The sequence below is a fragment of the Mustela lutreola genome, chromosome 9 (assembly GCF_030435805.1).
Source record: "Mustela lutreola isolate mMusLut2 chromosome 9, mMusLut2.pri, whole genome shotgun sequence".
NCBI classification, from domain to species: domain Eukaryota; kingdom Metazoa; phylum Chordata; class Mammalia; order Carnivora; family Mustelidae; genus Mustela; species Mustela lutreola.
Genome location: NC_081298.1, coordinates 125,334,819 through 125,452,840, shown reverse-complemented (window position 1 = coordinate 125,452,840; position 118,022 = coordinate 125,334,819). Strand labels below are relative to the sequence as shown.

The following is a 118,022-nucleotide window of genomic DNA, read 5'->3' as shown; positions in this document are numbered from 1 at the left end:
CCTTAAATAACTAAAATTTAAAAAGAAAGAAAAAGAAAGAAAGTAACCCCTTTCTGCCTGGATGGCTTTCTGCAAACTAGGAAAATTCTGGCCTTAGCCTACAGCACTCTCCTCCTGAAACTAGAGAATCTCTTCTTCCCTTTTGACTCCAACCTAAAAATATGACATTAAAGGCAGGAAAGAGAAATTCGTACTTTATTGGAAGCCAAAAGAGTTTTAAAAAAAAGAATTACTCATGTAATAATTAAATTTATTTCTTCTGTAAAGAAAGAGTTGTATGCTCCATGTGGACCTACCCAGTGTTAGATCATGTAGGATATGTCCCTTTGGGGGCCTTATAGGTGTTTACTAAAGAACTCAACATACAAGCCTTTTGAGGTTTCCTCTTGCGGACAATGACAGACGTGTGTGTATGTCATACATACGTGTGTAAGAGTATAAAACCTAACGACAGTTTGTGAAGTTGTCTAGATTAGGATGTGCTTGGGTGGGAAAATGTTGGAAGATTTATACAGGGTATAAATTTTTCCTAGAAAGGAAGAACCTCTGGCTGAGGCTGTCAGAGTCAGAGCGATTGGAACCCTTTACTTCTGTCTTAGGGGAAGTCGGTTATCCACCCATGCCCGCCCTATGCCTTGGCTTGGGCAACCAACAGCATCGTGGCTGCAGGCTGTGATCGCAGAATTGTAGCCTATGGAAAGGAAGGCCACGTGCTACAAACTTTTGATTACAACCGTGACCCTCAGGAGCGGGAGTTCACCACCGCTGCTGCAAGCCCTGGGGGCCAGTCTGTTGTGTTGGGAAGTTATGACAGGTGGGTCCCTTTCCATATGCATCTTCTGCCTACTTTCCCTGTGTACACTTGCTCTAGCCCACTTATTTTCAACCAGACTGGGAGAATGGTTGGAAAGCAAGTATAGGTTTGAAGAGATCCTCAGGTTTTAATTCACTCACTTCCCTTTTCCTGCTCCCACCATCTGTTGGGACTCTGGCAGTTCCACAATACACCAGGATTTTGTGTCTCTGTGCCTCTGCCTGGGACTCCACAGTGGAATTCATCTCCACTCTCTTTGTATTACCGTTACCTCTTTTCAGACCACTGGCTCAGTGTTTGTCGCATGATATTACACTTTTGTGTTTATAGTTAACTGGCTAAACTGAAATGCCCATGAGAAGAGGGCCTATTCGCTTTTGTTTTTGTTTTTTTTTTTTTGAAATCTCCGGTGGCTAAATTAGCATGCAGTACATAATGTATGCTTAAGTGTTTGGTGAAGGAAGGAAGGAAGGAAGGGATGGATGATGGAAGGGTGAATTAAATAAATAAAATAAATAAAGGGCCCCGGTCCCCTCACATCAGCTTTATTAGTCCTGTCCTTTTATCCCCTTCGATGTCATCTGGGTCTCTTCCTTCGGTTTTCTGTTTCTTTTTCCTTCTTTCTCCCTTGCTAACAGCTCATTTTTCTCACCAGCCATGATCTCCTTTTGTTTTCCCCACTCCTATCGCTCTCACCCCATTTTACTTTTGGCTTGATTTTCCCACCTTCCTTCCTTTGAACCTTAGTGTCCTCTCCTATGAGATTCCCTAGCATGTGTGTTCTCTCTCACTTCCTCTCTTCTCTACTACAGCGAGACTCATTGCCTTCTGTTACACACCCATTTCCACCCTTTTGCTCAGTCTCCATCTCTTCTGAAATCCACCTCCTTAATTTCAGACTTCGGGTACTCAACTGGAGCCCTCAAAGAAGCATCTGGGAATAGGCAAAGCGCAAGGAGATTGCCAACGTATATACCGTCACTGCCTTGGCCTGGAAACGGGATGGCTCGACTCTGTGCGGTGCGTTTTACTAGTAATCCCTTTCTGCCTGGGTGACTTTCTCCAACCTAGGAAAAATCCCCGGCCTTAGCCTAAAGCACTCTCCCTGAAACTAGAGACTCTCCTCTTCCCATTGACTTCAACCTAAAAATAGGACATTAACGGCAGGAAAGAGAAATTCACACTTTATGGGAAGCCAAAAGAGGCAAAGAATTCTGTAGGCGGGGCTGATTTCTCCGTTTCCTCCCATCACTATCCTGGCGTCCTGTGAGTGCCACCTCTTTCCATCTGGTACTTCCCCAAACTGCCAGCCCTTTTACTGCCAACTCTTTCCTAGATTCTAGAACTTGGGTTTCAAGGGTGTCTCCAGATATCCTTCTGATGCCTGTTACCTTTTATGTTGTCGCTTTCCCTTCTAGGGCACACTCTGGTGGAGTGGAACAGTTTGACTGCTGCCTCCGGAGAAGCATTTACAAGAATAAGTTTGAGTTGACATGTGTGGGACCTAGCCAGGTAAGCAGCTGATGGCCTGCTGCACCAAAATCTCCTTCTGGACACTGCCACAGTGCCAAATTGAACCCCTGGCAGAGCTGTTCTGGAGAACAGAGTGTATCAGGCAACTCTTTGACAACTTTCCTGCTATAGCCCTTCCAGCTTACTGTAAAAAAGATTTAAACACCAAATTGAAGGGGTACAGAGATCGCCACTTCCATCTTCCTGATTTAAAACTTTACTACCTGGGGCGCCTGGATAGCTCAGTCTTAAGTGTCGGACTCTTGATTTCAGCTCACGTCATGATCTCAGGCTTGTGAGATCAAGCACCCCGAGGGGCTCCACGCTGGGCATGGAGTCTGTTGAAGATTCTCTCTTTCCCTCTCCCTCTGCCCCACCCCTGTCTCCATCCCTCTCTAAAACAAAACAGAAAAAGCTTTATTACCTGTATGTTGTTAACTGGAGAGTTTAGAATTACGCAGGTGCATGACATTGCTTTAGGGCCTCTGAACTCACCGTGTTTGACATTGCAAGGTAATTTCTTAGTTCCTGAGCCCACTTTTCTGTTTTCTCTCCCTTTTCCTTTTTTCCTTCCATTTATTATTCATTGATCCCTTCATTCTTTTTCTCTTTTTTAAAATTTTGTTCACTTATTTGACAGAGTGTCCGCACAGGAGCAGGGGAATGCCAGAGGGAGAGGGAGCACTCGGATATGGGGCTGAATATGGGGCCTAATCCCAAGACCCCAAGGCAGATGCTTAATCAGCGGAGCTACCCAGGCGCCCCCCTCTTTTTTTTTTTTTAAGATTTTATTTTTAAATAACTGTACACCCCACATGGGGCTCAAACCCACAACTGAGATCAAGAGTCGCATGCTCCTCTGACTGAGCCAGCCAGGCACCCCAGTTCTTTCATTTTCTGTCCATTCTCTATACATGAGCACTGTTAGGACTGAGAATACAAAGATAATTGTCTGTATTCTGTTGTTCCTTAATCAGGATCATTTTAGCAAAGAGGTATATGAAATGACAGTATGATCAGTATACAGCACGATGAAGTAATCACAAAGATTTTCACAAGAGGTACTGGAAGGTAAGGAGAGTGATTAGTTTTACCCCGTATGTATTATATATTAGCATTGAAGGAGATAATCTCTGAAAACATTTTGTATATCGTAAAGCACTGTGTGAATGGGAGGTGTCATTTTTACCAACAAGAGCCTAGGCTAGGTGAGGAAACAAGAGACTACCTTTGTTTAACACTATAGAGGTGGACACGGCAGGTTCACCCCTCTTTGGGGTTGAGGGAAGCCTCAGGGAGCTCAGACTTGTACCTTACCAAGGTGATTGTGAAGAACCTGTCATCGGGGACCTGGGTGGTACTCAAGTCACACTATGGCTACGAGGTGGAAGAGGTGAAAATCCTCAGAAAGGAACGTTACCTGGTGGCCCACACATCAGACACGCTCCTGCTGGGGGACCTGAACACTAATCGCCATAGTGAGGTAGGAATCCCAGGCGAAGGGGCGGGGAATGGAGCATCGTGAGCTGCTACTTCCTGGGAGCCCGGGTCCTTAAGGGGGAAGATCTCTAAGGAAAAGCTCTAAGATGCTGGCGTTGGGGACCTGGTGGACCTGGGAGTGAGACCCTGGAGATTTAGAATCCTGGAATGGGAATTCCCACTGTTGGACTGTTTTTACGGCATCTCTCAGAAGCCTAGAAGCCTAGGGCAGAATGTGACACAGCACCCCACTTGTGGAACATCAGGGCCTTCCTACACTCCTTCTCTCTGACCCCTACCCTGTCCTTCTCTCAGCGTTGTCCTGGATACTTACCCACATTGTTCTTATGTCCTCTCCCTCTTTTACGGGTGGCTTGGCAGGGATCTGGTGGCAATGAGAAGTATTTCTTTGGAAATGAAAATGTGAGTAGAGCTTGATTGACTGACCATCACATCTCAGTCAACCTTCTAGCTAAGAGAGAGCAGAGAAAGAAAGGAGGGCGAGATAGGCAGAGGAACAGAATAAAGAGAATAGTGGGGGTCACTTTGCACTGGCAAGACATCTCCCTCTACTACTGTTGACCGTGCAGACTTCCTCATGCAAACTTCCCACCACGTGACAGTCCCTTCATCCCCAGGTGTGCATGATCTTCAATGCTGGAGAGCTAACCCCGGTGGAATATGGGCGTCATGATACCTTGGGTTCTGTGCGTACTGAATTCATGAACCCCCACCTCATCAGGTAACCCCACAAGGTACTCTAAATTTTTGAAACCCAAAAGAAGTCCCTTCTAACCTCTAACTCCTGTATCCTCAAGATTAATCTAAAAACTTCGTCCCCTATGGTACTTTGGGCCCTTGCTCAACATCCCGATGACCCAAGTCCATTCTGCCTTACCTCACCCTTCGTGTTTCAGTGTCCGTATTAATGAGCGGCGTCAACGAGGGATGGAAGACAATAAGAAATTGGCTTATCTTGTCGGTTAAGACTATTGCTATCGGTAAGCCTCTCTCATAATTCTGATAACAAAACAGGGGTTTATAGATGCTTCCATATCACAGGGGTATGTAGAGTGGAGAATGCAGGAATCTGAGAGGCACCAGGTAAATGTATGGCCCTGCTCTCACAGAGGATGTGGGAAGTGTTCTAATCCACGTGTGCGAGTCTGTGTCTACCTGTAGAGATACACATATGCTGTTACGCATATCAGCTTGTCCCTGTAATTCTTCATGTTCTTTAGGCATGTACCTTAGGGCTAGGAATTGTGAACTGTAGAGCAGAACCATCAGTAAATTTTTGAACTTTCCTGTTTAGACTTAGGGCATAGGATAATGGACTGTTTGAACCAGAAGGGGACTTATTTTCTGTAGAGTTTGACATTGGTAGCCAGTGAGGACAAAATTTATTTGAATTTCACAAGTGTTCACATAAATAAATAGATCTTATTTTACATATTAGTAATTTACTCTGGGGACACGTAGGTGGCTCAGTCAGTTAAGAGCCTGCCTTCGGCTCAGGTCATGATCCCAGAGTCCTGGGATCAAGTCCCACATCAGGCTTCTTGCTCAGCAGGGAGCCTGCTTGTCCCTCTGCTTTCTGCTCTTCCTGCTTGTGCACTCACTCTCTCTGACAAATAAATCAGTAAAATCTTTAAAAAAAATTAACTGTATCATGAAATGTTTCAAGCATAGAAAAATGTATTTAGAGCAGCACAGTATTCCCTATGATGTATAGAGAATAGCATATCCATATAGCGTCGTTAAGAACAAGGGTCTAGAGTCAAACGTCCCCACTTCTGCAATTATACCTGTGCGATCTTAGGTCAGTTTCTTAACCTTTCTGTATCTCAATTTCCTCATCCACAAAATGGGGATAAAAATCGTACCTACCTTATATGAAAAGCACTTAGACTAATGTCTGGCAAATAATAAGCAGTTAATAAATGTTAGCTATTAATAATATTATTGTTACGTGTGTACCAATTCCTAGGTTTTTTTTTTTAAGATTTTATTCATTTATTTGACAAATGAAGATATCAAGTAGGCTGAAAGGCAGGCAGAGAGAGGAGGAAGCAGGCTCCCCACTGAGCAGAGAGCCCGATGCAGGGCCCGATCTCAGGACCCTGAGATCATGACCTTAGCCGAAAGCAGAGGCTTAAACCCACTGAGCCACCCAGGCGCTCCTAGTTTGTGATTTTTGAGGTCTCGTTTAAGAAGTTTCCCTGGGGCACCTGACTGACTGAGCCAGAGGAGCATGGGACTCTTGATCTCAGGATCGTGAGTTTGAGCCCCATGATGGGTGTAGAGTTAAAGAAAGAAAGCAAGAAAGAAAATTTTTAAAACAGAAAAGGTTTCCTACTCCCTCCTATATTTTAATATTTTTAGATTTTGCTTTTCACCTGGAATTAATTTTTGTGCATAATGTGGGTGTGGCTCATATTTTACTTTTTCCATGTTGAACCGTTTATTGGAAATCCGTTCTGTACTCACAGATTCGTAATGTCCCCTCTTATAAATCAAGTTTCCAAATACATATGGGTCTGTTCTTAAGATACTTTTACAGTTCATGAGCTTTATGTTTCACATCCACCTGTTGAGTTGTAATGGAAATGGTGTAGTGTGGCGGCCCATGTTCCAGGGGCAGTAATGAGCTATGAGACTTTGGACAAGTCATCCCACTACACAGGGCTCGTCTTCAATAGTATACAACATAACAGAGTTCTTCTCTTACCTTTTTTCATTAGTGACCCCATGAGGATCTAATTAAAATCATAGATCCAGGGGTGCCTGGGTGGCTCAGTTGGTTAGGCGACAAGCAGGGCAAGTACCAGGAGGCAGAAATGTGAGCCGTGTCCCCAGAGGCGGCGTGCGGGGAGAGGGGTGCGTCTGAAGATGCTCGCCGTCTGCCTAGAGGGCAGTGATGCAGGAGTCTGGGTCAGGAGGCCCCGGGTTTCTCTCCCCTTCCCAGGCTCTACGTGACAGTGGAAGAGCCTGATCTTGCCATCACCATGTTCAAAAAGCACAAGCTGGATGATGATATGATCCGCCTGGTAGGGAAGCACCACCCAGATCTCCTCAGTGACACACACCTACGCCTGGGCAAGGTGAGCCCTTCTCCGGTCTCGGCCATCTATTCCCCAAACAGGCCCCACGTCCCCCTCGCCCCATCCTGACCCTCCTTTCCCCAGGAGCTGGAGGCTGAAGGCCGACTGCAGGAGGCCGAGTATCACTACCTCGAGGCTCAGGAGTGGAAGGCAACAGTGAACATGGACCAGTCCAATGGGCTTTTGGAGGAGGCCTACCGGGTAAGGAGTCCAGGTCACTCTGGGGACACGCCTGTCCCTCTTCCCCACTCTCAAGTGATGCATTCTGAACTGGTCGTGGGTCTCTTTGAAAAACACCCATACCAACAGGCAAAATTTCACATGTGGTAGGAGGGGTCTGTGGACTACCTGAAGTCCATCCTTGGACCCTGAGCAGGCTATGGCTAATAGACCCCAATACTGAGCCGTCTCCCTATTCTAGTAGAAAGACCTGACCTTTGTCAACGCTGCAGTCCAGTCAGAGAGGGGAAGGGAGCAGCCCTGTGGCCCTGCATGGGAGGATTGCCAAATGGCTTTGCTTCACAGGTGGCCAAGGCTCACGGAGGAGCTGATGCCCACAAGCACGTGGCCTATCTGTGGGCAAAGAGCCTGGGAGGAGCATCCTCAGTGAGACTGCTCACTAAGCTCGGACTCCTGGCAGCTGCCGTGGACCATGCCACCGACAACTGGTGAGGCCCCACGGCTTCTCTCCCCTGGACCCTTTCGAGACAGAGCCTCTACATAGACAAGGAAAACGGCTGTATAGCTGAGAAGTGTTTCTGAAAATGGAGGCAGGAGTGAAGAAATCCTTGGAAGAACGTGATGGAGAGGCAAGGAGTGAATCAGTAGCTCTGTCCCTGTTCCCCGGGGGCTCAGAACAGTGTTTAGCTGTTCTAAGAAGATGGAAAGTGATCCGCGTTTTTCCTTCTTTTTCAAAAAGACCTTTTAAAGCAATTACTATAGCCAGTGTGGGGCTTGAACTCAACCCCAGATCAAGGGTCCCTCATTCTGCAGACTGAGCCAGGCAGGTGCCCCAGAGAGAAGAGCTTTTAAAGTGAAGGTGCACTAAGCCAGTAATTGACTTCTGAGTAACAGAAGTGGGCTTCTGTTAAATGCAAAAAGAGCTTTTCTTAAGCAAATGTTACAAAGACCAGTAATAATCCTGCATGGAGTCAGATGGCTGAGGGTAGTCAATGTTTTAGAGAGACAGTTTTTCTGCTAGTATAAATGTGGCTCAGGAGGAAGTGGTGGAGAACCCAGAGCCCTCGCTCCCGAGGCAGAGTAGTGCTGGGAGGCTCACTGCGGTCCCCTGCCTCGCGCCCATCCCATTCCTTTATGCCCACTGGTCGCAGGAAGCACAGGCTTTTCCAAGTGTCCCCTGACCCCGTCCTCCTTTACGTGTCTGTGTGCTTCTGTGTCACTTCACATGGGTTGTCTTCTCAGTCTGTCCTTTCCCTCCCCTGGCCCCGTCTCTACCCTATTTGTATTCTCTTGCCCTGCTCCGCCTCTTATAAAATGAAAGTACTGAGTAGGCAGACCTTACCTACACCTTCCATTTCAGCTCATTTGAATTTGCTTTTGAACTCTCCCGGCTGGCCCTCAAGCACAAAACCCCTGAGATGCATCTCCGACATGCTCTGTACCTGGAGGATGAGGTATGGATGTGCTCCTCCTCCCTTGCTTTTAACCTGGACCTCCTCCTGTCTCCCGGCTGCCATGATGGCAATCTGCTTCTGACCGTGTGCGGCTGCCCTTCTGTCCCTACAGGGTAAATTTGAAGAGGCCGAAGCTGAATTCATCAGGGCTGGTACGCCCAAGGAAGCAACCCTCATGTGAGTTACCCGTCAATTCCTTACACCCGTCAATTCCTTACACCCGTCCTCCCAACCGCAGCCCGAGGACCTGGCATGGCCACCTTCACCTGAACCTAGTACCAATAAATCTTCTACCCCCTCTGATATGGCTGTCAGCGTGTGGCCGAGGCCCGCGATCCTGACACTGTTGCCGAGGCGCTTGTGGGGTAGGCCCGGGGGACCTTGGAGGAGAAGGACATTCAGAAAGCAGAAGGGCTGCTGCTTCGGGCCCAGAGACCGTGCCTGGCCTTCAATTATTATAAGGTAGGGCACCGGATTCAGGACCATGAGGGGGAGGGGGAGAGAGTGTAAGAACCCACAGAGCACTACACTAACCAATACTACTGGGAAAGATCCAGAGAGTTAGCACTGGAGAGGGGGAAGGAGACAAGGAGGAGAAGAGAGGTGCAAGGACCTAGGGATCCGTGGCCCATAGTATAGAGCACCTGTGTGGCAGTGGGAAGGTGTCTTGCCGGCCTCTGCCTTCCTGATACCTGGAAATCTGAGCAGGAGGCTGGATTATGGAGCGACGCTCTGTGGATCTGCAAGGACTATGTGCCGGGCCAGCTGGAGGCTCTGCGGGAAGAGTATGAGCGGGAGGCTACCAAGAAAGGGGCCAGGTATGACGCCAGGAGGCAGCAAGTGTCGGCAGGGCTGGAGCTTGGGTCACAAGGTGTGCACGGGATAGGCCACGCTGCCCAACCTGTCCTGGTCACGTGTACTCTCATCTCAGGGGCATGGAGGGGTTCGTGGACCAAGCTCGCCAGTGGGAGCAGGCTGGAGACTATAGCCCTGCTGTCGACTGCTACCTGAAGGTGCGGGGCTCAGGCAGCAGCAGCCTGGAGGAAAAGTGCTGGATGAAGGTGAGGCGGGCTCCACCCTTCCTGGCCGCCCACTTCCCGGACCGCCCTCACAGCCAGCATTCCTCCTCAGACATTGCTTTTTCCTCCTGGGCCTCTCATTTTCGCTCAGGCGGCAGGTACCTGCTGAGTGCTTGCTAGATGCTAGAGCCAGAACTAGGAAAACTATAAAAGGGGATCTGAGGCAGAACGCCTAACAGACTGAAATTGGGGGAAGTTGGACACCACTGTGGCTCAGCTGATTGAGTACCTCGGTGAAGATAAAGGATGTGATTTGAAGTGGAGTTCAGAGGCCGGTGAGGTCTCGACTGAGAGGGAGGGAGGCTCTGTGAGGGAGGGGGCAGACCTGGGACCAGAGCTGGAAGGGCAAATCCAGAGGCCGGAGCTGGGGCCAGAAGGAAGCCAGGAAGAAAGTAGAGTCTCCTCCTCTACATAGAAGCTCCTAAAGAGAAGAATCTAGCCGGTTAAGCCAAGTCAGTAGGTTTCATCAATTCCTAAACATATATATAATCACATTTTATTATCTTAGAAATTGGGTTGCATATCAAGTTTTATATATTTTTTTAAAATTTCATTTATTTATTTGACACAGAGAGAGAGATCACAAGTAGGCAGAGAGGCAGGCAGAGAGACAGGGGGAAGCAGGCTCCCTGCTGAGCAGAGAGCCTGATGCAGGGCTCCATCCCAGGACCCTGAGATCATGACCCAAGCTGAAGGCAGAGGGTTAACCCACTGAGCCATTCAGGCGCCCCTGCATGTGAAGTTTTAAATGATATATCTGGGGTACCTGGGTGACTTGGTGGGTAAAGCATCTGACTCTTATTAATTTTCCGCTCAGCACATGATCTAGGATTGTGAGATCAAGTTCTGCAATGGGCTCTGCACTGGGTGCGGATCTGCCTTAGATTCACTCTTCTTCTCCCTCTGCCACACCCCACTCGTGCTATCTAAAACAAAGTAAATGATGCATCTTTGATTCAGAGAAATATGGTATTAGGAGTTTGAGGTGGATGTGGAGTCAGAGCTGCAGATCCTAGGTCTCAAGGTCTGCATCTGCCTGGCAGCTTCCTAGGGGGCTGAGGCTGGAGTGAGTCACGTGACACGACTCCCTCCTCTGAGACCCCGCCCCGGTAAGCTGTAGGTGGGGTTTAGAGCCCCAAACATGGCTTCAGGGCCCCTTCCTCCCATTCCATCCCTTTGCGCGACACCCAATATCCCTTCAGCCTCCGTTCCCCCCTCCAGCATGAAGAGTGGGCTGTCTAGGTGGAGATCAATTATCGCCCCTTTATTTACTTAGAGAAATTACAGACCCATTCCCACCTCCCTTCCCCCAGGTAGAGCGGCATAGAGGCTCTGATTGCTGAGGGTGCTGGTATCAAAGGCAGTGGCCAAGCTGGAAAGAAGCCACAAAAGGGGCAGGTCGGTGAAGGCTTGATCCAGTCAGTGAATAATGGGGACGAATCTCTTCTCATGTGTTAGCTTCAGGCCTCTAAACTTGGCCTGTTTTGGAGTATTTTGTGTGTGGTCCCTAGGAGACGTGTTTGAGGAGCCCTTGCAATCTTCAGACAGACCATGTCTGAGCCTCTTCCTGGGGCAGCTGTGTTGGAGTCTCTCCTTAGCGGGACTGTGATGGGTTCTCGCAGAGAGATGCGTTTTCCCACACCAACTGTACTGGCCCCTTTCTAACTGGCTCTGCTCAGAATGACTGTGTCTGTTCCTCTCAGAGGGACTGCGTCCATTTCTTTCAGAGGGACTACAGTGAGTTCTCTCTGAGGAACTGCAACCAATCCTCTCAGAGAGCCTTTGCTGTCTTCTCTCAATAGGGCTGTGTCCTCTCACCTCCAAGACACGGAAATGGGTTTTCCCACACGAGCTGTACTGGCCCCTTTCAAATTGGTTCTGTTGGCTCTGCTGAGAATGACTGTGTCTTTTCCTCTCAGAGGGACTGCGTCCATTTTTTTCAGAGGGACTACAGTGAGTTCTCTCTGAGGAATTGCGACCACTCCTCTCAGAGGACCTGTGCTGTCTTCCCTCAGTAGGGCTGTGTCCTCTCACCTCCAATACACAGAGAGGGGTTTTCCCACACCAACTGTACTGGCCCCTTTCAACATGGTTCTCTTGGCTCTTCTCAGAATGACTGTGTCTGTTCCTCTCAGAGGGACTGTGTCCATGTCTTTCAGAGGGACTACAGTGAGTTCTATCTGAGGAACTGTGACCACTCCTCTCAGAGGGCCTGTGCTGTCTTCTCTCAGAAGGGCTGTATCCTCTCACCTCTAAGGGACTGTGATGTGTTTTCTGAAAGAGACTGCGACATCTCCTCTCACAAGGACTGCGACATCTCCTCTCACAGGGACTCTGATGGCTTCTTTCAGAGGAACTGTGATGTCTCCTCCGAGGATGACTTCGATGGCGCCTCTCAGAGGGACTGCGATGGCTCTTTTCCGAGGAATTATATGGGGTTCTCTCCCTTATGATGCTATGGTGGTTTTGCTTCGTGGGTGTGAGTTTCTCTGTTAGGTGACTGTGTGAGGTTCTCTTAAGGGAACCGTGTAGATTTCTCCCTCTGGCCTGAACTCTGGTTCCTATTTTGGAGCTCTTGGACTCCTGGCTAGAGATTTCACATCTGGTAGAGCTTTTGTTACCTTTGCTGCTGTTGTCGTTTTGAACAATGACCACAGCCTGTCCAACTGAAGTGGTTTTGAAAATAGCACTTCTTTGGGAAACTATGGGCTTGGGTTGTTGCGTATGTCTATGTTGGAAGGAGCTACCTCTTTTTGGTTGATGAGCTGATGTGAATTGCTGTATTTCTTCCCATAACATCTTCTCCTGCTTAGTGGTTATGTCTGTTCGCTTTAGCTTACCAACTGACATCCTATCTCTTTTGATATCTCTTGATGAGGAATAATCTCTGGCTTTTCGTTTTGGATGGTGCTTTTTGCTTGAACACAAATGGTCTGGCCTTGACGTGTCCTCAGGCTTCTGTCCAGCAAAAGCCATAGTTCTGCATGCTCTCTGGAATGCTTGCTTTAGACCTTGAAAAAGCCGTTGAATGAATTTGGGTTTGGAGGATTTCTTAGGTTGTCTTTTTGAAGAGGCAGTAGTTGTCTGAGATGCTCCATTCCTCTTCCTTCTTAACTGGTCTGGTAAATCCCGAGAAGAACTCCGTATTGTGGTTCTACCATTTCTGCAGAACTTTGTGTTTTGTGTTCTGCCTCCCGTAGTGATACTTTTCTTTGGGTATTTTGAACTACGGGTCTTTTTGGTTCTCCTTTTAGCCCATGTTTCATCCTGATCGGTTTCAGAGTCACTCTCTGGTAGAGAGTGAACTGGAGTAAACTCATAGTGCCCTGGCCCTCCAATTATCGTCTTTCCTGCTAGGGCAGGGCTTCTAGACTGTCTTTGCCTGATGTGGACTTGTACAGGAGCAGGAGACTGGGAAGATACAGACCGGAAATCCATTGTAGAAGTAGGACTCTTGGAAGCTCGAGTATAGGCTTTAGCTTTCCTTAGTGGTAGTGATATAGAACTCCTTGGTGTGATGGATCTGTCTCTTCTGTGGTACTTTGGGACTTGGGATCTTTTCCTAGTTTGCAACCTAAAGCCAAAACTCACCTTAATCTCTCCATGGTTTTCGGGAGTACTTACAAGGTGGAGCTGTGGGTAGATAAGAAGGTAAGACCCCAAAGTGCCCTGTAATTGATGACGGCAATTAAGTCCTGCACATAGGCCACACTGTAGGCAGAAAGGGTATTTTAAAACCACACCTGAAGTTAGAGGTGGAGGTACATTGGGGGGTATCTGACTCCTTAACAGTTTTGCTGCTATTTTTAGCCGCAGATCTTGTAGCAACTGGAACTGTTCTGACAAGTCAGTCTTGGCCTGGGGAAGATAACTTGGCTTGAGACAGTGTTGGGGCTCAAAAATCCTTGTCTGTGAACTCTGTGAGGTCTTACTCTCTTCCATTGGAACAGAATCTTTCCTAGTAAAAAGTATATTGAAGGAAGACTCTAAATTTACTGGGACAGGAGGCTGGCCCTCTGTACATGAAACAGGCATGTGCTGAATGACTTCCTGGGATATATCACTAAGCTTCGAACTTTTCTTTATTTTCGCACTAGCCCCAGAGTGTTGCTGTATTATGGAGGACATGGAGCTACGTGTCCACATCCTTAAGGCTCTTCTTTGTTTGTGACCATGATAGGAAGTGTGTCTCTGAATGTAGTTTTCGGGCACTGAAGTCTGAGAAATACTACTTCGACTCTTCTCTAGTAGGCTCTTGGAAAGTTCCATCAGTTCCGCAGGAACCCCAAATAAATTCTGAATAGATTGACAGATATCTGCAGTGGCTCTTTCCGGTAAAGATGTTTGAGAACAAAGGTTCCTTTCCATGGTGGTTCCCAAGACATTCCCTAACACTAGCATCTTGGAGAGGTATTTTCTGGGTAATCGCTGTCTCCAGGAGTGATTCTCCCAGACATTCTGTTGTCTGCTCAAGACAGACCCGTTCAGGCCTCTTTGAGTTCCTGATCCTGACTGGAAGGTCCTAGATGGTGATCTCCAGCTTTGCAGTGGATGTTGGGATAGGCGCTGGAGTGAATTCTCTAGCTTCTCCTCCTGCTTCTTATCAGTCCTCTTAGATACGACACCCACTCCTGGGATCTCAAAATGTGGCATTTCTACAATGTGACCTATCTCATCAGAGGGTTGATTGTGAAGGGACAAGGGAAAGGTTGAAGTTCGTATCATAGTAGGGTCTATAAAGAATTCTTCAGACTGCAAAATATCTGTCCCAAAGTTATTTATATCCAAGGCCCTTGACACTTCTGGCATCTCCAGATCACAAAGGCTTCCTAATTCAGATGCTTCGACAGAGCTTGAGATGAGCGAGTTTGAAGAGTTCTGTAGAAATCTAGAGAAATAATTCCCTATTTGTAACTCCTCTCTTGACATAAAATCCTCAGATTCCCTATTCTGATATATCTGTACTAGATTCAAATCCTCACATTCCATGATTTGAGGAGGCCCTATTTTTACCCCCATTCCTTTCACAGCCTGAAGCCCTTGTTCATGAGTGAACACTGTCGATTCCTCCAAAGAAAATGCTGGCTGTGAGAGTGATTCTGACGATTTCTCTTCGATATTTGGCCTCACAGTTAGTTCTACCATTTCTTGAAGATGTGGCCTTGGGAAGAAATCCAAACAATCCATTACTTCCGTAGCTGATCCTAAGGAGACTCCTATTGGTTCTACAATCTGAGGAATTGGTGGTGGTGCTAATTCCTCAGATTTTACAATTTGAAGTGGTGGCCGTGGGATTAAAAGAGTCTTTACAATTTGAAAGCCTGTCAACTTCATTCTATCCAAAATCTGGTGTGTTGGCTCTGTGGTTAATTCCTTTGATTTTATACTTTGCAACCATAGCCCTGAGGTAAACTCAGAAGGTCTCACATCTTGTACTTTTGGAGTCAGTTCAACATAGTCTACCATTTGAGAGGTTCCCCCGGGTGTTAATGGTACAGACTTTACAGCATGAAGTGGTGGCCCAGGAGACACTTTCACATATTCAACAACTTTTGGGGGGCTTCTTGAGGTTATTCCTATTGGTTGAGCAGCTTGAAGCTGTGTCTTTGTACATCCTGTGACTTGATGGAGCAGCTTTGGACTAATCCTCATAAGCTCTGTAATTTGACCCTGTAGTCCTGGAGCTATCTGTGAATATTTCATACTTTGATTCTGTGACTGTGTCAGCCCCATTGGTCCATCCCCTTGCTGCCGTGTGTCAGATGTGAGCTCTACAGGTTTTGCATGTCCAGTAGCTTGACGTGTCTGCCTTGGGGACAAATCTAAAGATTCCTCCCTTTGAAGCCACTGCTTAGAGGTTGAACCCACAGATTCAGGAACTGGATATCTTAGCCTTGGTGTCATCTCTGAAGATTCTGGGACATGATGTAATGACTCTGTAGTCAGTGCTTCTGATCCTTCCCTTTGCAGTCTTTTCTCGGAGATCGCCTCCGCAAATTCTAGTGCTTGAGGATAGGGCCGTGGAGCGCTCTCTGTATATCCAGTGGTTTTACTTATTGGCTTTGGGGTCATGCCAAGGAATTCCTTCTCTGTTGGCCTTGCTTTGGGAGTCAACCCTATAGTTTCTGTAGTGTGATGCTTGGGCTCTAGTGTCATCTCTTCAGATCCTGTAACTTCCTGCACTGGCCTTGTATAGGATTCCCCCGAGTCCTTAACTTGAGGCCATGACTGAGAGAGCAACTCGAGAGTTTCTGGGATTTTCTTTAAGGTTAATCCTAAGGTTTCAGAGCCTTGATTCCTTAGCACAGGAGTCAGATCAACAGATTCTGGGGCTTGAAGATCTAGCCTTAGAGGCACTCCTGAAGATTCCGTGGTTTTACTTGTTGACTTTGGGGCCAACCCCACAGATTTTTCTACAGTTTCATTGCCTTGATAGGCCAACCTTTCTGTGGTATGATAAATTGGTACTGAAATCACATTTACAGATTTGGAGACTTGATGCTTTGGTGTTGGGATCACCAAATTCACAGATTTAGGGACTTGAGGCTTTGGTGTTGGGATCATCTCTGCACCTTCTACAAATTGATGCCCCGGCCTAGGGATTATCTCCGAGGAATCTGTGATTTGATAGCTCCTCCTTGGAGTTAGTACCTCAGATTTTGTTCTTGGAAGCAGTGACCCCGGTAGTAAGTCTACAGATTTCATATCTTGTTGCAGAGATGCTGAAGACAATGCCACATGTTTTATACTTTGCAACTTTGCTTCTGGAGTAAACTCCAAAGGTTTCTCACCTTGTCGCTGTGATTCTGGAGACAAACTTGAAAATTTAACACTACGCACCATGGGTCCTGGCATGAACTTCTTAGTTGGCTCTGGTGCCAACACTGTTGGTTTCATACTTTGCCATCCTGAAGTCAACTCTTGGCAATTCATACCTTGATGTGGGGACCCTGGTGTCAACCCCACCGATTTCACATCTTGAAAACATAGTTCCGGTGCAAAGACCTCAGAATTAACACTTGGTGACCTTAGGCATGAGGGAAACCCTGAAGAATTAGCACTCGGAGGCTGTAGCTGTAGCTTTGACTTCAAAGATGTCACATCTTGAGAACATGGCTCTGATTCAAACACCATAGATTTCTGCCTGAGGCAAGAAATCAAATCCTTAGAATTTACATCTTGAGGTTGTGGCCCTGGATTCAACGCCAGAGATTTCACATCTTGAAAACACACCTTTGGTGCAAACACCACAGATCTCTCACTGTGCTGCCTGAGGTGTGAGGGCAACTCCCCAGAATTCATACCTTGAGCATGTGGCCCTGGATTTAACGCCACAGGTTTCACTTTTGTAAAACATGGCTCTACTGCAAACATCTCACATTTCAAGTCCTGCAGCTCAGAGCCTGAAGCCAGTTTCACAGAATTTCCACCACAAGACACTGGCTCTTTGTTGGTCTTCACAGACTTTACATCTTCAAGCAGTGGCTTTGGTAAAAATAACACAGATTTCATACCATTCAGCGAAGAGCCTAAAGTGAACACTGAGTACACAACTTGTTGCTGGGACCCACAGTGATTCTCCAAAAACTGGATTTCTGGAAACTTTGTCCCTGGAATTAACTCAGAAGATTTTACACCTTGCAAATGTGGTCCAGGGCTGAACAGAATAGATTTTGTACCTTGATATTGTGACGTAGGATCCAAGTCAGAGGGTTTCATGCCTTGCATCTCTGGGTCTGGATTAAACTTTATAGCATTTATGCATTGAAGTTCTGACCCCAAATTCAAATCAGAAGAATTCACACCTTGCAGCTCTGGGCCACAGTTTAATTCTTGTGATGTTATACCTTGAAACTTTGTCCCTGGACTCAATTCGCGTTTCACATTTTGTAAATGTTGCACAGGGTCGAACATAAGAGATTTTATACCTAGAACTTCTGACCCCAGATTCAAATCCAAAGATCCCATACCTTGACATTTAACCCCTGAAGTCAACTCAAAAGACTGTATACCTTGCAAAGGTGGCCCAAGTTCATACCCCATAGAATTAGCACATTGTACTTTCGGCTCTGGATCCAACTTCAAAGAATTTACACACTTCGTCTGTGGCCCGGGGTTGCATTCCATAGGTGCTACAGCAAGAAACTTTGACCCTGGAAACAATTCGGATTTCAAATCTTGCAAATGTGGATCAGGGTTGAACACCATAGTTGTCTCCCTAGGGGTCTCTGACCTCAACTCAGAATACTTTGTACCTTGAAGTTTGGAAACTGAAGTTAATTCAGAAGGGTTTATACCTTGCAAGGGTGGCTCAGATTTGCATTTAACAGAATTTACACACTGAAGTTTTGGTTTTGAAATAAATGCAGAAGAATTCACATCCTGCAAAGGTGGCCCAGGGCAGAACACCTGGGGTTTTATACCTCGAGGCTCTGATCCAGAATTCAACTCAGATTTTACACCATTCAATGGTGGTCCGGTACTGAATGCCCTAACATTTCTACACTGAAGCTGTGGGGCTAGATTAAATTCAGAGGATTTCCTACCTTGTAATTTAGGATGATGCTTCGTTTCCAGAACTGGCTCATATGGAAGCTTCCTGTCTGTGCACAACTCAGGTTTTATCTCTTGTAACTGTGGCCCTGGATTGAACTTGAAGGATGGCATACCTTGAAGCTTTGATCCCTGGCATAACTCAGAGGATTTAACATCTTGCCACTGTTGCTCAGGATTGGATTCCTCAGATTTCACATCTTGGAGCTTTGTCTCTTTGCACAATTCTGAAGATTTTATATGTTGCCAATGTGGTCCAGGGTTGTACAGCACAAATTTCACACTTTGAAGCTCTGGCCATGGTTTCAACGTACAAGACTTCTCTTCTTGCCGCTGCTTCCCAGCATTGAACTCGGAAGATCTCACATTGCCAATCTTTGATTCCAAGGCTAACTCAGAGGGTTTTGCGACCTGGAACTCTAGGTCCTGGTTGACCTCTGTGGTTTTCATTTGAAGCTTTACAGACTCAGGAGATTTTGCACCTTGCAACGTTGCCCCAGGGCTGAATTTCAGAGATTTCATGCCTTGAATGTGTGATCCTGGTGTCAACATAGGCAGTTTCCTATTTTGTAACCGTGGGACTGACTCAAACCCCAAAGATTTCACATCTTGGGTCTTTGCACCTAGAGTCAATTCAAGAGGTTTCAGGTCTTGCCACGTGGGTCTGATAAGGAACTCCACAGATTCTCCACTTTGAAGCTTTGTTTTTGGTGTTAACTCCGAAGATGGCACACCTTGTAACTGCAGAACCGGTTTTAAGTCAACAGATTTCAAATCTTGGAGCCTGCCCTCTAGCATCAAATCGGATTTCTCACCTGGTCTCTGTGGTCCGGGATTGAACTCCACAGATTTCACCTCTTGAAGCCTCCTCCCCTGAATTAAATCAGATTTCCCACCTTGTAGCTTTGGACCGTGGTTGAACTCAGAGGGTTTCACTTGTTGAAGTTTTGACCCTGGGATCACTTCAGAAGATCTCACACCTCGCAAGTGCGATCTAGAACCGAATCCTGCCGATTTTTTATCCTGAAGTTTTATACCCATGATCAATTCAGAACATTGCACGTCTTGTAACTGTGGGCCTGCTTTCATACCTGAAAACTTCCTCTCCAGGGTTAGATCAGAAGATTTCTCCCCTTGTAACTTTGGATTAGCTTTCAGTTCTGCAGATTTCACACCTCCAAGCTTTTCCCTTGGGATCACTTGTGAAGATTTCCCATCCTTCAAGTGTGGTCCACACTTGAAATTCATAGATTTTACATCTCGAAGCTTTATAGCCATGATCAACACAGAAGATGTCACATCTTCCAACTGGGGACCCGACTTGAAGTCCATGGACTTCACTTTTTGAAGCTTTGTCCCCTGTATCAATTCAGAAGATTTCACACCTCTCAGCTGTGGCCCAGGTTTGACATTCACAGATTCCACATCTTGAAACTTTGTTTTTGAAATTAATTTAGAACATTTCTCTCCTTGAAACTGTGGGTCAGGGTTGAACACCACCTGCACATTTTGAAGCTTTGATCCAAGAGGCAGGTCAGAAGATTTCACAACTTGCACCTGGGGACTGGGACAGCTTTCTTTATGTTTTACATGTTGAAGCTTTGTCTTTGAGGTCCTTTTGGAAGAATTCACATGTTGTGACAATGGCCCAAGGTTGAAATCTGTACATTTGGTACCTTGAATCTTTGTTCCTGTGATCAGTGTAGAAAATGTTATACCATTCAACTGTGAACTTGGATTTAACTCAGTAAATGTCTTATCTTGGGACTTTATCTCAGGTGACAACTTAGAAGGTTTTAGATCATGCCACTGTGACCCAGAGTTGAAATTCTCAGATTTCATATCTTGAGGCTTTGTCTGAAGAGTCAATTCAGAAGACTTTGTGCTTGTCAAGTGTAGTGGGGAGTTCAATTCTCTACTTGTATTGCTTTGTAATTGTGACCCTTGGCTTAATAGCCCAGATTTCACACCAGGAAGCTGTGGACCTTCCATAAGCACCAGAGACTTCACACCCTGAAGCTGTGCTCCTGGGGATGACTGTAAGGGTTTCACTGCTTGAAGCTTTGGTTTTGCAGGCAGTTTAGTAGATTTCCTATCATGCATGCAAAGCCTAGATTCCAGTGGTATAAATTTTATATCCCAGAGCTTTGACCTTGAAGTCAGCTCACATGATTTCACACTTCTAACCTGTCGACAAGGTTTCAAATCACAGTCTTGAAGCTCATGTTCCTGGAGTGATGCCGAAGATTGTGTATCTTGGAGCTTTGGCCTTGGAGTTAATGTAGATGACTTTCTATCTCTGAACTGTATCAAAGGTTTCAACCCTAGAGACTTAACACCTTGAGACTGTAACCCTATAGACTTCACACCTTGGAAATCAGGTCCTGGTATCCACTGGATACACCTCACTTTTTCCAGCTGTGGCTCTTTTTTGAATTCAGTAGTTTTGACATCTTGAAGCTGTGGCTCTGAGGTTGATGCCAAAACCTTCCCTTTTTGCAGCTGTGTTCCTGTGCGCACCCCAGAGGTTTTCATGTTCTGCAACCGTGGCACAAGGTTGAACTCTGTATATATCACACCTTGAGATTTGGACCCGAGAGTCAATTCAGATGACTTCACATCTCGTAACTGTGTCGAAGATTTCAACCCTACAAATTGAACACCTGGAGACTGTGACCTGAGATTGAACTCTACAGATTTCACAGCTTGGAACTTAGGTCCTGGGATCCACTGAATGCATCTCGTACTTTCAAGCAGTGGCTCTTGTTTCAACTCAACGGTTTTTACACAAAGCTGTGGCTCTGAAGCTAACTCTGAGCCTTCAGTCTGGTGCAGTGGTGCCCCTGGGGTCAACTTAGGAGACTTTGTGCTTTGCAGCTGTGGTTCAAGTGGTTCAGGCTTGAATTCTCTAGGTTTTAAACCTTGAATATTTGATTCTGGAGTCAAACCTGATCTCATACTTTCCAACTGTGACTCAAAATTGAGGTCTACGAATTTTTTACCTTTAAATTTTAGCTCTGGAGTTAACTCCAAAGACAGCCCATCGTCTGACTTAGCCCCTCTCTGCAACTGCTCTGAATTCACACATTGATGCTCTGGAGAGATTACAGATAGCGTGCCATCCTGTTCTGGCCCAGACGTTAAATTCATGAGTGCCGTCTCTGGAAACTGTTGCCTTGGGGCTAAATCCACAGTTGTTACTCCTTCAAACTTTGATCTTCTGGTCGCTTTCACAGATTTTACTTCCTGCTTGTTTAGCCTCGGGGTCAACTTTACAGATTTTGCACAGTGCGGCTCTGAATCTGGAGTTTCCTCTACAGATTGTAAACTTTGATGCTTTAAACACGGGGTACTGTCGACCACTTTACTATCTTGGGTTTGTGGCTCTAAAGTCAGTTCCTTGGGTTTCATACCTTGCAGTTCAGACCCTTGGAGCAATGGCCCTGGTGCAAAAGGCACAGCTTTCTCACCTTCCATCTTGGGCTCAAATTTCAATTCCACAGTTTGGGCATCTTGCAGTTGGGTTCTTTGGACCAACTCCACAGCTTTGGAGTCTTGAATTCTTGCATGCAGAATCCTGTCAGAAGTTGTACCTTGAAGCTTGGTATCGTGGGTGCTTTTCACAGGTTTGGCATATTCTATCCGTGGCACTGTGGTTATCTCCATAGATTTCTCACCTTCCAGCTGTGGCCTGGGGGTTAGCAAAGTAGATTCCGTACCCTTTAGACCCTTTCCTGTAGTTAAGACCACGGGTTTCACATCTTTCAGCTCCGAGGTCAACTCCTCAGATTTGACACCTTGAAGTTTTGAGTCTGGGGTCAGCTCCATTGGTTTCATACCCGCCACACCTGGCCCTGGAGGTAAATGTGAAAATCGGACACTTTGCAAATGTGGCCCTGGGATCAATTTCACGCCCTGAAGCTGTGCCCCCTTAGTCAATTCCTCTGATACTATACATTGTAGTATTGGCTCTTGTACCAGCTTCTCAGATTCTACCATTCCAGTAGTAGCTGGCTGTTGGATTAAGTTCACATATTCCACATCTTGTAATTGTGGCTCTGGATGCAGCAGCATAGACTTTACTCCCTGGAACTGTGCCTCTGGGGTCAACGCCGGAACATGTTCTTTTGGTCCTGTGATAAGTTGTTTAGGTCCCACCACTACTGGGGATGACTCAGGGGTTAACTTGACAGATTTCAAATTTTGCATTAGTGGCTCTGATTTCTCATATTGCATTCGTGGTCCTAAAGTCAACTCCAGGGATCCTCTTACTGAATATGGTGGTACTGGCATCGTCTCCTGGATATTTTCCACTTGAGACAATGCCAACCCAAAAGGTTCTGTGTTTTTGTATTCTGACTTTAGGGGTATCTCTGAAGGCTCAGTAACTTGAAGGTGTGGCTTTAGAGTCATTTCTGTAGATTCTGTAACTTGACCTGTTGGTTTTGGTGTTAATGCCACTTGGAGCAAAGCCCCAGAAAAGAGCCGTGCAGTTTCTGTATCTTGATGGCCTGGCCCCAGAGTCATCTCTGAAATATTCTGAAAACATGGCCTGGGCATCATCCCAGTAGTTCCTGTGACTTGCTCTGGGATTAATTTCACAGATTCCTCCTCTTCTGGCCAGGTCTCAGAAGCTAACTTTACGGATGCCGTGTCTGGACGCCGTGGTCTCGAAGTTGGACCCAAAGACGCCGTTGCTTGTAAATGTGGTTCCAAGCTTAGTTTCCTCGATTCAACATGTACGTGTGTTTCAGGAATCAACCTTTTCGATACTTCCAGTGGTACACTTAAATCCACAACTTTATTGCCATGCATTAACGGACCTAGAGTAAACTCCTCAGGTTTTGTACTTTGGGGCTGCGGTTCTGGGGTCAGTGGCCCAGATTTCACACCTTGATATTGAGGTTCTGGGGCCAACTTCTTATAGTTCATAAATTCTGAATACGGTCCTAGATCCAGATGAACAAACTTCATACTTTGGGACTCTGGGTTCAACACTTCTGGATTCATTCCTTGCATCTCTGATCCTGGTACTAACTCTGGAGATTCTTTTATTATGTGTTGAGGCGTTCGAGTCTCCAAGGCCTTTACGCCTTGGAGCATTGTCTCAAGAGCACCTTGGAATGGCACTGATTTTGCCTGCATAGATTCTGAAGTCTGGTTCAATGGCCCTGGAGTACTTAAAGATGATTGTGTCAACTCCAGAGATTCTTTCCTGTGGTGACAAGGGTTGGAAGTCAACTCTACTTCTGATCCTTGATATCCTGGCTCTGGGATCATTCCTGAAGATTCCAAAGCTTGATGCCATGGGGTTAATCCTTCAGGTTCTGTGGCTTGATGATTTGACTTGAGGTTCAGCTCTGCAGATTTTACTGCTTGAATGTGTGCCCTTGAGATCGGCTCCTCATATTTCATACTTTCCACCTGTGTTTCAGGAACCACATTTCTACATTCTACCATTTGAGGAAATTTCACACCTTTAAGCAATAGTACTGGGGCTGTCTCCTTAGATCTTTCATCTTGTAACCATGGCTTTGGGGCAAACTCCATGGATTTCTTCTCTCCCTGGGTTGGTCTTAGGATCAGCTCCACAGCTTTTGTATCTGAAAACTTCGGCGGTAGGGCCAAATGAACATATTCCAGACCTTGCAACTGTGGATTGTGGGTCATATCTAGGGATTTCCTATTTTGCAACTGTGGTGCCTGGGCTAACTCAGCAGATTTTCGACTTTGTTGTTGTGTTCCTAGGGTAAAATGAATAGATTTCACACCTTGAAGCTGAGACCCTGGTGCTAACTGTACAGAATTCCCACTTTTCAGCTGTGAAATAGGAGCCAACTCATTAGATGTTACAATCTGCAGTTGAAGTTCTGGGGCCAATTCTCTAGAGCTCACAGTTGGGATCAGCTGTCCATATTTCACCATCTGTGGGACCGAACCTGGAGTCATGTCTACAGATGTTACATTGTGCAGTGCTGGGGGTAACGTCATAGAATCCACAGTCGTAAGTTGTGGCATTGGCTTCTCCCCCAAATATTCTGCACCTGGAAGTAGAGACATGGTGGTCATTACTGCAGATTTTGTGACTTGATGCAGTGGCTTTTGGCTCATTTCCTTAGATGCTGTTCTTTGACCCAGTGATCTTGGGACTGTCCCTAAATGTTCCATTATTTGATGATGGGACAGTTTTGAATCAGTCAGATTTCTGGTTATGGGGTCAGAAGCTGACCCCATAGTTTCCATCATTTGATGGCTTTGCCTTGGACTCATCTCGGAAGATGCTAAGATCTGATGCCATGGGGTCAAACTTGGAGATTCCATGACTTGATGAGGTAGCCCTGGGGTTGATGCTGTAGTCTTTGTGCCTTGAACATGTGGTTGTGGAGTCAACTCCACAGAGTCTCGCACTTGAATCCATGACCCAGGAGTCAACTCCAGAGGTTTCTTGACTTGAGATACTGGCCTCGAGGTCAAATCCTGAGTTTCTGCAACTTGGGATTGTGGTCTTATGATCATTCCCATGGATGACCCCAGTGCTACTGGACTTACCTTTAAAGAACGTATGGATTGATGTGATGACATTGGAATCGTCCCTACTGATTCTGTGACTTTAAGTGGTCGCTTTGGAAGTAAACCCACAGATCCTACAACTCCAGGTGGACCAATAGTAGGAGGAGAGCTAGAAGATGTCAAACCAACTGATTGAGCTGCTCCTGGGGCCAAAGTTGCAATTTCAGACTGTGAATCTCCAGATTCTATAACATGTGACCGTGCTGGTGGAATTATTCCCACGAAATCCATAGCTTGTAATAGTGCCACTGGACTATGACTTGAATCCATGACTTGAAGCAATGCTGCAGGATTTACCGTCACATTATCTGTGACTTGATTCAGTGGGCTGGAGGTCATCTTGGATTCCATAACTTGATGCTGAGCACTTGGTTTAGTGACTTGATATGATGGTTTAGTGCTTACACTCACTTTTTTTGTCGTTTCCATTGGTTTCCCAACTTTGTCTGGTGGCTGTGTGAACAAGCCCACAGATTCTATCACTTCTGAATGTGATTCTGGAATCATCCCCATTGCATCCATGACTTGAAGTAATGCTAAAGGAGTTACCTTTATGCTCTCTGTAACTTGACATGGTAGCCCTGGGGTCAATTCCACATTAGTCATGTGGGACTTATGCTGCTGAATCCCTTTTTCCAGAGGACCTAGGACCCTCTGTTCTATATTAAGTTCTAGAACGTGTTTTGGCTGCTCCTGCAGTCCAGTGGTCTTCTCTGGAATTACGTCAGCTCCTAAACTTTTGGGAAGCGGAGTGCCCAATGATGTAGCTAAGGGCCTGGATTCAAGGATTTGCGGGCCATCCCCAAGTTGTGACTGCTTACCTGGGATAAGTGACTGTGAAATTTTTGTTTCTGTTCGATTTAATCCAGATTCCACTCCAATATTCACATGGAGCTGAAATGATGGACAGTTTGGGAATTTATTGTAGAGACTTTGTTCAGTGCTTTGATGAATAGGCATAGATACCTGGATTTGAGGTTTCTGTGCTTCGGGAACTCCTCCTTGTGCCTCAGTTAAATAATTCAGCATTGCCCATGACTCCCTCACCGGCAGAGGCACTGTTTGTTCCCTCAAAGTATAAACCTTCCAAGCCATATGTCCCTCTAACTCCCACCGAGCCAAAGGAGAGAGCAGGATTGGAGCCCACCCCGAGAACCGTGGTCTTGCCTTGGTGAAAATAAAATCTGGCCCACGATCCAATGTCAAATGACTCTTGCTCTCTCCCCCACTCTTTGTTTTTTCTTGTTGGCAGAGATCTGGGGATTCGAACACAGAGTTGATCAAAGAGTTTTGGGATCTTAAGGGTGAAAGAGCTGCCAAATTCTGTAAAAGTTCTGATTTCCCAAACTCTGAGAGCTGAAAAGGAGGCAGGGCTGTGCCCTGGTTCCTGAACATGGAAGACTGGTTTCTGGGTAAAATAGGTAAACTATGGCTCCGGATTTGCCGGGTTGTTCCTTTAGAAAAGACGGGAAGGTGGGACAGGCTGGAGTTGCTGCATAATGATCCGGAGGAGCTGCTGTCCTTAGGAGAATGTTTTGCCTTCTTACAGCCACAACAGGGTAGAACAGGCTCCTGAGGCACAAGCACAGAGGAGGTGGAGGAAGAAATGGTATCCTGTGATTCAGGCAAACAGAATTCCTTAAGAGCTGATCTAGGAAATAAAGAAAAGTTTCCATTTGCTTTGGGGCAGGAAAAAGTAGGAAAAGGGAAAGGTAATGGCTATTTCATATGTGAAATATTTTGTCCTGAGGGAGAACAATAACAACAAAAGAGGTTGTCTTCCCCAATCTCAATTACTTATGTAAAGAATTCCTCTATGAGGAGGAGAGGAAGGTATGGGTCTCCATTCCAATCAGAAATGATCCATGGACTAAACCTTTGGACCCAGAATTTATGCCCACCGCCCAAACTAAGTAAATAAGCAACCAACTAACAATCTCTTTTCCCTCTCTTTTTCCTTCCCTCTTTCCCTCTTTCCCACCTCCCTTCTTCGGTCTCTTCCACCCTCCCTCTTAAAAGTTCTACCACCTTTGGGGCATCTGGCTAGCTCGGTTGGTAGAGCATGCAATTCTTGATCTCTAGAATTCAATTCAATTCAAGTAGAGTTTACTTAAGACAAAAACAAAAACTTCCACCACCCAACCTCCTCCCAGAAACGACCTTCCCTGACCTTGCACATTCCAGATGTTGGAAGATCTGTTGAAGACTTCTCTCCATTGACCAGAATGCGTACTCCTGGGCCCATCCCATAGGGAGACCTGAAAATCTGGATACAAGAGTAGGTCAATGTCACTGAAGTGATATTAAAGTACTAGTAAGGAAACCAGTAAGAATAGTGACTTGACTTAGAAAAGGAACAGCTATCATTCTGAAGGAAGTAAAACAGTACTAGGTACCTTTCTCTTCACTCCTACAGAGCTTATCAGTAGAGTAAGCTGAAGAGAGGAGGAATAGATAGTGAAGGTCAACTCTACTCACTGTGTCCCATTAGCTTCGGAGCAGCTCATCCTAAGATTTTCTTCCCACTGGGAAGCTGGGAGCAGAGATAAAGAAGCTTTTAGCACCCTAATTGTTGATACCACCTCTACCTTGTTCCACCCCCTTGTTGTACACATAAGAAAACAAAGGTGAAACCATGCCTACGGGTCATTAAGTTAATTAGTGGTAGAGCTCAGACTTAACCCAGGGCTCAAGTTTTTATATTTTGAACTCTACTATGCTGCCTTCACCGTGGAGTAGATGAAGCTGTTGGAAAGAGCAGGAACAATCATGCGAGTAGGGAGTTGGAGTAGGGGAACCAAAGTTCATAACACATATTTTTCCCCCAAAGGATTCTATCCAGTGCCTATGACAGGGGAAAAAGTTATCGGAACTTCCTGCACCAAACATTAATCTCACCCAATTTCTTTCCTGATACTTTGAGTTCTACACAAAAGGAAAATTAGGCAAGAAAGCATGGGGAAAGGAAGCATAGGAAGAATTATCAATCTGTTTACATCTCTTTGGAAGTTGCTCAAAAGAATCTGGCATCTTTGGAGATGCTAGAAAGAATAAGCACATTTCTTTCATTTACATAATCCTTTTCCAATTCCCTCCCTCAACCTGTTATTAAAGTCTGGAGTCTTAAAGCAGACCCACAGTTGATTTGTCAGTAGCCTTGAGCTGAAGAATCAAGGATAGGATCTTTCTGACCTGTGAGTTTCTGCATCTTTTTGAATTTATGCTTCTTTGAAGTCTAGAGAGGCACAAAGAGAAAAGAATAAAATCAGAAAATGTTCTAGGTTAGAGAATCAAGAGCACATTTCCTCTTACAGACACAAATATTGATCCAGTTGGTGTCCATAACCACAGCACAACTGGCACCCCATTCATGTATTCATAGATCATTTAATGAGTGCTTACTAAGTTCTAGGCAGTAGCTTGGGTGCTAGGACTACAAAGGTAAATATGACCCCTGTATTCTGGGAATTCACATTAATAGGGAAAACAGATGTCTAAACACCTAAGTTATAATACAGTGTGGTAAATATAGAGCACATAAACCACATGTAAATAAATATAGAACAGAAACATCTAAATATATTAATAAATAAATTTAAATTTATAGGTATATTAATAAATAAATATATAACAGAAATATAAGCGTCAGAGAATAAAAGGACAGGGATTCACTGCCTGGGAGAGATGGGAAAAGTTACTCCAGAAGTGGCCAATTGTACTGGAGTCTGAAAAATCAGCAGAAAGTTTTTAGGTGAAAAAAGAGCATTCCAGGCAAGTCCAAAGCAACATCCCCAAGAAGATTATAAAGTCATGAGTGTCAGGTGCACATTTGCTAAGACAAAAGCTGAAAATAGAAGTGGAAGCCAGATTTTGCCAAATGATGGAATTTTTATTTTATCCTTTAGGGCAGAATTTCCCGATCAGTAACATAAACTCCTGAGTTTTTTGCAAGCACGTTCCAAGTCACTTTAAAGGCAGAATTACATTTGTTACCATTTCAAATAAAACAATTTTTATTTCTCCCTTTTGAATCATGACATCAGTCTCGGAGAGTGTATTACAAGAGCCTACATAATATTCATAGTATTGCCAAAATGTTTTAGCTAAACAATGTTGAATAAAAGTGTTAAAAGCAAAAATTCTCCCAAGAATCCTGGTTCAACATAAGAAAGTAAATCAATGTGATACACCACATTAATAACACAAAGGGGAAAAAGACTGGACAATTGGAGAAAAAGGATTGCCAAAATCCAACACCTATTCATGATTTAATAAAAAAAAATTAAAACACTTAACAAACTAGGGATAGAAGGGAATTTCCTCAATATAGTAAGGGGTATTAATGAAAAACCCATAGCTAATATCATTCTCAATAGTGAAAGCCTGACAGCTTTTCTTTTAAGGTAGTGAACAGACAAGGATGCTCAATTTCAGTACATTTCTTTTCTTTTCTTTTTTTTTTTTTTTACAGATTTTATTTATTTTATTTGACAGACAGAGATCACAAGTAGGCAGAGAGGCAGGCAGAGAGAGAGGGGAGGAAGCAGGCTCCCCACTGAGCAAAGAGCCTGATGCGGGGCTCGATCCCAGGACCCTGGGATTATGACCTGAGCGGAAGGCAGAGGCTTTAACCCACTGAGCCACCCAGGCACCCCTTCACTACTTTTCTTTAACATTGTGCTAGAAACTCCAACCAGAGCAATTAGGTAAGAAAAGTAAAACCATCCTTTCCTTTGAAGAGGAAAAGTTAAACAATCTCTATCTCTATTCACAGACACCATAATATCATAAAGAATACACACGCACACACACACACACACACACACACACACACAGAAACCCAATTAGAACTAATAAATGAATTTAGCAAAGTTACAGAATGCAGAATCAACACACAAAAATCAGTTGTTGTTGTTGTTGTTGTTGTTGTTTTTAAGTTGGCTCCATACTGGGCCCAATGGAGAGCTTGACCTCATGACGACCTAAGATCAAGATAAAGATCAATATCAAGACCTAAGCTGAGATCAAGAGTTGGATGCTTAGGGGTACCTAGGTGGTTCAGTCATCAAGCATCTGCCTTCTACTCAGGTCATGATCCCAGGGTCCTGGGATCAAGCCCCACATCTGGCTCCCTGCTCAGCTGGAAGCCTGCTTCTCCCTCTCCCACTCCCCCTGCTTGTGTTCCCTCTCTCACTGTCTCTCTCTCTCTGTCAAATAAATAAAATATTTTTAAAAATAAATAATTGAATTTAATTTTTTTTTTAAAAAGATTGAAAATAGAAACCCTGCCTAAGTTTCCAGCCTGCCTCAAGAATTTGGGATTTATCAGCCTCCAGAAATATATTAATACCAGCTAATTTTTCAATCTCCCCCCCAACTCTGTGTGTGTGTGTGTGGGGGGGGGATCTGGTGTTTGTCCCAGACTCCTGACACAGAGCATCAAAAACACTGGGGGGGCACCTGGGTGTCTCAGTGGGTTAAAGCCTCTGCCTTCGGCTCAGGTCAATATCTCAGGGGTTCTGGGATCGAGCCCCGTATCGGGCTCTCTGCTCAGCAGGTTCCTCCTCTCTCTCTGCCTGCCTCTCTGCCTGCTTGTGATCTGTCTGTCTCTGTCAAGTTAATAAATAAAATCTATTAAAAAAAAAAAAAGCGGTCTGGTGAGACACTTGTCTGGTGCTTTGTTTAAAAAAAAAACACTGGGAATTTCCTGAGTGATAGGAATGCCTTGGTTATGCTAATGAGGTAGAAAAGAAAAGTTATTTCTCCCTTTACTTTGGGAGGCTGACTTAACCTTGATTCTAGAATCTGATCAAGACATTATTAGAAAGGAAAATTCACAGGTCAATCTCTTTCATGGAAACAGACGCAAAATTCCTAAACTTAATATTGGCAAACTTGATCCAACAATATATAAAAAGGATCATGAATAGTGTCACAAACATGTTATATCTGTTTCAGGAATTCACAGTTGGTTTAATACTTTAAAAATTCATTGTATTTCAGCACTTTAATAGAATAAACAAGAAAAATCCTATGAACTTCTCAATAGAGGCAGAAAAAGTGCTTGATAAAATTCAACACCCATTCATGCTAAAATTCTTAGCAACCAGAAGTAAAAGGGAGCTTTCTTCATCTGCTAAACAATATTTACAAAAGCCACACAGCAAACATTATGCATAAATGGTGAGTTAAAGAAAACCTTCCTCTACATAAAGAAAGAAGACAAAAATCCCCACTATCTACTGAACACAGTACTGGGAATCTTACTCCATGCAACAAAGCAAGGAAAAGAAATAGAAGTCATAGGATTAGAAAAGAAGAAATAAAGTTATCATATGCAGACAATGGGACTGTGTAGGGAATCACAAAATGCCTTTGGAAAAGCATCTACCGATCCATTTTTAGGATTGATAAGCAAATTAAGCAAGACTTTTAATAAAAGGTCAATATAGGAAACCCCCCCCTTTTGTTTTTAAAAAGTCCATTTTATTTTGAGGTATTTATTATTATTTTTAAAGATTTTATTTATGGGTGCCTGAGTGGCTCAGTGGGTTAAGCCTCTGCCTTCAGCTCAGGTCATGATCTCAGGATCCTGGGATGGTGGCCCACATCAGGCTCTCTGCTCGGCAGGGAGCCTGCTTCTCCTCTTTCTCTCCCCTCTGCCTGCCTCTCTGCCTACTTGTGATCTCTGTCTGTCAAATAATTGAATAAAAAGAAATCTTTAAAGATTTTATTTATTTATTTGAGATAGAGACAGTGAGAGAGAACATGAGAGGAGAGAAGATCAGAGGGAGAAGCAGACTCCCCATGGAGCTGGTAGCCTGATGCGGGACTCAATTCCGGAACTCCAGGATCATGACCTGAGCCAAACGCAGTTGCTTAACCAACTGAGCCACCCAGGCACTCTATTTTGAAGTGTTGACATAATTTAGAAAATGACATTTTTTTTTTAAGATTTTTTAAAAAATAATCTCTACATCCAGTGTGGGGCTCAAACTTACTATCCCAAGATCAAGAGTCACATGCTCTACTGACTGAGCCAGGCAGGTGCCCCTAGAAAATGGCATTTAATGACCAGACCTGGTGGCTCAGTGTGTTAAAGCCTCTGCCTTCGGCTCAGGTCATGATCCCAGGGCCCTGGGATCGAGCCCCGAATTGGGCTTTCTGCTCAGCGGGGACCCTGCTTCCCCCCCTCTCTCTCTCTGCCTACTTGTGAACTCTGTCTGCCAAATAAATAAATAAAATATTTTAAAAAGTAATAATAATAATAAAATAAAATACCAGAATTGTGTCCCTCCTAATAATCATCATGACCTTTGAAATTGTCTCCCATCCCTCCAAAGTAATTCTGATAAGTCTTAGATCCAACTTACCCATTTAAAGAAATAGAGAAGAAAAATGGAACATATTAAATAACAACATGAGTATTTAATCAGTAAAATCTTGCATGCAAAACTCTAGAGGACAAATGATCCATTTCTTTAACATATAAATGGAAAGAATAAAAGAAAGATATGGAGGTAGGGAATCTACAAATTGTAAGGAAATTAAACACACCAACCAATCTCAATATGTGAACCTTATTTAGATCTTGAGTCAAACAGACTGTCAAAAATGATTTTTATCATTTATGATACTTTTGGTATTTGAATACTGATGGATATTTGATGGTACTCAAAGATGATTGTTAAATTTTTAGGCATATAATGATACTGTGATTAAGTATTTTCTCTTAAAAGAGTCTTTACCTTTTAGAAACACGCATTTAATTAGGAATGAAATTATGTTACCCGACATTTGCCTTGTCAAAAAATGTGGGTTATGGAATCACGAAGATTCATTATGCACTTTTTTAAAAGATTTATTTTTTTATTTATTTGACAGACAGAGATCACAAGTAGGCAGAGAGGCACGCGGGGGTCAGGGGTGTAGGGAGCAGGCTCACTGCTGAGCAGACAGCCCGATGCAAGGTTCGATCCCAGGACCCTGAGATCATGACCTGAGCCAAAGGCAGAGGCTTTAACCCACTGAGCTACCCAGGTGCCCTTGAGCCACCGTTTTTGCCTTCAGATGCCCAAGATGAAAAGCAACAGTTACTCCCATGGTTTAAGAACCTAACCATCTGGGCACTTGGGTGGGTCAGTTGGTTGAGTGTCTCTTGATTTGGGCTCGTGTCCTGATCTGAGAGTCATGGGATCAAGCCCCACATTGGGCTCCATGCTCAGTGGGAAACCGACTTGAGGTCTCTCTCTCTCTCTCTCGCCCCCTCACTGCCCCTCCTCACTGCTTGCGCACACGCTCTCCCCAAATAAATAAAAATAAAATCTTTGTTTTTTAAAAAAGGACATGACCTTCCACCATTTGGGATAAACTGCCAAAGCTCCAGAACTCCCATACAGTACAAAGGTTGGGGGAGGAAAAACGGACCCTGGGCTTTTTAGCCAACCTAGGTCATAGGAGGCTTAAAGCAGATTATACTCAATGTAGACAAGGAACTATATTTGCCCTTTCTTATATCTAAGTGTTCTGGAACAATGCACACCTGTTAAAGTCAATGAACTTTCATGCCTCACCTGTTACATGGGGGAAAGTGGGCATTCGTCTTTTCCTCTTAAAGATGTTAAAATGAACTTTCCAACTTTAAAAAACATGCTGCTTTAAAATGAAAATATTATATACCTAATGTCACTTATCATGTATTATGAAAAAGAGATAAAGTGATGTATAAATTCCCAAGGGGTTGACAAATTTTGACAATGAAAGTTTTCAGGGTCCAAACAGGCTGGGAAAAGCTGCTGCAGGTGGTGGGGTGCTGAGAGATTTTGTTTGTTGGTTCAGTCAGTTTTGGCGAGTGACACAGTCAGCCGTGGGAAGCTCTGTGCGTGTGGTTTCTCTTCCATAAAGCCAGGGCTATGTTCTATGCTCTAGGCTGGAAAAAGTTGGTAGGAGACCAGCCAGCATACCATAAATAGATGAAGTCCTAGTGAGGACAGTAATACTCAAGTGGGATTGCTGTGTTTGAGAGATGTTTATGAGAAGAAAAAACACTGAAAGGAACTTTGTGGCCAAATATGTTGATAACTAGATCTACCTCCAAGATCTAGAGTATAGGCTAATGCTGTCCAATAGAATTTTCTATGATGATGAAATATCCAAGATCTGCTCTGTCCAATGTGATAGCATCTAGCCACATGTGATACTTGAAACGTCCACAGTGCGAGTAAGGAACTGAATTTTAAATTGTATGTAATTTTGGTTAATTTAAATTTGAATGGCGCCACGTGGCCAGTGGATACCGGACTGGGTAGCACAGGTCTAGACAATTAATTTGAGCGGCAAGGTGAACATCTCTGCATAGATTTTACAAGCACTTCAAATGGTAGAGTTCATTTTCAGCCTCCTACCACACAACTTCTGCCTAATGTTTCCTATGTTGTTCAAAATGCCATCATCTTGTCAGTCACCCAGGGTTAAAATTGAAAAGTCATGTATTCATTTCACAGACACCCAGGGAGCACTTACTAAATGTCAGGGAACATTTTTCACGCAACTAGAACAATCATAAAATTTGTACAGAACCACAAAAGATCCCAAACTGCCAAAACAATCATAGGGGAGGAAAAAAACACATCTGGAGGGGTCACAATCCCAGATTCCAAGGTATACTACTACAAAGCTATAACAATCAAAATAGTATGGTACTGGCACAAAAACAGGCACACAGATCAATGGAACAGAATAGAAAGTCAGAAATAAACCCATGATGATATGGTCAATTAATCTTTGACAAAGGAGGAAATATGTGATGGGAAAAAGTCTCTTCAACAAATGGTGTTGAGAACACTGACCAGCTACATGCAAAAGGATGAGATTGGACCATTTTCTTACAACATACACAAAAATAAACTCAAAACAGGTAAAGGACCTCTATGTGTGACCTGAAACCATAAAAATCCTGGAAGAGAGCGCAGGGAGTAAGATCTCTGACATTGGCCACAGCAACATATTTCTAGATATGTCTCCTGAGGCAAGGGAAAGCAAAGCAGAAATAAACTGTTAGGACTACACCAAAACTAAAAGCTTCTGCACAGCACAGGAAGCAACCAACAAAACCAAACAACAACTTACTGAGTGGGAGAAGATATTTGCTAATGACATATCCGATAAAGGGTTAGTATCCAATAGAGAGAGAGAAATTACACAATTCAACACCCCAAAAACCAAGTAATCCAATTAGAAATGAGCCGAAGAGAGGTGCCTGGGTGGCTCAGTCAGCGAAGTGTCCGACTCTCTGTCTCAGCTCAGGTCGTGATCTCAGAATCATGAGATCAAACCCCACGTTGGGTTCCACACTCAGGGCTGAGTCTCCTTGAGATTCTCTCGCTCGCCTTCTGCCCATCCCCCACACTCGTGTTCTCTCTCTCTCTCTAAAATAAATAAGTAAAATAGTTTTAAAAATTTAAAATAGAATTATATTATCCAGTAATTGCATTATTGGATATTTACCCAGAAACTTTGAAAACACTAATTCAAAAGGATATAGTACCACTATGTATATAGCAGCATTATTTTTTTAAAAGATTTTATTTATTCAATTGACAGAGAGAGAATGGATGAGTGAGGCGGAGGGACAGAGGGAGAGAGAGAAGCAGGCTCCCCCTGAGCAGGGAGCCTGACACGGGGCTTGATCCAGGACCCCAGATTCATAATCTGAGCCGAAGGCAGACACTTAACCAACTAAGCCACCCAGGTGTCCCCAGAGTAGCATTATTTACAAAAGCCAAATGATGGAAGGATCCAAGTGTCCACTGACAGATGAATAAATAAAGAATATGTGATACACACACACACACAAACACACAATGGAATATTGTTCAGTCATAAAAATGAATGAAATCTTGAAAAAAATGAACGAAGCCTTGTCATTTGCAACAACGTGCATGGATCTAGAGAATATAACGCGAGGTGAAATAAGCTGGTCAGAGGAAGACAAATTCCTCGTGATTTCACTCACATGTGGAATTTAAGAAACAAAACAAATGAACAAAGGAAAAACAAAGAGAGAAATCAAAAGAGAGACTCAAGTACAGAGAACAAACATGGTTCCCTGAGGTGGGGGGTGGGGGATGGGTGCACGGGATTAAGAGTACACTTATCTGGATAAGCACTGAGTGATGTATAGAATTGTTGATTTACTATATTGTACACCTGCAACTAATATAACACTGTATGTTAACTATACGGCAATTAAAATTATAAAATTATAAAATAATATACAAATTTCCTTTCTTTAAAAAAAAATGTGACAAGGCACGTGGGTGGCTCAGTGGGTTAAAGCCTCTGCCTTTGGCTCAGGTCATGATCTTAGGGTTCTGAGACCCAGCCCAGCATGGGGCTCTCTGCTCAGCAGGGAGCCTGCTTCCTCCTCTCTCTCTGCCTGCCTCTCTGCCTGCTTGTGATCTCTGTCTGCCAAATAAATAAATAAAATCTTAAAAAATAAGTAAATAAATAAAATCTTAAAATAAAAAAACCTTTGGGCATAATTATTTTTTTTTAAGATTTATTTATATTTGAGAGAGAGAGAGCGTGGAGCAGGGGGAGGGGAGGGAGAAAGGAGGAAGGGAGAGAGCCAGACTCCCTGCTGAGCGCAAGGCAGGTCACAGGGCTTGATCTCATAATCCTGAGATTATGACCTGAGCCTAAATCAAGAGTCAAAGACCAACTGAGCCACCCAGGTGCCCCCTGACATCTTCCCATTGCATATAGAATGGATATATATATATACATATACATACATATATTTATGTATGTATGAACTCTTCAGCCTGGCATTGAAAGCCCTCTACAATGTCACCTCTGTCAATTTTCCAGATTTTTCTGTCACTGACCTCCCTATACTGCTACCTTCCAACCACATAGGTGTCCTCTCTTCAAACATATCCAACACTCTTCAGTTTCCCCCGCTTTTCCCCAATCCATTCCTTCCAACTGGAAAGTTGTCCCTACTGTCTTCCATCCACCCTATCCATGTCCAAAGCCCTTCCCTTCTTCTGAAGCACAATTCAATCCTGAGCTCCCCCAGAGGCATTTTCTAGATCCCCCTGCTTCAAAAGACTGCCTCCAACCCCTTCAGCACTATTTATACTTCTACTAACTCTTATCATTTTCTCTTTCATTATGTATATATCCATCTCTCCCCCCAGGTTCGCCTAGAGCTCCTAGAGGGTGCGGTTGGGGTTTTATTTTTCCTCAATGTCTAGTGCGCCACCATACATAATAGGAGCTCAAGGTTTGCTGAAATAAACTGAAAGGAACAGGACTGAGCATGATTGACACTTCTAGGAAGACATCCATAGGCACTGTCTCAACTCCCCTCTTCCCCCACCCAGTTCCTCCCCTGGCCCAAGAGGTAGGCGTTTCCAGTGCTTCAGAGGCAGGGACGGGGAGCAGTGGATTTCCAGGGAAGGTTGCATCACATACCTCTGAGGCTCTCTTGGCTGCCTCCTGTTCCCTGCTCTGTTTTCCAGAGAAGAGCAGCCAAAGCCTCCAAAGGAATAAACCAAGTAGTAGTAGAAGGCTGACACATGACGGAGGAGGTATGGCCAGCCGCCAAATCGGTGCCATTTCTCAACCCCCTGACTCTCTCAGCCAAACAATATTACTCCTCAAGGCTGTGACTCCATATGACAGCACAATGGCCATTGCAATGTCAACCTGACAGGGCCCAGCCAATGTGCGAGCTGCTTGGGTCTCTTCTCTGAGATGTGTCCATCAGAGGCCCCTTCCTGCAGCTGCCCATGGGCTCTGCCTTGGCAGCCAATGCTCAGGGAAGACCTCCTTTAGCATTCTACTAGGATTGGGTTGGCCAAGTTGGCATAGAGAGTATGGAGGGAAGATTTCAAAGGAGCAGCCCCTCCAAAGGGCTTATCTTGTCCTATAAGCATCTTCTCTGGAACCTTTCACTCTCTAGAGGTCCAGGTCTGCTGTCCTATGTTCCCAACCACAAATTAGAATACTGAGGCAAGTACATTTAGGAAACTTAGGCTATCGTAAGTACAGATACTATCAGGAAATGTGATTATACATGGTTTCCTAACTCCAAAGATTGACACATTTCTTAGCTGCTATAGTATTGAAACAGAGATGAGATGTCACTTAGGGAAATTAAATGATCTTAGAGGATCACTCAGCTCTAAAATCCATAGTCTCATTTTCCAGAAGATTTATTATGTCATTACACCCAGAGTTATCTGGATTCTCTATGGTTAATTCCCTGTAAACAAAATTTACAAAGAATCAAATTATGCTGTAGTAAAAATGAATAAAATTGACCAGGTTTTTTTTTTTTCTTGTAGGAATGTTAATTGGAAGATCAATTCAATTAAATAGCTATTGAATAGCAGGCACTGTTTCTGAAAAAGACAATGATGGTATCTCACCTCACAGAATTTTCAACTCACTGGGGAAGACCAAGTAATGTTCTCAGGAAGCCCATCATCAAGGAAGTGGTTAAAAAACACATGATATGTCCAGATTATGAAAGACTTTGCAGTCATATAAAGATTATAAAGAATGATACTTGATAGGCTGAGCACACCTTCCGAGGCAGATTACTAGTATATGCCAGCCTGATGTTCTAAGGTTAAGCTTCGAGGTACAGTTTTGGTTCTTAGAACACGTGTGTACAATTTGACAAACACTTATAAAAAGGATTTTATTTATTTATTTGAGAGAGTGAGAGAGAGAGAGGAGTCTCTAAGCAGGGGGAGGGGCAAAGGGAGAGGGAGAAGCAGGCTTCCCACTGAGCAGAGAGCCAGACACAGGGCTTAATCCCAGGACCCCAGGATGGTGACCTGAGTCAAAGTCAGATGCTTAAGCAACTGAGCCACCCAGGTGCCCCACTTTTTTCTCTATGTGTTTAAAAATGTAGTCTTTCAGGGTATCTGGGTGGCTCTGTGGATTAAGCCTCTGCCTTCAGTTCAGATCATGATCTCAGGGTCCCGGGATCGATCCCCGCACCAAGCTCCCTGCTCACTGGGGAGTCCGCTTCCCTCCCTCTCTCCCTGCCTCTCTGCCTACTTGCGATCTCTTTCAAATAAAGAAATAAAATCTTTTTAAAAAATATATTTCTTGTGTCTTGAATATTCACTCACCATTATGTTCGAGTTTTGTGATCTCTGTCAAATAAATAAAATATTTTTAAAAAATGATGATATGGATATATTTATACGGAAAAGTGTTCTTATTTTTCAGTGAAGAGAAGCAAGTTAAAAACAGCATGGCAAGGATGGTCCTATTTTTGTATAAGTATATTTAAACACTTACACATGCATAAAAAAGCCTAGAGGGACATTCTCCAAAATTTGTCTAAGTGGTTTTTTGGAAGAAGGGTGGGTTTTTTTGTTTTTTGTTTTAAACAGATTTTATTTATTTATTTGACAGAGAGATCACAGGTATGCAGGGAGGCAGCAGAGAGAGAGAGGAGGAAGCAGGCTCCCTGTGGAGCACAGAGCCAGATGCGGGATTCTATCCCGGGACCCTGAGATCATGACCTGAGCCAAAGGCAGAGGCTTTAACCCACTCAGCCATCCAGGCACCCCATTCTAAGGATATGTTTTTAAAATGGGACACTGGATGTTTTGTTTTCATAACATTAAAAAAAAAAAAAAGCATTTGTATCTGAGATTTATTCTTTTCCTTGGCACAGTCAAGGTCGAATTTAAGGAATATGAGCAATCCCTTAGATCCTTTAGTCTCCTGAAAACACTGGGGCTCAGTGAGCCCACTGAGCCACCCAGACGCCCCTAGAAGAAGGTTCTTATGGATGCTTTTCTCCTTTTGATTTCTGTATTTTCCAAAGTGTTTACAATAAAAATATTGCTACTATAATTATAATTTTCTTTAAAAACACAGATCTTTTTCAAAGATCACAGGATAACATTCCCTACTATATCCCCTATCCCTGGAATAGGACCAGGCACGTGATAGGTACATAATGAATGAATGAGTAAAAGAATCTGGCTCAATTCATGGATATGGTGGAAATTTGTACTGTAAAGTGAAATAAACCACAGACGTAGAGTCACAAGGCCAGGGTTCCAGTCCTGGATCCTGCTTTAGCCACGTGGCTGTGATTACAATGCTTTAATCTCTTAGTTTCAGCCTCTTTATCTGAGATGGGGGGAATAACCTACATCCTACATCCCTTATGAACCCATTATGAGAAATGATATTATAAATGAAATAGTTTGTAAAGTACAGAGTCCTACGTGTGTATTAGGTATGATGACGGCACAGTGGAAGCTGGAAGAGGCATCTCACATCAAGGAGGGTTCTAGACAATGTGGGTTTCATCGGAGAAGATTTCTCAGGAGATGCGAGATGTCAAAGGAGACAACGAATGTGGAAAGTATGCCAAAAAATAGAGCTGTGACCAATGAACACCATTTGGAAGGGAAGACAAAGGTACGCACTGGAAGGAGCATGGACCCCCTGGCTCAGGGAGAAGGGCTTCCTTTGAGTTCTGAGTGCAGGTAAGAAAGCATGGCAGCTGTTTGGTCAAGTCAGGAAGCTTCCTGGAAGAGGTGATCTGAATAATGGATGAGACCACATCTCTCCAGCGCAACCCTTCAGGGCCCTGACGGTGCCCTGTGGATGGTGGGCAGGAGTTAGGTGAGAAAACCGAGGAACCACAGATGCAAAACTGCTTTCTTTCTTGGGCCACAAAGCACAGCTGAACTAATATTCAGATGTCCCAGTGCCCTCTCCAGACCAAAATGCAAAGTATATCCAAATTGATAATTATTGCTATGATTATTTCCACTGCTTGTACTGATAATGTCTTGCTAAAGCATTATCAGTGCTTCAGTAGTGAAATTATAATTAGTAAAATTATAATTACAAATATAATCAATTATAATTAGTGAAAACTAGGGAAATTATCATTTCATGATATTACAGACAATATCTGTATTTTGTCTGCAGTGAATTCAGCATAGTGACCTTGCAAGGATATACCTTAAAGACTTTTGTATGGTGAGGATGACTATAACATCAACAATGAACCTGAAACAAGGGACAAATGAGTATCTGTCAGGTGACTGGTGGCCTGGCCTGTCTTTTTCATATATTCCTGGAGAGAACTGAGCCACTTCCTTGGAAACACTGACCAGTGACCCAGTAACACAAGAACTTGCCCAGCTGGCTTTCTGGGAGTCCAACAAAGCTTTCCACCCTCCAGCCTTGAGGTTTGTTTGGTTGTATTTTGTTGTTGTTGTTTTGTTTTGTTTTTAGATTTTATTTATTTATATGCCAGACAGAGATCACAAGTAGGTAGCGGTAGGGGGCAGCAGGCTCTCTGCTGAGGAGAGAGCCTGATACAGAACTCAATCCCAGGAGCCTAAGATCATGACCTGAGCCAAAGGCAGAGGCTTAACCCACTGAGCCACCCAGGCACCCCAGCCTTGAGTTTTCTAATTTCTGGAACCCTTGCCCCTCTAAGTCCCTCAGCACAGAGAACACCCTCTCATTCCCCATACCTGGAAGAAGTTCCCTTCGTATTCGAAGAAAAGCAGTGGCCACGTGATGCGGATGATGGAGGGAAGAGCTTCCTCAGAGGGGTCTGGAGAAACAGAGAGAGAATGAGCCAGAGCAGCATCCCCAGGAAGGCCTTGCTGTAACTGCCACCCCAGGTTCCGTCCCCAAGGCTGGACCCTCACCGGCAGGGTCTGCCCCACGGTGCTATGCGCCAGGGCCTGGATGTGGGCCGTCTTCTCCTTCACCTGCTCCAGGAGCGCCTGCACCTCCGTGAGGTTGTCTAGGAGAGGGGAGGGCGCCAGAGAGGAAAGCTGTTCTTCCTGTTCCCTGTGGTCCTGTCAGGACATGCGCCCCTCTCCCTCCCTCGGAGCAGGTGCTTTAAGACCCAGAAAAATGACAGCTCCCCTGAGTCACTCCCCTGCCTCCCTCTGCTCACCCCACCGCTCCTGCCTTCCCTCTCACCATCCAGGGTGAAAATGAAGACCACGGTGTCGATTTCTGTGAGGGATGGCAAGATGCACGTCAGGAAGTCCTCTTGGGAGAAGGAGAACTGGGGACCCTGGGCACGAGAAAATGGGGGGCCCCCTCCCATGAAGAACTCCCACCCACAGACCTGCGGACCACAGAGGGCCTCACAGGACCTCTCACACAGCGTGTTTGTACACAGATGGAAGAACCGAGGTTCAACGAGGTCAAGTGTTTTGCCCAAGATGATGCAGCAAGTTGAGGGAAGAGCCCTGGACTAGAGCCAGCTTTAGAGGGAGAATCCAGAACCTTCCGCCCTCTCTGTGCTTCCCCAAAGCCTCCCGACCTCTAACCCATATTCCCTTCCCTGGACTGTCTGCCTGCTCTCCTCCCCCACCTGTCCCCAGCGCCCCTCACCTCCCACTCCCTGCACACCTGTCACCTTCACAACCTGCCCCATGTCCCGTCATACACTCGCCCCCGTGGAGGAGCTCAGTCCTCTGGTTAAACATGTCACTCTGATCACCAGTGAGAAAGCCGCGGATATCTCGGTAGTCTGGAACGTTTAAGGACAGGGAGAAAGGAATGATGGGCTTTATAGGAAAGATTGATTCTAGGCTTGGGGGAACGTTCATGGGTCTTGAAGGAAAGTGCCCAGAGGGGTGGCGGGTGAGGTGTCACACACATGGGAGGCCACAGCTAAGCGGGGCTGGGAGTTGAGGAACCAAGTCCTGAGTAGGGGTTCACAGCAAGGAGCATTTGACTGAAATGCCTATTCAAATAGGACAGTCTGGACATCGAATGAGGAACCCCCATGGGCTGCGGATGGGGGTAGGATATCAGTTAGCATTCAGGAGGAGCCAGGAAGAAAGTCTAGACTGGGGTCCCACCGGCACCAAAGCTGTGGATACACTCCACTCCATCCATGATAGCCATGATGCCCAGGGTCTGCCAGCCAACCAGGTACACACGGCCTTTTTCCTCCAGGCTGAGCACGGGCCAGAAATCAGGACACGAGAGGAGACACGGCAGTGAGAAAAGATCAGGGATCAGAGCAAGATGCACACGGCCAAGCACAGGTGCAAACCAACAGAAAGGTTACCGCGCCATCCACGCAACCTCCCCACTCCTAATACGTTTCCACACACCTGATGCTGGCTTGCATCGTCAGGGCAGCGATCTTCGGGCTTTGACTCTAGGTCACCTGATGAGCCCGCTCTAATGTCCGCAGGATTTCCAGAAGGCACTTGGGAGAAAGGCCACCAGCTCCAGGGGCGGGCCCAGGGCCCCCTCCAGACAGCATGGGTACCCAGCCCTGCCCAGGGGAAGGCACAATTCCCTGACAACTAAGTTCTGCTGGTCCCTAGCGGAGGTGCGGGGAGTCCTGTCAGAACGCAGGGCAGAGGACAGAAAGGACTTCCGTGAGCAGAACACAAGACCCAACCGAGGCCGAAGGACATGAAGAGAGCGGGGCGAGGAGGACGGGCTCGGAGCGGACGGGGAGGTCAGCGGGGATTCTGGGAGCCAGGCCAGAGACACAGGCCCCCGCAGAAGGAGTTCTTCCTGCACGACCTGGGCCAAAGACTCTCTGAAACGAGGTGAGCTTTCGGTGTCCCAGGTGGGCTCAGGGATTAGGTGTCCCTGTGGGCACAGAGATCAGTGGGACCTGAGGAGCCCAGGGTCCCCAGGAAACAAGTGAGACTTTTGTGCTAAGAAACCCAGGCCAGCTCTTTTCCCACGGCCCAGGGTGCGGTGGCGGTGGGACTGGCCCTGAAATGAGCATCCACTGCGGCACATACATTTTTGGTGAAGGAGAGTCCTCCATTAAAAGGAGCAGGGTTAACAGTATCTCAGACTCATTTATATCTTCACATGAATTACGCTACAAGCCTGGAATCTGGGAGTTGAGAAAAGGACCTCAGAAAGCACCCGGCCACCCCGTCCCCCAGGACCACCACTGCATGTGCAGAGCTGCTCTTGAGGAATCCACAAGCCTTCCATGGAACATTCCAGCGACAGAAGCCTTCAGCTTCATCAAGAGGCCCACGCCAATGATGAAGTCAGCAGAGCTCCCCGCACCTGGCCGGGCACCAGCATCTCCAGGGGTGGTCTCAAAAATTAAGGGATTTCAGGGCCTCACCCCAAAGTGACAACATCCGAGCTCTCACACAAGTGCCTACGAATCTACTTTCTTCTTGCTTTAACACTCCTGAGGCTGAACATCCAGGGAACCACACCTGAGCACTATCGGTTTCACATGCTGATCTCTGGGATCAAAGCGGCCATCTACATAGAGAATAAGGCGGAGGTGATTGGGTGGAACAGAGTCCTCAGGAAAGGGGGACAGGGTGGGGTTTGAGTAGCCAGAGGGGGACCCAAGGGGAGCCTAGGATGACAAAGGAGAATGGTTGCTACAATAAGGGAGCTGGGCAAAGGGGAATCAGAGGCCACTCCGCACCCACGGCTCCTTTGAACAGATGCTTCTCTTTGGGGTCCGCATCGTCCCAACCCTATTCTATCTCCTGGGCCTTGTTTTCCTTGTCTCTCCATTCCTGTTTTGAATGTCTGCTTTCTGGTATTTGATGTGGCCTCTGTAAGCTGCCTTTAGTCCTTCCCGAAACAAGAGACTACATCAACCAGTGGACCAAAAAACGAAACAAAAACAGAAAAAAAAAACAGAACAAAACAAAAACCCACCAAAAACAAAATCCTCATAAGCTCAGGGACAGTGCGCATTTACTCTAATGTTCTGAGATGTGGTGAGCAAGACCATAGCCACCATGCCCTCCTCTTCGTGGCTGTAATGTAGATTTTGGTTTTGTTTGTTTGTTTTGTTTTGTTTTAAAGATTTTTATTTTTTTATTTGGCAGACAGAGATCACAAGCAGGCAGAGAGGCAGGTAGAGAGAGGGGAAGCAGGCTCTCTGCAGAGCAGAGAGCCCGATGCGGGGCTTGATCCCAGGACCCTGGGATCATGACCTGAGCCAAAGGCAGAGGCTTTAACCCACTGAGCGAGCCACCCACTCGCCCCTGTACTGTAGATTTTGACAGGTTTCCTCTCAGCCTCCCTCAGGGGCCTGGCCCGTCACTGCCTTTCATTACAGTGGGCTCACCTGGCCATGTTCACGGGGCTGAAACCAACCAGAACTGGTAAGAAGGTGCCTGGGCTGTCCATGCCGGAGTCCACCTGGCCTGCCACAAAGTGAGCCTGATGGCAGGGGGAGAAAAAGGGTATGATGAGAGCGCAGGGGTTACTCTAGTGTTTCCTGAGGCGCAGGACCATCAGATTCCCCCGAGTCCTTGTTAGAAATGCAGAGTTCCAGCCCCAGGGAAGATTTACTGGATCTGCCTTGGAAGGGGAAAGCTCCAGGCCTGTATTTTTAACATGGTCCACCAAGGAAATCCTCTGCATGGTAAAGTTTCAAAACTACTGGACTAAATTGTATGCTCCTTAAGGTCGGTGTCCTGCCCTTCTTGTGTGTCTCCTTCCGCATCTAGCATTGCTCGACCTGTTTCTCTTAGTGAATTGTTAGAATCAGTATACTGCAGTGGTGAGAGAAAATTGGGGACACCAGATCCAGTGCTTGGAATCTTGTTAAAATGCAGATTCAGACTCAGTAGGTCTTGGTGGGGGGCGAGATTCTACATTACTAGCAAATCTTTGGAGATACTGATGTTGCTAAGCAAGGACCATGCTTAAGTAGCAAAGGACAGGTCCAGGGGTCAGCTTCTTATGTAAAGAGCAAGAGAGTAAATATTTTAGGCTTTGGGGCCCCTGTGAACTCTATGCAATACCCAACCCTATCGTTGTAGCATGAAGTGGCCATAGATCTTATGTAAACACAAATGGCTGTGTCTCAATAAAACTTTATTTACATAAACAGGCAGCAGCATGATGGCCACTGTGGTTTGCTGACCCTGGGACTAGTCCATCTACCTTGCTTGTTGAATGGACTGACACACAGGTATTCTGGAATCGGATCCTTTCCCTGTCATTCCACATTCATGCAGCTGGGTCTCAATTAGTGAGAGTAAAATCAAAATTCCTTGCGTGAACCCTTTCTGTTTTCTAGTACCCACTTCCGCAATCTATTTTCCATGCTGTTCTGCCCCCACCCCCTTCCTCCCTGTAGAATGGATCCCCCCAGGCTGTCTTCACACTCACAGAGAGTCCCACCGAAATGCCAATGACAATCACCCTCTTCTTCCCAGCGACCACCTAGGAGAGGAGGGTGGGTGAGACAGTGCCACCAGGAGGATTCTAGGATACAAACCTATTGCATGGAGATGTCAGGGTCAGGACTGGGGAAGATAATGGGCTTTGGCTGGATGGGGACTTCAGTGTCCTCGTGAGAAGGAACAGACAGAGATGTCTGGTTGACTATCAGGGGAAAACACAGACCTTCTTCAGTTCTTCAATCCCCTCCCTAGATGCCACCATAGACCTAAGAGGACAGACTCAAAGTCAGTGGCACTGGTTGGAAAGCAGAAGATTATGGTATACTAGGGAAGAAAAGGGAATGCATTAAGAGAAGGGAATGATGGAAAGATATCATTGACTGAAACACCTACTATTTGCTGAACACCACAACAGACACTTTTTAGGGCTGGACACTCCAATTCCAACAAGGGCCAGACAGGTGACATGAGTATGTGAAATGGGCCGAGGATAAGGCAATAAGAAATAATGGCGACCAAAGCAAACTGGGCACGATCTCCACCTGAAAGCCTGAAAATTCTATTTCTAGAAAATACTATCCAGGCCAAAGAAAATATTCACAGGCCAATGTGGCTTACCTGTCACTGCTTGCAATGAGGTAGGTGTAGAGGTTTCTGTCCTAGACCTTTCAAAGCTGGTTGAAGGAGACCTGTCACCGGGGAAGGACACAGGTTAGTGATAAAAGTGAAGGGAGCGGTAACCTTAGATTTTGACAACTAGTGTGAGGATTCCCTCAGGCCAGCGCTTAAGCCAGTCCTGCTTGGAATTTGGCACGTCGAAAGCTACTTGCAGATGACAGCTTGGGGTGCATGGGATGTAGAGACACCCTCAATACATGGAGTGGGGCCCAGGTGGGTTCCGAAGATACGAGGTTCCACGGTGAGATCTGTCTTTGAGAAGAGAGGGAGCCAGGCCTCAAGAGGGCCACCTAGGAGCTTAGCTATGATGAGCTTTATGGTCCTGAGGGTTACCCCGAGAAGGCAGAGGAAGGAAAATCGGGGACCAGGATACTCACAGACATGAGAAACGCCATCCTGCCAGAGCTGCCCCCTCCACTCAGCACCACCAGCTCCCCCTCAGGTTCCTGAGAAAGAAAAATTCCCAGTGTCGCCAAGGCCTAGCTCCTAGCTCAGCTTGGGGGAAGCACATTCCTTCTTTGTCAGCAACAGAAGAACTCCTGGGGAGACTCCTTAACCCTCCTTAACCACACAAGGGAACAGAAAGATGCCTGGATTTGAGAACGAAACTTCATTCTGACTCCTAAATCTGGCTTAGCTACTTACTCCAACCTTACTCATTCCGGAAAGGACGGAGAGCAGCTTTGTCATCCAGCAATCACTCAATAAAAAGCAGTGCTACCCAGCAATTATTAGCTGGATATATTTGGGCAAGCTACTGTGATTGTCCTTTGTTTTCCTATCTGAAAAAAAAAAATGGAAACAATCACACTCATTTCACAGGTTTTTGCAAAGGTAATGAGTGTGAAAGCACAATGTCAATTACAGAGTGTGAAGTAGATAATAGTTATTATAATTACTGTTGATTAATAAGATGACAATAAAGAGGCCAGAGGGAGGACTGGGAGAAAGGAGAATGGAGATGGAGTAAAATGAGAAGTGGAAGCCAAGAAAAGAGATCAAGTGGGGAGGGAGAGAAGTTAGGGGGGGAGGAGACAGAGAGACTGTACCTTCAGCACTTCCTGCACTTTGCCAGCCACTTGGACCATGGTGGTCAGAACTGATTCACTATACAGTCTCTGTAGGGAGCAGGTGGGAATCAGAAGCCAAGAAAAGGACAGTGGATTTGGGGGAGGGGGAGGAATGAATGGTGTGGTGGAGGGGCTCTCAGGTCTCAAACACGAAGGACCATTGGCATGGAGCTGGCGTCTTTATTTTCAGTGTCCAGGGGATGGGTCTGGGTTACCTAGTCTGTGGGCATGACTTGCCGCTCCTCCTGGAAGATCTCAGCATCACATTGTCCCAGCAATGGAACAATTTCCTCGGCATCTGCTTTGTCGAGGTCCTGGGTCAGTGGGTTTGACTCCTCTGTGATTGGCAGGGCTGCCTCATACCCAGACCTCTAGAGGGAAGGGAGCACAAGAATGCAGACAGGAAGCCCAGGCCTCGCTCACGCCTCTGGATCTGGAGGTGGGAGCGGCAGCAGGCACAAGGTTTGGGGACACACACACACACACACACACACACAGCATCCAAGGATTTAGCCTGAACTTGGTACTCTGGGCCTAAAGGGGAAGGTCAGGAAGGAAGATGGGAAGGAGGAGAGGGAAAACAGAAACCCAGGGTGGAGGGAAGTCCAGAAGAGAAATGATTCTAGGAATCAGTGCAGAAGACCAACATGGAGAAGGTGGGATGAGGGAGTCTCACCTCCCACTTGCCAGGCTCTGGGGTCTCAATCGCGTGTTGAAACCATTTTGTGCCTGGCATGGTCTCATGCTCTGGACACCCTGTCGTACCTCCATCTTCAGCTACACAAACGCTTCTGTCACGCTAACTCTGCTTCCAGCTGGCGGGGGCCTGATCTGAGCCACAGTGATGATTAACCCAGGTACCCTGGCCTCTCCGAGCACCGCCCCCTCTGAGTATCTCTCCCCACACCCTTTCCCTATCAGTGGGCCCCCATCCCTCTGGGCACCCCAGGGAAGCTCTAGGGCTCCCTCTTTGCATACATGCACACTGCCCAGCCTCTGTTTTGCCCCATGAAGGGGCAAACCTGAGGTTCATTACTCTTAACCTTTGGAAATAAAGACCTCTTCTCCAGAGGACCTGGAGCTCAGAAGTGCAGGGTAATACCCAGTCCCATGACAATGAGAATCCCTGAGCAGAGGATTCTTCTGGGACAAGGATGAAACAGCAGGCCAGAGATCAGGGTCCTCAGGGACAGCAGAGGTCAGAGGACCTGAGCCGTGGCTTGATCACATGTCCAGAACACACAGTACTCCGGGCCCCTCTTGCTCCATTTCACTCTTTCATCTCCGAAGGAAGGTAACAGAAGCTTTGGAGCCCCAGGGGGACACACGCTGAACTGAAATTTACGGGAAAAAAGTGCCACAGAAATAGAAATGCTGCAATGAGAATTAGAAACCAAAGTATCTGCCCTAAATACATGAGCCAACAGTTATTTACACTGAACAATGCACTTTTCACATGCAGTATCTCACTGGGTGCATTCCCACTAAGGAGACCACACTGACACCCTCGTTTTACAGATGGTAAAGCAGAGGCTCAGAGAAGTTAGGTCGTTGCTGAAGATCAGACAGTTGACAGCAAGGGGACTCCCACCATGTTGTTACTCCAGATCTCATGAAATAGTTTACGGATTTATGTTGGTTAAACGAATGAAGTAACTAACACGCTGGTGCAAATTCATGATAATCCCTCGCTCACACAGTGTCATAAGATTTATAAAGACATTCCCCAACATTATCTCACTGGATCCTGCCAACAGCCCTATGAGGTTCTGGACGCTCTGGTTTTAGGAAACCTGACACTTAGACGACGAATTTCTGCACACCAGGCAGGAAGAAGAGCTAAAAACCATAGGTTGCTGCTCTTTATTTAGACTTCCCCGCTATATACCCAGCCTGCTGTCTTAACCGCTGGACTCCAGCTCTTCCTGTGCCCAGACCCCTAGGTGACGCTCAATAGATATTTGTTTAATAAATTAAAGAATGAATGAGAGCGAAGAGAACCAATATCAGATTACCAATGGGGAAGAGATTTAAAAGCTGACGCAGTGTACAAGTGGAGATTTTACATCAATTATCTCGCCACACTGTCCCCTCCGGCAGGGGAAGTGGGATTCCTCCTCCCAACTTGGCTAATTCTACCCGGGCAGGGAAGGGGCCCTCCCGGGAGCCCGAGTCCCTCGCACCTGCGCATCTCTCTACGCCCCCCCCCCCCCCGCCCCCGGCAGGCTGCTTGGACGGAGCCAGGATCAGAGGAAAGGGGACCGGGGAGGCCGCCAATGGGAGGGTCGTGGGAGGAGCCCCGGGAGAACGGGGTCGGGGGAGGAGGGGAGGGGGATGACGGCGGCAAGAACCCCGGCGGGGCGGGGCGGGCCGGCACGTCCTGGTTCAGCTGCGGCGGAGCAAGCGGGGCCAGCTCTGCAGAAGGCGGCGGCTAGAAGGCCGGGACGGTCACATCCCGCTGCAGGGGCCGGCGGAGCGGCCTCACGGCCTCCCGCACCGGGACTCCGGCCAGCGGCCAGGCCGCGCCGGCACCGACCCCCGCTCAGGGAGAGACTACGCGGCCCGTCGGAGCTCTGGGGTCCCCCGCAGCCCCGCGGCCCGCTCCCGCTGCGCCTCCGCCTGCCCTCTGCCCGCGCTGTATGTATGAGTGAGGAAACCGAACTCAAAAACAGATGCACTAACACCCTGGGGATGGGGACAGGGTCAGGGAGAGCCTCAGTTGGTGATCTGCCCAAGACTGAAGGATCCCGTAATCTCCTAGAGGGTAATGACACTCCCACAATCTCTGTCTGCCTCTGTCTCGCTGATTCGGTCAAAGTCAATAATAACTGTAAAGTGTAAATGACTTTATATTCACTCTCTGCCACTATATCCAGAGGAGGAGGATGGAAATAAAACTGAAGGGTTGGAACTCCCCTGTCAAAAGACTTATACTTTGGGCTCTGGGGCTACTTCCTTCCTGTGAAAATAGAGGCTTTCCTCTACTGTTTCCTAAATTCCAAAGGGGGGTGGAGGGGATGGTGCCAGTGAGAGAAAAACCACTGTTTTTCCAGAGGAAACCACTGATCTTTCCAGAGCAGGTGTATGAACGCTCCTTTTCTGCATCTCAGCCTCTCTGGCATGTTCCAAGAATTTAGACCAGTAATTCTGAAAGGGACCCCAATCCAAACAGATCAAGAAGTCATTATCCTTTTTACCTCACCAAGCTCCAATCCCACGTATCACAAGACTTAACTTCATCCTATCAGATAAGCCCCGTTCTCATTTGCCCTCCCCCTTGAACCACAAAAGCATCCAGATCTGGGCAGCAGTCTTTGATCCACTGCTACCCAGTTCTGCAGTAGTACCTCTCACTGGCCACTGGCGCGGAAACACTCACATCGCAGACTCTGGACACCTCATCTCTTGGGATGGAAGTGGCACGGGGTATAGAAGCATGGCATAGATATAGGGAGCTACGAGTTCAGAATATAAAGGCTGTTTCAATGCATCAGCTCTGGGTTGAATCCCAGTTACATCCTTTCTGTTCATTTGTTAAGGGACCCCTCTAATCCCGAGTCTCCTGGCATGAGAAATGGAACTAATAATGCCATCCCCTTCAAAAGCTGTCTTTGAGATTAAATGACATAATGCATCTACAACCTTTTGCACGGTACCTGGCAGACGCATCCTGAGGAATCGGTTAGCTATCATTATTAGCCTTGTGATACCCCGTGCACATCATAGAGCCTATCTGGATTCAACCCGGGCTGCTGCAAAACGTATGAAAGCAACCGCCCTGCCTTCCTCCAGGGTCGTAAGTATTAAAAGAAGTATTCAGCCACACTTCACTCACAATCCAGGCGGGAGGAAGACCGCGACCCATAGGACCTCGAGTTTGCGGAGGGCTCGTGGGCGTGGCTTCAGCTTGAGTTTGCATGCGACGACAGGATTGGTTGAAGAGAGGATTCGCGTCCTCTCGGCCCCGCCCTAGACGTCACGGCGCCTGCGCACGTTCTCTCTGCTTCACAGCGAAGCTATGTGGTGACTTTGCGAAGTGTGTCTCGCTGTACTCGCGTCAGCGGCAGTCGCTGCGGCAGCGTTACGGGTTGTCTAGGTAACCACGGGAGTTGTCGCTGATTGGTGGCATCCGAGAGACAGGTGTTCGTCTGGCAGTTGAAGCACCTGAGGACGCTGCTGAGCCCTCAGGTGAGGAGTTGCGTGCCTCTTCCCTCCCCCGCCAGCCTTAACGTTCCCAGAGAAGTGGGGGGAACTGAAATCTCACGATGGTGAGCGCCTACTGTATGCGGAATCTCTGCTCGGTCGGTAGTGTGCAGTAGCAGGACGGACCGCTAACCGCGGTAGCTTTCGTCCGTTTCCTTTGACATCAGTTGTGTACGAGGCCCCGTGCTGGGCGCACATGGAAACAGCGAACCTATGTCTGCGCCCAGATAAACGAGCGCTTTAGGTAAAAGCCCCCAAGACGGAGTGCGGAAGACCTCCCGTTCGTTCTGATGATGCAGATCTCAGATTCGGAAAAGGCTGGGCACCGGGAGAGGAACCATGCTGAAGAGAGGCTGGGTTTTGGAGCTAGGAGACCAGCACTCAAGCCATAGTGCCAGCTGCACTTTCAATAAATGGTCCAATCCCGCTGACCTGAAGCCCTGGGCACACAGTCTCTGAGCGCCCACCCAGCGGCTTCATTGGGAAAATGGGAGTAACAATGATAGCAACCTGAGGGGGTTTGGGGGAAGAGTTCGCAAAAGCCTTCGCGAACTAAAAAGCCCTGTAGAATCTGATAGACGAGAGAGAACATTCAAAATAAAAAGGATAGACTCAGACAAAGCTAATGATAGTATCTGCCATTAGTGAATGTTTGCTATGTAGCCAGACAGCATCATTTAAAGAGTTAGGATTGTGGTTTGTGGAGTCAGACATACGGGGATATAAATCTTGGTTCCACCCCCTTACGAATGTGTATGTAAATTTGAGCCAATTACTTAACTTTTCTGAACCTCAGGTTCCCCATCTGTAAAATATGCATAATCATCTCTGTCTCAGCGTTATGAAGTAAAAGGACAATGCATATTGAGCATCTATCAAACTGCCTAGTCTATGGAAAGATCTTGTTAAAGGTTAGTTTTTATTATTCTACTCCCGGTCCCCATTGAATCCTCATGCAGTGCTATGAGGGATGAGGAAGACTTCACAGTGAATGTGGTATTAGGAGAATAGAGGGAAATTAGAACAAAAGAGAGAAGTGCTCATTGCTCAGGAAACTGCCCCCGAAATTGTAATTTAAAAATTCCTTTACCCTAATGGAATAATTGGAAGTGAAAATCCCCTTCAGTCTTTCAAAATAGGATGTCATGATACAGGGTAGAGCAAAGGCCCAGGATTGGCAAAATGATGAAGGAAGATGATGAGCTAGGAAACGAGGAACCCTCAGGCCTTCAAACCTAATTTAATCAAGCGGTGGTTGGGGGGGTAAAGGTGGTGGTGAGGCTGTTTTCTGACTCTGAGGATTTTGATGGGGGGAGGGGGAAAAAAGGCCTTTTAAACCTGGGACTTTGGAGGTACCTGGGTTAGGAGTGACAAGTAACAAAGTTTCAAACCAGAGCTCTGGAGCCCTAGTAATTAATCACACAATTGGCTAATTTAGAGGCTAAATGTTTTATTTCAAGGAGGGAAGTACCTAGTGAAGAACCGTTGAGGACCAGGTGGTGGACAGAGGTGGAAGAGAATAGTCGACTGGGAGATGATCACTTCAAAATTGGACATCTGAGCAGTGCGTACTTTGGGGGGGGGGTGATTAAAAAAAATAAGCTGGTGGCACTTTCATCTTAAATCTCAACTCTGATTGTTTTACTCCCCATTCCAGAACTTTCACTGTCTTTTTCCTACCAAATAAGCCTAAACACCTTGGCCAAATTTCAAAGTTTTTTTGCGCTGGCCTCCCTGTTTTTCCTGCCTTACTTCTTCTGTTCTAGTTGCAAGATAGTTTCAGCTGTATTAAATTACTGTCTCTTAATGAGATTTGCCTTTGCTCCTATCATTCCTTCTTCTTCAGATAACTTCCCCTATTTAACTACATCCAATTCTTCAAACCTTAAAGTTGGTCATTTAAACATAAAACGATTTCAGATTTCAGGCTTCCCCAAACTATCATCGTGCTTTGTACAGGCCTCTCTAATGGGATTTTTCCTGTTTGCACATGTTATTAGCCTGGGGACAGGGACCGTATTTTGCTCTTTGTCTTCCTCTCAGCCCCTGACTACATGCCTTTCTCAGTGTGGTATTCAAAAAATATTGAATGAGGAGTGCTTGGGTGGCTAACTCATGAAGTGTCTTCAGCTAGGTCATGATCCAGGGTCATGGGATTGAGTCCCACATTGGGCTCCCTGCTCACTGGGAAGCCTGCTTCTCCCTCTTGCTCCCCCTTCTTGTGTTACCTTTCTCGCTGTCTCTCTGTCAAATAAATAAATAAAACCTTTAAAAAATAATATTGAATGAAAAAAATGTATATATTGAAAAATGTATATATTGAATGAATGGCCGAATACCAGAACCTATTAAAAAAGAAGAAACTTATCAGACCAATTGATTTTATTTCAGTTGAGCTATGAGGGAGCAAGGCCATTGCAAGGGCACATCAGTACACTTGATTCTGCATGTCACCTCCAAGTGTATTTGCATTATGGGTTTCTAAAGCACCTTGTTCTCCTGGGCCAGAGTTTTATAGCCTTGGAGACCAGGATGCATCTTTTGTTTTAAGGACTATGATGTGGAGATTTGACCAAAGTCACAGTAGAGCTAATGGACCCAAAATTATTTGTCACTCTAGACGAACAGCTGCGCTTATTTTTGACGCCTCTGCCTCTGCAGGATGGAGCTGCAAAGGTGATCTGCATGGCTTGGTCCCAGAACAATGCCAAGTTTGCGGTCTGCACAATGGACCCAGTGGTGTTGCTATATGATGACATGGGGAGCGGAGAGACAAATTCCCCACCAAACCAGCTACCTTGAAGGTGAAGGGAGTACTCTGTGTGTCAACCTGTTCATGGGGTCTTAGGAATCTGGAAAACTTCCTAACTAACTTCCCCAGCCATCTGCCTAGGAAATGGCCTGCCCCATCTTTTCTCAGGATAAATCCCTCACGCTCAATACAGTCACACAAACACCTTTTCTTCCCTTTTCTCTACCATGTGTGCTCATGACTTTTGTTTTTCTTTTCCATTTTTAACTCGTAGTATGGCAGGAAGAGCTATATGGTGAAGGGCATGGCTTTTTCTCCCGATTCCACTAAAATTGCCATAGGACAGACCGACAGCATCATCTGTGTGTACAAGATAGGCGAAGATTGGTGAGGATAGAGACTGGGAGGTGGGGGTGACCTGGAAAAGAAGGGGAAGGCAGGAAGAAATGTCTCACTGGGGAAAGGGGAGAAGAGAAGGTGATGGTCCAGGCTGGGACGTGGAGGGCAAAGGCCTTCCCGAGTCTGTTGCTGATTCCCTATCTGTGCCTGCCTCGTGTTGTGAGATCCCATCCCTGGGGGAATCAGCCTAAGGTCAGCATGAGGACCTGTGATGGGAGCCCTTGGTGACACAGCATCTTTGTTCCTGTTCTAAAACTGCTCGGGCTCCATTTTATGCCTCCTTTCAAGGCTCTTATGGCAGGGTAGGCAACATTAGGGGGAGCAGGGAACGTATCAGGTCTTTCTTCCCTTCTCCCAGCATCACGTGTGGCACTTTCTTTATGAAAGTGTTTTTAATGTGTTTTCCCTCCTTTTATTTGGCAGGGGTGACAAGAAAGTCATCTGTAACAAATTCATCTAGACGGTAAAGTTCAGACCTTTCTCGGGGAGATTTGGATGAGCAAACCTATATCAATATGGCTACCTGTAAATGTAACCGGAAGTTGCATTTTTCACTTGTCCATCTGACCTTTCCAGCTGAGAGGATGGAGGATGGTGCTGCGTGGCTGCCCCTCCTCCTTGCTTTCCCCCGTGAGCCTGGCTGTGTCCTCTTCTCCGCTTAGGCGACTGGGGCGATGGCAAGTGGCAGGGGTTCAGTTTGTTATAAGTGCGCTGGGCGACATGGACAGGGTTATCCTTTTCATGATTTCCTCCTTGCAGAGTGCTGTCACCTGTCTGCAGTGGCCAGCAGAGCGGCACATCATTGTTTTTGGACTGGCTGAAGGGAAGGTAAAGGAGGAAGAGAAACACAGGAGAGGCTGTGGGTGGGGATAACGGTTCTGGAGAGAGAAATACAGTTAAATGTCTCCCTTAGGGTCAAGTTATATATTGGGGGAGAAAATGGAAGGACCGTTTTTTTGTTATTTCTTTTTCTTTCCTTAGGATCTGGGTGGGATTGAAAGGAACCTTGTATCCATTTTCCCATTTTCAGGTTTCTTTAGAAAACACTAAAACTAATAAATCATCTACCATCTATGGGACAGATTCTTACATGGTATCACTGACAACAAAGTGAGTAAGGAAGAGCAGTATCCCAAGCTGAGAGACATAGGAAGAAGCGATGGGGAAGTCGGGACTGGGAGACTATAATATGGAAGATGGGGAGGACTGGTAGCAGGGAGCCCAGGTAGGGTAATCTTTGACATAGAAGTGTGATTTCTTGGTGAGACAGAGTAATGAATTTATTTCATTTGAGCTATGAGGGAGCAAGGCCATTGCAAGGGCCCATCGGTCCACTTCATTCTGTGAGTCACCTCGAAGTGTATTTGCATTATGGGTTTCTAAAGCACCTTGTTCTCCTGGGCCAGAGGTTTATAGCTGTGGAGACCAGGGTGCATCTTTTGTCTTAAGGACTATGATGTGGAGAATTGACCAAAGTCACAGTAGAGCTAAAGGAACCAAAATTCTTTTGTCACTCTAGACGAACAGCTGCGCTTATTTTTGCCCCCTCTGCCTCTGCAGGATGGAGCTGCAAAGGTGACTTGCATGGCTTGGTCCCAGAACAATGCCAAGTTTGCGGTCTGCACAGTGTACCGAGTGGTGGTACTATATGATGAACATGGGGAGCGGAGAGATAAATTCTCCACCAAACCAGCTGACATGAAGGTGAAGAGAGTACTCTGTGTGTCAACCTGTTCATGGGGTCTGTAGTCTCATTGGAGACTATAATATGGAAGATGAGGTGGACTGGTAGCAGGGAGCCCAGGTAGGGTAATGTTTGACACAGAAGCAGGATTTCTTGGGGAGACAGAGTAATCTCTTCCTTTTCCTTTTAATTCACTCACTTGTTTAGTTCCTCTGGGAAAGGAATTCTCTCTGGTCATGCAGATGGCACCATTGTTAGGTATTTCCTCGAAGATGAAGGCTCTGGAGAGTCACGGGTATGACGAAAGGATGCTGTGAGATGAGGGTAAAGAAATCCAAGAACCCTCCTAGGGGAGGTTGAACATTAAGATTGAGGTGGTTGGCGGGGGCACATTTAGATGCATTCACAGAGAAGATTTTTATTCGGGAGGTCACAGCTTAATGTTTGTGGGCAATGAGGAATGGAGGGGATAGGATTCTGAGAGTAAGGGAAAGTGAAAATTATTATCTATGTAAAAAGTGTATTTATATGTATAAATCATTTAAAAAAGTCATTCTCAAGAGAGGAAAGGGAAAAGGTGGGGGATACAAGGAATGTTTATGTTTTACTTGATGTAATTCTCTATTGTTTGAAGAACTTTCCTTAAGAATTACTCATAGAGGGGTGCCTGGCTGGCTCAGTTGGTGGATCATGTGACTCTTGATCTCAGGGTTGTGAGTTTGAGTACCACATTAGGTGTAGAGATGCCTTAAATAACTAAAATTTAAAAAGAAAGAAAAAGAAAGAAAGTAACCCCTTTCTGCCTGGATGGCTTTCTACAAACTAGGAAAATTCTGGCCTAGCCTACAGCACTCTCCTCCTGAAACTAGAGAATCTCTTCTTCCCTTTTGACTCCAACCTAAAAATATGACATTAAAGGCAGGAAAGAGAAATTCGTACTTTATTGGAAGCCAAAAGAGTTTAAAAAAAAAGAATTACTCATGTAATAATTAAATTTATTTCTTCTGTAAAGAAAGAGTTGTATGCTCCATGTGGACCTACCCAGGGGGCCTTATCGGTGTTTACTAAAGAACTCAACATACAAGCCTTTTGAGGTTTCCTCTTGCGGACAATGTCAGATGTGTTTGTGTGTATGTCATACATACGTGTGTAAGAGTATAAAACCTAACGACAGTTTGTGAAGTTGTCTAGATTAGGATGTGCTTGGGTGGGAAAATGTTGGAAGATTTATACAGGATATAAATTTTTCCTAGAAAGGAAGAACCTCTGGCTGAGACTGTCAGAGTCAGAGCGATTGGAACCCTTTACTTCTGTCTTAGGGGAAGTCGGTTATCCACCCATGCCCGCCCTATGCCTTGGCTTGGGCAACCAACAGCATCGTGGCTGCAGGCTGTGATCGCAGAATTGTAGTCTATGGAAAGGAAGGCCACGTGCTACAAACTTTTGATTACAGCCGTGACCCTCAGGAGCGGGAGTTCACCACCGCTGCTGCAAGCCCTGGGGGCCAGTCTGTTGTGTTGGGAAGTTATGACAGGTGGGTCCCTTTCCATATGCATCTTCTGCCTACTTTCCCTGTGTACACTTGCTCTAGCCCACTTATTTTCAACCAGACTGGGAGAATGGTTGGAAAGCAAGTATAGGTTTGAAGAGATCCTCAGGTTTTAATTCACTCACTTCCCTTTTCCTGCTCCCACCATCTGTTGGGACTCTGGCAGTTCCACAATACACCAGGATTTTGTGTCTCTGTGCCTCTGCCTGGGACTCCACAGTGGAATTCATCTCCACTCTCTTTGTATTACCGTTACCTCTTTTCAGACCACTAGCTCAGTGTTTGTCACATGATATTATACTTTTGTGTTTATAGTTAACTGGCTAAACTGAAATGCCCATGAAAAGAGGGCCTATTCGCTTTTGTTTTTGTTTTTTTTTTTTTTTTGAAATCTCCGGTGGCTAAATTAGCATGCAGTACATAATGTATGCTTAAGTGTTTGGTGAAGGAAGGAAGGAAGGAAGGGATGGATGATGGAAGGGTGAATTAAATAAATAAAATAAATAAAGGGCCCCGGTCCCCTCACATCAGCTTTATTAGTCCTGTCCTTTTATCCCCTTCGATGTCATCTGGGTCTCTTCCTTCGGTTTTCTGTTTCTTTTTCTTTCTTTCTCCCTTGCTAACAGCTCATTTTTCTCACCAGCCATGATCTCCTTTTGTTTTCCCCACTCCTATCGCTCTCACCCCATTTTACTTTTGGCTTGATTTTCCCACCTTCCTTCCTTTGAACCTTTGTGTCCTCTCCTATGAGATTCCCTAGCATGTGTGTTCTCTCTCACTTCCTCTCTTCTCTACTACAGCGAGACTCATTGCCTTCTGTTACGCACCCATTTCCACCCTTTTGCTCAGTTTCCATCTCTTCTGAAATCCACCTCCTTAATTTCAGACTTCGGGTACTCAACTGGAGCCCTCGAAGAAGCATCTGGGAAGAGGCAAAGCGCAAGGAGATTGCCAACGTATATACCGTCACTGCCTTGGCCTGGAAACGGGATGGCTCGACTCTGTGCGGTGCGTTTTACTAGTAATCCCTTTCTGCCTGGGTGACTTTCTCCAACCTAGGAAAAATCCGGCCTTACCCTAAAGCACTCTCCCTGAAACTAGAGACTCTCCTCTTCCCATTGACTTCAACCTAAAAATAGGACATTAACGGCAGGAAAGAGAAATTCACACTTTATGGGAAGCCAAAAGAGACAAAGAATTCTGTAGGCGGGGCTGATTTCTCCGTTTCCTCCCATCACTATCCTGGCGTCCTGTGAGTGCCACCTCTTTCCATCTGGTACTTCCCCAAACTGCCAGCCCTTTTACTGCCAACTCTGTCCTAGATTCTAGAACTTGGGTTTCAAGGGTGTCTCCAGATATCCTTCTGATGCCTGTTACCTTTTATGTTGTCGCTTTCCCTTCTAGGGCACACTCTGGTGGAGTGCAACAGTTTGACTGCTGCCTCTGGAGAAGCATTTACAAGAATGAGTTTGAGTTGACATGTGTGGGACCTAGCCAGGTCAGCAGCTGATAGCCTGCTGCACCAAAATCTCCTTCTGGACACTGCCACAGTGCCAAATTGAACCCCTGGCAGAGCTGTTCTGGAGAACAGAGTGTATCAGGCAACTCTTTGGCAACTTTCCTGCTATAGCCCTTCCCGTTTATTGTAAGAAAAGATTTAAACACCAAATTGACGGGGTACAGAGATCGCCACTTCCATCTTCCTGGTTTAAAACTTTACTACCTGGGGCGCCTGGATAGCTCAGTCTTAAATGTCAGACTCTTGATTTCAGCTCACGCCATGATCTCAGGCTTGTGAGATCAAGCACCCCGAGGGGCTCCATGCTGGGCATGGAGTCTGTTGAAGATTCTCTCTTTCCCTCTCCCTCTGCCCCACCCGTGTCTCCATCCCTCTCTAAAACAAAACAGAAAAAGCTTTATTACCTGTATGTGGTTAACTGGAGAGTTTAGAATTACGCAGGTGCATGACATTGCTTTAGGGCCTCTGAACTCACCGTGTTTGACATTGCAAGGTAATTTCTTAGTTCCTGAGCCCACTTTTCTGTTTTCTCTCCCTCTGTCCTTTTTTCCTTCCATTTATTATTCATTGGTTCTTTCATTCTTTTTCTCTTTTTTAAAATTTTGTTCACTTATTTGACAGAGTGTCCGCACAGGAGCAGGGGAACGCCAGAGGGAGAGGGAGCACAAGCTGGATGATGATATGATCCGCCTGGTAGGGAAGCACCACCCAGATCTCCTCAGTGACACACACCTACGCCTGGGCAAGGTGAGCCCTTCTCCGGTCTCGGCCATCTCTTCCCCGAACAGGCCCCATGTCCCCCTCGCCCCATCCTGACCCTCCTTTCGCCAGGAGCTGGAGGCTGAAGGCCGACTGCAGGAGGCCGAGTATCACTACCTCGAGGCTCAGGAGTGGACGGCAACAGTGAACATGGACCGGTCCAATGGGCTTTGGCAGGAGGCCTACCGGGTAAGGAGTCCAGGACACTCTGTGGACACGCCCGTCCCTCTTCCCCACTCTCAAGTGACGCATTCTGAACTGGTCGTGGGTCTCTTTGAAAAACACCCATACCGACAGGCAAAATTTCACATGCGGTAGGAGGGGTCTGTGGACTACCTGAAGTCCATCCTTGGACCCTGAGCAGGCTAAGGCTAACAGACCCCAAAACTGAGCCGTATCCCTGTTCTAGTAGAAAGACCTGACCTTTGTCAACGTTGCAGTCCGGTCAGAGAGGGGAAGGGAGCAGCCCTGTGGCCCTGCATGGGAGGATTGCCAAATGGCTTTGCTTCACAGGTTCCCAAGGCTCACAGAGGAGCTGATGCCCACAAGCACGTGGCCTATCTGTGGGCAAAGAGCCTGGGAGGAGCATCCTCAGTGAGACTGCTCACTAAGCTCGGACTCCAGGCAGCTGCCGTGGACCACGCCGCCGACCACTGATGAGGCCCCACGGCTTCTCTCCACTGGACCCTTTCGAGACAGAGCCTCTACATAGACAAGGAAAACGGCTGTATAGCTGAGAAGTGTTTCTGAAAATGGAGGCAGGAGTGAAGAAATCCTTGGAAGAACGTGATGGAGAGGCAAGGAATGAATCAGTAGCTCTGCCCCTGTTCCCCGGGGCCTCAGAACAGTGTTTAGCTGTTCTAAGAAGATGGAAAGTGATCCGCGTTTTTCCTTCTTTTTCAAAAAGACCTTTTTAAGCAATTACTATAGCCAGTGTGGGGCTTGAACTCAACCTCAGATCAAGGGTCCCTCATTCTACAGACTGAGCCAGGCAGGTGCCCCAGAGAGAAGAGCTTTTAAAGTGAAGGTGCACTAAGCCAGTAATTGACTTCTGAGTAACAGAAGTGGGCTTCTGTTAAATGCAAAAAGAGCTTTACTTAAGCAAATGTTACAAAGACCAGTAATAATCCTGCATGGAGTCAGATGGCTGAGGGTAGTCAATGTTTTAGAGAGACAGTTTTTCTGCTAGTATAAATGTGGCTCAGGAGGAAGTGGTGGAGAACCCAGAGCCCTCGCTCCCGAGGCAGAGTAGTGCTGGGAGGCTCACTGCGGTCCCCTGCCTCGCGCCCATCCCATTCCTTTATGCCCACTGGTCGCAGGAAGCACAGGCTTTTCCAAGTGTCCCCTGACCCCGTCCTCCTTTACGTGTCTGTGTGCTTCTGTGTCACTTCACATGGGTTGTCTTCTCAGTCTGTCCTTTCCCTCCCCTGGCCCCGTCTCTACCCTATTTGTTTTCTCTTGCCCTGCTCCGCCTCTTATAAAATGAAAGTACTGAGTAGGCAGACCTTACCTACACCTTCCATTTCAGCTCATTTGAATTTGCTTTTGAACTCTCCCGGCTGGCCCTCAAGCACAAAACCCCTGAGATGCATCTCCCATATGCTATGTACCTGCTCCTCCTCCCTTGCTTTTAACCTGGACCTCCTCCTGTCTCCCGGCTGCCATGATGGCAATCTGCTTCTGATCGTGTGCGGCTGCCCTTCTGTCCCTACAGGGTAAATTTGAAGAGGCCAAAGCTGAATTCATCAGGGCTGGTACGCCCAAGGAAGCAGTCCTCATGTGAGTTACCCGTCAATTCCTTACACCCGTCCTCCCAACCGCAGCCCCAGGACCTGGCATGGCCACCTTCACCTGAACCTAGTACCAATAAATCTTCTACCCCCTCTGATATGGCTGTCTGTCTCCCACTATTGAGGCCTCAGTCCTGTGCTGAGCCTCCTGTGTCCTCTTCTGGGAGCAGATTCGTCCATAACCAGGCCTGGGAAGCAGCTCAGCAAGTGGCCGAGGCCCACGATCCTGACACTGTCGCCGAGGCGCTTGTGGGGCAGGCCCGGGGGGCCTTGGAGGAGAAGGACATTCAGAAAGCAGAAGGGCTGCTGCTTCGGGCCCAGAGACCGGGCCTGCCCTTCAATTATTATGAGGTAGGGCAAGAGAATGTAAGAACCCACAGAGCACTACACTAACCAATACTACTGGGAAAGATCCAGAGAGTTAGCACTGGAGAGGGGGAAGGAGACAAGGAGGAGAAGAGAGGTGCAAGGACCTAGGGATCCGTGGCCCATAGTATAGAGCACCTGTGTGGCAGTGGGAAGGTGTCATGCCGGCCTCTGCCTTCCTGATACCTGGAAATCTGAGCAGGAGGCTGGATTATGGAGCGACGCTCTGTGGATCTACAAGGGCTATGTGCGGGGTCAGCTGGAGGTTCTGAGGGAAGAGTATGAGCGGGAGGCTACCAAGAAAGGGGCCAGGTATGACGCCAGGAAGCAGCAAGTGTGGGCAGGGCTGGAGCTTGGGTCACAAGGTGTGCACGGGATAGGCCACGCTGCCCAGCTTGTCCTGGTCACGTGTACTCTCATCTCAGGGGCATGGAGGGGTTCGTGGACCAAGCTCGCCAGTGGGAGCAGGCTGGAGAGTATAGCCGTGCCGTCGACTGCTACCTCAAGGTGCGGGGCTCAGGCAGCAGCAGCCTGGTGGAAAAGTGCTGGATGAAGGTGAGGTGGGCTCCACCCTTCCTGGCCGCCCACTTCCCGGACCGCCCTCACAGCCAGCATTCCTCCTCAGACATTGCTTTTTCCTCCTGGGCCTCTCATTTTCACTCAGGCGACAGGTACCTGCTGAGTGCTTGCTAGATGCTAGAGCCAGAACTATGAAAACTATAAAAGGGGATCTGAGGCAGAACGCCTAACAGACTGAAATTGGGGGAAGTTGGACACCACTGTGGCTCAGCTAATTGAGTACCTCGGTGAAGATAAAGGATGTGATTTGAAGTGGAGTTCAGAGGCCGGTGAGGTCCCGACTGAGAGGGAGGGAGGCTCTGTGAGGGAGGGGGCAGACCTGGGACCAGAGCTGGAAGGGCAAATCCAGAGGCCGGAGCTGGGGCCAGAAGGAAGCCAGGAAGAAAGCAGAGTCTCCTCCTCTAGATGAAAGCTCCTAAAGAGAAGAATCTAGCCGGTTAAGCCAAGTCAGTAGGTTTCATCAATTCCTAAACATATATATAATCACATTTTATTATCTTAGAAATTGGGTTGCATATCAAGTTTTATATATTTTTTCAAATTTTTATTTATTTATTTGACACAGAGAGAGAGATCACAAGTAGGCAGAGAGGCAGGCAGAGAGAGAGGGTGAAGCAGGCTCCCTGCTGAGCAGAGAGCCTGATGCAGGGCTCCATCCCAGGACCCTGAGATCATGACCCAAGCGAAGGCAGAGGGTTAACTCGCTGAGCCATTCAGGCGCCCCTGCATGTGAAGTTTTAAATGATGTATCTGGGGTACCTGGGTGACTTGGTGGGTAAAGCATCTGACTCTTATTAATTTTCGGCTCAGCACGTGAACTAGGATTGTGAGATCAAGTTCTGCATTGGACTCTGCACTGGGTGCGGATCTGCCTTAGATTCGCTCTTCTTCTCCCTCTGCCACACCCCACTCGTGCTATCTAAAACAAAGTAAATGATGCATCTTTGATTCAGAGAAATACGGTATTAGGAGTTTGAGGGGGATGTGGATTCAGAGCTGCAGATCCTAGGTCTCAAGGTCTGCATCTGCCTGGCAGCTTCCTAGGGGGCTGTGGCTTGAGTGACACAACTCCTTCCTCTGAGACCCCGCCAAGGGAAGCTGTAGGTGGGGTTTAGAGCCCCAAGCATGGCTTCAGGGCCCCTTCCTCCTGTTCCATCCCTTTGCGCGACACCCAATATCCCTTCAACCTCAGTTCCCCCCTCCAGCACGACGAGTGGGCTTTCTAGGTGGAGATCAATTATCGCCCCTTTATTTACTTAGAGAAATTACAGACCCATTCCCACTTCCCTTCTGCCAGGTGGAGCGGCATAGAGGCTCTGAGTGCTGAGGGTGCTGGTATCAAAGGCAGTGGCCAAGCAGGAAAGAAGCCACCAAAGGGGTAGGTCGGTGAAGGCTTGATCCAGTCAGTGAATAATGGGGACGAATCTCTTCTCATTTGTTAGCTGCAGGCCTCTAAACTTGGCCTGTTTTGGAGTATTTTGTGTGTGGTCCCTAGGAGACGTGTTTGAGGAGCCCTTGCAATTTTCAGACAGATCATGTCTGAGCCACTCCCTGGGGCAGCTGTGTTGGAGTCTCTCCTTAGCGGGACTGTGATGGGTTCTCGCAGAGAGATGCGTTTTCCCACACCAACTGTATTGGCCCCTTTGAGACTGGTTCTGTTGGTTCTCTCAGAATGACTGTCTCTGTTCCTCTCAGAGGGACTGCGTCGATTTCTTTCAGAGGGACTACAGTGAGTTCTCTCTGAGAAACTGCGACCATCTTCTCAGAGGGTCTGTGCTGTCTTCTTTCAATAGGGCTATGTAGACTCACCTCCAAGACATGGAGATTGATTTTCCCACATGAACTGTACTGGCCCCTTTTAAATTGGTTCTGTTGGCTCTGCTCAGAATGACTGTGTCTGTTCCTCTCAGAGGGAACGCATCCATTTCTTTCAGAGGGACTACAATGATTTGTCTCTGAGGAACTGCAACCACTCCTCTCAGAGGGCCTGTGCTGTCTTCTCTCAATAGGGCTGTGTCTTCTCACTTCCAGGGACTGATATCGGTTTTCCAACACCAACTGTACTGGCCCCTTTCAGACTGGTTCTGTTGGCTCCTCTCAGAATGACAGTCTCTTTTCCTCTCAGAGGGACTGTGTCCATTTCTTTCAGGCGGACTACCATGAGTTCTATCTGAGGAACTGCGACCACTCCTCTCAGAGGACCTGTGCTGTCTTCCCTCAGTAGGGCTGTGTTCTTTCACCTCCAAGACATGGAGATAAGTTTTCCCACATGAACTGTACTGGCCCCTTTCAAATTGGTTCGGTTGGCTCTGCTCAGAATGACTGTCTCTGTTCCTGTCAGAGGGACTGCGTCCATTTCGTTCAGAGAGACTACAGTGAGTTCAATCTGAGGAACTGCGACCACTCCTCTCAGAGGACCTGTGCTGTCTTCCCTCAGTAGGGCTGTGTCCTCTCACCTCCAAGAAACGGAGATAGGTTTTCCCACATGAACTGTACTGGTCCCTTTCAAATTGGTTTCTGTTGGCTCTGCTCAGAATGACTGTGTCTGTTCCTCTCAAAGGGACTGCTTCGATTTCTTTCAGACGGACTACAGTGAGTTCTATCTGAGGAACTGCGACCACTCCTCTCAGAGGGCCTGTGCTGTCTTTCCTCAATAGGGCTGTGTCCTCTCACTTCCAAGCGACTGATATGGATTTTCCAACACCAACTGTACTGGCCCCTTTCAGTCTGGTTCTATTGTTTCTGCTCAGCATGACTATCTCTGTTACTCTCAGTGGGACTGCGTCCATTTTTTTCAGAGGGACTACAGTGAGTTCTATCTAAGGACTGCGACCACTCCTCTCAGAGGACCTGTGGTTTCTGCCTCAGTAGGGCTGTGTTCTCTCACCTCCAAGACATGGAGATAAGTTTCCCACATGAACTGTACTGGCCCCTTTCAAATTGGTTCTGTTGGCTCTGCTCAGAATGACTGTGTCTGTTCCTCTCAGAGGGACTGCGTCCATTTCTTTCAGACGGACTACAGTGAGTTCTATCTGAGGAATTGCGACCACTCCTCTCTGAGGACCTGTGATGTCTTCCCTCAGTAGGGCTTTCTCCTCTCACCTCAAGACACGGAGATAGGTTTTACCAAATGAACTGTACTGGCCCCTTTCAAATTGGTTCTGTTGCCTCTGTTCAGAATGACTGTCTCTGTTCGTCTCAGACGGACTGCTTCCATTACTTTCAGGCGGACTACCGTGAGTTCTCTCTGAGGAATTCGACCACTCCTCTTAGAGGACCTGTGCTGTCTTCTCTCAATAGGGCTGTATCCTCTCACTTCCAAGGGACTGAGATGGGTTTTCCCAAACCAACTGTACTGGCCCCTTTCAGACTGGTTCTGTTGGTTCTGCTCAGAATGACTGTCTCTGTTCCTCCCAGAGGGACTGCGTCCATTTCTTTCAGAGGGACTACAGAGAGGAACTGCGACCACTCCTCTCAGAGGGCCAGTACTGTCTTCTCTCAATAGGGCTGTGTCCTCTCACACCAACTGTACTGGCCCCTTTCAGACTGGTTCTGTTGGTTCTGCTCAGAATGACTGTCTATGTTCCTCTCAGAGGGACTGCATCCATTTCTTTCAGAGGGACTACAGCGAGTTCTCTCGGAGGAACTTCGACCACTCCTCTCAGAGGACCTGTGCTGTCTTCCCTCAGTAGGGCTGTGTACTCTCACCTCCAAGACACGGAGATAGGTTTTCCCACATCAACTCTACTGGCCCCTTTCAAATTGGTTCTGTTGCCTCTGCTCAGAATGACTGTGTCTGTTCCTCTCAAAGGGACTGCTTCGATTTCTTTCAGACGGACTACAGTGAGCTCTATCTGAGGAACTGTGACCACTCCTCTTAGAGGGCCTGTGCTGTCGTTCCTCAATAGGGCTGTGTCATCTCACTTCCAAGCGACTGATATGGATTTTCCAACACCAACTGTACTGGCCCCTTTCAGACTGGTTCTATTGTTTCTGCTCAGAATGACTATCTCTGTTCCTATCAGTGGGACTGCGTCCATTTTTTTCAGAGGGACTACAGTGAGTTCTATCTGAGGACTGCGACCTCTCCTCTCAGAGGACCTGTGCTTTCTGCCTCAGTAGGGCTGTGTCCTCTCACCTCCAAGACATGGAGATAAGTTTTCCCACATAAACTGTACTGGCCCCTTTCAAATTGGTTTTGTTGGCTCTGCTCAGAATGACTGTGTCTGTTCCACTCAGAGGGACTGCGTCCATTTCTTTCAGACGGACTACCGTGAGTTCTATCTGAGGAATTGCGACCACTCCTCTCGGGACCTGTGATGTCTTCCCTCAGTAGGGCTTTCTCCTCTCACCTCCAAGACAAGGAGATAGGTTTTCCCACATGAACTGTACTGGCCCCTTTCAAATTGGTTCGGTTGGCTCTGCTCAGAATGACTGTCTCTGTTCCTCTCAGAGGGACTGCTTCCATTTCTTTTAGGCGGACTACAGTGAGTTCTCTCTGAGGAACTGCGACCACTCCTCTTAGAGGACCTGTGCTGTCTTCTCTCAATAGGGCTGTGTCCTCTCACTTTCAAGGGACTGAGATGGGTTTTCCCAAACCAACTGTACGGGCCCCTTTCAGACTGGTTCTGTTGGTTCTGTTCAGAATGACTCTGTTCCTCTCAGTGTGACTGCGTCCATTTCTTTCAGAGGGACTACAGTGAGTTTCTCTGAGGAACTGAGACCACACCTCTCAGAGGACCTGTGCTGTATTCCCTGAGTAGGGCTTGTCCTCACACCTCCAAACACCGGAGATAAGATTTCCCCCATGAACTGTACTGGCCCCTTTCAAATTGGTTCTGTTGGCTCTGCTCAGAATGACTGTGTCTATTGCTGTCAGAAGGACCGCATCCATTTCTATCAGAGGTACTACAGTGATTTCTCTCTGAGGAATGGTGACCACTCCTCTCAGAGGGCCTGTGATGTCTTCCTTCAGTAGGGCTGTGTCCTCTCACCTCCAAGACACGGAGATAATTTTTCCGACATGAACTGTACTGGCCCCTTTCAAATTGGTTCTGTTGGCTCTGCTCAGAATGACTGTGTCTGTTCCTCTCAGAGGGACTGCGTCCATTTCTTTCATTTGGACTGCAGTGAGTTCTATCTGAGGAACTGCGACCACTCTTCTCAGAGGACCCGTACTGTGTTCCCTCAGTAGGGCTGTGTCCTTTCACCTCCAAGACACGGAGATAAGTTTTCCCACATGAACTGTACTGCCCCCTTTCAAATTGGTTCTGTTGGCTCTGCTCAGAATGACTGTGTCTGTTCCTCTCAGAGGGACTGCGTCCATTTCTTTCAGACGGACTACAGTGAGTTCTATCTAAGGAATTGCGACCACTCCTCTCAGAGGACCTGTGCTGTCTTCCTTCAGTAGGGCTGTGTCCTCTCACCTCCAAGACATGGAGATAAGTTTTCCCACATGAACTCTACTGGCCCCTTTCAAATTGGTTCTGTTGGCTCTGCTCAGAATGACTGTCTCTGTTCCTCTCAGAGGGACTCCGTCCAATCTTTCAGAGGGACTACAGTGAGTTCTCTCTGAGGAACTGCGAACACTCCTCTCAGAGGGCCTGTACTGTCTTCTCTCAATACGGTTGTGTCCTCTCACACCAACTGTACTGGTCCCTTTCAGACTGGATCTGTTGGTTCTGCTCAGAATGACTGTCTCTGTTTCTTTCAGAGGGACTGCGTCCATTTCTTTCAGAGGGAATACAGTGAGTTCTCTCTGAGGAACTGCGAACACTCCTCTCAGAGGACCTGTGCTGTCTTCCCTAAGTAGGGCTTGTCCTCACACCTCCAAACACTGGAGATAAGATTTCCCACATGAACTGTACTGGCCCCTTTCAAATTGGTTCTGTTGGCTCTGCTCAGAATGACTGTGTCTATCCCTCTCAGACGGACCGCATCCATTTCTTTCAGAGGAACTACAGTGATTTCTCTGAGGAATGGCGACCACTCCTCTCAGAGGGCCTGTGCTGTCTTCCCTCAGTAGGGTTGTGTCCTCTCACCTCCAACACACAGAGATGGGTTTTCCAATATGAACTGTACTGGCCCCTTTCAAATTGGTTCTGTTGCCTCTGCTCACAATGACTGTCTCTGTTCCTCTCAGAGGGACGGCGTCCATTTCTTTCAGAGAGACTACAAGGAGTTCTCTCTGAAAACTGCGACCAATCCTCTCAGAGGGCCTGTACTGTCTTCTCTCAATAGGGCTGTGTCCTCTCACACCAACTGTACTGGCCCCTTTCAGACTGGTTCTGTTGGTTCTGCTCAGAATGACTGTCTCTGTTTCTTTCAGAGGGACTGTGTCCATTTCTTTCAGAGGGACTACAGTGATTTCTCTCTGAGGAACTGCGACCACTCCTCTCAGAGGACCTGTGCTGTCTCCCCTAAATAGGGCTTGTCCTCACACCTCCAAACAACGGAGATAAGATTTCCCACATGAACTGTACTGGCCCCTTTCAAATTGTTTCTATTGTCTCTGCTCAGAATGACTATCTCTGTTCCTCTCACTGGGACGGCGTCCATTTCTTCAGAGGGACTACAGTGAGTTCTATCTGAGGAACTGCGACCACTCCTCTCAGAGGGCCTGTGCTGTCTTCTCTCAATAGGTCGGTGTCCTCTCACTTCCAAGGGACTCCGATGGGTTTTCCCACACCAACCTTACTGGCCCCTTTCAGACTGGTTCTGTTGGTTCTGCTCAGAAAGATATCTCTGTTCTTCTCAGTGGGACTGCGTCCATTTCTTAGAGAGGGACTACAGTGAGTTCTATCTGAGGCACTGTGACCACTCCTCTCAGAGGATCTCTGCTGTCTTACCTCAGTAGGGCTGTGTCCTCTCACCTCCAAGACACGGAGATAGGTTTTCCCACATAAACCGTACTCGCCCCTTTCAAATTGGTTCTGTTGGCTCTGCTCAGAATGACTGTGTCTGTTCCCTTCAGAGGAACTGCGTCCATTTCTTTCAGACAGAATACAGTGAGTTCTATCTGAGGAACTGCGACCACTCCTCTCAGAGGGCCTGTGCTGTCTTCTCTCAATAGGGCTGTGTCCTCTCACAGCCCCTATACTGGCCCCTTTCAGACTGTTTCTGTTGGTTCTGCTCTGAATTACTGTCTCTGTTCCTATCAGAGGGACTGCGTCCATTTCTTTCAGAGGGACTACAGTGAGTTCTCTCTGAGGACTGCGACCACTCCTCTCAGAGGACCTGGGCTGTCGTCCCTAAGTAGGGCTTGTCCTCGCACCTCGAAACACCGGAGATAAGATTTTCCACATGAACTGTACTGGCCCCTTTCAAATTGGTTCTGCTAGCTCTGCTCAGAATGACTGTGTCTGTTCCTCTCAGATGGACCACATACATTTCTTTCAGACGTACTACAGTGATTTCTCTCTGAGGAACTGCGACCACTCCTCTCAGAGGGCCTGTGCTGTCTTCCCTCAGTAGGGCTGTGTCCTCTCACCTCAAAGACACGGAGAAAGTTTTCCCACATGAACTGTACTGGCCCCTTTCAAATTGGTTCTGTTGGCTCTGCTCAGAATGACTGTGTCTGTTCCTCTCAGAGGGAATGCGTCCATTTATTTCAGACGGACTACAGTGAGTTCTATCTAAGGAATTGCGACCACTCCTCTCAGAGGACCTGTGCTGTCTTCCTTCAGTAGAGCTGTGTCCTCTCACCTCCAAGACATGGAGATCAGTTTTCCCACATGAACTGTACTGGCCCCTTTCAAATTGGTTCTGTTGGCTCTGCTCAGAATGACTGTCTCTGTTCCTCTTAGAGGGACTCCGTCCAATCTTTCAGAGGGACTACAGTGAGTTCTCTCTGAGGAACTGCGACCATTCCTCTCAGAGGGACTGTACTGTCTTCTCTCAATAGGGTTGTGTCCTCTCACACCAACTGTACTGGTCCCTTTCAGACTGGTTCTGTTGGTTCTGCTCAGAATGACTGTCTCTTTTTCTTTCAGAGGGACTGCGTCCATTTCTTTCAGAGGGATTACAGTGAGTTCTCTCTGAGGAACTGCGACCACTCCTCTCAGAAGACCTGTGCTGTCTTCCCTAAGTAGGGCTTGTCCTCACAACTCCAAACACCGGAGATAAGATTTCCCACATGAACTGTACTGGCCCCTTTCAAATTGGTTCTGTTGGCTCTGCTCAGAATGACTGTGTCTATCCCTCTCAGACGGACCGCATCCATTTCTTTCAGAGGAAATACAGTGATTTCTCTGAGGAATGGCGACCACTCCTCTCAGAGGGCCTGTGCTGTCTTCCCTCAGTAGGGCTGTGTCCTCTCACCTCCAACACACAGAGATGAGTGTTCCAATATGAACTGTACTGGCCCCTTTCAAATTCGTTCTGTTGCCTCTGCTCACAATGACTGTCTCTGTTCCTCTCAGAGGGACGGCGTCCATTTCTTTCAGACAGACTACAGTGAGTTCTATCTGAGGAACTGCAACCACTCCTCTCAGAGGGCCTGTGCTGTCTTCTCTCAATAGGGCTGTGTCCTCTCACAGCCCCTATACAGGCCCCTTACAGACTGTTTCTGTTGGTTCTGCTCTGAATGACTGTCTCTGTTCCTATCAGAGGGACTGCGTCCATTTCTTTCAGAGGGACTACAGTGAGTTCTCTCTGAGGACTGCGACCACTCCTCTCAGAGGACATGGGCTGTCTTCCCTAAGTACGGCTTGTCCTCGCACCTCCAAACACCGGAGATAAGATTTCCCACATGAACTGTACTGGCCCCTTTCAAATTGGTTCTGTTGGCTTTGATCAAAATGACTGTGTCTATTGCTCTCAGACGGACCGCATCCATTTCTTTCAGAGGTACTACAGTGATTCCTCTCTGAGGAACTGCGTCCACTTCTCTCAGAGGGCCTCTGCTATCTTCCCTCAGTAGGGCTGTGTCCTCTCACCTCAAAGACACGGAGATAAGTTTTCCCACATGAACTGTACTGGCCCCTTTCAAATTGGTTCGGTTGGCTCTGCTCAGAATGACTGTGTCTATTCCCTCAGGCGGACTGCAGTGAGTTCTATCTGAGGAACTGCGACCACTCCTCTCAGAGGACCTGTGCTGTCTTCCCTCAGTAGGGCTGTGTCCTCTCACCTCCAAGACACGGAGATAAGTTTTCCCACATGAACTGTACTGCCCCCTTTCAACTTGCTTCTGTTGGCTCTGCTCAGAATGACTGTGTCTGTTCTTCTCAGAGGGACTGCGTCCATTTCTTTCAGGCAGACTACAGTGAATTCTATCTGAGGAACTGCGACCACTCCTCTCTGAGGACGTGTGCTGTCTTCCCTCAGTAGGGCTGTGTCCTCTCACCTCCAACACACAGAGATAGGTTTTTCCACATGAACTGTACTGGCCCTTTTCAAATTGGTTCTGTTGGCTCTGATCACAATGACTGTGTCTGTTCCTCTCAAAGTGACTGCTTCCATTTCTTTCAGTCGGACTACAGTGAGTTCTATCTGAGGAACTGCGACCACTCCTCTCAAGGGCCTGTGCTGTCTTCCATCAATAGGACTGTGTCCTCTCACTTCCAAGCGACTGATATAGGTTTTCTAACACCAACTGTACTGGCCCCTTTCAGACTGGTTCTGTTGGTTCTGCTCAGAATGACTATATCTGTTCCTCTCAGTGGGACTGCGTCCATTTCTTTCAGAGGGACTACATGAGTTCTATCTGAGGAACTGCCACCACTCCTCTCAGGGGGACTGTGCTGTCTTCCCTCAGTAGGGCTTTGTCCTCTCACCTCCAACACGGAGATAAGTTTTCCCACATGAACTGTACTGGCCCCTTTCAAATTGGTTCTGTTGGCTCTGCTCAGAATGACTGTGTCTGTTCCTCTCATGCGGACTGCAGTGAGTTCTATCTGAGGAACTGCGACCACTCCTCTCAGAGGACCTGTGCTGTCTTCCCTCAGTAGGGCTGTGTCCTCTAACCTCCAAGACACGGAGATAAGTTTTCCCACATGAACTGTTCTGCTCCCTTTCAAATTGGTTCTGTTGGCTCTGCACAGAATGACTGTGTCTATTCCTCTCAGATGGACTGCGTCCATTTTTTCAGAGGGACTATAGTGAGTTCTATCTGTGAAAGTGCTACCACTCCTCTAGAGGACCTGTGCTGTCCCCTCAGTAGGGCTGTGTCCTCTCACCTCCAAGACACGGAGATTAGTTTTCCCACATGAACTGTACTGGCCCCTTTCAAATTGTTTCTGTTGGCTCTTCTCAGAATGACCGTGTCTGTACCTCTCAGAGGGACTGCGTCCATTTCTTTCAGAGGGACTACAGTGAGTTCAATCTGAGGAATTGAGCCAATTCCTCTCTGAGGACCTGTGCTGTCTTCCCTTAGTAGGGCTTTGTCTTTCACCTCCAACACATGGAGATAGGCTTTCCCACATGAACTGTACTGGTCCCTCTCAATATGGTTCTGTTGGCTCTGCTCAAAATGACTGTCTCTGTTCCTCACAGAGGGACTACGTCCAAACTTTCAGAGGGACTACAGTGAGTTCTCTCTGAGGAACTGCGACCACTCCTCTCAGAGGGCCTCTGCTGTCTTCTCTCAATAGGGCTGTGTCCTCTCACACCAACTGTACTGGTCCCTTTCAGACTGGTTCTGTTGGTTCTGCTCAGAATGACTGTCTCTGTTTCTTTCAGAGAAACTGCGTCCATTTCTTTCAGAGGGACTACAGTGAGTTCTCTCTGAGGAACTGAGACCACTCCTCTCAGAGGACCTGTGGTGTCTTCCCTAAGTAGGGCTTGTCCTCACACCTCCAAACACCGGAGATAAGAATTCCCACATGAACTGTACTGGCCCCTTTCAAATTGGTTCTGTTGGCTCTGCTCAGAATGACTGTGTCTATTGCTATCAGTCGGACCGCATCTATTTCTTTCGGAGGTACTACAGTGATTTCTCTGAGGAATGGCGACCACTCCTCTCAGAGGGCCTGTGCTGTCTTCCCTCAGTAGCGCTGTGTCCTCTCACCTCCAAGACATGGAGATAAGTTTTCCCACATGAACTGTACTGGCCCCTTTCAAATTGGTTCTTTTGGCTCTGCTCAGAATGACTGTGTCTGTTCCTCTCAGAGGGACTGCGTCCAGTTGTTTCAGTTGGACTGCAGTGAGTTCTATCTGAGGAACTACGAGCACTCCTCTCAGAGGACCTGTGCTGTCTTCCCTCAGTAGGGCTGTGTCCTTTCACCTCCAAGACACGGAGATAAGTTTTCCCCCATGAACTGTACTGGCCCCTTTCAAATTGGTTCTGTTGGCTCTGCTCAGAATGACTGTCTCTGTTCCTCTCAGGGGGACTGCGTCCAATCGTTCGGAGGGACTACAGTGATTTCTATCTGAGGAACTGCGACCACTCCTCTCAGAGGGCCTGTACTGTCTTCTCTCAATAGGGCGGTGTCCTCTCGCACCAACTGTACTGGCCCCTTTCAGACTGGTTCTGTTGGTTCTGCTCAGAATTACGGTCTCTGTTTCTCTCAGAGGTACTGCGTCCATTTCTTTCAGAGTGAATACAGTGAGTTCTCTCTGAGAATCTGCGACCACTCCTCTCAGAGGACCTGTGCTGTCTCCCCAAAGGAAGGGCTTGTCCTCACACCTCCAAACAACGGAGATAAGTTTTCCTACATGAAGTGTACTGGCCCCATCAAATTGGTTCTGTTGGCTCTGCTCAGAATGACTGTGTCTGTTCCTCTCAGTCGGACCGCATCCATTTCTTTCAGAGGGACTACAGTAATTTCTCTCTGAGGAACTGCGACCACTCCTCTCAGAGAGCCTGTGCTGTCTTCTCTCAATAGTGCTGTGTCCTCTCAATTCCAAGGGACTGAGATGGATTTAACCACACCAACTGTACTGGCCCCTTTCAGACTGGTTCTTTTTGTTCTGCTCAGAATGACTGTCTCTGTTCCTCTCAGAGGGACTGCGTCCATTTCTTTCAGAGGGAATACAGTGAGTTCTATCTGAGGAACTGCGACCACTCCTCTCAGAGGACCTGTGCTGTCTTCCCTCAGTAGGGCTGTGTCATCTCACCCCCAAGACACGGAGATAGGGTTTCCCACATGAATTGTACTGGCCCCTTTCAAATTGGTTCTGTGGGCTCTATTCAGAATGACTGTGTCTGTTCCTCTCAAAGGGACTGCTACCATTTCTTTCAGACGGACTACAGTGAGTTCTATCTGAGGAACCTCGACCACTCCTCTCAGAGGGCCTGTGCTGTCTTCTCTCAATAGGGCTGTGTCCTCTCACTTCCAAGCGACTGAAATGGGTTTCCAACACCAACTGTACTGGCCCCTTTCAGACTGGTCTTTTGGTTCTGCTCAGAATAACTATCTCTGTTCCTCTCAGTGGGACTGAGTCCATTTTTTTCAGAGGGACTACAGTGAGTTCTATCTGAGGAACTGCGACCTCTCCTCTCAGAGGACCTGTGCTGTCTTCCCTCAGTAGAGCTGTGTCCTCACACCTCCAAGACACGGAGATAAGTTTTCCCACATGAAGTGAACAACCCCTGTCAAATTGCTTCTGTTGGCTCGGCTGAGAATGACTGTGTCTGTTCCTCTCAGAGGGACTACGTCCATTTTTTTTGGGCGGACTACAGTGAGTTCTCTCTGAGGAACAGCGACCTCTCCTCTCAAAGGACCTTTGCTGTCTGCCCTAAATAGGGCTTGTCCTCACACCTCCAAACAACAGAGATAAGATTTCCCACTTGAACTGTACTGGCCCCTTTGAAATTGGTTCTATTGTCTCTGCTCAGAATAACTATCTCTGTTCCTCTCAGAGGGACTGCTTCCATTTCTTTCAGAAAGACTATAGTGAGTTCTATCTGAGGAACTGCGACCAATCCTCTCAGAGGGCCTGTGCTGTCTTCTCTCAATAGGGCTGTGTCCTTTCACTTCCAAGCGACTAAGATGGGTTTTCCAATACCAACTGTACTGGCCCCTTTCAGACTGGTTCTGTAGGTTCTGCTCAGAATGACTGTCTCTGTTCCTCTCAGAGGGACTGCGCCCATTTCTTTCAGAGGGACTACAGTGAGTTCTATCTGAGGAACTGCGACCACTCCTCTCAGAGGACCTGTGCTGTCTTCCCTCAGTAGGGCTGTGTCCTCTCACCTCCAAGACACGGAGATAGGGTTTCCCACATGAACTGTACTGGCCCCTTTCAAATTGGTTCTGTGGGCTCTGCTCAGAATGACTGTCTCTGTTCCTCTCACAGGGACTGCGTCCAATCTTTCAGAGGGACTACAGTGAGTTCTCTCTGAGGAACTGCGACCACCCTTCTCAGAGGGCCTTTGATGTCTTCTCTCAATAGGGCTTTGTCCTCTCACACCAACTGTACCGGTCCCTTTCAGACTGGTTCTGTTGGTTCTGCTCAGAATGACTGTCTCTGTTTCTTTCAGAGGGACTGCGTCCATTTCTTTCAGAGGGACTACAGTGAATTCTATCTGAGGAACTGCGACCACTCCTCTCAGAGGACCTGTGCTGTCTTCACTCAGTAGCGCTGTGTCCTCTCACCTCCAAGAAACGGAGATAGGTTTTCCCACATGAAATATACTGGCCCCTTTCAAATAGATTCTGTAGGCTCTGCTCAGAATGACTGTGTCTGTTCCTCTCAAAAGGACTGCTACCATTTCTTTCAGACGGACTACAGTGATTTCTATCTGAGGAACTGCGACCACTCCTCTCAGAGGGCCTGTGCTGTCTTCTATCATTAGGGCTGACTCCTCTCACTTCCAAGCGACTGAGATGGGTTTCCAACACCAACTGTACTGGCCCCTTTCATACTGGTTGTTGGTTCTGCTCAGAATAACTATCTCTGTTCCTCTCAGTGGGACTGCGTCCATTTTTTTCAGAGGAACTACAGTGAGTTCTCTCTGTGAAACTGCGACCACTCCTCTCAGAGGACCTCTGATGTCTTCTCAGTAGGGCTGTGTCCTCTCAACTCCTAGAAACGGAGATAGGTTTTCCCACATGAACTGTACTGGCCCCTTTCAAATTGGTTCTGTTGGCTCTGCTAAGAATGACTGTGTCTATTGCTCTGAGACGGACCGTATCCATTTCTTTCAGAGGTACTACAGTGATTTCTCTCTGAGGAATGGCGACCACTCCTCTCAGAGCGCCTGTGCTGTCTTCCTTCAGTAGGGCTGTGTCCTTTCACCCCCAAGACACGGAGATAAGTTTTCCCACATGCACAGTACTGGCCCCTTTCAAATTGGTTCTGTTGGCTCTTCTCAGAATGACTGTGTCTGTACCTCTCAGAGGGACTGCGTCCTTTCTTTCAGACGGACTACAGTGAGTTCTATCTGAGGAATTGCACCAACTCCTCTCTGAGGACCTGTGCTGTCTTTCCTCAGTAGGGCTGTGCCTTTCACCTCCAACACACGGAGATAGGCTTTCCCACATGAACTGTACTGGCCCCTTTCAAATTGGTTCTGTTGGCTCTGCTCAAAATGACTGTCTCTGTTCCTCACAGAGGGACTGCATCCACTCTTTCAGAGGGACTACAGAGTTTTCTCTTGGGAACTGCGACCACTCCTCTCAGAGGGCCTCTGCTGTCTTCTCTCAATAGGGTTGTGTCCTCTCACACCAACTGTACCAGTCCCTTTCAGACTGGTTCTGTTGGTTCTGTTCAGAATGACTGTCTCTGTTTCTTTCAGAGGGACTGCGTCCATTTCTTTCAGAGGGACTACAGTGAGCTCTCTCTGAGGAACTGTGACCACTCCTCTCAGAGGACCTGTGCTGTCTCCTAAGTAGGGCTTATCCTCACACCTCCAAACACCGAAGATAAGATTTCCCACATGAACTGTACTGGCCCCTTTCAAATTGGTTCTGTTGGCTCTGCTCAGAATGACTGTGTCTATTGCTCTCAGACGGACCGCATCCATTTCTTTCAGAGGTACTACAGTGATTTCTCTCTTAGGAATGGCGACCACTCCTCTCAGAGTACCTGTGCTTTCTTCCCTCAGTAGGGCTGTGTCCTCTGACCTCCAAGACATGGGTAAGTTTTCCCACATGAACTGTACTTGCCCCTTTCAAATTGGTTCTGTTGGCTCTGCTCTGAATGACTGTGTCTTTTCCTCTCTTAGGGACTGCGTCCATTTCTTTCAGACGGACTACAATGAGTTCTATTTGAGGAATTGCGACCAGTCCTCTCTGAGGACCTTTGCTGTCTTCCCTCAGTAGGGCTGTGTCCTCTCACACCAATTATACTGGTCCCTTTCAGACTTGTTCTATTGGTTCTGCTCAGAATGACTATCTCTGTTTCTTGCAGAGGGAATGCGTCCATTTCTTTCAGAGGGACTACAGTGAGTTCTATCTGTGAAACTCGACCACTCCTCTCAGAGGACCTGTGTTGTCTTCCCTCAGTAGGGCTGTGTCCTCTCACCTCCAAGACACGGAGATAAGTTTTCCCACATGAACTGTACTGGCCCCTTTCAAATTGGTTCAGTTGGCTCTTCGCAGAATTATTGTGTCTGTACCTCTCAGAGGAACTGCGTCCATATCTTTCAGACGGACTATAGTGAGTTCTATCTGAGGAATTGCGCCAACTCCTCTCTGAGGACCTGTGCCCTTTCACCTCCAACACACGGAGATAAGCTTTCCCACATGAACTATACTGGCCCCTTTCAAATTGGTTCTGTTGGCTCTGCTCAGAATGACTGTCTCTGTTCCTCTCAGAGGGACTGCGTCGAGTTCTCTCTGAGGAACTGCGACCAATCCTCTCAGAGGACCTGTGCTGTCTTCCCTACGTAGGGCTTGTCCTCACACCTCCAAACACCCGGAGATAAGATTTCCCACAAGAACTGTACTGGCCCCTTTCAAATTGGTTCTGCTGGCTCTGCTCAGAATGACTGTGTATGTTCCTCTCAGACAGACCGCATCCATTTCTTTCAGAGGGACTACAGTGATTTCTCACTGAGGAACTATGACCATTGCTCTCAGAGGGCGTGTGCTGTCTTCTCTCAATAGGGTTGTGTCCTCTCACACCCAACTGTACTGGTCCCTTTCAGATTGGTTCTGTTGGTTCTGCTCAGAATGACTGTCTCTGTTTCTCTCAGAGGGACTGCATCGAGTTCTCTCTGAGGAACTGCGACCACTCCTCTCAGAGGACCTGTGCTGTCTCCTAAGTAGGGCTTATCCTCACACCTCCAAACACCGAAGATAAGATTTCCCACATGAACTGTACTGGCCCCTTTCAAATTGGTTCTGTTGGCTCTGCTCAGAATGACTGTGTCTATTGCTCTCAGAAGGACCGCATCCATTTCTTTCAGAGGTACTACAGTGATTTCTCTCTTAGGAATGGCGACCACTCCTCTCAGAGTACCTGTGCTGTCTTCCCTCAGTAGGGCTGTGTCCTCTGACCTCCAAGACACGGGTAAGTTTTCCCACATGAACTGTACTGGCCCCTTTCAAATTGGTTCTGTTGGCTCTGCTCTGAATGACTGTGTCTTTTCCTCTCAGAGGGACTGCGTCCATTTCTTTCAGACGGACTACAGTGAGTTCTATCTGAGGAATTGCGACCAGTCCTCTCTGAGGACCTTTGCTGTCTTCCCTCAGTAGGGCTGTGTCCTCTCACACCAATTGTACTGGTCCCTTTCAGACTTGTTCTATTGGTTCTGCTCAGAATGACTAACTCTGTTTCTTTCAGAGGGAATGCGTCCATTTCTTTCAGAGGGACTACAGTGAGTTCTATCTGTGAAACTGCGACCACTCCTCTCAGAGGACCTGTGCTGTCTTCCCTCAGTAGGGCTGTGTCCTCTCACCTCCAAGACACGGAGATAAGTTTTCCCACATGAACTGTACTGGCCCCTTTCAAATTGGTTCAGTTGGCTCTTCGCAGAATTATTGTGTCTGTACCTCTCAGAGGAACTGCGTCCATATCTTTCAGACGGACTACAGTGAGTTCTATCTGAGGAATTGCGACCACTCCTCTCTGAGGACCTGTGCCCTTTCACCTCCAACACACGGAGATAAGCTTTCCCACATGAACTATACTGGCCCCTTTCAAATTGGTTCTGTTGGCTCTGCTCAGAATGACTGTCTCTGTTCCTCTCAGAGGGACTGCGTCGAGTTCTCTCTGAGGAACTGCGACCACTCCTCTCAGAGGACCTGTGCTTTCTTCCCTACGTAGGACTTGTCCTCACACCTCCAAACACCGGAGATAAGATTTCCCACAAGAACTGTACTGGCCCCTTTCAAATTGGTTCTGCTGGCTCTGCTCAGAATGACTGTGTCTGTTCCTCTCAGACTGACCGCATCCATTTCTTTCAGAGGGACTACAGTGATTTCTCACTGAGGAACTATGACCACTGCTCTCAGAGGGCGTGTGCTGTCTTCTCTCAATAGGGCTGAGTCCTCTCACACCCAACTGTACTGGTCCCTTTCAGACTGGTTCTGTTGGTTCTGCGCAGAATGACTGTCTCTGTTTTTTCTAGGGACTTCGTCCATTTCTTTCAGAGGGACTACAGTGAGTTCTCTCTGAGAAACTGCGACCACTCCTCTCAGAGGACCAGTGCTGTCTCCCTAAGTAGGGCTTGTCCTCACACCTCCAAACAACGGAGATAAGTTTTCCTAAATGATCTGTAATGGCCCCATCAAATTGGTTCTGTTGGCTCTGCTCACAATGACTGTGTCTGTTCCTCTCAGACGGACCGCATCCATTTCTTTCAGAGGGAGTACAGTGTTTTCTCTCTGAGGAACTGCGACCACTTCTCTAAGAGGGCCTGTACTGTCTTCTCTCATTGGGCTGTGTCCTGTCACTTCGAACGGACTGAGATGGGTTTACCCACACCAAGTGTACTGGCCCCTTTCAGACTGGTTCTGTTGGTTCTGCTCAGAATGACTGTCTCTGTTCCTCTCAGAGGGACTGCGTCCATTTCTCTCAGAGGGACTACAGTGAGTCCTATATGAGGAACTGTGACCACTCATCTCAGAGGATCTGTGCTGTCTTCCCTCAGTAGGCTGTGTCCTCTCACCTCCAAGAAACGGAGATAGGTTTTCCCACATCAACTGTACTGGCCCCTTTCAAATTGGTTCTGTAGGCTCTGCTCAGAATGACTGTGTTTGTTCCTCTCAAAGGGACTGCTTCGATTTCTTTCAGACGGACTACAGTAAGTTTTATCTGAGGAACTTCGACCACTCCTCGCAGAGGGCCTGTGCTGTCTTCTCTCAATAGGGCTGTGTCCTCTCACATACAAGCGACTGAGAGGAGTTTTCCAACACGAACTGTACTGGCCCCTTTCAGACTGGTTCTGTTGATTTCGCTCAGAATGACTATCTCTGTTCATCTCATTGGGACTGCGTCCATTTTTTTCAGAGGGACTACAGTGAGTTCTATCTGAGGAACTGCGACCACTCCTCTCAGAGGACCTGTGCTTTCTCCCTCAGTAGGGCTGTGTCCTCTCACCTCCAAGACATGGAGATACGTTTTCCCACATGAACTGTACTGCCCCCTTTCAAATTGGTCTGTTAGCTCTGCTCAGAATGACTGTGTCTGTTCCTCTCAGAGGGCCTTGGTCCATTTCTTTCAGACGGACTACATTGAGTTCTATCTGAGGAATTGCGACCACTCCACTCTGAGGACCTGTGCTGTTTTCCCTCTGTAGGACTTTCTCCTCTCACCTCAAGACACGGAGATAGGTTTTACCAAATGAATTGTACTGACCCCTTTCAGACTGGTTCTGTTGGTTCTGCTCAGAATGACTGTCTCTGTTCCTCTCGAGGGACTGCGTCCATTTCTTTCAGTTTAACTGCACTGAGTTCTATCTGAGGAAATGCGACCACTCCTCTCAGAGGACCTGTGCTGTCGTCCCTCAGTAGGGCTGTGTCCTTTAGCCTCCAAGACACGGAGATAAGTTTTCCCACATGAACTGTACTGGCCCCTTTCAAATTGGTTCTGTTGGCTCTGCTCAGAATGACTGTGTCTGTTCCTCTCAGAGGGACTGCGTCCATTTCATTCAGACGGACTACAGTGAGTTCTATCTGAGGAATTGCGACCACTCCTCTCTGAGGACCTTTGCTGTCTTCCCTCAGTAGGGCTGTGTCCTCTCACCTCCAACACACGGAGATAAGTTTTCCCACATGAACTGTACTGGCCCTTTTCAAATTGGTTCTGTTGGCTCTTCTCAAAATGACTGTGTCCATTTCTTTCAGACAGACTACAGTGAGTTCTATCTGAGGAATTGTGCCAACTCCTCTCAGAGGACCTGTGCTGTCTTCCCTCAGTAGCGCTGTGTCCTTTCACCTCCAACACACGAGATAGGCTTTCCCAAATGAACTGTACTGGCCCCTTTCAAATTGGTTCTGTTGGCTCTGCTCAGAATGACTGTCTCTGTTCCTCTCAGAGGGTCTGCGTCCAATATTTCAGAGGGACTATAGTGAGTTCTCTCTGAGGAACTGCGACCACTCCTCTCAGAGGGCCTCTGCTATCTTCTCTCAATAGGGTTGTGTCCTCTCACACCAATTGTACTGGTCCCTTTCAGACTGGTTCTGTTGGTTCTGCTCAGAATGACTGTCTCTGTTTCTTTCAGAGGTACTGCGTCCATTTCTTTCAGAGGGACTACAGTGAGTTCTCTCTGAGGAACTGCGACCACTACTCTCAGAGGACCTGGGCTGTCTCCCCTAAATAGGGCTTCTCCTCACACCTCCAAACAACGGAGATAAGATTTCCTACATGAACTGTACTGGCCCCTTTCTTATTGGTTCTATTGTCTATGCTCAGAATGACTGTCTCTGTTCCTCTCAGTGGGACGGCGTCCATTTCCTTTAGAGGGACTACAGTGAGTTCTATCTGAGGAACTGCGACCACTCCTCTCAGAGGGACTGTGCTGTCTTCTCTCAATATGGCAGTATCATCTCACTTCCTAGGGACTGAGATGGTTTTTTCCACACCACTGTACATGCCCCTTTCAGACTGGTTCTGTTGGTTCTGCTCAGAATGACTATCTCTGTTCCTCTCAGTGGGACTGTGTCCATTTCTTTCAGAGGGACTACATGAGTTCTATCTGAGGAACTGCCACTACTCCTCTCAGAGGGACTGTGCTGTCTTCCCTCAGTAGGGCTGTGTCCTCTGACCTCCAAGTCACGGAGATAAGTTTTCCCACATGAACTGTACTGGCCCCTTTCAAATTGGTTCTGTTGGCTCTGCTCAGAATGACTGTGTCTGTTCCTCTCAGAGGGACTGCGTCCATTTCTTTCAGACGGACTACAGTGAGTTCTATCTGAGGAATTGCGACCACTCCTCTCTGAGGACCTTTGCTGTCTTCCCTCAGTAGGGCTGTGTCCTCTCACCTCCATCACACGGAGATAGGTTTTCCCACATGAACTCCAGTGGCCCCTTTCAAATTGGTTCTGTTGGCTGTGCTCAGAATGACTGTCTCTGTTCCTCTCAGAGGGTCTGCGTCTAATATTTCAGAGGGACTATAGTGAGTTCTCTCTGAGGAACTGCGACCACTCCTCTCAGAGGGCCTCTGCTATCTTCTCTCAATAGCGTTGTGTCCTCTCACACCAATTGTACTGGTCCCTTTCAGACTGGTTCTGTTGGTTCTGCTCAGAATGACTGTCTCTGTTTCTTTCAGAGGTACTGCGTCCATTTCTTTCAGAGGGACTACAGTGAGTTCTCTCTGAGGAACTGCGACCACTACTCTCAGAGGACCTGTGCTGTCTCCCCTAAATAGGGCTTCTCCTCACACCTCCAAACAACGGAGATAAGATTTCCTACATGAACTGTACTGGCCCCTTTCTTATTGGTTCTATTGTCTATGCTCAGAATGACTGTCTCTGTTCCTCTCAGTGGGACGGCGTCCATTTCCTTTAGAGGGACTACAGTGAGTTCTATCTGAGGAACTGCGACCACTCCTCTCAGAGGGACTGTGCTGTCTTCTCTCAATATGGCAGTATCATCTCACTTCCTAGGGACTGAGATGGTTTTTTCCACACCACTGTACATGCCCCTTTCAGACTGGTTCTGTTGGTACTGCTCAGAATGACTATCTCTGTTCCTCTCAGTGGGACTGTGTCCATTTCTTTCAGAGGGACTACATGAGTTCTAACTGAGGAACTGCCACCACTCCTCTCAGAGGGACTGTGCTGTCTTCCCTCAGTAGGGCTGTTTCCTCTCACCTCCAAGACACGGAGATAAGTTTTCCCACATGAACTGTACTGGCCCTTTTCAAATTGGTTCCGTTGGCTCTTCTCAAAATGACTGTGTCTGTACCTCTCAGAGGGACTGCGTCCATTTCTTTCAGACAGACTACAGTGAGTTCTATCTGAGGAATTGCGCCAACTCCTCTCAGAGGACCTGTGCTGTCTTCCCTCATTAGCGCTGTGTCCTTTCACCTCCAACACACGGAGATAGGCTTTCCCACATGAACTGTACTGGCCCCTTTCAAATTGGTTCTGTTGGCTCTGCTCAGAATTACTGTCTCTGTTCCTCTCAGAGGGACTCTGTCCAATCTTTCAGAGTGACTACAGTGAGTTCTCTCTGAGGAACTATGACCACTCCTCACAGAGGGCCTCTGCTGTCTTCTCTCAATAGGGTTGTGTCCTCTCTCACCAAATGTACTGGTCCCTTTCAGACTGGTCTGTTGTTTCTGCTCAGAATGACTGTCTCTGTTTCTTTCAGAGAGACTGCGTCCATTTCTTTCAGTGGGAATACAGTGAGTTCTCTCTGAGGAACTGCGACCACTCCTCTCAGAGGACATGTGCTGTCTTCCCTAAGTACGGCTTGTCCTCACACTTCCAAACACCGGAGATAAGATTTCCCACATGAACTGTACTGGCCCCTTTCAAATTGGTTCTCTTGGCTCTGCTCAGAATGACTGTGACTGTTCCTCTTAGAGGGACTGCGTCCATTTATTTCAGTTGGACTGCAGTGAGTTCTATATGAGGAACTGCGACCACTCCTCTCAGAGGATCTGTGCTGTCTTCCCTCATAGGGCTGTGTCCTCTCACACCAACTGTACTGGTTCCTTTCAGACTGGTTCTGTTGGTTCTACTAAGAATGACTGTCTCTGTTTCTTTCAGAGGAACTGTGTCCATTTCTTTCAGAGGGACTACAGTGAGTTCTCTCTGAGGACCTGCGACCACTCCACTCAGGGAACCGGTGCTCTCTCCCTATGTAGGGCTTGTCTTCACGCCTACAAACAACGGAGATAATTTTTCCTACATGAACTGTACTGGCCCCTTTCAAATTGGTTCTGTTGGCTCTGCTCAGAATGACTGTCTCTGTTCCTCTCAGAGGGACCGCATCCATTTTTTTCAGAGGGACTACAGTGAGTTCTCTCTGAGGAACTGCGACCACTCCTCTCAGAGGACCTGTGCTGTCTTCCCTAAGTAGGGCTTGTCATCATACCTCCAAACACCGAAGATAAGATTTCCCACATGAACTGTACTGGCCCCTTTCAAATTGGTTCTGTTGGCTCTGATCAAAATGACTGTGTCTATTGCTCTCAGACGGACCGCATCCATTTCTTTCAGTGGTACTACAGTGATTTCTCTCTGAGGAATGGCGACCACTCCTCTCAGAGGGCCTGTGCTGTCTTCCCTCAGTAGGGCTGTGTCCTCTGACTTCCAAGTCAAGGAGATAAGTTTTCCCACATGGACAGTACTGGCCCCTTTCAAATTGGTTCTGTTGGCTCTGCTCAGAATGACTGTGTCTGTTTTTCTCAGAGGGACTGCGTCCATTTATTTCAGTTGGACTGCAGTGAGTTCTATATGAGGAACTGCGACCACTCCTCTCAGAGGACCTGTGCTGTCTTCCCTCATAGGGCTGTGTCCTCTCACACCAACTGTACTGGTCCCTTTCAGACTGGTTCTGTTGGTTCTGCTCAGAATGACTGTCTCTGTTTCTTTCAGAGGGACTGTGTCCATTTCTTTCAGAGGGACTACAGTGAGTTCTCTCTGAGGACCTGCGACCTCTCCTCTCAGAGGACCGGTGCTCTCTCCCTATGTAGGGCTTGTCCTCACGCCTACAAACAACGGAGATAATTTTTCCTACATGAACTGTACTGGCCCCTTTCAAATTGGTTCTGTTGGCTCTGCTCAGAATGACTGTCTCTGTTCCTCTCAGACGGACCGCATCCATTTTTTTCAGAGGGACTACAGTGAGTTCTCTCTGAGGAACTGAGACCACTCCTCTCAGAGGACCTGTGCTGTCTTCCCTAAGTAGGGCTTGTCCTCACATCTCCAAACACCGAAGTTAAGATTTCCCACATAAACTGTACTGGCCCCTTTCAAATTGGTTCTGTTGGCTCTGATCAAAATGACTGTGTCTATTGCTCTCAGACGGACCGCATCCATTTCTTTCAGTGGTACTACAGTGATTTCTCTCTGAGGAATGGCGACCACTCCTCTCAGAGGGCCTGTGCTGTCTTCCCTCAGTAGGGCTGTGTCCTCTGACCTCCAAGTCATGGAGATAAGTTTTCCCACATGGACAGTACTGGCCCCTTTCAAATTGGTTCTGTTGGCTCTGCTCAGAATGACTGTGTTTGTTCCTCTCAGAGGGACTGCGTCCATTTCATTCAGACGGACTACAGTGAGTACTATCTGAGGAATTGCAACCACTCCTCTCTGAGGACCTTTGCTGTCTTCCCTCAGTAGGGCTGTGTCCTCTCACCTCCCACACACGGAGATAGGTTTTCCCACATGAACTGTACTGGACCCTTTCAAATTGGTTCTGTTGGCTCTGCTCAGAATGACCTTCTCTGTTTCTCTCAGAGGGACTCAGTCCAATCTTTCAGAGGGACTACAGTGAGTTCTCTCTAAGGAACTATGACCATTCCTCTCAGAGGGCCTCTGCTGTCTTCTCTCAATAGCGTTGTGTCCTCTCTCACCAACTCTACTGGTCCCTTTCAGACTGGTCTGTTGTTTCTGCTCAGAATGACTGTCTCTGTTTCTTTCAGAGAGACTGCGTCCATTTCTTTCAGTGGGAATACAGTGAGTTCTCTCTGAGGAACTGCGACCACTCCTCTCAGAGGACCTGTGCTGTCTTCCCTAAGTTCGGCTTGTCCTCACACCTCCAAACACCGGAGATAAGATTTCCCACATGAACTGTACTGGCCCCTTTCAAATTGGTTCTCTTGGCTCTGCTCAGAATGACTGTGTCTGTTCCTCTCAGAGGGACTGCGTCCATTTATTTCAGTTGGACTGCAGTGAGTTCTATATGAGGAACTGCGACCACTCCTCTCAGAGGACCTGTGCTGTCTTCCCTCATAGGGCTGTGTCCTCTCACACCAACTGTACTGGTCCCTTTCAGACTGGTTCTGTTGGTTCTGCTCAGAATGACTGTCTCTGTTTCTTTCAGAGGGACTGTGTCCATTTCTTTCAGAGGGACTACAGTGAGTTCTCTCTGAGGAACTGCGACCACTCCTCTCAGAGGACCGGTGCTCTCTCCCTATGTAGGGCTTGTCCTCACGCCTACAAACAACGGAGATAATTTTTCCTACATGAACTGTACTGGCCCCTTTCAAATTGGTTCTGTTGGCTCTGCTCAGAATGACTGTCTCTGTTCCTCTCAGAGGGACCGCATCCATTTTTTTCAGAGGGACTACAGTGAGTTCTCTCTGAGGAACTGCGACCACTCCTCTCAGAGGACCTGTGCTGTCTTCCCTAAGTAGGGCTTGTCCTCACACCTCCAAACACCGAAGATAAGATTTCCCACATGAACTGTACTGGCCCCTTTCAAATTGGTTCTGTTGGCTCTGATCAAAATGACTGTGTCTATTGCTCTCAGACGGACCGCATCCATTTTTTTCAGTGGTACTACAGTGATTTCTCTCTGAGGAATGGCGACCACTCCTCTCAGAGGGCCTGTGCTGTCTTCCCTCAGTAGGGCTGTGTCCTCTGACCTCCAAGTCACGGAGATAAGTTTTCCCACATGAACTGTACTGGCCCCTTTCAAATTGGTTCTGTTGGCTCTGCTCAGAATGACTGTGTCTGTTCCTCTCAGAGGGACTGCGTCCATTTCTTTCAGACGGAATACAGTGAGTTCTATCTGAGGAATTGCGACCACTCCTCTCTGAGGACCTTTGCTGTCTTCCCTCAGTAGGGCTGTGTCCTCTCACCTCCATCACACGGAGATAGGTTTTCCCACATGAACTGTACTGGCCCCTTTCAAATTGGTTCTGTTGGCTGTGCTCAGAATGACTGTCTCTGTTCCTCTCAGAGGGTCTGCGTCCAATATTTCAGAGGGACTATAGTGAGTTCTCTCTGAGGAACTGCAACCACTCCTCTCAGAGGGCCTCTGCTATCTTCTCTCAATAGGGTTGTGTCCTCTCACACCAATTGTACTGGTCCCTTTCAGACTGGTTCTGTTGGTTCTGCTCAGAATGACTGTCTCTGTTTCTTTCAGAGGTACTGCGTCCATTTCTTTCAGAGGGACTACAGTGAGTTCTCTCTGAGGAACTGCGACCACTCCTCTCAGAGGACCTGGGCTGTCTACCCTAAATAGGGCTTGTCCTCACACCTCCAATCAACGGAGATAAGATTTCCCACATGAACTCTACTGGCCCCTTTCTTATTGGTTCTATTGTCTATGCTCAGAATGACTGTCTCTGTTCCTCTCAGTGGGACGGCGTCCATTTCCTTTAGAGGGACTACAGTGAGTTCTATCTGAGGAACTGCGACCACTCCTCTCAGAGGGACTGTGCTGTCTTCTCTCAATATGACAGTATCATCTCACTTCCTAGGGACTGAGATGGTTTTTTCCACACCACTGTACATGCCCCTTTCAGACTGGTTCTGTTGGTTCTGCTCAGAATGACTATCTCTGTTCCTCTCAGTGGGACTGTGTCCATTTCTTTCAGAGGGACAACATGAGTTCTATCTGAGGAACTGCCACCACTCCTCTCAGAGGGACTGTGCTGTCTTCCCTCAGTAGGGCTGTGTCATCTCACCTCCAAGACACGGAGATAAGTTTTCCCACATGAACTGTACTGGCCCTTTTCAAATTGGTTCTGTTGGCTCTTCTCAAAATGACTGTGTCTGTACCTCTCAGAGGGACTGCGTCCATTTCTTTCAGACAGACTACAGTGAGTTCTATCTGAGGAATTGCACCAACTCCTCTCAGAGGACCTGTGCTGTCTTCCCTCAGTAGTGCTGTGTCCTTTCACCTCCAACACACGAGATAGGCTTTCCCACATGAACTGTACTGGCCCCTTTCAAATTGGTTCTGTTGTCTCTGCTCAGAATGACTGTCTCTGTTCCTCTCAGAGGGACTCCGTCCAATCTTTCAGAGGGACTATAGTGAGTTCTCTCTGAGGAACTGCGACCACTCCTCTAAGAGGACCGGTGCTCTCTCCCTATGTATGGCTTGTCCTCACGCCTACAAACAACGGAGATAATTTTTCCTACATGACCTGTACTGGCCCCTTTCAAATTGGTTCTGTTGGCTCTGCTCAGAATGACTGTCTCTGTTCCTCTCAGAGGGACCGCATCCATTTTTTTCAGAGGGACTACAGTGAGTTCTCTCTGAGGAACTGCGACCACTCCTCTCAGAGGGTCTGTGCTGTCTTCTCTCAATAGGGCTGTGTCCTCTCACTTCCAAGGCACTAAGATGGGTTTTCCCACACCAACTGTACTAGCCCTTTCCAACTGATTCTGTTGGTTCTGCTCAGAATGACTGTCTCTGTTTCTCTCAGAGGGACTGCGTCCATTTCTTTCAGAGGGACTATAGTGAGTTCTATGTGAGGAACTGTGACCACTCCTCTCAGTGGACCTGTGCTTTCTTCCCTCAGTAGGGCTGTGTCCTCTCACCTCCAAGACACCGAGATAAGTTTTCCCACATGAACTGTTCTGGCCCCTTTCAAATTGGTTCTCTTGGCTCTGCTCAGATTGACTGTCTCTTTTCCTCTCAGTGGGACTGCATCCATTTCTTTCAGGGGACTACAGTGAGTTCTATCTGAGGTACTGTGACCACTCCTCTCAGAGGACCTGTGCTGTCTTCCCTCAGTAGGGGTGTGTCCTCTCACCTCCAAGACAGGGAGATAGGTTTTCCCACATTTCTTCCTCAACCTCCTCTGTGCTTGCGCCTCAGGAGCCTGTTCTACCCTGTTGTGGCTGTAAGCAGGCAAAACATTCTCCTAAGGACAGCAGCTCCTCCGGATCATTATGCAGCAACTCCAGCCTGTCCCACCTTCCAGTCTTTTCTAAAGGAACAACCCGGCAAATCCGGAGCCATAGTTTACCGCCCAAACTAAGTAAATAAGCAACCAACTAGCAATCTCTCTTTTCCCTCTCTTTTTCCCTCCCACTTTCCCTCTTTCTAACCTCCCTTCTTCGGTCCTTTCCACCCTCCCTCTTACAAGTTCTACCACCTTTGGGGCATCTGGCTCTCTTGGTTGGTAGAGCATGCAATTCTTGATCTCTAGAGTTCCAATTCAATTCAAGTAGAGTTTACTTAAGACAAAAACAAAAACTTCCACCACCCAACCTCCTCCCAGAAACGACCTTCCCTGACCTTGCACATTCCAGATGTTGGAAGATCTGTTGAAGACTTCTCTCCATTGACCAGAATGCGTACTCCTGGGCCCATCCCATAGGGAGACCTGAAAATCTGGATACAAGAGTAGGTCAATGTCACTGAAGTGATATTAAAGTACTAGTAAGGAAACCAGTAAGAATAGTGACTTGACTTAGAAAAGGAACAGCTATCATTCTGAAGGAAGTAAAACAGTACTAGGTACCTTTCTCTTCACTCCTACAGAGCTTATCAGTAGAGTAAGCTGAAGAGAGGAGGAATAGATAGTGAAGGTCAACTCTACTCACTGTGTCCCATTAGCTTCGGAGCAGCTCATCCTAAGATTTTCTTCCCACTGGGAAGCTGGGAGCAGAGATAAAGAAGCTTTTAGCACCCTAATTGTTGATACCACCTCTACCTTGTTCCACCCCCTTGTTGTACACATAAGAAAACAAAAAGGTGAAACCATGCCTAGGGTCATTAAGTTAATTAGTGGTAGAGCTCAGACTTAACCCAGGGCTCAAGTTTTTATATTTTGAACTCTACTATGCTGCCTTCACCGTGGAGTAGATGAAGCTGTTGGAAAGAGCAGGAACAATCATGCGAGTAGGGAGTTGGAGTAGGGGAACCAAAGTTCATAACACATATTTTTTCCCCCCAAAGGATTCTATCCAGTGCCTATGACAGGGGAAAAAGTTATTGGAACTTCCTGCACCAAACATTAATCTCACCCAATTTCTTTCCTGATACTTTGAGTTCTACACAAAAGGAAAATTAGGCAAGAAAGCATGGGGAAAGGAAGCATAGGAAGAATTATCAATCTGTTTACATCTCTTTGGAAGTTGCTCAAAAGAATCTAGCATCTTTGGAGATGCTAGAAAGAATAAGCACATTTCTTTCATTTACATAATCTTTTTCCAATTCCCTCCCTCAACCTGTTATTAAAGTCTGGAGTCTTAAAGCAGACCCACAGTTGATTTGTCAGTAGCCTTGAGCTGAAGAATCAAGGATAGGATCTTTCTGACCTGTGAGTTTCTGCATCTTTTTTGAATTTATGCTTCTTTGAAGTCTAGAGAGGCACAAAGAGAAAAGAATAAAATCAGAAAATGTTCTAGGTTAGAGAATCAAGAGCACATTTCCTCTTACAGACACAAATATTGATCCAGTTGGTGTCCATAACCACAGCACAATTGGCACCCCATTCATGTATTCATAGATCATTTAATGAGTGCTTACTAAGTTCTAGGCAGTAGCTTGGGTGCTAGGACTACAAAGGTAAATATGACCCCTCTATTCTGGGAATTCACATTAATAGGGAAAACAGATGTCTAAACACCTAAGTTATAATACAGTGTGGTAAATACAGAGCACATAAACCACATGTAAATAAATATAGAACAGAAACATCTAAATATATTAATAAATAAATTTAAATTTATAGGTATATTAATAAATAAATATATAACAGAAATATAAGCGTCAGAGAATAAAAGGACAGGGATTCACTGCCTGGGAGAGATGGGAAAAGTTACTCCAGAAGTGGCCAATTGTACTGGAGTCTGAAAAATCAGCAGAAAGTTTTTAGGTGAAAAAAGAGCATTCCAGGCAAGTCCAAAGCAACATCCCCAAGAAGATTATAAAGTCATGAGTGTCAGGTGCACATTTGCTAAGACAAAAGCTGAAAATAGAAGTGGAAGCCAGATTTTGCCAAATGATGGAATTTTTATTTTATCCTTTAGGGCAGAATTTCCCGATCAGTAACATAAACTCCTGAGTTTTTTGCAAGCACGTTCCAAGTCACTTTAAAGGCAGAATTACATTTGTTACCATTTCAAATAAAACAATTTTTATTTCTCCCTTTTGAATCATGACATCAGTCTCGGAGAGTGTATTACAAGAGCCTACATAATATTCATAGTATTGCCAAAATGTTTTAGCTAAACAATGTTGAATAAAAGTGTTAAAAGCAAAAATTCTCCCAAGAATCCTGGTTCAACATAAGAAAGTAAATCAATGTGATACACCACATTAATAACACAAAGGGGAAAAAAACTGGACAATTATCTCAACTGGTGGAGAAAAAGGATTGCCAAAATCCAACACCTATTCATGATTTAATAAAAAAAATTAAAACACTTAACAAACTAGGGATAGAAGGGAATTTCCTCAATATAGTAAGGGGTATTAATGAAAAACCCATAGCTAATATCATTCTCAATAGTGAAAGCCTGACAGCTTTTCTTTTAAGGTAGTGAACAGTCAAGGATGCTCAATTTCAGTACATTTCTTTTCTTTTCTTTTTTTTTTTTTTACAGATTTTATTTATTTTATTTGACAGACAGAGATCACAAGTAGGCAGAGAGGCAGGCAGAGAGAGAGGGGAGGAAGCAGGCTCCCCACTGAGCAAAGAGCCTGATGCGGGGCTCAATCCCAGGACCCTGGGATTATGACCTGAGCCTAAGGCAGAGGCTTTAACCCACTGAGCCACCCAGGCACCCCTTCACTACTTTTCTTTAACATTGTGCTAGAAACTCCAACCAGAGCAATTAGGTAAGAAAAGTAAAACCATCCTTTCCTTTGAAGAGGAAAAGTTAAACAATCTCTATCTCTATTCACAGACGACATAATCTTATTTACAGGATATCATAAAGAATACACACGCGCACACACACACACACACACACACACAGAAACCCAATTAGAACTAATAAATGAATTTAGCAAAGTTACAGAATGCAGTATCAACACACAAAAATCAGTTGTTGTTGTTGTTGTTGTTTTTAAGTTGGCTCCATACTGGGCCCAATGGAGAGCTTGACCTCATGACCTAAGATCAAGATAAAGATCAATATCAAGACCTAAGCTGAGATCAAGAGTTGGATGCTTAGGGGTACCTAGGTGGTTCAGTCATCAAGCATCTGCCTTCTACTCAGGTCATGATCCCAGGGTCCTGGGATCAAGCCCCACATCTGGCTCCCTGCTCAGCTGGAAGCCTGCTTCTCCCTCTCCCACTCCCCCTGCTTGTGTTCCCTCTCTCACTGTCTCTCTCTCTCTGTCAAATAAATAAAATATTTTTAAAAATAAATAATTGAATTTAATTTTTTTTAAAGAGATTGAAAATAGAAACCCTGCCTACGTTTCCAGCCTGCCTCAAGAAGTTGGGATTTATCAGCCTCCAGAAATATATTAATACCAGCTAATTTTTCAATCTCCCCCCCAACTCTGTGTGTGTGTGTGTGTGTGTGTGTGTGTGTGTGTGTGTGTGTCTATGTGGTGTTATAATAACACATCTGGTGTTTGTCCCAGACTCCTGACACAGAGCTTCAAAAACACTGGGGGGGCACCTGGGTGGCTCAGTGGGTTAAAGCCTCTGCCTTTGGCTCAGGTCAATATCTCAGGGGTCCTGGGATCGAGCCCCGTATCGGGCTCTCTGCTCAGCAGGTTCCTCCTCTCTCTCTGCCTGCCTCTCTGCCTGCTTGTGATCTGTCTGTCTCTGTCAAGTAAATAAATAAAATCTATTAAAAAAAAAAAAAAAGCGGTTTGGTGAGACACTTGTCTGGTGCTTTGTTTAAAAAAAAAAAAACACTGGGAATTTCCTGAGTGATAGGAATGCCTTGGTTATGCTAATGAGGTAGAAAAGAAAAGTTACTTCTCCCTTTACTTTGGGAGGCTGAATTAACCTTGATTCTAGAATCTGATCAAGACATTATTAGAAAGGAAAACTCACAGGTCAGTCTCTTTCAAGGAAACAGACGCAAAATTCCTAAACTTAATATCGGCAAACGTGATCCAACAATATATAAAAAGGATCATGAGCAGTGTCACAAACATGTTATATCTGTTTCAGGAATTCACAGTTGGTTTAATACTTTAAAAATTCATTGTATTTCAGCACTTTAATAGAATAAACAAGAAAAATCATATGAGCATCTCAATAGAGGCAGAAAAAGTGCTTGATAAAATTCAACACCCATTCACGCTAAAATTCTTAGCAACCAGAAGTAAAAGGGAGCTTTCTTCATCTGCTAAACAATATTTACAAAAGCCACACAGCAAACATTATGCATAAATGGTGAGTTAAAGAAAACCTTCCTCTACATAAAGAAAGAAGATAAAAATCCCCACTATCTACTGAACACAGTACTGGGAATCTCACTCCATGCAACAAAGCAAGGAAAAGAAATAGAAGTCATAGGATTAGAAAAGAAGAAATAAAGTTATCATATGCAGACAATGGGACTGTGTAGGGAATCACAAAATGCCTTTGGAAAAGCATCTACCGATCCATTTTCAGGATTGATAAGCAAATTAAGCAAGATTTTTAGATAAAAGGTCAATATAGGAACCCCCCCTTATTTTCTTGAAAAGTCCAGTTAATTTTGAGGTATTTATTATTATTTTTTAAAGATTTTATTTATGGGTGCCTGGGTGGCTCAGTGGGTTAAGCCTCTGCCTTCAGCTCAGGTCATGATCTCAGGATCCTGGGATGGTGGCCCACATCAGGCTCTCTGCTCGGCAGGGAGCCTGCTTCTCCTCTTTCTCTCCCCTCTGCCTGCCTCTCTGCCTACTTGTGATCTCTGTCTGTCAAATAATTGAATAAAAAGAAATCCTTAAAGATTTTATTTATTTGAGATAGAGACAGTGAGAGAGAACATGAGAGGAGAGAAGATCAGAGGGAGAAGCAGACTCCCCATGGAGCTGGTAGCCTGATGCGGGACTCAATTCCGGAACTCCAGGATCCTGACCAGAGCCAAACGCAGTTGCTTAACCAACTGAGCCACCCAGGCACTCTATTTTGAAGTGTTGACATAATTTAGAAAATGACATTTTTTTTTTAAGATTTTTTTTTGAAATAATCTCTACATCCAGTGTGGGGCTCAAACTTACTATCCCAAGATCAAGAGTCACATGCTCTACTGACTGAGCCAGGCAGGTGCCCCTAGAAAATGGCATTTAAAAGACCAGACCTGGGTGGCTCAGTGTGTGAAAGCCTCTGCACCTGGGTGGCTCAGTGTGTGAAAGCCTCTGCACCTGGGTGGCTCAGTGTGTTAAAGCCTCTGCCTTCGGCTCAGGTCATGATCCCAGGGTCCTGGGATCGAGCCCCGCATTGGGCTCTCTGCTCAGCGGGGACCCTGCTTCCCCCTCTCTCTCTGTCTGCCTCTCTGCCTACTTGTGATCTCTGTCTGCCAAATAAATAAATAAAATCTTTTAAAAAGTAATAATAATAATAAAATAAAACACCAGAATTGTGTCCCTCCTAATAATCATCATGACCTCTGAAATTGTCTCCCATCCCTCCAAAGTAATTCTGATAAGACTTAGATCCAACTTCCCCATTTAAAGAAATAGAGAAGAAAAATGGAACATATTAAATAACAACATGAGTATTTAATCAGTAAAATCTTGCATGCAAAACCCTAGAGGACAAATGATCCATTTCCTTAACATATAAATGGAAAGAATAAAAGAAAGATATGGAGGTAGGGAATCTACAAATTGTAAGGAAATTAAACACACCAACCAATCTCAATATGTGAACCTTATTTAGATCTTGAGTCAAACAGACTGTCAAAAATGATTTTTATCATTTATGATACATTTGGTATTTGAATACTGATGGATATTTGATGGTACTCAAAGATGATTGTTAAATTTTTAGGCATATAATGATACTGTGATTAAGTATTTTCTCTTAAAAGAGTCTTATCCTTTTAGAAACACGCATTTAATTAGGAATGAAATTATGTTACCCGACATTTGCCTTGTCAAAACAATGTGGGTTATGGAATCACGAAGATTCATTATGCACTTTTTTAAAAGATTTATTTATTTATTTATTTGACAGACAGAGATCACAAGTAGGCAGAGAGGCACGCGGGGGTCAGGGGGGTGGGGAGCAGGCTCACTGCTGAGCAGACAGCCCGATGCAAGGTTCGATCCCAGGACCCTGAGATCATGACCTGAGCCAAAGGCAGAGGCTTTAACCCACTGAGCTACCCAGGTGCCCTTGAGCCACCGTTTTTGCCTTCAGATGCCCAAGATGAAAAGCAACAGTTACTCCCATGGTTTAAGAACCTAACCATCTGGGCACTTGGGTGGGTCAGTTGGTTGAGTGTCTCTTGATTTGGGCTCGTGTCCTGATCTGAGAGTCATGGGATCAAGCCCCACATTGGGCTCCATGCTCAGTGGGAAACCGACTTGAGGTTTCTCTCTCTCTCTCTCCCCCTCACTGCCCCTCCTCACTGCTTGCGCACACGCTCTCCCTAAATAAATAAAAATGACATCTTTGTTTTTTAAAAAAGGACATGACCTTCCACCATTTGGGATAAACTGCAAAAGCTCCAGAACTCCCATACAGTACAAAGGTTGGGGGAGGAAAAACGGACCCTGGGCTTTTTAGCCAACCTAGGTCATAGGAGGCTTAAAGCAGATTATACTCAATGTAGACAAGGAACTATATTTGCCCTTTCTTATATCTAAGTGTTCTGGAACAATGCACACCTGTTAAAGTCAATGAACTTTCATGCCTCACCTGTTACATGGGGGAAAGTGGGCATTCGTCTTTTCCTCTTAAAGATGTTAAAATGAACTTTCCAACTTTAAAAAACATGCTGCTTTAAAATGAAAATATTATATACCTAATGTCACTTATCATGTATTATGAAAAAGAGATAAAGCGATGTATAAATTCCCAAGGGGTTGACAAATTTTGACAACGAAAGTTTTCAGGGTCCAAACAGGCTGGGAAAAGCTGCTGCAGGTGGTGGGGTGCTGAGAGATTTTGTTTGTTGGTTTAGTCAGTTTTGGCGAGTGACACAGTCAGCCGTGGGAAGCTCTGTGCGTGTGGTTTCTCTTCCATAAAGCCAGGGCTATGTTCTATGCTCTAGGCTGGAAAAAGTTGGTAGGAGACCAGCCAGCATACCATAAATAGATGAAGTCCTAGTGAGGACAGTAATACTCAAGTGGGATTGCTGTGTTTGAGAGATGTTTATGAGAAGAAAAAACACTGAAAGGAACTTTGTGGCCAAATATGTTGATAACTACATCTACCTCCACGATCTAGAGTATAGGCTAATGCTGTCCAATAGAATTTTCTATGATGATGAAATATCCAAGATCTGCTCTGTCCAATGTGATAGCCTCTAGCCACATGTGATACTTGAAACGTCCACAGTGCGAGTAAGGAACTGAATTTTAAATTGTATGTAATTTTGGTTAATTTAAATTTGAATGGAGCCACGTTGCCAGTGGATACCGGACTGGGTAGCACAGGTCTAGACAATTAATCTGAGCGGCAAGGTGAACATCTCTGCATAGATTTTACAAGCACTTCAAATGGTAGAGTTCATTTTCAGCCTCCTACCACACAACTTCTGCCTAATGTTTCCTATGTTGTTCAAAATGCCATCATCTTGTCAGTCACCCAGGGTTAAAATTGAAAAGTCATGTATTCATTTCACAGACACCTAGGGAGCGCTTACTAAATGTCAGGGAACATTTTTCACGCAACTAGAACAATCATAAAATTTGTACAGAACTACAAAAGATCCCAAACTGCCAAAACAATCTTAGGGGAGGAAAAAAACACATCTGGAGGGGTCACAATCCCAGATTCCAAGGTATACTACTACAAAGCTTTAACAATCAAAATAGTATGGTACTGGCACAAAAACAGGCACACAGATCAATGGAACAGAATAGAAAGTCAGAAATAAACCCATGATGATATGGTCAATTAATCTTTGACAAAGGAGGAAATATGTGATGGGAAAAAGTCTCTTCAACAAATGGTGTTGAGAACACTGATCAGCTACATGCAAAAGGATGAGATTGGACCATTTTCTTACAACATACACAAAAATAAACTCAAAACAGGTAAAGGACCTCTATGTGTGACCTGAAACCATAAAAATCCTGGAAGAGAGCGCAGGGAGTAAGATCTCTGACATTGGCCACAGCAACATATTTCTAGATATGTCTCCTGAGGCAAGGGAAAGCAAAGCAGAAATAAACTGTTAGGACTACACCAAAACTAAAAGCTTCTGCACAGCACAGGAAGCAACCAACAAAACCAAACAACAACTTACTGAGTGGGAGAAGATATTTGCTAATGACATATCCGATAAAGGGTTAGTATCCAATAGAGAGAGAGAAATTACACAATTCAACACCCCAAAAACCAAGTAATCCAATTAGAAATGGGCCGAAGAGAGGTGCCTGGGTGGCTCAGTCAGCGAAGTGTCCGACTCTCTGTCTCAGCTCAGGTCGTGATCTCAGAATCATGAGATCAAACCCCACGTTGGGCTCCACACTCAGGGCTGAGTCTCCTTGAGATTCTCTCGCTCGCCTTCTGCCCATCCCCCACACTCGTGTTCTCTCTCTCTCTCTAAAATAAATAAGTAAAATAGTTTTAAAAATTTAAAATAGAATTATATTATCCAGTAATTGCATTATTGGATATTTACCCAGAAACTTTGAAAACACTAATTCAAAAGGATATAGTACCACTATGTATATAGCAGCATTATTTTTTTAAAAGATTTTATTTATTCAATTGACAGAGAGAGAATGGATGAGTGAGGCGGAGGGACAGAGGGAAAGAGAGAAGCAGGCTCCCCCTGAGCAGGGAGCCTGACACGGGGCTTGATCCAGGACCCCAGATTCATAATCTGAGCCGAAGGCAGACACTTAACCAACTAAGCCACCCAGGTGTCCCCAGAGTAGCATTATTTACAAAAGCCAAATGATGGAAGGATCCAAGTGTCCACTGACAGATGAATAAATAAAGAATATGTGATACACACACACACACAAACACACAATGGAATATTGTTCAGTCATAAAAATGAATGAAATCTTGAAAAAAATGAACGAAGCCTTGTCATTTGCAACAACGTGCATGGATCTAGAGAATATAACGCGAGGTGAAATAAGCTGGTCAGAGGAAGACAAATTCCTCGTGATTTCACTCACATGTGGAATTTAAGAAACAAAACAAATGAACAAAGGAAAAACAAAGAGAGAAATCAAAAGAGAGACTCAAGTACAGAGAACAAACATGGTTCCCTGAGGTGGGGGGTGGGGGATGGGTGCACGGGATTAAGAGTACACTTATCTGGATAAGCACTGAGTGATGTATAGAATTGTTGATTTACTATATTGTACACCTGCAACTAATATAACACTGTATGTTAACTATACGGCAATTAAAATTATAAAATTATAAAATAATATACAAATTTCCTTTCTTTAAAAAAAAATGTGACAAGGCACGTGGGTGGCTCAGTGGGTTAAAGCCTCTGCCTTTGGCTCAGGTCATGATCTTAGGGTTCTGAGACCCAGCCCAGCATCGGGCTCTCTGCTCAGCAGGGAGCCTGCTTCCTCCTCTCTCTCTGCCTGCCTCTCTGCCTGCTTGTGATCTCTGTCTGCCAAATAAATAAATAAAATCTTAAAAAATAAGTAAATAAATAAAATCTTAAAATAAAAAAACCCTTGGACATAATTTTTTTTTTTAAGATTTATTTATATTTGAGAGAGAGAGAGCGTGGAGCAGGGGGAGGGGAGGGAGAAAGGAGGAAGGGAGAGAGCCAGACTCCCTGCTGAGCGCAAGGCAGGTCACAGGGCTTGATCTCATAATCCTGAGATTATGACCTGAGCCTAAATCAAGAGTCACAGACCAACTGAGCCACCCAGGTGCCCCCTGACATCTTCCCATTGCATATAGAATGGATATATATATATGCACATATACATACATATATTTATGTATGTATGAACTCTTCAGCCTGGCATTGAAAGCCCTCTACAATGTCACCTCTGTCAATTTTCCAGATTTTTCTGTCACTGACTTCCCTATACTGCTACCTTCAAACCACATAGGTGTCCTCTCTTCAAACATATCCAACACTCTTCAGTTTCCCCCGCTTTTCCCCATTCCATTCCTTCCAACTGGAAAGTCGTCCCTACTGTCTTCCATCCACCCTATCCATGTCCAAAGCCCTTCCCTTCTTCTGAAGCACAATTCAATCCTGAGCTCCCCCAGAGGCATTTTCTAGATCCCCCTGCTTCAAAAGACTGCCTCCAACCCCTTCAGCACTATTTATACTTCTACTAACTCTTATCATTTTCTCTTTCATTATGTATATATCCATCTCTCCCCCCCAGGTTCGCCTAGAGCTCCTAGAGGGTGCGGTTGGGGTTTTATTTTTCCTCAATGTCTAGTGCACCACCATACATAATAGGAGCTCATGGTTTGCTGAAATAAACTGAAAGGAACAGGACTGAGCATGATTGACACTTCTAGGAAGACATCCATAGGCACTGTCTCAACTCCCCTCTTCCCCCACCCAGTTCCTCCCCTGGCCCAAGAGGTAGGCGTTTCCAGTGCTTCAGAGGCAGGGACGGGGAGCAGTGGTTTTCCAGGGAAGGTTGCATCACATACCTCTGAGGCTCTCTTGGCTGCCTCCTGTTCCCTGCTCTGTCTTCCAGAGAAGAGCAGCCAAAGCCTCCAAAGGAATAAACCAAGTAGTAGTAGAAGGCTGACACATGACGGAGGAGGTATGGCCAGCCGCCAAATCGGTGCCATTTCTCAACCCCCTGCCTCTCTCAGCCAAACAATATTACCCCTCAAGGCTGTGACTCCATATGACAGCACAATGGTCATTGCAAGGTCAACCTGACAGGGCCCAGCCAATGTGCGAGCTGCTTGGGTCTCTTCTCTGAGATGTGTCCATCAGAGGCCCCTTCCTGCAGCTGCCCATGGGCTCTGCCTTGGCAGCCAATGCTCAGGGAAGACCTCCTTTAGCATTCTACTAGGATTGGGTTAGCCAAGTTGGCATAGAGAGTATGGAGGGAAGATTTCAAAGGAGCAGCCCCTCCAAAGGGCTTATCTTGTCCTATAAGCATCTTCTCTGGAACCTTTCACTCTCTAGAGGTCCAGGTCTGCTGTCCTATGTTCCCAACCACAAATTAGAATACTGAGGCAAGTACATTTAGGAAACTTAGGCTATCGTAAGTACAGATACTCTCAGGAAATGTGATTATACATGGTTTCCTAACTCCAAAGATTGACACATTTCTTAGCTGCTATAGTATTGAAACAGAGATGAGATGTCACTTAGGGAAATTAAATGATCTTAGAGGATCACTCAGCTCTAAAATCCATAGTCTCATTTTCCAGAAGATTTATTATGTCATTACACCCAGAGTTATCTGAATTCTCTATGGTTAATTCCCTGTAAACAAAATTTACAAAGAATCAAATTATGCTGTAGTAAAAATGAATAAAATTGACCAGGTTTTTTTTTTTTTCTTGTAGGAATGTTAATTGGAAGATCAATTAAATTAAATAGCTATTGAATAGCAGGCACTGTTTTTAAAAAAGACAATTATGGTATCCCACCTCACAGAATTTTCAACCCACTGGGGCAGCCAAAGTAATATTCTCAGGAAGCCCATCATCAAGGAAGTGGTTAAAAAACACATGATATGTCCAGATTATGAAAGACTTTGCAGTCACATAAAGATTATAAAGAATGATACTTGATAGGCTGAGCACACCTTCCGTGGCAGGTTACTAGTATATGCCAGCCTGGAGTTCTATGGTTAGGGGTGGAGGTACAGTTTTGGTTCGTAGAACACGTGTGTACAATTTGACAAACACTTTTAAAAAGGATTTTATTTATTTATTGACAGAGTGAGAGAGAGAGGAATCTCTAAGCGGGGGAGGGGCAAAGGTAGAGGGAGAAGCAGGCTTCCCACTGAGCAGAGAGCCAGACACAGGGCTTAATCCCAGGACCCCAGGATGGTGACCTGACTCAAAGTCCGGTGCTTAAGCAACTGAGCCACCCAGGTGCTCCACTTTTTTTCTCTATGTGTTTAAAAATGTATTCTTTCAGGGTATCTGGGTGGCTCAGTGCATTAAGCCTCTGCCTTCAGTTCAGGTCATGATCTCAGGGTCCGGGGATCGAGCCCCGCATTGGGCTCTCTGTTCAGCAGGGAGCATGCTTCCTCCTCTATCTTTGCCTGCCTCTCTGCCTGCTTGTGATCTCTGTCTGCCAAATAAATAAATAAAATCTTAAAAAAAAAAAAACAAACACCTTGGACATCTTTTTCTTTTTTTTTTTTAAGATTTATTTATATTTGAGAGAGAGAGAGCGTGGAGCAGGGGGAGGGGAGGGATAAAGGAGGAAGGGAGGGAGACAGACTCCCTGCTGAGCGCAAGGCAGGTCACAGGGCTTGATCTCCTAATCCTGAGATTATGACCTGAGCCTAAATCAAGAGTCACAGACCAACTGAGCCACCCAGGTGCCCCCTGACATCTTCCCATTGCATATAGAATGAATATATATATATGTACATATACATACATATATTTATGTATGTATGAACTCTTCAGCCTGGCATTGAAAGCCCTCTACAATGTCACCTCTGTCAATTTTCCAGATTTTTCTGTCACTGACTTCCCTATACTGCTACCTTCCAACCACATAGGTGTCCTCTCTTCAAACATATCCAACACTCTTCAGTTTCCCCCGCTTTTCCCCAATCCATTCCTTCCAACTGGAAAGTCGTCCCTACTGTCTTCCATCCACCCTATCCATGTCCAAAGCCCTTCCCTTCTTCTGAAGCACAATTCAATCCTGAGCTCCCCCAGAGGCATTTTCTAGATCCCCCTGCTTCAAAAGACTGCCTCCAACCCCTTCAGCACTATTTATACTTCTACTAACTCTTATCATTTTCTCTTTCATTATGTATATATCCATCTCTCCCCCCCAGGTTCGCCTAGAGCTCCTAGAGGGTGCGGTTGGGGTTTTATTTTTCCTCAATGTCTAGTGCGCCACCATACATAATAGGAGCTCAAGGTTTGCTGAAATAAACTGAAAGGAACAGGACTGAGCATGATTGACACTTCTAGGAAGACATCCATAGGCACTGTCTCAACTCCCCTCTTCCCCCACCCAGTTCCTCCCCTGGCCCAAGAGGTAGGCGTTTCCAGTGCTTCAGAGGCAGGGACGGGGAGCAGTGGATTTCCAGGGAAGGTTGCATCACATACCTCTGAGGCTCTCTTGGCTGCCTCCTGTTCCCTGCTCTGTCTTCCAGAGAAGAGCAGCCAAAGCCTCCAAAGGAATAAACCAAGTAGTAGTAGAAGGCTGACACATGACAGAGGTGGTATGGCCAGCCGCCAAATCGGTGCCATTTCTCAACCCCCTGCCTCTCTCAGCCAAACAATATTACCCCTCAAGGCTGTGACTCCATATGACAGCACAATGGTCATTGCAATGTCAACCTGACAGGGCCCAGCCAATGTGCGAGCTGCTTGGGTCTCTTCTCTGAGATGTGTCCATCAGAGGCTCCTTCCTGCAGCTGCCCATGGGCTCTGCCTTGGCAGCCAATGCTCAGGGAAGACCTCCTTTAGCATTCTACTAGGATTGGGTTGGCCAAGTTGGCATAGAGAGTATGGAGGGAAGATTTCAAAGGAGCAGCCCCTCCAAAGGGCTTATCTTGTCCTATAAGCATCTTCTCTGGAACCTTTCACTCTCTAGAGGTCCAGGTCTGCTGTCCTATGTTCCCAACCACAAATTAGAATACTGAGGCAAGTACATTTAGGAAAGCTAGGCTATCGTAAGTACAGATATGCTCAGGAACTGTGATTATATAGTGTTTCTAACTCCAAAGAGTGACACATTTCTTAGTTGCTATAGCATTGAAACAGAGATGAGATGTCACTTAGGGAAATTAAATGATCTTAGAGGATCACTCAGCTCTAAAACCCATAGTCTCATTTTCCAGAAGATTTATTATGTCATTACACCCAGAGTAAACTGGATTCTCTATGGTTAATTCCCTGTAAACAAGATTTACAAAGAATCAACTTGTGCTATACTATAAAACTGGCCAGGTTTTTTGTTTGTTTTTTTTTTTTTTCATGTAGGAATGTTAATTGGAAGATCAATTCAATTAAATAGCTATTGAATAGCAGGCACTGTTTTTGAAAAAGACAATGATGGTATCTCACCTCACAGAATTTTCAACCCACTGGGGAAGACCAAGTAATGTTCTCAGGAAGCCCATCATCAAGGAAGTGGTTAAAAAACACATGATATGTCCAGATTATGAAAGACTTTGCAGTCATATAAAGATTATAAAGAAAGATACTTGATAGGCTGAGCACACCTTCCGAGGCAGATTACTAGTATATGCCAGCCTGATGTTCTAATTTTAAGCTTCGAGGTACAGTTTTGTTTCTTAGAACACGTGTGTACAATTTGACAAACACTTATAAAAAGGATTTTATTTATTTATTTGAGAGAGTGAGAGAGAGAGAGGAGTCTCTAAGCACGGGGAGGGGCAAAGGGAGAGGGAGAAGCAGGCTTCCCACTGAGCAGAGAGCCAGACACAGGGCTTAATCCCAGGACCCCAGGATGGTGACCTGAGTCAAAGTCAGATGCTTAAGCAACTGAGCCACCCAGGTGCCCCATTTTTTTCTCTATGTGTTTAAAAATGTAGTCTTTCAGGGTATCTGGGTGGCTCTGTGGATTAAGCCTCTGCCTTCAGTTCAGATCATGATCTCAGGGTCCCGGGATCGAGCCCCGCACCAAGCTCCCTGCTCACTGGGGAGTCCGCTTTCCTCCCTCTCTCCCTGCCTCTCTGCCTACTTGCGATCTCTTTCAAATAAAAAAATAAAATCTTTTTTAAAAATATATTCCTTGTGTCTTGAATATTCACTCAACATTATGTTCGAGTTTTGTGATCTCTGTCAAATAAATAAAATATTTTTAAAAAATGATGATATGGATATATTTATACGGAAAAGTGTTCTTATTTTTCAGTGAAGAGAAGCAAGTTAAAAACAGCATGGCAAGGATGGTCCTATTTTTGTATAAGTATATTTAAACACCTACACATGCATAAAAAAGCCTAGAGGGACATTCTCCAAAATTTGTCTAAGTGGTTTTTTGGAAGAAGGGTGGGTTTTTTTGTTTTTTGTTTTAAACAGATTTTATTTATTTATTTGACAGAGAGATCACAGGTATGCAGGGAGGCAGCAGAGAGAGAGAGGAGGAAGCAGGCTCCCTGTGGAGCACAGAGCCAGATGCGGGATTCTATCCCGGGACCCTGAGATCATGACCTGAGCCAAAGGCAGAGGCTTTAACCCACTCAGCCATCCAGGCACCCCATTCTAAGGATATGGTTTTAAAATGGGACACTGGATGTTTTATTTTCATAACATTAAAAAAAAAAAAAAGCATTTGTATCTGAGATTTATTCTTTTCCTTGGCACAGTCAAGGTCGAATTTAAGGAATATGAGCAATCCCTTAGATCCTTTAGTCTCCTGAAAACACTGGGGCTCAGTGAGCCCACTGAGCCACCCAGACGCCCCTAGAAGAAGGTTCTTATGGATGCTTTTCTCCTTTTGATTTCTGTATTTTCCAAAGTGTTTACAATAAAAATATTGCTACTATAATTATAATTTTCTTTAAAAACACAGATCTTTTTCAAAGATCACAGGATAACATTCCCTACTATATCCCCTATCCCTGGAATAGGACCAGGCACGTGATAGGTACATAATGAATGAATGAGTAAAAGAATCTGGCTCAATTCATGGATATGGTGGAAATTTGTACTGTAAAGTGAAATAAACCACAGACGTAGAGTCACAAGGCCAGGGTTCCAGTCCTGGATCCTGCTTTAGCCACGTGGCTGTGATTACAATGCTTTAATCTCTTAGTTTCAGCCTCTTTATCTGAGATGGGGGGAATAACCTACATCCTACATCCCTTATGAACCCATTATGAGAAATGATATTATAAATGAAATAGTTTGTAAAGTACAGAGTCCTACGTGTGTATTAGGTATGATGACGGCACAGTGGAAGCTGGAAGAGGCATCTCACATCAAGGAGGGTTCTAGACAATGTGGGTTTCATCGGAGAAGATTTCTCAGGAGATGCGAGATGTCAAAGGAGACAACGAATGTGGAAAGTATGCCAAAAAATAGAGCTGTGACCAATGAACACCATTTGGAAGGGAAGACAAAGGTACGCACTGGAAGGAGCATGGACCCCCTGGCTCAGGGAGAAGGGCTTCCTTTGAGTTCTGAGTGCAGGTAAGAAAGCATGGCAGCTGTTTGGTCAAGTCAGGAAGCTTCCTGGAAGAGGTGATCTGAATAATGGATGAGACCACATCTCTCCAGCGCAACCCTTCAGGGCCCTGACGGTGCCCTGTGGATGGTGGGCAGGAGTTAGGTGAGAAAACCGAGGAACCACAGATGCAAAACTGCTTTCTTTCTTGGGCCACAAAGCACAGCTGAACTAATATTCAGATGTCCCAGTGCCCTCTCCAGACCAAAATGCAAAGTATATCCAAATTGATAATTATTGCTATGATTATTTCCACTGCTTGTACTGATAATGTCTTGCTAAAGCATTATCAGTGCTTCAGTAGTGAAATTATAATTAGTAAAATTATAATTACAAATATAATCAATTATAATTAGTGAAAACTAGGGAAATTATCATTTCATGATATTACAGACAATATCTGTATTTTGTCTGCAGTGAATTCAGCATAGTGACCTTGCAAGGATATACCTTAAAGACTTTTGTATGGTGAGGATGACTATAACATCAACAATGAACCTGAAACAAGGGACAAATGAGTATCTGTCAGGTGACTGGTGGCCTGGCCTGTCTTTTTCATATATTCCTGGAGAGAACTGAGCCACTTCCTTGGAAACACTGACCAGTGACCCAGTAACACAAGAACTTGCCCAGCTGGCTTTCTGGGAGTCCAACAAAGCTTTCCACCCTCCAGCCTTGAGGTTTGTTTGGTTTTATTTTGTTGTTGTTGTTTTGTTTTGTTTTTAGATTTTATTTATTTATATGCCAGACAGAGATCACAAGTAGGTAGCGGTAGGGGGCAGCAGGCTCTCTGCTGAGGAGAGAGCCTGATACAGAACTCAATCCCAGGAGCCTAAGATCATGACCTGAGCCAAAGGCAGAGGCTTAACCCACTGAGCCACCCAGGCACCCCAGCCTTGAGTTTTCTAATTTCTGGAACCCTTGCCCCTCTAAGTCCCTCAGCACAGAGAACACCCTCTCATTCCCCATACCTGGAAGAAGTTCCCTTCGTATTCGAAGAAAAGCAGTGGCCACGTGATGCGGATGATGGAGGGAAGAGCTTCCTCAGAGGGGTCTGGAGAAACAGAGAGAGAATGAGCCAGAGCAGCATCCCCAGGAAGGCCTTGCTGTAACTGCCACCCCAGGTTCCGTCCCCAAGGCTGGACCCTCACCGGCAGGGTCTGCCCCACGGTGCTATGCGCCAGGGCCTGGATGTGGGCCGTCTTCTCCTTCACCTGCTCCAGGAGCGCCTGCACCTCCGTGAGGTTGTCTAGGAGAGGGGAGGGCGCCAGAGAGGAAAGCTGTTCTTCCTGTTCCCTGTGGTCCTGTCAGGACATGCGCCCCTCTCCCTCCCTCGGAGCAGGTGCTTTAAGACCCAGAAAAATGACAGCTCCCCTGAGTCACTCCCCTGCCTCCCTCTGCTCACCCCACCGCTCCTGCCTTCCCTCTCACCATCCAGGGTGAAAATGAAGACCACGGTGTCGATTTCTGTGAGGGATGGCAAGATGCACGTCAGGAAGTCCTCTTGGGAGAAGGAGAACTGGGGACCCTGGGCACGAGAAAATGGGGGGCCCCCTCCCATGAAGAACTCCCACCCACAGACCTGCGGACCACAGAGGGCCTCACAGGACCTCTCACACAGCGTGTTTGTACACAGATGGAAGAACCGAGGTTCAACGAGGTCAAGTGTTTTGCCCAAGATGATGCAGCAAGTTGAGGGAAGAGCCCTGGACTAGAGCCAGCTTTAGAGGGAGAATCCAGAACCTTCCGCCCTCTCTGTGCTTCCCCAAAGCCTCCCGACCTCTAACCCATATTCCCTTCCCTGGACTGTCTGCCTGCTCTCCTCCCCCACCTGTCCCCAGCGCCCCTCACCTCCCACTCCCTGCACACCTGTCACCTTCACAACCTGCCCCATGTCCCGTCATACACTCGCCCCCGTGGAGGAGCTCAGTCCTCTGGTTAAACATGTCACTCTGATCACCAGTGAGAAAGCCGCGGATATCTCGGTAGTCTGGAACGTTTAAGGACAGGGAGAAAGGAATGATGGGCTTTATAGGAAAGATTGATTCTAGGCTTGGGGGAACGTTCATGGGTCTTGAAGGAAAGTGCCCAGAGGGGTGGCGGGTGAGGTGTCACACACATGGGAGGCCACAGCTAAGCGGGGCTGGGAGTTGAGGAACCAAGTCCTGAGTAGGGGTTCACAGCAAGGAGCATTTGACTGAAATGCCTATTCAAATAGGACAGTCTGGACATCGAATGAGGAACCCCCATGGGCTGCGGATGGGGGTAGGATATCAGTTAGCATTCAGGAGGAGCCAGGAAGAAAGTCTAGACTGGGGTCCCACCGGCACCAAAGCTGTGGATACACTCCACTCCATCCATGATAGCCATGATGCCCAGGGTCTGCCAGCCAACCAGGTACACACGGCCTTTTTCCTCCAGGCTGAGCACGGGCCAGAAATCAGGACACGAGAGGAGACACGGCAGTGAGAAAAGATCAGGGATCAGAGCAAGATGCACACGGCCAAGCACAGGTGCAAACCAACAGAAAGGTTACCGCGCCATCCACGCAACCTCCCCACTCCTAATACGTTTCCACACACCTGATGCTGGCTTGCATCGTCAGGGCAGCGATCTTCGGGCTTTGACTCTAGGTCACCTGATGAGCCCGCTCTAATGTCCGCAGGATTTCCAGAAGGCACTTGGGAGAAAGGCCACCAGCTCCAGGGGCGGGCCCAGGGCCCCCTCTAGACAGCATGGGTACCCAGCCCTGCCCAGGGGAAGGCACAATTCCCTGACAACTAAGTTCTGCTGGTCCCTAGCGGAGGTGCGGGGAGTCCTGTCAGAACGCAGGGCAGAGGACAGAAAGGACTTCCGTGAGCAGAACACAAGACCCAACCGAGGCCGAAGGACATGAAGAGAGCGGGGCGAGGAGGACGGGCTCGGAGCGGACGGGGAGGTCAGCGGGGATTCTGGGAGCCAGGCCAGAGACACAGGCCCCCGCAGAAGGAGTTCTTCCTGCACGACCTGGGCCAAAGACTCTCTGAAACGAGGTGAGCTTTCGGTGTCCCAGGTGGGCTCAGGGATTAGGTGTCCCTGTGGGCACAGAGATCAGTGGGACCTGAGGAGCCCAGGGTCCCCAGGAAACAAGTGAGACTTTTGTGCTAAGAAACCCAGGCCAGCTCTTTTCCCACGGCCCAGGGTGCGGTGGCGGTGGGACTGGCCCTGAAATGAGCATCCACTGCGGCACATACATTTTTGGTGAAGGAGAGTCCTCCATTAAAAGGAGCAGGGTTAACAGTATCTCAGACTCATTTATATCTTCACATGAATTACGCTACAAGCCTGGAATCTGGGAGTTGAGAAAAGGACCTCAGAAAGCACCCGGCCACCCCGTCCCCCAGGACCACCACTGCATGTGCAGAGCTGCTCTTGAGGAATCCACAAGCCTTCCATGGAACATTCCAGCGACAGAAGCCTTCAGCTTCATCAAGAGGCCCACGCCAATGATGAAGTCAGCAGAGCTCCCCGCACCTGGCCGGGCACCAGCATCTCCAGGGGTGGTCTCAAAAATTAAGGGATTTCAGGGCCTCACCCCAAAGTGACAACATCCGAGCTCTCACACAAGTGCCTACGAATCTACTTTCTTCTTGCTTTAACACTCCTGAGGCTGAACATCCAGGGAACCACACCTGAGCACTATCGGTTTCACATGCTGATCTCTGGGATCAAAGCGGCCATCTACATAGAGAATAAGGCGGAGGTGATTGGGTGGAACAGAGTCCTCAGGAAAGGGGGACAGGGTGGGGTTTGAGTAGCCAGAGGGGGACCCAAGGGGAGCCTAGGATGACAAAGGAGAATGGTTGCTACAATAAGGGAGCTGGGCAAAGGGGAATCAGAGGCCACTCCGCACCCACGGCTCCTTTGAACAGATGCTTCTCTTTGGGGTCCGCATCGTCCCAACCCTATTCTATCTCCTGGGCCTTGTTTTCCTTGTCTCTCCATTCCTGTTTTGAATGTCTGCTTTCTGGTATTTGATGTGGCCTCTGTAAGCTGCCTTTAGTCCTTCCCGAAACAAGAGACTACATCAACCAGTGGACCAAAAAACGAAACAAAAACAGAAAAAAAAAACAGAACAAAACAAAAACCCACCAAAAACAAAATCCTCATAAGCTCAGGGACAGTGCGCATTTACTCTAATGTTCTGAGATGTGGTGAGCAAGACCATAGCCACCATGCCCTCCTCTTCGTGGCTGTAATGTAGATTTTGGTTTTGTTTGTTTGTTTTGTTTTGTTTTAAAGATTTTTATTTTTTTATTTGGCAGACAGAGATCACAAGCAGGCAGAGAGGCAGGTAGAGAGAGGGGAAGCAGGCTCTCTGCAGAGCAGAGAGCCCGATGCGGGGCTTGATCCCAGGACCCTGGGATCATGACCTGAGCCAAAGGCAGAGGCTTTAACCCACTGAGCGAGCCACCCACTCGCCCCTGTACTGTAGATTTTGACAGGTTTCCTCTCAGCCTCCCTCAGGGGCCTGGCCCGTCACTGCCTTTCATTACAGTGGGCTCACCTGGCCATGTTCACGGGGCTGAAACCAACCAGAACTGGTAAGAAGGTGCCTGGGCTGTCCATGCCGGAGTCCACCTGGCCTGCCACAAAGTGAGCCTGATGGCAGGGGGAGAAAAAGGGTATGATGAGAGCGCAGGGGTTACTCTAGTGTTTCCTGAGGCGCAGGACCATCAGATTCCCCCGAGTCCTTGTTAGAAATGCAGAGTTCCAGCCCCAGGGAAGATTTACTGGATCTGCCTTGGAAGGGGAAAGCTCCAGGCCTGTATTTTTAACATGGTCCACCAAGGAAATCCTCTGCATGGTAAAGTTTCAAAACTACTGGACTAAATTGTATGCTCCTTAAGGTCGGTGTCCTGCCCTTCTTGTGTGTCTCCTTCCGCATCTAGCATTGCTCGACCTGTTTCTCTTAGTGAATTGTTAGAATCAGTATACTGCAGTGGTGAGAGAAAATTGGGGACACCAGATCCAGTGCTTGGAATCTTGTTAAAATGCAGATTCAGACTCAGTAGGTCTTGGTGGGGGGCGAGATTCTACATTACTAGCAAATCTTTGGAGATACTGATGTTGCTAAGCAAGGACCATGCTTAAGTAGCAAAGGACAGGTCCAGGGGTCAGCTTCTTATGTAAAGAGCAAGAGAGTAAATATTTTAGGCTTTGGGGCCCCTGTGAACTCTATGCAATACCCAACCCTATCGTTGTAGCATGAAGTGGCCATAGATCTTATGTAAACACAAATGGCTGTGTCTCAATAAAACTTTATTTACATAAACAGGCAGCAGCATGATGGCCACTGTGGTTTGCTGACCCTGGGACTAGTCCATCTACCTTGCTTGTTGAATGGACTGACACACAGGTATTCTGGAATCGGATCCTTTCCCTGTCATTCCACATTCATGCAGCTGGGTCTCAATTAGTGAGAGTAAAATCAAAATTCCTTGCGTGAACCCTTTCTGTTTTCTAGTATCCACTTCCGCAATCTATTTTCCATGCTGTTCTGCCCCCACCCCCTTCCTCCCTGTAGAATGGATCCCCCCAGGCTGTCTTCACACTCACAGAGAGTCCCACCGAAATGCCAATGACAATCACCCTCTTCTTCCCAGCGACCACCTAGGAGAGGAGGGTGGGTGAGACAGTGCCACCAGGAGGATTCTAGGATACAAACCTATTGCATGGAGATGTCAGGGTCAGGACTGGGGAAGAGAATGGGCTTTGGCTGGATGGGGACTTCAGTGTCCTCGTGAGAAGGAACAGACAGAGATGTCTGGTTGACTATCAGGGGAAAACACAGACCTTCTTCAGTTCTTCAATCCCGTGCAGGGCACTATCTTCTGTCCCCTCCCTAGATGCCACCACAGACCTAAGAGGACAGACTCAACGTCAGTGGCACTGGTTGGAAAGCAGAAGATTATGGTATACTAGGGAAGAAAAGGGAATGCTTTAAGAGAAGGGAATGATGGAAAGATATCATTGACTGAAACACCTACTATTTGCTGAACACCACAACAGACACTTTTTAGGGCTGGACACTCCAATTCCAACAAGGGCCAGACAGGTGACATGAGTATGTGAAATGGGCCGAGGATAAGGCAATAAGAAATAATGGCGACCAAAGCAAACTGGGCACGATCTCCACCTGAAAGCCTGAAAATTCTATTTCTAGAAAATACTATCCAGGCCAAAGAAAATATTCACAGGCCAACGTGGCTTACCTGTCACTGCTTGCAATGAGGTAGGTGTAGAGGTTTCTGTCCTAGACCTTACAAAGCTGGTTGAAGGAGACCTGTCACCGGGGAAGGACACGGGTTAGTGATGAAAGTGAAGGGAGCGGTAACCTTGGATTTTGACAACTAGTGTGAGGATTCCCTCAGGCCAGCGCTTAAGCCAGTCCTGCTTGGAATTTGGCACGTCGAAAGCTACTTGCAGATGACAGCTTGGGGTGCATGGGATGTAGAGACACCCTCAATACATGGAGTGGGGCCCAGGTGGGTTCTGAAGATACGAGGTTCCACGGTGAGATCTGTCTTTGAGAAGAGAGGGAGCCAGGCCTCAAGAGGGCCACCTAGGAGCTTAGCTATGATGAGCTTTATGGTCCTGAGGGTTACCCCGAGAAGGCAGAGGAAGGAAAATCGGGGACCAGGATACTCACAGACATGAGAAACGCCATCCTGCCAGAGCTGCCCCCTCCACTCAGCACCACCAGCTCCCCCTCAGGTTCCTGAGAAAGAAAAATTCCCAGTGTCGCCAAGGCCTAGCTCCTAGCTCAGCTTGGGGGAAGCACATTCCTTCTTTGTCAGCAACAGAAGAACTCCTGGGGAGACTCCTTAACCCTCCTTAACCACAAAAGGGAACAGAAAGATGCCTGGATTTGAGAACGAAACTTCATTCTGACTCCTAAATCTGGCTTAGCTACTTACTCCAACCTTACTCATTCCAGAAAGGACGGAGAGCAGCTTTGTATCCAGCAATCACTCAATAAAAAGCAGTGCTACCCAGCAATTATTAGCTGGATATATTTGGGCAAGCTACTGTGATTGTCCTTTGTTTTCCTATCTGAAAAAAAAAAAATGGAAACAATCACACTCATTTCACAGGTTTTTGCAAAGGTAATGAGTGTGAAAGCACAATGTCAATTACAGAGTGTGATGTAGATAATAGTTATTATAATTACTGTTGATTAATAAGATGACAATAAAGAGGCCAGAGGGAGGACTGGGAGAAAGGAGAATGGAGATGGAGTAAAATGAGAAGTGGAAGCCAAGAAAAGAGATCAAGTGGGGAGGGAGAGAAGTTAGGGGGGGAGGAGACAGAGAGACTGTACCTTCAGCACTTCCTGCACTTTGCCAGCCACTTGGACCATGGTGGTCAGAACTGACTCACGATACAGTCTCTGTAGGGAGCAGGTGGGAATCAGAAGCCAAGAAAAGGACAGTGGATTTGGGGGAGGGGGAGGAATGAATGGTGTGGTGGAGGGGCTCTCAGGTCTCAAACACGAAGGACCATTGGCATGGAGCTGGCATCTTTATTTTCAGTGTCCAGGGGATGGTTTTGGGTTACCTGGTATGTGGGCATGACTTGCCCCTCCTCCTGGAAGATCTCAGCATCACATTGTCCCAGCAATGGAACAATTTCCTCGGCATCTGCTTTGTCGAGGTCCTGGGACAGTGCGTTTGACTCCTCTGTGATTGGCAGGGCTGCCTCATACCCAGACCTCTAGAGGGAAGGGGCACAAGGATGCAGACAGGAAGCCCAGGCCTCACTCACGCCTCTGGATCTGGAGGTGGGAGCGGCAGCAGGCACAAGGTTTGGGGACACACACACACACACACACACACACAGCATCCAAGGATTTAGCCTGAACTTGGTACTCTGGGCCTAAAGGGGAAGGTCAGGAAAGAAGATGGGAAGGAGGAGAGGGAAAACAGAAACCCAGGGTGGAGGGAAGTCCAGAAGAGAAATGATTCTAGGAATCAGTGCAGAAGACCAACATGGAGAAGGTGGGATGAGGGAGTCTCACCTCCCACTTGCCAGGCTCTGGGGTCTCAATCGCGTGTTGAAACCATTTTGTGCCTGGCATGGTCTCATGCTCTGGACACCCTGTCGTACCTCCATCTTCAGCTACACAAACGCTTCTGTCACGCTAACTCTGCTTCCAGTTGGCAGGGCCTGATCTGAGCCACAGTGATGATTAACCCAGGTACCCTGGCAACTCCGAGCACCGCCCCCTCTGAGTATCTCTCCCCACACCCTTTCCCTATCAGTGAGCCCCCAGCCCTCTGGGCACCCCAGGGAAGCTCCAGGGGTCCCTCTTTGTATTCATGCACACTGCCCAGCCTCTGTTTTGCCCCATGAAGGGGCAAACCTGAGGTTCATTACTCTTAACCTTTGGAAATAATGACCTCTTCTCCAGAGGACCTGGAGCTCAGAAGTGCAGGGTAATACCCAGTCCCAGGACAATGAGAATCCCTGAGCAGAGGATTCTTCTGGGACAAGGATGAAACAGCAGGCCAGAGATCAGGGTCCTCAGGGACAGCAGAGGTCAGAGGACCTGAGCCGTGGCTTGATCACATGTCCAGAACACACAGTACTCCGGGCCCCTCTTGCTCCATTTCACTCTTTCATCTCCGAAGGAAGGTAACAGAAGCTTTGGAGCCCCAGGGGGACACACGCTGAACTGAATATTACGGGAAAAAAGTGCCACGGAAATAGAAATGCTGCAATGAGAATTAGAAACCAAAGTATCTGCCCTAAATACAACATGAGCCAACAGTTATTTACACTGAACAATGCACTTCTCACATGCAGTATCTCACTGGGTGCCTTCCCACTAAGGAGACCACACTGACACCCTCGTTTTGCAGATGGTAAAGCAGAGGCTCAGAGAAGTTAGGTCGTTGCTGAAGATCAGACAGTTGACAGAAAGGGGACTCCCACCAGGTTGTTACTCCAGATCTCATGAAATAGTTTAAGGATTTATGTTGGTTAAACGAATGAAGTAACTAACACGCTGGTGCAAATTCATGATAATCCCTCGCTCACACAGTGTCATAAGATTTATAAAGACATTCCCCAACATTATCTCACTGGATCCTGCCAACAGCCCTATGAGGTTCTGGACGCTCTGGTTTTAGGAAACCTGACACTTAGACGACGAATTTCTGCACACCAGGCAGGAAGAAGAGCTAAAAACCATAGGTTGCTGCTCTTTATTTAGACTTCCCCGCTATATACCCAGCCTGCTGTCTTAACCGCTGGACTCCAGCTCTTCCTGTGCCCAGACCCCTAGGTGATGCTCAATAGATATTTGTTTAATAAATTAAAGAATGAATGAGAGCGAAGAGAACCAATATCAGATTACCAATGGGGAAGAGATTTAAAAGCTGACGCAGTGTACAAGTGGAGATTTTAGATCAATTATCTCGCCACTCTGTCCCCTCTGGCAGGGGAAGTGGGATTCCTCCTCCAACTTGGCTAATTCCACCCTGGCAGGGAGGGGCCCTCCCGGGAGCCAGAGACCCTCGCACCTGCGCCTCTCCCTACTCGCCCACCCCCCGCCCCTCACGCAGGCTCCTCGGATGGAGCCAGTATCAGAGGCAAGGGGAACCCAATGCTGCCAATGGGAGGGTCGTGGGAGGAGCCCCGGGAGAACGGGGTCGGTGGAGTCGGGGTGAGGGGGATGACGGCGGCGAGAACCCCGGCGGGGCGGGGCGGGCCGGCACGTCCCGGTTCAGCTGCGGCGGAGCAAGCGGGGCCAGCTCTGCAGAAGGCGGCGGCTAGAAGGCCGGGACGGTCACATCCCGCTGCAGGGGCCGGCGGAGCGGCCGCACTGCCTCCCGCACCGGGACTCTGGCCAGCAGACAGGCCGCGCCGGCACCGCCCCCCGCTCAGGGAGAGACTACGCGGCCCGTCGGAGCTCTGGGGTCCCCCGCAGCCCCGCGGCCCGCTCCCGCTGCGCCTCCGCCTGCCCTCTGCCCGCGCTGTATGTATGAGTGAGGAAACCGAACTCAAAAACAGATGCACTAACACCCTGGGGATGGGGACAGGGTCAGGGAGAGCCTCAGTTGGTGATCTGCCCAAGACTGAAGGATCCCGTAATCTCCTAGAGGGTAATGACACTCCCACAATCTCAGGCCTGGTGCCCATCCTCTTTCCACTGTCAGCAGGGCCAGAAGGTAGGTCTCTTGGGGTCTGTGCCCCTGGACCTGGGGAATGGCTATCAGATGGGATATGTCCTTCCATCCCCCGGGTCCGGGGGACAGACACTTGTTCAACTGTATCCCACTAGGTCCCAGATGGGCCCCCATTGCACCTGCATCAGGACTCTCGGCATCCCCAGCTGCCTTCACATCTTGCCTCTGGGTCTCAAAGGGGGAGGGTTCTTTGGGTACTCCCCCTCCCCCAGCAACTCAAAGGAATTGTCTGGGTCTGGAGGCAGATGCTGCACTGCACTACTCCAATGTCTTCCACGGAGTCTCAGGGGCTCCCCGTCTCACCTGGTGGCCCCTCAGCTGCTGGTGACCTCACCCCTTGGACATTTTTCCAATAAATGTTCTTGGACAAACTGGAGATGACTGTTTGGGATACTGTACAGTAAGCTGAAGACACTTCCCCACTGTCTCTCCCTGACCACAAGGGCCTCTCACACCACCACCAACTCGACAGGAGCACTAACATTGTTTTAAGGTGTTTGTTTTGATTCTGTAGCCTTGAATGGGTGGGGAGAGGACAGAAATGGGAGTAGAAAACTAGAGCCCTGGTTCCTTTTGTTTTGTTCAGTGAGAACCGGGGAGAAGGAAAAGAATGGGAGGTATATAAATTCTCCTGCATCCGTGGAAACGAAGGTCATACCACATGAGAGGGGCCGGTAACCTTTTTAAGTTCACTGCCCACATTGACACCCAAGCTTTTCACCATTGATTCCTCTGACTCCTCCATCAACCTCAAGTAAATTTCCAGAAAGGGACTGAACCGTGTTTTGAGACAAATGAAAGAGAAGCTCCGCTAATGGATCCTTCAGTGCCACGTGCTCCTATCCTGTGCACTCCTGTACTCCTAGTCTTTCCCGCACTCACTTTTCCTTTTCTTTCTGTCT

At 46.8% G+C, this 118,022-nt stretch overlaps 6 protein-coding genes, 2 long non-coding RNA genes and 1 pseudogene across 20 annotated transcripts; 4 read left to right on the top strand and 5 right to left on the bottom strand.

Moving 5' to 3' along the window:
* Window positions 1-1,956: 1,956 nt before the first annotated feature.
* On the top strand, window positions 1,957-4,792 carry LOC131808451 (intraflagellar transport protein 172 homolog). Its single transcript, XM_059134383.1, has 4 exons — window positions 1,957-2,326; window positions 3,648-3,809; window positions 4,444-4,547; window positions 4,723-4,792. The coding sequence occupies exons 1-4, from the start codon at window positions 2,195-2,197 to the stop codon at window positions 4,790-4,792; spliced, it is 468 nt and encodes a 155-aa protein (XP_058990366.1). The 5' UTR covers window positions 1,957-2,194.
* Window position 4,793: 1 nt separating this feature from the next.
* Window positions 4,794-10,145, top strand: LOC131807251 (intraflagellar transport protein 172 homolog). Its single transcript, XM_059132412.1, has 7 exons — window positions 4,794-4,806; window positions 6,774-6,909; window positions 6,994-7,110; window positions 7,435-7,577; window positions 8,450-8,543; window positions 8,656-8,720; window positions 9,475-10,145. Exons 2-7 carry the CDS (start codon window positions 6,814-6,816, stop codon window positions 9,740-9,742), a joined length of 783 nt encoding a protein of 260 aa, XP_058988395.1. The 5' UTR covers window positions 4,794-4,806; window positions 6,774-6,813; the 3' UTR covers window positions 9,743-10,145.
* Window positions 10,146-24,392: 14,247 nt separating this feature from the next.
* Window positions 24,393-27,377, bottom strand: LOC131808450 (uncharacterized). Its single transcript, XM_059134382.1, has 3 exons — window positions 26,916-27,377; window positions 25,359-26,396; window positions 24,393-24,540 (listed from the first exon to the last, which is right to left on the bottom strand). Exons 1-3 carry the CDS (start codon window positions 26,993-26,995, stop codon window positions 24,393-24,395), a joined length of 1,266 nt encoding a protein of 421 aa, XP_058990365.1. The 5' UTR covers window positions 26,996-27,377.
* On the bottom strand, window positions 27,220-42,856 carry LOC131808449 (glucokinase regulatory protein-like; annotated as a pseudogene).
* A 1,632-nt stretch (window positions 42,857-44,488) lies between these two features.
* Window positions 44,489-51,688, bottom strand: LOC131807264 (uncharacterized). Of its 4 annotated transcripts, none has more exons than XR_009344366.1 (5): window positions 51,329-51,688; window positions 47,888-48,043; window positions 46,980-47,048; window positions 46,543-46,613; window positions 44,489-46,190 (listed from the first exon to the last, which is right to left on the bottom strand). It is a non-coding gene; the product is annotated as an uncharacterized LOC131807264 (long non-coding RNA). The 4 variants fall into 4 exon arrangements; XR_009344367.1 differs by having other exon boundaries at window positions 51,508-51,688; XR_009344368.1 differs by lacking the exon at window positions 51,329-51,688 and adding an exon at window positions 48,881-49,246.
* Window positions 51,689-51,725: 37 nt separating this feature from the next.
* On the top strand, window positions 51,726-59,298 carry LOC131807252 (intraflagellar transport protein 172 homolog). 9 transcript variants are annotated; one of them, XR_009344349.1, is made up of 9 exons: window positions 51,726-51,860; window positions 52,672-52,786; window positions 53,336-53,439; window positions 54,537-54,679; window positions 55,786-55,854; window positions 56,587-56,730; window positions 56,918-57,005; window positions 58,030-58,244; window positions 59,146-59,276. XR_009344349.1 is itself a non-coding variant. In XM_059132414.1 (5 exons), the coding sequence occupies exons 2-5, from the start codon at window positions 52,733-52,735 to the stop codon at window positions 59,279-59,281; spliced, it is 549 nt and encodes a 182-aa protein (XP_058988397.1). In that variant the 5' UTR covers window positions 51,726-51,860; window positions 52,672-52,732; the 3' UTR covers window positions 59,282-59,298. The 9 variants fall into 9 exon arrangements, 4 of the variants coding, with proteins under 4 accessions (XP_058988397.1, XP_058988400.1, XP_058988398.1 ...); XR_009344348.1 differs by lacking the exon at window positions 56,918-57,005; XR_009344351.1 differs by lacking the exon at window positions 56,918-57,005 and having other exon boundaries at window positions 51,768-51,860; window positions 52,713-52,786.
* Window positions 59,299-59,667: 369 nt separating this feature from the next.
* On the top strand, window positions 59,668-94,242 carry LOC131807254 (intraflagellar transport protein 172 homolog). 2 transcript variants are annotated; one of them, XM_059132419.1, is made up of 9 exons: window positions 59,668-59,757; window positions 60,400-60,525; window positions 60,610-60,726; window positions 61,051-61,334; window positions 62,252-62,316; window positions 62,498-62,678; window positions 62,896-63,005; window positions 63,119-63,248; window positions 93,529-94,242. In XM_059132419.1, exons 4-9 carry the CDS (start codon window positions 61,290-61,292, stop codon window positions 93,559-93,561), a joined length of 564 nt encoding a protein of 187 aa, XP_058988402.1. In that variant the 5' UTR covers window positions 59,668-59,757; window positions 60,400-60,525; window positions 60,610-60,726; window positions 61,051-61,289; the 3' UTR covers window positions 93,562-94,242. The 2 variants fall into 2 exon arrangements, with proteins under 2 accessions (XP_058988402.1, XP_058988403.1); XM_059132420.1 differs by lacking the exon at window positions 93,529-94,242 and adding an exon at window positions 63,358-63,791.
* Window positions 90,204-91,193, bottom strand: LOC131807268 (uncharacterized). Its single transcript, XR_009344372.1, has 3 exons — window positions 91,052-91,193; window positions 90,744-90,839; window positions 90,204-90,343 (listed from the first exon to the last, which is right to left on the bottom strand). It is a non-coding gene; the product is annotated as an uncharacterized LOC131807268 (long non-coding RNA).
* A 13,132-nt stretch (window positions 94,243-107,374) lies between the features above and the next one.
* On the bottom strand, window positions 107,375-115,007 carry LOC131808447 (glucokinase regulatory protein-like). Its single transcript, XM_059134381.1, is given in 16 exon segments — window positions 107,375-107,386; window positions 107,860-107,931; window positions 108,034-108,137; window positions 108,320-108,420; window positions 108,806-108,878; window positions 109,213-109,310; window positions 109,471-109,685; window positions 110,402-110,432; window positions 111,435-111,529; window positions 112,487-112,540; window positions 112,724-112,790; window positions 113,143-113,213; window positions 113,580-113,648; window positions 114,252-114,320; window positions 114,488-114,643; window positions 114,948-115,007. Coding segments are annotated over 16 exon segments (1,347 nt in total).
* Window positions 115,008-118,022: the final 3,015 nt, after the last annotated feature.

Bases quoted from the DNA above. Each gene is read 5' to 3' on its own strand.
- LOC131807251 (XM_059132412.1), top strand. From the start codon at position 6,814: ATGTTCAAAAAGCACAAGCTGGATGATGATATGATCCGCCTGGTAGGG. The intron at 7,578-8,449 runs GTGAGGCCCCAC...CTTCCATTTCAG, and splicing joins GACCATGCCACCGACAACTG to CTCATTTGAATTTGCTTTTG. The intron at 8,721-9,474 runs GTGAGTTACCCG...CTCTCATCTCAG, and splicing joins CCCAAGGAAGCAACCCTCAT to GGGCATGGAGGGGTTCGTGG.
- LOC131808450 (XM_059134382.1), bottom strand. From the start codon at position 26,995: ATGGGATGGGCCCAGGAGTACGCATTCTGGTCAATGGAGAGAAGTCTT. The intron at 26,397-26,915 runs GTCAGGGAAGGT...TTTATTTCCTAG, and splicing joins CAACATCTGGAATGTGCAAG to ATCAGCTCTTAAGGAATTCT. The intron at 24,541-25,358 runs GTCCCACATGAC...CACATGTTCAAG, and splicing joins AAAGGGATTCAGCAGCATAA to GCACAAAGACTACAGCATCA.
- LOC131808451 (XM_059134383.1), top strand. From the start codon at position 2,195: ATGCCTGTTACCTTTTATGTTGTCGCTTTCCCTTCTAGGGCACACTCT. The intron at 3,810-4,443 runs GTAGGAATCCCA...CTTCATCCCCAG, and splicing joins ACACTAATCGCCATAGTGAG to GTGTGCATGATCTTCAATGC. The intron at 4,548-4,722 runs GTAACCCCACAA...TTCGTGTTTCAG, and splicing joins ATGAACCCCCACCTCATCAG to TGTCCGTATTAATGAGCGGC.
- LOC131807254 (XM_059132419.1), top strand. From the start codon at position 61,290: ATGGAGGCAGGAGTGAAGAAATCCTTGGAAGAACGTGATGGAGAG. The intron at 63,006-63,118 runs GTATGACGCCAG...CTCTCATCTCAG, and splicing joins GCTACCAAGAAAGGGGCCAG to GGGCATGGAGGGGTTCGTGG. The intron at 63,249-93,528 runs GTGAGGTGGGCT...GTTGTTTTTAAG, and splicing joins TGGAAAAGTGCTGGATGAAG to TTGGCTCCATACTGGGCCCA.
- LOC131807252 (XM_059132413.1), top strand. From the start codon at position 55,618: ATGGTGCTGCGTGGCTGCCCCTCCTCCTTGCTTTCCCCCGTGAGCCTG. The intron at 55,855-56,586 runs GTAAAGGAGGAA...CTGCCTCTGCAG, and splicing joins TTGGACTGGCTGAAGGGAAG to GATGGAGCTGCAAAGGTGAC. The intron at 56,731-58,029 runs GTGAAGAGAGTA...CTTCTGTCTTAG, and splicing joins CCAAACCAGCTGACATGAAG to GGGAAGTCGGTTATCCACCC.